The sequence below is a fragment of the Perca flavescens genome, chromosome 1 (assembly GCF_004354835.1).
Source record: "Perca flavescens isolate YP-PL-M2 chromosome 1, PFLA_1.0, whole genome shotgun sequence".
Lineage (NCBI taxonomy): Eukaryota > Metazoa > Chordata > Actinopteri > Perciformes > Percidae > Perca > Perca flavescens.
In genome coordinates, this window is record NC_041331.1 from 2,175,519 (window position 1) to 2,319,697 (window position 144,179).

Below are 144,179 nucleotides of genomic sequence, written 5' to 3' on the forward strand. Positions count from 1 at the left end.
GATGCTGTTTCAGAATTCTAGATGGACCATCTGTGAGCTAAACTATTGCATTTCACGTCTTTGATGCTGGTGGGGGGTAGAGAGAGATGCCAGAAGGCCTGACTGCAGAAGAGCTATTCAGAAAAACATGAGGCTATCTGTGACTGCACATAATATTCTGGTTTTTACCCTTATTCTGAAAAAGATGATGTTCCCACTAAGCTGTTTGCATGGCTAATGAAAGTGAATATTCCACTAATATTACTGTTTACATGTAGCCGTGCAAAATATGATTTTTTTTTTTTCAAAGTTTCCCAGCAGTTTTCTAAGTTTTCCAGAGGACTTGTTGGACCGTGCGAACACAGCGTCCCTTTTTCATTCCTTTAACCAGCTTCTTGGAAAGGTCGGCGTAGCGATGTGTGCTTATATCCAAAAACCTGTTGATATCCAAGTAGCTGTGTTTCTCCTTCTTCTCGGGTCTGCAGCCTTGCAAACTGTTGGGTGGTTGGTTTGTATACAGTAACCACAGCAACGCACAGAGCTGACCATAAGCCTGCGGTAAAAACCCACGGATGTATTAAGAGAACTAAAACCCAGATTGAGACACATATTGTGAATGTGCTGTATACATCCATATGTCCAGAGAATGCCTCTAAAACCCGAATAATACCCGAATATCCCACATGTCTTAATCGGAAAATCCAACCGGAATGTGCTGTTTACATGACCTGTATCAAATTCTGAATATTGTCATATTCGGAATAATAGTGGAATATTGGTGTGCATGTAATCGTACTGACTGACACTGACTAATATCCAAGGCAAGGCAGCTTTATTTATATAGCACGTTTCAGCAACAGCGCAATTCAAAGTGCTTTACATAAAACATTAAAGAGCAGTTAGAAAACGATTAAAAAACAAATTAAAACATTAAAAGACAAGAATAAAATTGACAGTGCAGTATAAGAATTTAAAGAACTGAGAGATAAAATATGTGAATAAAAGTTACAGTGCAGTATAAGAAATTAAACATTAAAGAGCAGTTATCGAGTGTCATACAGTGTCATCAATGCAACTTCAGTAGAACAAATGAACAGTTATTTAAAGAACGGCAACATCAAAAAGATAGGTCTTTAGCTTTGATTTAAAAGAACTGAGAGTTGCAGTGGAGATGCAGTTCTCTGGGAGTTTGTTCCAGATATGTGGAGCATAAAAACTGAACACTGCTTCCTCCTGTTTAGTTCAGACTCTGGGGACAACAAGTAGACCTGTCCCAGACCACCTGAGAGGTCTGGGGGGGTCATAGTGTAGCAGCAGATCAGAAATGTATTTTTTTTTTTTCAACAATACTTCCCTGTTCATAAAATGAACAAAACATTGATGTTTTGGACTAGTGGTTGGTTACCTCTTGTCACTATATGTCCTAATTAACCATTTGGGGTGGGGTATATGTCTAGGTTACATGTTATGATTCCCTCCAAATGTTATGGAGAATGCAGTTTAGTTGTATGGATAATTAATATAATAATTTGATTTATTTGAAGGAATTTCATATTGTAATTCCAAGCTATTGCATTCACTCATATGCATAATCTATGTGGTTGGCCCACACTGGATCTATTTCTATCTTCATGCAGAAGGAGATCATACTGCAGGGCTGCAAAGGACAAGATGTGGCAACCGCTGACATAGCCTAAAATAATCCTGGAAGAAAAAGTTCCACAGATACACGCAGCAGGGAAATTATAAGGTCTGAAACGAGGACCAGATACAGGACAAGAGCACAGGACAGGAGAGAGGAGGAGCGTCTGGAGATGGAGATGGACATTCTGGAGCCCACGCTGGAAAAAGAAAAAGTGCCACATGACAGGCAAACAAACAAACAAAAGCAGAGTGAAAAGGGGGGGGAGGAAACAGGGGGAAAATGCTGACATAGTCCTGAGGTAACAGTTTGCTCCTCTTAAGGCTTCAGCAAAGTGATTGACTGTTCAGTAAATAGGCCCTTTGTCTGATTAGAAACAGAGTGCATCCACCTTCTCCGCCAGCGCTACACCCAACCTTAAAGAAAGGCGTCTCCCGTGGGTAGTCCACTATATATCCACGACGTTCCATTTCCGGGATTTCTCCGGTGCCGTCGGAAATTCCGCCGGCTGTCACTCTTTTTGGCTGGATGTCCCGTTACCTTCCTCTGTCTCTGTGTTCGTGGGGTTTTAGACTAACCTGGAAGGACACTTGGGAACTGTGTGCCACAATTGGTGCACTAGGCTCTGTGGGGGTGTGACTGACCTAATCTATACCAATGACGTTTCATTTCCGGGTTTGTTCAGGTGCCGCCAGAAATTCTGCCAGATGTCCCTTATTTCGGACGGATGTCTGTTACCTTCCACTTCCTTTGTGTTGGCGTTCTAACCTCCGGTGGATTTGTGAGGACTATGGTTAACTGCTCCTCTCTGCAGGGTAAATCCAGACAGCTAGCTAGACTATCTGTCCAATCTGAGTTTTCTGTTGCACGACTAAAACTACTTTTGAACGTACACGTTCCACCAAAATAAGTTCCTTCCCGAGACTATTTAGCAGCGGTGCCGTTGGGATGCAGCGGTGATGACTATAGATATAAATACCAAAGGCAAAAAGCACTTTGAACGTGACACCGGGAAAGAGAATATTAATATTAGATAGATTATTATGGATTTGTCCTAGATTTCTTTGTCGCCAAGGTTACCAAATATAAGTCTGTCTCACTAAACAAAAAAAACAAGGGTTAACAGGGGGTCTATGGTCTGCTGCATACATGTAAAAATATTTGGGATCAATAACCTCAGGACAGGTTCCGATTTACCCATTCCAACACTCAACACAGGTACACGTACATGTATGTTTGAAAGTAATGTACAAAATTCTCGTTTGTACAAAATTCCCTTTGTTTCCCCAGATAGTGTTTACTTGCTGAGCTGAGGTGGAGGAATCCTTCCTTGAAGTTGTCTGACAAAACGGTGACAACTAGAAGTGCACATGGGAAGTGCACACCTCTGCCAAGGCATGCCCTATCTCACAATGTTAATGCAGTGTGAATTTTCCCAGTTGGGATCTTTTTCCCCCCCAATTAGTCCGGCACCACATGAAGGCAGCACAAATGCCCTATCTCGCAATTTTAATGAAAGTGAAAAATAATTTTTGTATCTGCCCCGTGATATGGATCTGCTCCAAAATGTAACGGGTTCTTCCTTGGCACTTAGCCCATGCTACACCCTTCCTCCAAGATTCCTGATAATCGGCCCAGTAGTTCTTCAATGATCCTGTTGACAGACAAACAAACCAACAAACACGAGCCAAAGACATAACCTCCTTGGTGGGGGGTTGGTAAATCAAATGATGACTGCTATAACTAAGATGATTTGGCTAACTCAGACTGTGGAAGCATAATTTGTGCTCTGGTTGAACTGTAGAATGCATTTCTGAATGTGGACTGTGGATTTTATCGTCCATTTCTAGTCCTCTACAGTATATAGGTATTGCTTCACGGCCAGCATCGACGGCAGCAATGATTACAGCAACCCAGAACTCTTTTAACATGCCGTTGGCATGTAAGTATATTTATAAAGTTAAGATACAACACAGTCTCACGGCAGTTTGTGAAATTGTCACGTTATTTTAATCTATTGATTCGTGTACAATAACACGTTAATCTCGTTTTTTTTCGTGGTTGCCAGCACGAAATGGGACCCATCTATACGGAGGTTGGGTTTAGGAAATAAACAACGGGGAAAGGATGCCTCACACGCCGGGAGACGGCTGCAGGGAACGGGCAACAATAACGGGACGGTTAACGGGGAAACAAAACGCCACACGCGGGACGCGATCCCCGGGGTGAAAGTCCTGAATTGTTTGTCCCATCCACCACACCAACCAATGTCCTTACGCGGATTTTCGGCATTTAATACTACTCTCTACTGTAGTCGTGCTGTGATCACGACATATGCTTCCCATTGAAATACATTAGTTTACATTTTCGTGCTGGCCACCACGAAAAAAAACAAGAAAAACGTCCCCGTGAACACAAATCAATAGATTAAATAACGTGACCATTTCACAAACTGCCATGAGACTGGGTTGTTAGATACCTTGGATAGGCCAGCGTAAGAGGTGGTAGCTTTGCAAGCACAGTGGTACTTAAAGCGAAATGCTGACATTAGTGAAAAAATAATTCCACTTAGAGTAGCTAAAGATTGAACATTGAACATGTTTCCTGGTAGATCAGATGGAGTTTCTGCATTTACACTTACACAGCACCGGGTCATGCAGATGTTCACTATCATAATAAAGAGCTTTGAGAGCCATCTTGAAAGTATGGGCTACCCTGTGAGTTCAGCTATATCTGTGTAGGTATATTCTTGCGGTCTGCAACTTCCATAACATTAACTTGTCAAAGGGGATCTTTACTCTGGTTCCTCTCACGTTGTGTTCCCAGGACAGAAGGCTTGGGGGATTGACCTCGTCTTAGCGTGGTCTTTAAATCTTACAATCTATTTCCATCTCTGGCCAGAAAACCAAAGTGCTTATACATTCAGTTGCAACCAGATATGTTGTTTTGCTTTTGGGAAACAAACAACGGACTGGCCTGACAGACCCTGGTAACTCAACAACCCATCTGGGGGATAGACATTACGAGAAAAGGGAGAGACTGCTTAGGGCTTCAGACAGTTGGTTTAGCATGCCGTAAATAAGCACGTCGTCTGTCAACGCAGAGGCACGGTGCAACGAGCTGTGGTGTGCTGGGGTGTAACACTGTTCAGATTTAAAAACATCTGTAGCCACCACTAACAATACAAACATTTTCAGAGGGAGAGAAAGAGAATTATCTGTGCTGAGAGAAACCCATCCGCAGAGGAGAAGAAATAACAAAAAAAAAGAGAGAACAGGAACCACATCGTCAGCCACATTAGAAAAAGCCTCTCAGCCCACAAGTCTTTCCATTTTACTGTCTTAACGTTGTGTGTTTCTGTGTTGCTCTGAACATGGAAACATAGGTGGGCCAGAGCAGAGTAATCAGGTAGTCGGCCCAAGTGTCAAACACAAGCATCTTATACAACAACTCGGGGACCTTCGCTGAGAACTGGTGGAAACAGTGTGGTTGGGTTTCCTCACTAACTCTACATCACACTGTGCAGATGACATTGCAATTACCCTCCAAAGTACAGCAAAGGAAATGTCCCAGCAACCTCAAATCACTGACCCTCACGCTCAGGCTCAAGTACAGCAAAATTGCATCGTACAGTAGGCGCTGTAATAAGTCAATGAGGTTTAACCCTTGTGTTGTCTTCCCGTCAACCTTATCCCTGGTGTTGACTTCAGGTCATATTGACCAGTTTTAAATTTTTGTTTTAGATCAGAAAATATGGGACGCAGAAATAAGCGCTGAAAATGTGTAGAAGAAACATTTAACAATTCAAAACATTGGAAAAAGCAAAAACAAACTGTGAAATAAGGGGTGGGAAAAAAAATTTTTTCAAGATAAGGGTGCCTATCTCTATGAAGATTGGTTCCGTATTGGGACATCCTCTGTCAAAAGAGGTTGAAAGTATAATATAAAGAAACGCATATGTTGTAAAGGTTAAGTTCTTTCTCACTCTGCCTTTATCTGTTAATGGGCTCCGAAGGGCTCACTCATCACAGTTTAGCAGCACAAGTTAATGCTGCATTTCCATTGTCGCAGCATGCTTTACTACTATTGTACATGTTTTTAACAGTGGACTAAAGAGAACAGGGCCATTTTATTTACAACCTTGTAGAAGTAGCCCTTTATTTTCATCCCATTTGTGTGCATTTTTAGGCCTTCATTGACAGGACAGCTTAAGACAGGAAAGGGGAGAGAGAGAGCGGGAATGACGTGCAGCAAAGGGCCGCAGGTCGGATTCGGGCCCACGGCTGCTACAGTTAGGACTGAGCCTTTGTACATGGGGCGCACGCTCAACCAGGTGAGCTACTCAGGTACCCCAGCTTCATGTTTATTGACTGAGAGCAATAAGACGATTACTTTGGAGTTGTTGGAAGGCACCTTTGACAGAGCGAGGTAGAGTAACATCAAACAGTTGTTTTACCAGTCAGTAATAAGTAATGAATCATTTATGTATTTTTCAAACAACTTGTTCAAGCACTGCTGCCAAAAAGTGTTCCTCTGATTATGTCTATTGCATGCTTTGGCATGCTGTGAGGAATGCAAAGCTCTTTTGAGATGCTTACAGCAACTGTTTGCCTGTTACTCCAATGAGATGCATAGCAGGTCCATTCTGTAGCCGAGTGGGTCCCAGTTTGAGTGTGGGGGGTTAATCAATGCAGAGTGGCCCTCCTCCATTGGGAAAAGGCTGCTGAGGCAGTAATGAAACCTCTAATCTGACACAGCTCCAGACCACAGACAGAACTTTTGATTGGAAAAAGCATTTTGATACCCTAACTTGCACTTTTTTTCCTCACCCAACTGCACAGAATGTTATTTGTGTGCACATGGCAGCATCCTGCTCCAATATTTTTTGCACATATTTTTCCACCATTTCCCCTCACATTTTGCTGTCTGTCTTGTGCCCATATAGCCCAAAACAAGACACAATATTATTGGACCACAGTTTTGTCCCTAGAATCAGAATCTGAAAAGGATTTATTGCACAGTAAGTAACACAAGGAATGTGCCTTGGTGATTGGTGCATACATTAATGTATTAAACATGAAAGAAACAATAAATACAGAAACAAATATATAGCTGTTTAACACTTAGAAGAAAGATGTTGAAAGGTTTAGTGCAGGATGTGCAAAATGTTTAGGATATATAGTATGCACAATGGACAGGTATGTAGTCCAGGATGTTGATGATGTTAATGCGTAATGGTACAGTGCAGATTTTTCCCGGTTCCTCTCCTCCTGGCTGCTCGATTGTCTGATATACATCAATCTCTTTCGTAGCAGATCTGTTGATCCAACGTGCTGGCAAACTCTGGGCTGTGTGGGGTGTCCCTGTCCCCACCAGGGATTGGGTAGATTACGCAGATGGTCCGGGTCTGTCTTCACACCTCAAAGAGGCATGTGTTCGTTGACCACCTCGCCTACAGTATGTTTAATGGGGCTTGCGTTTGAAAAAAATCCTTATCAGGATCAATAAATGCATAGGGTTTAAACTGCAATAATATTACATTTAAGCAAGAGCCTATAAAAGTGCCACTGTACCTCTTCTAATCTTGTAAGACTAATACCATAAATGATAAACAAATGCCACAAAGGGTGATTTGGTCCGTATACTCTACACACGTGTTTAAGTAGCACAGACATTTATAAGCCCCATGAGAATAATGCGGGGTTATTAAGGAGATGTTTTATTCGGCCTGCCGTTTGAGCCCAGCCAGAAAAACTGGCAAGAGCTGTGAGAAGCCTCATTATGCTCGGCCGAGTGTGAATATCTGTGTGGTGAGCTGACTCTGTGTGTCTGCCGCAGTGTGCAACCCATCAGGTGTTTGTGGTGAGCTTACTGCGGGACCACCTGTTCACAACAATTAGAATTACACACAAGTGTGTGCAATCTGTTACTTCAACATGACAGATATGATCCAGCAACAGTTAAACAGTGAGCCTTCATTTTGGCTTGTTTAATTGAATAGTGGGAAGAAACATAATGCTGCCTTGAAATGCTGTCAGAAATATAAAAAAAGTTTTGAGGTTAAAAGTCCATCTATACAGAAAACATACAGTATATCAGACTTAATTTTAGGCATCACATATATTTTAGAAAACACATGCAGACCACATTCCCTTCAAGCCCTTCATAAAACATCTTTCCTTGGTTTTATTAAGCTATGGTCTGCATTTTTTATATCCTGTGCACTTGTCCTCGTTCATTTTCCTTGTTACATTGTTACTATATAATTGATGAAAGTATATTGTTATTTTGTGACCCTAGGATAAAACATTTCTCTGACAGTTCCACATTTGCAGATGAAACGATGCCTAATGTGGCCTGACATACTTCAGGAAATTCTGCAAATCACCACGTTATGCTAGAATGGGTAAATAAGCATTGTGCATCCTTTCTTGTTTATGCATATTTGCTGCCAGTTGTTTATGTGCTGCACAGCCACAACAAGCAAAAATTCTGCAACACAAATAAGATGAAATATCCTGTGTGCAAAATTGTGTAGAGACTGAGGCAGAGCCGTAGGACAATCAAAACAAAAGTTGCCATTGCACAAAGACTGTGACCAAATGTGTGGGTGTGACACGCCCTGATGAAGACTTGTTTTGAAGTGGAAACGCGTTGGTTTCAAGACCGGATTCAAAAAAGACATTTGGACTTATATATGGCTTTGAAGTGCCTTGGATTCTTCTGTCTTTCAGTTGTGACCAGTGATTATCCTGCACCTCAACTGGCAATGCTGCTGTCTTTTGTACACTTCTAGACCCTTGTGACTCAGTGCAGATTATCCATGTTTTTTTATACTAATGCAGATACAACTTGTATTTGTGTTGTGAGAATATGAAGTCTGGTGGCGAGAGCAATGTCCTGGAATGTTTTTTTTTTCAGTCTGTATTTGCTTTATAATAAGCAAGACAGCATAATATCATAAAACATTTGTGCAAAACATATTGAGACATGCAGTCTTTACAGCAGTGGCAGAGGATGTATCGAGTTACTTTACCTAGAAGTAAAAGACACACTGGTGTCTTTCTCAACTTTATTTATACAGCCAAATATCAGCAATCACAAATTTGCCTCTGCTTCTGGACTTTTGGGCCAAAACACAACACTTCCTTGTTATAGCACCACCATCTGGTCAATCTGTATATTGTTGCCTGAAAAGTGGGAATAGGAAAGATATACAAATGTTACTGATATCAAACTTAAAGCCTTTACGACAGTGGTAGAGGAAGTATTAACAATATTTTAAGTAAAAATAGGCTACTAATACAACAATGTAAAAAACATATTCTACTACAAATAGAAGTAACAAATGTGTGGCATGGTGGCGCATGTGAAAACTGCTTTTTTTTTAAGCGGTTACAAGACAGAAAGAAGGAAACCTCTTAATCTTTATCGGTATTTTGTAAGCTTAACACATCTTCTTTTAATGTAAAATCTTAATCTTAAAGTCACCAGTAACTGCTGTCAGAGAACAACAGAGTGGAGCACAATATTTCCCTGTGAAATGCGGCAAAGGAGAAGTATCATGTAGCATAAAATAGAAATATGCACGTAAAGTGAAAGTACCCCAGAATTGTACAGTAGACTACTTCAACTGAGTTACTTTACATCACTGCTAGTTTTCACCATGAACATTGAAACAGTGAATTGTTCAGGTAGTTTTTTTTTTACAAATCTTTTTTTTTTTACAAAAAAGCTGAAATAGTCACGTGCCTGATGTGTATATTTTCCACCTCATTTTGTCATTGCAGAGAAAGGAACCAATGTAGGCTAATGGTGTTTTCACATATAGGCTAGTCCTCTTCAAAAGAACCAAACTCAGTTCTCTTTAAAAAAAAAAAAAATAGACCAACAGAAAAGGGACTCAGTTATTTTTGCGTTTTGATCAGTTTACTTGAAAGAGGACTCATTTCTCTTTCTGGTCCACTTCAGCTCTGATGGGGCCTCAGGGCTCAAATAAAATACAGTACATTGGCAAAAAGGAAAACGCACCTGAAGCGTGTTATGTTCAAAATGCACAGGTGAAGAGACCCGAAACGCGAACTGGAAGCGAACCGTACTCAGAGCACCTCCCGAGGAACTCTCTGAGTCCCCTTTTTGGAGTGTTCACCTATGCGCAAAAAATGCTGACTAATAGGTCTAAGTTTTTTTGAAGGGCTGAAACGGACTAAGTCTGAAAATACCCTAAATCGTAACTTTCTGCTCATAAGCTTTCGATGTAGTGATTTACGAGCTGCACCTGAAGGCAGCAAAATTCCTGCTGCTGCCAAAAGGAGAATCTCTTTTTCTTCTCTTTTATCTTGGCGTGGTAAATGATGCTGCGCGCTGATTGGCTGCTGGCCGCTGACTTGTGCTCCATCCTGCAGCCCGGCTGAGAGCCCGGCTGAGTGCTCAGTCAGCGCTCCTCCCGTGCTGGTGATCCCCAACACACCGCTCCTTCTCACACACACACACACACACACACACACAAACACAAACACACACACACACACACACACACACTCATGAGTGCGCGTTGCGTCTGTGCGCACCACCGGCTGCTGCAACCTGCCGACTTCACCTGAACCAGCAAAGCGGGGAACAGAACCACTTAACAATGCGTGCATATTGCATTATGCGATACCGCAGGTTATTACTACTTTTGCGCTCTTTTAGGAGGTAACGGGGGAGGTGTAAGCGTGCATGCCATCACCATGGATTGCCTTTTTCTTCTGATATGGACTTTACCCATCCCGCTGGTCGGCTGCACCTCAGTCAAGCTCCTGTTCACCCTCTTATCCTGGAATATCATCAAGGCATGTGGCACTTCATTAAAAACCTATAGGCTACACTCTTGAATCCAGCACATGCACCAGTCTACTTTGGGACTAAAACAAACAAACAAACGTGTCTCTTTTCAGCATGATTTATGTCAACAACAAAGTGGTGTCTGCGTTGCTGTGGTCATTGATTGTGGTGAAAAGTAAGACCAAGTGTTTGTCATCCCAAATGAAACCAAGTGCAACTCATGTTTTAACAGAGAGGAACTCCATTTATCATCTCTTGGCTTCCTCCTGTCCCAGTGCTTGCAACCTGTTGCTACCTGTCCTTTTTTTTTTTGCAGACGCTGCACATTTACTGCTCCCACACCGTTACGGCCAGCTATTCTTCCAGCGACAGTCACGGATTAAATCACGGTGAGTGCTTGTCTTTTGACATCTATGAATGTTTCTTCCAGCTGGCACCGTTCCATGTGTGTAGAGAAAATATGAATAGACTCAGATATATATATATATATATATATATATATATATATATATATATATATATATATATAGGGCATTGTTATTGGACCAGTGGTTTCCAAAGATGGTCTTGAATGAAGCAATTATAAGAATATTACATTTTCATTGTAAATTGGGTGCTTATTTGGCAAAAGTGTTAGGAAACCCCTGCTTAGGTCTTTACAATGTGCTGACACTGCTGCAGTGGCTGTGGAGGCACAACCAATGAGTGCAGGGATTCCCTCGGCTGCTTTGACCCGTAGAGACCAAGGAAACAAGGTTAGATGATTTACTGAGGGAAGAAGGGAGGTGGATTTTTGCTCTGGTTGTTAAGAAAGCATCCTGATTCTCCCAGCTGTCACACCATTTGAGGGTTTAGGTGAAGAAAGTCCGACCCTTTGTCAAATTTACAAGGTTATATATATATATATATATATATATATATATATAATATTACAACTTTATGGAGTTGTTATAGTTTCTGCTATTACTTTGGAGTCTCTCACTGCTCTACTGAGTTGAAATGGTTCCTAGATGGACCATTTCAGCATTTTATTTGACTGGAACACCATGACAACTGCATGAAATCAGAACATCATGTATTCACAACCTCTGGTTCTGAAGTATTGACCCATATCTGACATGCATGGAAGTATGATGTTGACGCTATTTGGCTTCTGTTAAAAGCCATCTGTGATCCATATGAAGCGCTCCACTCTGACCTAGAGCTGAGCAATGAACCTTTCACTCCAGCACAGGCTCATCATTTTAGTGAAATTTTTTGTTCCCCGTTGTCATTACTGTTTAGATGTTGGTGATGTATGTTGTATATGTATTGGTATAACTGGCTAAACGTGACACCATGTTAAACTGTTTTGATCGCATCTATGAAGTAGTTTGATATCAGATTTCTTTCAGCTATCTAAACATGTCAACAGTAATTGACATGCAGCCAAGACATAGCTTTCTTGAGGTGTAAAAACAACCAACATTAGCTTAGCAGCAATAAACTATAATGCAAAGCAGTCACAAGTTGTTGGGTTTTGAACAGAGGCTCATACTTTTAGCATGGTGTCATTGTCACTCTCTCCACTGACACGTATAAGCAGTGGCTAAATACAAATGTTCACACTCCTCTTTGGCCAAATATATTCTGAAAAATGTTGGAAATAACTAACTGAACTGAAAGAGATGAAGCAGGATGTTATAAAGTGTATATGCCAAAGAACACAAATCAGACACAAAATAACTCCTGGAGCAGAAATGTCAAAGTATTTGATGTTGGCACTCTCATGTGACTTCCTTTCCATCCCTCTTCTCCTCAGACTATGTGTTTGTAACCCCGGTGGAGGTGGACTCTGAGGGAGGTTACCTGACCCACGATGTGGCCAGGCGAAGCCATCGCAGCAGGAGGTCCCTCTCTTCTTCTCTGCACTACCGGCTCTCGGCCTTCGGGCAGGACATGCACCTAGACCTGCATCCGTCCTCTGTGGTTGGCCCCGGGTTCACCGTGCAGACGCTCGGCTCGGATGGCATTGCCACGGTGACGCGTGATGTAGGGTTTCATAACTGCCTGTATCAGGGATATATCCGTAACCTGTCGGCCTCCTCGGCAGCCATATCGACGTGCTCTGGACTGGTAAGCGTCTGACAGTAAACGTCTTGGTCCTTCTTTGCTGCTTTACTTTAAATTGATGACATTACATGGTTTCTATGTGGTTTGAGAAAATGTCTCGTCCCTTGGGTTGATGAAACATTTCCAAATCAGTTTAAATGATCTCAAGCATGCTAATAGGAAGGTTTTTAATTTTCTGGAAAGTTTAGAAGACATTTTGGAAATAAAAGTCTCTCATCCAACAGATCTACCTCAAACTCCAAGCCCATATGCCCTAAAAGACTGGCCTCTAATGACCCAATTGTTTTGATGCATCCTCTGCAAAATGCAAACCGTGGTAATATGGGTGAACTGTAACTTGACATCATTGCCCATGAGTGTAAGCATGAGTTTCTCGTGCTTTGTAAAGCATCTCTTTGAACAATGGGAGGAGTGGAAAAAAGAGAATGAAAGGAGGAGAGTAGGAGAGGAGAGAAATGTTACACCGCTGACGGTAGGCTACAGCACATGAAAATAGGCCATAATTCAGTTGAACTGTTTATTGTAGTGCCAGCACACATGACAAACATACCCAGCGTTATTGATCCAAGGACAGTATTAGGAAGACTAGATCAACTTATTCTCTCACCATGTGCAATTTCTGCAGCAGCTTTTTTGTAATCAAGCTAATTTCGGAAGTGGAAGTGACATGATGAACAGTCCAGCTGTTCACACCAGCACTAATTGTATGATTTTCTACACTTCTTCACATTTTCATGTCATTGCCTTTGTTTATGTATCTATGCTAGGTTTTGGTTACTGCTATTTCCAGTCTTTCTCAGTCACCACATCCACTGGTGTACTGTGTAAATGAATATTATAATAGCTTAACATTTTGGGGAATAAAAAAGTGTTTAGAATTTTTCTCTACGGTTTGTGAAAAGGCAGTGCTATCTAAAGCTAACGTAAGTAGCGCCTAAGTCACATATGGGGCTAGCCCAGCTTAAAGGCTGGAAGCAGGGGGAAACAGCTAGCCTTCCAAAGTTACCTAACCAAGCTAAACATGTTGGGACTCCAGCTCATTACTATATGCAGACATGGAATTGATACTGATGTTCTCTGTCTCAGACTTAAAACAGTTAAGAATAATTCCCAAGCTCCTAAATGACATGCTGCAGACTTTTTCTGAGCAAAACCAAATCACAGTAATTATGATTTGTGAGTGATGCTATGTTTGGGCTACACTTATGGACTTTAATTGCTTTGTGTAAACTGTTCACATTCAAGGTTCATATATTGTTCCACCACAGGGACAAGATCCTCTGCTTTCATTTGTGGTTAATTGAGGTGACTGGACCCTCTGGTCCACCAGCGCACACACACATTCCTTGACACATCCCAGCCTGAACCAGATGGACACATTACACACCTCCATAAAAGCCATACCCCCATTTGTCATCCGGGCTTCATACCTCCTCTTACCTCCTCCTTCTGCGCCTTCCCTGCTCTTTTGTCCTCTGTTTGCCCTGCCTCTACTCCTCTTGTTTGCAGCAATTAAAGCCAGGGTGAAGTTTGAGCCGCCTGGCTGGCACTGCTAATCTTCGCATTGTCCCTTTCATTAGGCTAGCTCCCACTCACAATAAAACACCACTGACCCGTCCTCTTAAAAGCGCTGCGAGAACACAATGTGATTGGGTCATGATTGCATTTGAATGGGCTTTGATCTATTTTTTACTCCTCACATGCTTTTGGCTAGTTTATTTTTTCCATCTCCCTGTCCCAAGTGCGACCCCAGGACCATTGTTGGTTGGATGTTCACTCGGCCTGTTAAATAGACTCATGTTGTTATATCTCTGGCCGATGAGCATTAAACATTGTTAGAAAAATGAAAGAGGAACAAATAAAGTGAGACAAAATGACAAGTGGGGCTCTTTCTCTTAATGCATCAGTCTGTGTGTGCGTTGTTGGACTGCTGAGGCTTAAAACAAAGAAAGCAGTTGACCCTTACTTTCCATCCAGGCCTCTACCCAGAATATTTGGATTAAGTGCAAATGAGGAAAGAGCCATCGAAGCCTGCTCGATGCAGTGATGGGCTCGATTAAGAGATTAAGGTGGGATTAAAAAACGATGGAAAAGATGAAGAAGTCAGAAAAAAAGGAGAAAACAGGAAAATCCAGGAAAACCCAAGAGAGAGAAAAGCAAAGAGGGTAAAATAAAGAATTAGAAGTGAGCTGCGCTGGGCTGGGAGTGCAGCGCTCCAGAGAGAGAGTCTTGTGCAAGAATGATGTGAATTCATTGTCTGGGGTGGAAGCTCCCAGGCAGGCTGCATGGTCTCTTTATAGAGAGTTGGAGAGATGGACTGTTTATATCAAAGTGCTTTGGAGGAGAAGTGGGATGAGAGCAAGAGAGGGGGGGAAGAAAGAAAATGAGCTCCCTCGTTTTTTAATGACATTGTCTCTTTTCAACAGAGCAGAGGAAAGAGGAGAAAAGGGAAAAGAAAGTGTCTGAAATAGAGGGTTTGGACTTGACCCTGCTTGCTAATAGCAGCAGAGGTGTCAGCACCAGCTACTGGGCCAAACCTTTTTTTAAAACCTTTATCCTGGCCCTGGCCAAGCAGATGGAAGTGGGATCCAGCTGTTTAAATGAAGACCAGGGCGAGATGGTATTAAGAGGGATTTTCTATTGTAAATCCCCATTAATTAAACATGGTGTTATTTGTTGCTTTTTAATTACTCTCTTCGTGTCCTTACAAAGCACCATGCTCATGTTTTCGAGTGAAATGAAGTTGTCGGTCTTTTTTGCATGATAGATGAAAGGATGTCATTTGAGATGTAATGCTCTCTGATTTGAAAGAGGAGTGGAGGGAGGGGGGGTCCTCTCTCTTTCTTCTTTTGAGGGTTTCTCATCTGAGGTTGCATTGCTGGTTGACCCCAATCCTCTCTGCTCGTGTATATGGGGGTGGCTGGGTGGCTGGAGGGGTGTCAACCTGGACTCTGACAGGTTCTTAGTATGTAGTGAGGGTTCAGAGCAGCTCGCAACTCGTGTGAATGCAGAAAGGAGAAGTGATTTACTGCTCCCCTCTGTCCTTCCAACCCCTTCCCAGGATAGGATTCTTCTCTCTGGGGTGACGAGGGCAGATCCGAGACCTGCACTGCTGGGCCTGTGCTGGTGCCCGTGAGAAAAATAGTCACACTATACAGCCTCAGAATGTAATCGCAATTTGGACACAGTTTGCAGTTTGTGAATTAATAAATGACAAAGTACTGTAGACAGACAAATAAGCAAACGATTAAAATAGTGAAAATCCACCATAGGATCATCATAAGCCTGCACAATTCTTAGAATATTCATCTTTTTTTTATTGATTAATATGTCAATAGTTTTTGATTAATTTAATTACTTGGACCACAATTTCCTAGAATCGTGATACTAAGCTGACATCTTAGAATTGCATTTTTAAACCAACAGATGTTCCATCGTTTATTGTTTTAGCTCTGGATATACAACATTAGGATATATTGCATAATTTTCATACTTATTTATACTTATTTTATATTTAAACATATGGGGAGTGGCTTTAAACATTTTGAGGGAAATCTGCTCAGCACCAAAGTTTCTCACTTATCTGAAATACCTTTCCCTGCAGATGTCAGCATTGGAATTTGGAATTCTGTTCTAGCTATTGCCTAGTTCACACTACACGACTTTAGCCCCCATTTTCTTTTCACTGAAAGTTTTTGGAGCTCCCTGACAAAAGCCCCAAATCAGAGGACAATCCAAAAAAAAAATTTCTCTGCGCTCGCAAATCGGGGCTCGACCTGAGAGGCCTCGCAGACGCATTCCAGATATCTATGGGGAAACAGTCTATTTTGTGAACATATGTGCTAACACGTCAACACACATGACTACTAGGAAAGTTTCGTGGATTGCTTGAACAAAAAAAATTGCGCATGGTATTACGTAATTCCCCGTGTCACTTCTTGTGTGTGTTTTTGTGACAAAACGTAATTAGAACTTGTAGCGTGTGAGCCCCTGTCGCCGGTCAGTCATGTAGCGTGAAAACCATAATGACTTCAAGACTACCAATTACGAGACTGCAAGTTTTGTTGTGTGAACAGAACAGCAATCTGACAACTTTGAAAGTCGTGTAGTGTGAACGTAGCTTATGCAGCCACTTCTTAGACTCATGGATGATCTTAGAATTTGCATATAGCGTTGACTGCTGTGACTTTAAGAAATACACTTGCTGCAACATTTCTAAAGTTGCCCTGTATGACTGCTTTAAATAACACCTTAGGTCATTACTCACATGACATAACATCAGTACTGAAACATTTAAGTGTTGGATACACCCGACGCCAGGCTGGCTGTTCACGTTGTGGCCGAGCCGACCATGACCTTTCCCAAGCCCCTGCAGGCCAGGTCAGAGACAGGTTAGCCTCTATGGAAACTGAGCTCGGAGGTTCAGATTGACCAAAAGGTACAATTCAAGGGATCAGTTCTCCTCTTTCTGTAGCACTTCCTAAGCCCTTAGGCTGATGCACCATGCCCAGTGTAATTTAATGACTTTCCACTGCATGGTATTCAGTTGTGAGTAAAAGTTAAATTGTATATATTTTAAGCTTAAGGGGAAATGAGCCACATTTATATGACTGTTTAGACCCTCATCTAGAAACTAAATTCATTATAAGACGAGATTGTCAGGTTCTGTCTAGTTTTACATTGCCAACCCTGGCTCCACAGCGCTGTGGAGTAAGGTTTGGCTACACTGTTTTTTTTTTTTTTTTTCTGCTTGCCTCGACTCTACTCACCTTTTTTTGGTTTTCCATTACGAAAAAAAGTACCTGGTACCTGCTAACGGGTACTTTTTTTTAGTACCAGGTTTAGTACAAGGTTCCAGGCGAGCTGAGGTGATACCAAAAGGTGACGTGAAAACCTGCAGACTACTGATTGGTCGGAGAGAATCGTCACTAGTCGCTGCGTCATCATTGCAAGCGACACGGGGGTGTAGTGAACAAACAAATTTTTAAATAGTTTAGCCAGCTGTCTTTTTTTTTTGCTGCCTCCAGCTTCTATTGAAACTAAATTTGTCTTCTGGCTGTGGCAACAACAACACGCCTTCGACGTTCTGTGTGTGTGTCGCGTTAGGTCACGGCAGTTTCCTGCGGCTGCGCTATGGCGACCAGCCGCGCTCGCCTCACGCATGAGGCGGTACTAAATCTGCAATGGAAAACGGAGGACGGGGCACTGCGGTCGAGCTGATTCGAGCAGGTACCATGTATTGGAAAAAATGCCATAACACTAACCCTACATTCTAGGATAGGGAAAAAAAGGCTCTGGGTTGTTTGCATCACATCGTCTTGGGCGGCGCTAAATTCCAGATGTAGCGACAATACAGTAATGTGAGCTATTTAAATTAGCTGGATACATGGTTACACTTAATTTGCTCTTACCAGTGTATCGCTATGTGTACTTTGTTCACAGCCATCCCAAAACGTCCCAGTTAGATTATTTATTTTCTTGTAAATGTTTGCAATCATTCCCTGAAAGAACCAAGCAGGCCTGCCTTGTTGCACCATCCAAATCTTTTTCAAAACTTGCCATTTTCAGCATTTGGCTTGCTAGCTCGAAAGCTGTTGGTGTTTTCCGTAGCGAAGGGATTTTGAGAGCAGCAACACACAGAGAGCGGAATTGTCAAGCTTTATCCTGGAAATGTACTTCCGTTGATCCAGACTAGGATTGGTCTAATACCGTGTGATTTGGCTCAGCAGGTGACATTGATTGATTGATCACTTGGTATGTTTGTTTCCCTTTCCTGGTCAGTTACGTCTGTTACATTTCTATACTTAAATCTTTGTGCGCTTCTAATAATCCAACTCTTAGTACACATTAGAAACTAATCACACTTGTATGTGGTGACATGCTTTACTATGGTTTGGTTTCGGATAAGCTCGGGAGACTTCTTGGATGTGTGTTAGTAGTTGGCCTAATGACCCAGCAACCCCCAGGTAGCACAGTTTACAGCTTAAATGTGTTTGCACACCCATGTGTAAGAAGAAGAAAAAACACTAGAGAAAGTGTCAATTCACTAGTTTCTTCCCTTCATCTTTTCAGGCAGCTCAGATCAAACCTGTCTGATGGCCGTCGTTGACACGGTGCCGTGTCTTGTGGCAACCACCGGTGACTGTTGTAAGAGGGGAGCTCAACCTATGAACTCTGTCTGTCTCTACCAGGCATGGGGCTCCCTGTGGTGTGAAGAATGCTCTTTGCTCTTTTCCCGGGCCTCATTATTGATGCTGCATGTACTGTGGCCTCTGTAGGACTTGTGGTTGTGGAACACATCACCATGTGAATATATAAAATGTCAAGCTCCATTACTTATTGGGAAAATGTGACATCCTCTCTTGCAAAACTGTTGCTGGCACCAAAGCCTCTTAAGTTCTTTGGTTGTTTTGTAAAATTGAATATTTATTATAGGAACAATTGATGATTTAAGTCAGTTCCACTCAAAACTGCTGTATGGGATTTTGAAATGACATTCAAATATCTGAAAAAGTGTCTGTACACTACATCTGGAAAATAAAACAATTTGGCCAAAAGGCATATATTTAAACACTTCTGTTTGAATATTTAACATGTGTAGATGTTGTAATCCTATTAGACTCCTTGTGGAGCTGCGACAATATATGATTACTCATCCGCAGGGCTGGGAACCGAGACAGCATATGGTGTGTGTGCGTGTGTTTGTCAGTGTGCTCCAAATCCCTTAGGCTTTTGCAGAGTTAAAATGACACTTGAATGACTGACTTCTAGCTGGCACTTGGGCCATTTGTACCTGTCTGTTTTCTGTAAAGGCCAACAAATTGGAACGTCTCCTTGCTACAATATGCTTCTCTAGCTTGGCCAAAATTCAGCGACTGGGCTGGGCCACAGAGGAGCTCAGAGCTTGGCGCTACAAGAGGAGAGTGGCCCGGAGCCGTTCCCTGGTGGTCTGGATGCTGACAGTGATGTAGTGCCCACTGTTAGATGCCAGCCGGAGAGGGGGGATCAGGCTCTCAGCATGGGTGTGGGATGTTGTGTGTGTAAAATGGAGAGAAAAAACAGAAAGTCTGCATGCGTGTGTGTGTGTAGATGTGTGTGTGTGCTTGTACGTCCTTTCTAGTCTGTGCAAGGTCTTTCTCACACAAGACTAATGGCTGGTGTTGAGGTCTTCAAGTGGATGCTGCGACTTCTACAAACAGAGCCCATACATCAAATCTGACATTCACTGGTGCTGTGGTACAACAAATCAGACTTACAATGAAGTACTACCAGGTTAATAAGGAGTATCAATGTGTTTCTTGTCTTCTCCTTTTGTCTTTGTTGGCTGGGATGAACATTCAGAAGTTTAGTATATGTTTTAAATAAAATACAGTGCTTTTGAATGATAAAGATCTAGTCCTCAACTGGTGCATAGCTAAACTCATCAGATAAAACAGTCCGAGAAGCCGTCATTAGAAACTGTTTGGGAAAGGGCAGGCACTTTCAGAAAAATACCTGCCATGTGATTGGATAAGCCATCTGTCTATCACGTCCGCCATTGTTATTTTGGATGAACAGTCTCATCCTTCACACATGCCTGAACCACGCCTGTAGCTGCCAGTAGTTCCTCACCGGACGCTGATTGGTTCGGTCCGCTGCTGTTCGGACACAAACACATTACTTGAAACCTGACAGATGGATATGTGATCATGCAAGAATGTGATGTCCCAAAATCCAGCTGCTGTGCAAGGTAAGCACATAGCAACCTTTCAGCCCCAACAATCACATTATAGTACAATCCATGTGGTCCGCATTTCAGTTCTCGGTAGAGCAAAAGAATCTGGGCTAAATAGTGAGAGGGGTCCAATGTTGTCCTGTCCTTTGAATGAAGTGTTTTAGACTGTTGGTTGAGGATCTTTCACTAGTGGCCATGTAGAACTCTAGGAACTAGAGGAAGTTGCCATTGCCAATGGAGGTTTTGGTACAGGAGGTTGTTAACAATTGACAACATGAGCTACCTTCTCTTCTGGAATCTTTCAATTATTGTTGCTGCTTATGTGGACAGTTATGTTTGTAAAGATACCAGGGGCCTGGGTAAAATGACACAACTTTGGGGGCTTCTGTGGGTCACAGGGCAAATGAAAGGTTGTTCCACTGTAAAAGTGGATATATGGTCTTTCAGGACAAGGTTGGATGAAAAAGTAATGTCTACCTCTGTAGGTGGGGTGAGATGTCGGGCATCATAAAGCATTGGTAGTCGTTGGTACACAAGGCCAATAAACAGGCTACAGAACAGTTCCTGATTTGTGATGAAGCAAAAGTGAGAGTTTTATTTGAAAGCATGAAATTAATGTGAAGGAAAAGATTGTCTATTGGTATGTTGCATCTGTTGTTTGGAACAGATTTTGGTTCACACTCATCACATCTCGTTTTAGAAATTACATTGCCTCCATCAGTGCAGCCACTAAGGGGAATGGTGCGGTAAGAATAAACCACAAATAATAGCCAAAGTAGGAATATGAGGAATGTGGAGAAAACGGTTTACAGAGCGTGTGGGGCTCTAACGAGCCCCCATTGTCTAACATTCTAAAAAATTTTAGATTTTACCTCTTTCCTACTGTCAGAACAGTACTTTCGAAGAAGATTGCAACCACCTGAAAGATAAATTCTAGTATTGTTCAACCTGGGTCTGATAATTGTGGCCATTCGGAATATGGTTCATGCTAATTTTGCACTTGCCACCTCTGTTGTAGAGATTAGAGAAAGGTGAGGCAAGCAGCGCTATCATCCGGAAGCTTTTTACATAAAGCTTTTTAAGGTTGGTTTCTGATTCTGACATATAAGCTATGTATTCATAATATAGGACTTCTCTCATAGGAGTCCAATAAATATTTAATAAAAACAACACTTTGTATGTCTTTTTGAATGACTAATATAGACTACAGTCACCAGCTGGTATGGAGAGTTATTTCCTCTCACCCAGGTACAGAACGTACGTTTGCCGTTGGCTGTAGTCTTTGCGGTGTGTTGAAGTGCAACTTTTTTGTGTCGACACAAGCGACGTGAGGCGATGCAACAGTTGGCTGTCATCGCTGCTAGTTCTCTGATGTCCGTTTGGTGTGTCTGGGCCTTTAGAACGTGATACGCAGATATTTAGAGATAGCATGGTGTGTGCGTTGATCCGGCATGGGTGTGTGTGGGGAGTGGGTGATAGAACGAGGGAGAAGTGAGAGAGTGACGGTGATTAGCTTTGGAGCGAGTAGCGACTCTAGAGTCCTAGTGAGAGAACCAAAGTGTCTCCCCTGTGTTTTCTGACCACGGTGTGAAATCTGGAGCAGGAGAAGTTAACCCTCTCCTTGATTTCATGTTGTTTATGGAGAAGGAGAACCAGGAAATGAGTCGGGGGAATTGCAACGCTACCAAGCCACGGCCGGGTGACGTGCGTCGCTGTGACGTATAGTTACATTTTTCGAGAGGTGCACGTCAGGCTATGGCGTAGGGTCCGGTGTAGACGCAGAGGGGGTACGCCGTTGAGTCTACGCACAACCATAAAACGGCCTTTAGTCAGTAAATGTGTTAGAGCTGCACTGTAACCCAGTTAAAGTGCAATTAATGGCACTTTGAAGGAGGACATTTCCATCTGTATGGGCTGGGATGGGAGTAGTCCTCCTGTTTCCTGTGGTGTCTACACGGGACAGCGAGTGGGACCGTGCCCAAAGGCTCCAAATGACAAAAGACTTATCCAGCACCATCCGTTTCTGTCTTTGTGTGTGCCCACCTCTGCTTTGTTCCATAGACATGCTCAGAGGGTGTCAATAGGTTATTCAAAGACGATTAGTGAGCCCAAATATGTACTAGAAGACCCCAGGCTATTGACACATTGATCCTAATCAGTCGTACATGACTAGGGTTATCCAGACATACTATCTCTAATGGAGTGGTTGCAAATGGCCTGGCTGCGGTTCCCCAATCCTGTTGTATTTCTATAAATGCTACTGTGCGCTGTGAAATACAGTTTTTGAAGTTAAAGAAGTAGATATTTAACCAATGCAATGGCAGGGCATAACCCTGTCAAGATCCAAAATTACCATCTCTTCTCTACACAGTTCTTACCCCATTTTGAAGACACATAATTCACTTGAACTGTAATTACTCAGATTGTGATTCTGTTGAATAGGTTTGATGCCTGAAGGGCCTCTCTGCTTGTGTATGATTTATTTTTATTTTTTTTCCTCACCACACACTGTTCACGTGATTCTCTGCTGAGCTGGAGTGCAGATGTGCTTTAGAGCAGGGTAATCACCAGCTTGGGGCTTCTCGCCGCTCGGCACCAGTCTTTAACAGCATGTAAGCACTTACTCATTTGCCTTATAATATCATGGTAGAAAACCTTAAAAGAGACTACAGTTTATACAGAGACAGGCTAAAGATGCCGTCTCCCCTGACATAAACCGTAATGTTGCTAAAGAGAGAGAGAGCTTTTTGTTGGAGTGGCTTGGATTGGCTTTACCCAAGGAAAGGGAAAAAGTCCTGAGGTTTTTTTCATGTAGAAATAGTACCATTGCTGATTGGAGGTGAGCTGGTTCAACCTGTAATCTGACTGTGTGAATCTGTGTGTGAGGTCAGAGAGAGAGAGAGAAATGTGTGAGTGTGCATGTAAACGTGGGAGGAAAGTAAAGTGGTGTTTAGCAGGGAGTGTTCATGCCTTTAATCTTGCCAGATCTTACAAGTGTTAATGTGCGAAGATAACTAGAGATCTGCTGTTTCAACGCTACAGCTGGCCTTTCTCTGGTGCCTTTCTCTGGCGGAGGGCGCCTGTGAATGCTGTGAAACTCTATACAGCTCATCTGTCTTTTTCATCTCACATCTCACATCATTAAATGTATAGGCCAGCAACTGAGCATTGTGTTTGACACAGGGAGTAATGTAGAAGAATGTTTTTGCAAGATGCTTAATATTCTAACACATGCGTTCACGCATCACTGAAACAACCGTCCATGCCAGTTTAATCAGATTTTCAAAGCTTCAAGCAAAAAAATAAAACAATACTTTAAAGAAATTAAAAAATGCTTTAGACATTAAATAAACATCAGGAAGTGTTTATCTTATGTAAAATCAAATCAAAGTGTTGAGGGAAGTAGCCAAATAATTACATTTATGTCATTTGGATTATTGTTCGGTTGTATGGTCATCTGCATCAAGTTCCACAATACAGGGCTGCTAGACTTGTTCTGGGCTGCTCTGTGAGAACTAACACCTTAGAGTTGTACTCCAGCCTATCTTGGCTCACCATTGAACAAAGGACGTCCTTAAGTATGGCTACTTTTCTGAAGTTGTGTTATTAATTTGAATATGCCAACATTTTTATTCATCCAACTTGTTAGGGTTATGTAATAATAATATGTAATAATAATACGCAGAGCCATAACACCAGATTCACTAGTAATGGCCATATCGTTGTACCTAGCCTAAGGACTTGCTCATCGAAATGTATTGTGCTGTAACAAACTGGAATAAGTTACCCTTGAATATTTGGTTAATTAAATATATAAATCGTCTTTCAAAAAGTATATGCGGAGGCATCTATCTGGCATGCAAATACTGGAAAGGGGGTTGAAATGTAATGTTGATTCATTGATGCAGTTCTGCTTTGAACTTCAGTTGGTGATGCTTTACTTTGTTGAGTTTGAAAGGCAGGTAACTGTGGTGCTGTTCGAGTCGTTCTGTCTTTGGTATTCACTAAAACATACAGTACATACTGACAAAAAAAACATTTGAATACACACACACACACACACACACACACACACACACACACACACACACACACACACATACACTGCACCATTATTACCATCCCTACAGATGGAGTACATTTCCTGTCATTATCATGAGAGAGAGAGAGAGAGAGAGAGAGAGAGAGAGAGAGATATGATGGATGTGAGTTGTAAGTTAATGAAGTAACTTCCGACAGTTCTTTCATAGTCTTTCATAGTGTAATTGCTGGAATGCAGTGGTTGCCAGGCAGGTTGGGTGTTACTCATTAATTACAACACCTTTTGTATGATGGCAAATCAGATGATAAGTCCTGCAAAAAGACAATTACATTAGACATTACAATACAAAATAATCTCATATTAAGGTTTAGACATTGTATTATTATGTTATCTTAATAAGTCAGTGTAATGTTGTAAAGGTGCTAGTTGAGGAGAGAAGAAATTATGAAATGATCTACCAGTGTGCGGGATGATTACAGCGATATTGTTTGACAGGAGGAGCTGTCAAAAATAAATGAAATAAAAGCATTTTCATCTTTAAAAGAGGACCATTTGATGAGGTGTACGTTTTACAGGTCAGGTCTGTTGTAAATGACAGAGAGACAGATGAAAAGATGGGCTAATAAGTGGCGACAGCAGGCTGTGCTGATTGGAGACGCCTCCTTTGACCTCCTCGAGCTCTGTTTTGAATTCCAGTCTATTTTGGGAAGCTGCAGCCATTTTGTTTTTGCCGAGGACCTTCTTTTTTTTAATTCAAGTGTTGGTTTTGATATATTTTATTCATGACCATGGGGGACATCTTTTTTTCCAGCCTTGTGTTTGCAGGCTTAGCCACTCAATGCGTTGCTGCTGGAGCAGGTAGCTGTGAAGTATCTAGCTCAGGGTTGTTTTGACAGGTATTGATGGGCTGGGGTTCAAACCATTGACACTGCAGAACAAAAACTCCCAACCACTGGACCATGCGGACCTTACATGTAGTCAAAATAATGAAAGTTGACAGTTAACTTCCTGCAAAACTTCCCATCGCACCATGGAATACTGATGGATGGAGAAGATGATTTATGAACTGATGAAAGATGTGCTGGCAGCTGGACGGTCAGAGGGATGGGTGGATGGATGAAAGGATGGAAGGACAGAGGGATGGATGGATGGATGGATGGATGGATGGATGGATTGATGGATGGATGGATGGAAGGATGGAAAGATAGAAGGATGGATGGTTAGAGGGATGGATGGGGCTGATGATGGCAGCCTGCCATGTATCCAGGCACTGTTTTGACAACAAGAGCCTCGCCATGGCTTCCCTTTTGTCTTGCCTCTGTTTATTTTGCCACCTGCTACTCTGGGGGGAATGGGGTCAGCTTAACAGGAGCGCGCACACACACACACACACACACACACACACACACACACACACACACACACACACACACACACACACACACACACACACACAAAAAGGTCAGAGGTTATTCGGTCAGTGGGTGTGTATGTTTTTGATATATTCAGTAAGCATATGCTCTTATGGATGTGTGTGTGTGTGTGTGTGTGTGTGTGTGTCTGTGTGTATGTATGCTTCTGATTGATTGCACAGCTATTTAGTGTGCATTTGGTTGGTCAGGGCATTAGGTAGAATTCCGTGGTCAGACGGAATGTTTAAGGTTCAGTAGCTCAGTCTCTCAGTCCAGAGTGCAGCTAAGGCCACTCAGACTAAACTGAGACCCAAACCACTGAGCTAGTATGCCACTATGACAATATGGTACACGCTGGACATGTTACTGTAATCTGCTCTGTAGTGTTGTCTTTTCCTGGTTTTCTAAGGCTGCACTACAGTGAAGTAATGTAATTTTCTGAACTTACAAGACTTACCAGCTGTCCTTTTATTTGCCTTTACCTACTTAGTCATTAACATTACGGATGATTATTTATCAAAGAACTCATTGAGTCAATATTTTGTGAAAGCACCAATTGTCAACCCTCCAAAATTGTTGCGATATCAAGGTATTTGTTAAAAAGATATTGTGATCTTTAATGTAAACGAAGGCAGGATCCATTCAAATGTTGCCCTTTTCTGCAGCAGTAAAGTCAAATTGGTTGTTGATGTCACTAGTAAACCATGTAGAAACATGAATGTAGCCATCTGTGTTCATTCAATTTAACATTAGTTGACTATTTTAAGGTAGTAATGTGTGATAAGTGTCGGGGAATAGATGAAGTAGTGAATGAAAATGCTTTTTTAAAATTTTGATTAAATTCTTACATAAACATTTCCATGAGCAAAATATTTTAAAAAAGACATGTTGTGCACACCCATGTAGTTGCTGGTGCAGGACAAAAAAGTGAATGTTCAAAGAAGGTACAGTCTGCACAACAGCATAATGCTCCGGAAAAATACTTTAATTGTGCAATTATCTATATAATCAGCCCACAATTTGGCCTTCCTCAAGTGTAAAAATATATACCATCAAAAAGAATATAAACCAGTCTAATTCCAAAATAAAGCAATTACACAATAAACTTTATTTTGGGAAACAAAGCCAGGAACACAGTGTTGTACTTGATATGAACATATCAGCAACAAGTACTGCAATGTAGTCTGCTTTGAGTAAACTATGTTTTGAAGAAAGGCTCTAAATGTTACTCTAGTCTAGGTGCACACATGATTTAGATGTTCTTTAAATCAATCAAAAACAAAGCACAGCTCTCCATGAAAGTAATGATTTCACGCTATTCTGTCCTCCAACTAAATAAGACATCTCCTCTCAGCAGCTGCATGCTCTCGCACTGTGCACATCTGCCTAATGTTAGGATAGGTGGTAATTGTAGATGGGGCTGATCGGGTTGGGTTTGGAAGTGAAATGTGGGTAGGAATGATTGTTGGCTTCATTCAACAGCTGCTTCAGCTACACTGTAGCTCCGTCGGGGCCAGGTAGTGGAGACTGGATTGCTCTGTGCTATCGAACACCAGTGTAGAAGTGGCTTTTGTTCAGTATGTGAGGTACATGACTGCAGCGCAATGTTACATGATATGTATGTAGGATGTTATATCATTATGGCAACGGTCTGTTTTCTTTGAAAGCAGTAACTCATGAAACAGGGCTGGTCAATAAATCATTATTTTTTTTTGCACATTACGTTTTGCAACTAAACTCTTATTTTGTCTTGTGTTCTGAATTTAAAAAAAAGGGTTACACTTTACTTGAAGGTACATAAGAGTGACATGACACTGTCATGAACGTGTCATAAACATTATAAACAGTCATAAACATTTATGTTTATATAACACTTCTGCCATTAAGTGTGATTTGGTTTTTGTCATGACAAGTTAGGGTTAGGGTTAGTGTTCATGTGTCATGACCGTGTCATGTCACTCGTATGTAGATACCTCCAAGTAAAGTGTTACCAAAAAAAGTTTAAACGGGAAAAGTATTAAGGGAAATTTCACAGTTCAAGGTGTTTTCACTGTTGATTTGTTTTTAAGGCTTTCACTCTTTTTTTATCAAATGCAAAATCTTACCAAAAGTCAATTAGTAATCGTGGTAAATAATCGTGATTTTAATATTGACCATAATCGAGCAGCCCTTAAACACATCATATACACTTCACCAATGGTGTCATGTTCAATATAGAGCGACTTTTGTGTTTTGTTTGTGAGTTGTCAGTTTTCACTCATTGCCCATATCTTTTGTCTGTGTGACGTCCAGTCAGGTTTGATCCGTGTGTCCCAGGAGGAGTATCTGATTGCCCCGCTACCCCAACATCTGGCTATACAACACAACTACAGCACCCCTGATGGTCACCACCCGCATGTAGTCTACAAACGCTCAGCTGAACAAATTGTCCACAGAAGATCTAGCACCGGTTCTTCCACAACTGACAACCCGCACCTTCATCATCATCATCCTCATCAGCAGCAGCAGCAGCAGCATCACCACCATGACTACCAGCATGGAAAGCTGCAGAGGCAACACTTCTGCGGACGCCGCAAGCAATGTATGTAAGGGAACCTTATATTCCTTGTACTTTACCATCTGATGATTGATTGTGATGTTGAGGAAGTAAATTAGCTGTATATTGTGTTGTCAGTTCATTCCATGCACCCTTTTTACAAAATGTACATATAATACACAGTTGAATTTTCAGTCACAGAAAAAAATGACTGATGAACAATGTGATATACAGTCTGAATATAAGACCGACTCAAGAGAATTCGCGCTGGTGGATAGGACGTAATTATGTAATGTACAATCACCATGCATTCTCACACACTATTAGACATGACAGTATTCTGTAACACAAATTATTGTCCCAGCATTATTGCAATAGAATTACCACTTCATGACACAAAAGTGTAAATTTAGTATTTTATAAAGCAGTTAACCCCAAACCACTGCGGTCTCTAGATATGTCCACATTCATTCTGAAGATTCATTTCTGTGGTAAATGTTTTTGAGTGCATTGTGTCTATTGTAACAGGTATGATTGTATCAGCCTGAGGCGACTCAGCCCACCGGCTAGTTCACAGTTTTATCTTCCCTTCTAATGGTGAGAGGTAGGAAGCAGCGTGGGGAGTGAATTTCCTGTCCTTTCAACACCAGAGGCTGCACTCCTGTCACCCGGCACGAGCCAGGAAATAGACCGTTCATTCGTTTGACCCTCACTGCAAAGTTCTCTCTCTTTCTGTCTCCCTCCCTCGTACTCTCTCCTCCCTTCCGTCCTTCCTTTTTTTGCCCTCCTAGACGCTCCCAAGCCTCCTGCTGAGGACGGCTTCATCATGCCTGACGAGTTTGCGATACCCGAGGCAGAAGGGCCAGGAAGGGCAAAGAGATCGCCCATCAACTCCAACAGGGTGGGGGGTCTGAATGTGGAGACCCTGGTGGTGGCAGACAGGAAGATGCTGGAGAAACACGGCAGGGACAACGTCACCACCTACGTCCTCACCGTCATGAATATGGTGAGGGGGGGAAGAAGGGAGGAGAAGGGAAGGAGGAGGTGGTAACATGATTTTTGGCATTTCTTAAATGTAATTTGTTTTTCATTTTCTTTGAAACAAATAAACTGAACTAAAATAAACTAAATATTTGACATAGTGATGGCTTGAATACACAAGGGAAATCTGCTCTGCTTGTTTGTTTATGTAATATGGGAGATTCAACAGACCAGTACGATCTGCAATGCAAGGCTCACGTGGCTGACGAGGGGGTAGCCAAGCTAGCTCTAATGCTAGCGGTCACGTGGCTGAGGGGGGTAACCAAGCTGACCTTAGCGAGCTAATCTGCAAACATGTTTACTGCTGTTTTTCCACTTAGACGTTCTGAAGTTTTCTTCAGGTTTGAAATGAAATTAAATGAAATACAGAAATTGCAAAGAAATTCACATTAAAGGGATCCTCAAAGTGAGACCATGTATCCTTATACAAGAAAAAAAAATGGCACCTTCATTATCTTTTACTGTAATGAAAAGTTGAATTCATAAGGAAATAAAATGTTACCTTTGCTCCACAGGTTTTGTTACTATTGTTTTAACTGGTCTGGTATCACCAGTAGCAAATAGTGGCTAATGCCAGCCTATGTTAGCTGACTAAACTAACTAAAATGAGTTATACAGGTAGAGAGTAGTGCAGAACACAACTGATTTATCAGAATCTGCTTGTCTGACTATATTGACTACAAAATCACTGCATGTGGATGTTTATGTCTGCATGCATCTTAAGCCACTTTGTGATCTTTTCTTTTTATCTTCTTATCTTTTATATGTATGTATATGTGTATGTATGTATATATTATTGTATATTTTGTAACCCCTCTCTACCTGTACAACTCTTACATCACATATCCTTTGTCATATTTTAATCACTAATTGTTGCCAAAATGAGAGCATAGGACAATTATAAAACCATTAATATTAGATTTGACACGTAGGATATTTTGTCTTAAACAGTTTTCTCCTCTTCTGCAGGTTTCCAGTCTATTCAAAGATGGCACCATTGGGACGGACATCAACATAGTGGTGGTTAGCTTGTTACTCCTTGAACAGGAGCCGGTGAGTTGATACAGACTACAATTCTGCAAAAATGTGCTTGCTTTGCACTGGGCACTGGTGATTGATTAACTAACACTTGCTCTGTATCTCTATGTCTCTCCGTTTGATTTCCAGCTTGGCTTGACCATCAATCACCATGCTGACCAGTCCCTCAACAGTTTCTGTCAGTGGCAGTCAGGTCTGGTGGGAAAAGGTGGTAAACGGCATGACCACGCTGTTCTCCTCACCGGATTGGACATCTGTTCCTGGAAAAATGAGCCCTGTGACACCCTGGGTAAGACAGCTAACCTTAACAAGACAAACCTTTACTATCCTATTTATTTAGATTTGTTTAGCCAAGTGGGAAGCAGCTGTTGATAATAAGTAGTATAACAACAAAGTTCTGTGAGATGTGGGAGCTTCTCTTTAGTGTTGATGACATAGAATCTCTTGATCGACACAAATGGTGTAATTTTGGGCATGAAAACGGGCGTAGAGGTGACATTGTTAGTGTAGACATTACAACAAGGAGTGAAGGAAGATTGACAGGTGCAAGCAGAAGAGAGTGTAAGTGAAGAATGACACTCGTTTGCCACTGTGACCAAAAGCTACATTTTATTGGAGTATTTAAACGCTGTTATAAACCCATGTCGTGAACCCAAGCATGTGGGATTTTGTTGGGATTTTGCCTTTCTTGGATAGTGACAGTTTAGAAGCAGACAGGAAACATGAGCATGAGGTATGAAATACAACAATGTTCCTCGGCTAGAAATTCAAACATGAACTTGATTAACTGTCACTTAACAGAGAGCTCATTAAAGGTACCCTACATTGGTAGACGGTCAAATCTGTGTGAAAAACAATTGTATAAGTTGTGACTGTATAAAATATGGATGTTGTGTCTGTGAGGTCATCCATTGGTTTCTGAAGAGCCAAAATGAAGCTCAAAATGGGCGGCTTATGGTGGCTCCAGCCTTTGCCATTTTTAATCCATAAATGGGCAAAGAGGTGCAGCGTGGATGGAGCCGAGGCGGGCTGAATGAAGCCTACATTGTATGCTTGCCTCCTGTGGGGAGCGTGCCTATGTTCCCACAGCCCTATGTTCCCACATTTCTAAGATTTTTTTCAAAATTAGATCCTATGTTCTACAGTTCCCACATTTCTAAGATTTGTTTCCCAAAATTAGGCCCTATGTTCCCACATTTCTTTTTTCATAAATTTGTATCATATTTTATCCCCCTTTCTTCCAATTTGGTAGCCATTTTTCAGCACTGGAGGTTGCCACTTCGTCTGGATAAGCCATGTGGAAAATCAACGTAACAAATGTTGACCAAGAACCATGCTTCACCATATCTTAAGTGACCGGCACTTAAGGATAGGCTTTTGGTCAGTTTACTCCTAAATCTTAACGCTTGTACGGACAAGAGGCAGCTGGAACAACATCAACATAGCCAACTAAGCTTGACTAATACCATAATCATATTGCTTTCACACCAATAATTGTTAGTAATCTCAAGGCAGCACTTTATCTCATTAGCTGCATAAGGTAACAAAGGTGACAGGTGACTCACAATTACAATTATGTATTCACTGTATGTAAATTGTCTAAAAATGTCTGTATGTTCTGCCAGTGTTGTTCAAGTTTAACATGTGGCTCTTCAAGTCATAGGCTCATCCATTAACCATATAATCTATTGATGTTTCTATTGGTGTACATGTTCTTATATGTTTGGATCTATTATGATAAATCGCTGCCAGAAAAAACAGTGACCACTGAATATTTTCATCAGCTTATCAGTTACAGTAAATCCCACATCTCGGATCACTTATCTTTTTTCAGGTCCACCATCAACAGTAGGCCTCCTCTAAACTGATTGGCTATCAAAGTCTAGGAACCAACTTAAGTTAAGTTGGCCAGGGCAGCTGATGTGAAATTCCCCTTCCTTCATGCATGTACGCAATATGCAAATATGACAGGTGTTTATTTGCCTGCCAAATCTGTCAGAAATTTCAACAGAGAAAGAATGTGTTCAGGTACACCACAGAGAAAAAGACAAAAGGATTTTATCTTACAGTTTTGGGGTTTTATTTTGTTTACCTTCAGCTTTTCATGCACTCAGTACATTATACTTAATAACCAGGTATCCTGTCTTCACTTTGTCTCTCTCCCTCTTCCTTTCTATATGCAGGCTTTGCCCCCATCAGTGGGATGTGCAGCAAGTACAGGAGTTGTACCATCAATGAGGATACAGGACTGGGCTTGGCCTTCACCATCGCCCACGAGTCTGGGCACAAGTATGTCAAACAAAAACTGCATCCTGGCAAGCTTAATAACAGTTTCTGGACACCACATCAGACCACACAGACAGCAGATGAAACTATGTCAGACTTTAGTGTCATAGTGTCGCTAAATTAGCTCTGTGCTGTGAGTGGATGTAACAAATCTATATTAAATGAAATAAATGTGGTCTGATTTAAAGCTACATTGTGTAAGAATTTCTCCCATCTAGCGGTGAAATTATATATGACAACCAACTGAATATTACTTTCTAGTCCCCCCCCATTCCGAGTGCATTTTAATTCCTACGGTGGCCGTATTATGACTTTGTCCGTGAGTGTTCCTTCCAGTGTAATAATAGTTTTACATTATTTTGGTACCATTTTATTGCTAACATCAGCTATCAGGTTCCCAAACATATGTAAGCTAATGTTAGTGAAGTATCAGGCAATATTTACAGCGTAGGAGAGAAGCAACGGAGGTTTGTGTGTTTAATATATTTCTCTGAGCAGTATGAAGAATGTCAATGAAACCGAAATGATCTCTTAGTATCTCCATCGTTTACATGCAGCTGTTCTAGCTGGAGCTAGTCTGTTACAACTGCATGACGTGAGCTGTCTACCAGGGAAATCATGAAACATATGATTACATTTATGTTACAAGGTAGACGATCCTTTTTCATCATTGACGCGATGAAAAGTATCCTAGATGTCGTTCTAGTGTTATGCACAACCATGCTATGGTAAGCTAAGCAACTATAAAACTTTGAGTTTTGAGAAGAAAGCAGGCCATTTTGGCGTACCTTTTTAAAATCCTTGCTCCTCATGAGCTCTTTCCATCTTGGAAAAGCCACTCCAATATCAACTTTGGTCTTGTTGCTTTACCTGACGCGTTGTTTTAATTCTCTTTTTAACTTCCTTGGCGACTCCGTTATCTTCTCCCGCTCCCTGGCATTCGTCACGGTGCCACTGAGTTAAAAAGTGCGAAAGGCGGAGGTATGTCCCTCTTTGGCTAACGTATTTTAAAGATGGAGGTATGTCCCTCTTTGGCTAATGTATTTTTTTTAAAGATGGAGGCGCTACATGGCGGCTGCCATTCAAGAGACTCGCTGGTATGTATTCTGAATGATTCTGAATGGCAGATTCTACGCTTACGAGAATACTTTGATTAGTTGGTGAAAGTAATTACACATGAATGAGCACATATTTGTGGAAGAACAAAGGGTTTTTTGCTAAGAATCAATTCAAAACATTACACAGTGGAGCTTTAAAGGTGCAATATGTAATATTGTGTGTAATACTGGCAGCTAGCGGTTAAAATAGTTACTGCACTACCAATTCAAAATACTGGAGAGTCGTCTTCCCCGCCCCCTCCTGCCCAGACTCGAAGTTCGCGGAAGTTGCCATGCTGAGACCACAGCATTCACAACAATGTTGCTATACGCTTTTCTCACATAGCCAGACATTACTCCACAGCACAGCGGAGTAGCTAACGTTAGATGCTAGTCTCACATAGCCAGACATTACTCCACAGTACAGCAGAGTAGCTAACGGTAGATGCTAGTCTCACATAGCCAGACATTACTCCACAGCACAGCGGAGTAGCTAACGGTAGATGCTAGTCTCACATAGCCAGACATTTCTCCACAGTACAGCGCAGTAGCTAACGTTAGATGCTGGCTATATTGACAGTCATAAAAGCCCGTGCTCACGCGGAGCTCTGTAACCAACTGACAGACATACTTTTTTGGCTTAAAATGACAGTATGAACTGCTAAAAACACAACAACCTCACTGTCCTCTCCACACGCCAGTCAGGCACATTTCCTCGGCTTAGAATTACAATACGGAACGTTAAAAATACTACTACCTTGCCGACGGAACACACTTCATTGGCTTAGAATTACGGCAACAATCGCTAAACACACTGCAAACTCACAGTCCTCTCTTTCCAATTTACAGCCCCCCTCTCGTGGTTTAAAATAACTCACCGTTGTCGGCTCCAGCTGCTAAACTACACGTTGTAAACAGCCATGGGCTGCTTGCCTGGTCCTCCCGGTAACGTTAGCAGTTAGCAGGGTTAGCATGGCGGCGTTAGCCAGGACCAGTCGGGATCACTTTACTGGCTATGTCTCAATTGTTTTTGCGAGTAACCTTACTCGGGTACTCTAGCTATATAATTCAATGTGAGTACACAAATGTTGAAATGACAAAAAATGCCCATCCCTAGTAGCTGTGATAAATTAGCCTGAAGCTAATGCTTACCTGTTCAGGAGAAAATAAGCCAAATCTGCGTCCTTTTGGGATCTAAGCTGTCTCCATCTTTCAAATACATCTCCAATATTTACCAGGGGGTTGTTACGTCTCTGGTCACGCAACTGTTAGAAACATGCTGTTTTCTTTTTTTATGTCATGTAGAATCTATCTCCGTTGATCCTGTTCGTTTGTTTGCTGCTTTCATGGCTGTACTACCGTTACAGCTGTGGCGCGCTGGGTTTACGTTTTTACAGGTATATCTGGCAACCCGGCCTGCCTGTCAAACTGGGCCGTTGATAACAACACACAGATCAAAACATAAACATAAATTCCGTCACGGAATGTAAATTTCAAAAAGAAAAAATACTGACATTAGCATTGTTGTCAGAAAAGATAGTATTTCAGTTTAACATGTTTCCTTAATATCTGATGAGGCATTGGTGTCATTTTTGGATTTATTACAGTACAAATATTACATATTGGACCTTTAAAGAAACAAATATACTCTGAATTAAAAGAGCATTACGTTAGAGCACTACCTCATCCAGTCCATGACACTTTATGAGAGAATAATGAAAACTGCCTCTGGCCAAATGTCTCTTTCTTTGTGTTTATATGTTTCCATAGAGATGGGAGGCCATTTATTTTTCATAGTTTGTAGATTTCATGTTGTGGTAAAACCCTGTTGGACATGCTCTCAACACAAACTAGGGACAACATGTTGTTTTTACTTCATCCAGGGATATGTCAGAATATCTATAATCCTGAAACAAGCTATATTTTCATTTTATTATATAATTTTACATAAAAAAGTTGGGTTAACAAAGACACCAGCTTGGTCAACACAAAGACAACTTACATGTTGTTTTTCTTTTAAGCCCTCACTTTTACTCATTAGAAACTTGCACGACATGTCTTTGTGCCTTGCTATGTGTAAATATTAAGGGCCCAATTTTAACGATGTAAGTGCACACGGTGAAGCGCATGGCGCAGGTGCGTTGGGTGCAAGATAGGGCCCTAAACTTACATGGTTCTTTTTTTTTTCCTCTAGTTTTGGGATGATCCATGATGGTGAAGGGAACCCTTGTCGCAAGACAGAAGGCAACATTATGTCTCCCACTCTGGCTGGAAACAACGGAGTCTTCTTCTGGTCCACCTGCAGTCGACAGTACCTCAGCCGCTTCCTTGGGTAGGCCTCTGCGCCTTGTGCAAGTGCACAAACACTGTCAAATTTGCCAGTCAGTTGTCGTTGCCCTCCTCCTGACTGACACGTGTGATTTGCTCTGTTCACCAGAACAGCCCAGGCATCCTGTCTGGTGGACGAGCCCAAGCAGATTGGTCAGTACAAGTACCCTGAACAGCTTCCCGGGCAGCTGTACAATGCAGACACGCAGTGCAAGTGGCAGTTTGGCTCCAAGGCCAAACTATGCAGCCTGGATTTTGTCAAGGTGAGACATTCACTCTATAGATTTTTAGCATGGTTTAAACGCTATAATGAAAAATGTTGTATTAACAGTGGATCACATGACTACCTGCATGTGAAAGGTTCACTTTTGATGAACCTACAGAGAATCATCATCTGACTCTGTAGTTGCACCTTTTAAGCTTTAGTTTTTGGCAAATATGCCAAAAATACCCACTTTACGCTACCTCCCCTGCACCAAAAGAGGAGCATTTAGCAGCTAAAGAGCTAAAGATATTTCCTTGTTTGAAGAAATCAGGAAAATAAAACTATAATATGATTTTCTTTTTAAATAAATGAAATGCTAGTGGAGCTCTTAAACTGCTGGATGTGTCAAATGGCTTTGCTAACAATCAACCATATCAATTTAAAAATGTATGATATGTTGGATGTTTCTGCTGTCCAAAAAAGAAATAATTTCAGGTTACACCAGGGTGTTCTCTAAACCATATCTATTGTAAGTCTTTCAGAAGGTTGTGACCAAAATGGCAGCATGTAAAATAAACCAACAAAGACACTATACACTGAAGTAAGAAGAGTACAAAATAGATCAGCTAACCCTACAGGGCAGTTGAACAGTCCTGGTTTTACATTTCTAAATCAAGCATTATTCACGTGTCCCTTTGCCTAAACCAAGACCCACCAGATGAGCCTCCAGTAAAGAACGGGAGCACCCAGATTATACAGGAGCTGCAGTTGTCTGCTTTACAGCACTAATGATGCATTGCTAAAGTGGCACTTTATTAATTAGCATGATCTTTGCACAACAACCTTGAACCCCCCCACATTTGACCCACCATTGAAATGCATTCCATAAATTGAATGGGAATACACCCCCCACCCCCACCCCTTTCCCAAGCCTTGGTATAAGCCTTTATGTCGGGTGCATTCAGTGACGTTGATTCACATGTAAATGCTGTTTAAAATACTACAGGGTATCCTCTCCAGGGCTGTGATTGCTGGGAAAATCGACTTTGCCAAATCGTATATATGACGGATTAGCACGCAGGACATTGCCTTGGCTATTCAGGACTTCTCTAAATCCCTGCTATGTTTCCCTAACAGAAGATCAAATACTACATCTGCATTTCTTAGACCTGTGTGCAAGTCAGTGGGTGGTAAATGAACCTACACGCTGATTAAGAGTGGATCTAGGGCTGCCTTTCACACTTTTTCCCCCTTGTTGTTTTTGTTCCTAATGTGGGCTCATGTAGAATGAGTTTCAGCGGTATGGCTGTCAACCACCTGCTCGGCATCAGAGAATGGGGACAAAGACACACATACACACAGGCACACACACACACACACACACACACACACACACACACACACACACACACACACACACACACACACACACACACACACACACACCGGAGTGGTCTCTCCTGCTCTTACACTCCTTCCTTTCTGGTTCCTCTTTCGTTGCCAGTTGCAGTTGGGCGAGTTGCCAGACTCTGCCGCCTGTCTTTCGACCCCAGCTCTCCCTCTGTGCTCACTCGCTCGCTCTGTCTCTGTATTGTTGGGTCGGATGACACATACAATTATAGCCCGTTTCATTACAGGAGTACAATGATTAGATTTGACACTGAGGCTTTGTGGAGAAGCTTACCAGCGTGATGGTGGTCCCGGCAGGAAGCATGTGCTGTTGGGTCAAGGAAGAGGAGAGAGGGGAGCAACACCATGCCAGAAGGCTCTTCTTTCATGAAAAAACCTACGATAGTAAATGAAAAAAACACCATATGTGATAGACATCTCATCCTCTGTGTGTGTGTGTGTGTTTGTGTGTGTGTGTGTGTGTGTGTGTGTGTGTGTGTGTGTGTTTGACAGGACATCTGCAAGTCGCTGTGGTGTCATCGCACAGGGCACCGGTGCGAGACCAAGTTCATGCCTGCTGCAGAAGGCACCAGCTGTGGTCCTGACATGGTGAGGAAATGTCGGTAACACTTTGCTTGATAAGAGTGACATACACTGTCATGACACAGTCATGGCACATGAACCCTAACCCTAACTCTAACCCTAACTTGTCATGACAAAAACCGAATGACACTTACTAAAAGAAGCGTTATGTCATAAACGTTTATGACTTGTTTATAATGTTTATGACACGTTCATGACAGTGTCATGTCACTCCTATGTAGATACCTTCAAGTAAAGTGTAACCAAAATGTGTTCTTGTTCCTGTGGAGGATCAGCCGGTCACTCATTCTGCTCCCTGACACTTTCACTCACTCTACTAATTAGACATCACACATACATTTCTAATTAAAGGAACAAATGTGTGATCTACGGTGTCTCATTTGGATGCATAATATGGATATGTTTTGCATATAAATGAGCAAGAAAAAAATAAACTGGGTTTAATATAAACTGGGTTTTCATATCATTAATATTGGTAATGATAACAATGTACCAAATTTGTTAGCTGAAATGTGGGAATGGTTTGATATCAATAAACTGAAGTCTGACACCAGCAGTCACATGATCAGACAACATTGGAGGGGTTGAAATCTCCACTTTTGAGCAAAATTGTCTGTCATGGAAATATAAAACTAGCCTAAGTCTCTGCTGGTTGCCTGGCAAGATTTCAGGAAGTCAAGAAATAAGAAGTCAAGAAATAGAAATAGTAATTAGTTTTAATTTGGGTTTGTTAGCTTACCTGCTGACAGAGCCAGTAGGTAAGGTAAGGGTAGTTTTATTTCTAACATTATTCTATCAACAGACATTTACATCAATAGTCTGGCGTTATAATTTATTTGCCTGGGGTGTACTGTGGAGTGTGTAAGGCAGGCTAGCAGTTACTGTTGACTAGCACCAGAGAACTCTGCAACTGAAAGGACTGGATGAAACGTGTTGAAAACGGTCTCCACTGATAAATAACACACTGGCTAACTTGGAAATGAGGTCCTATGTCCTAAATTCTGAACCACCCCTTTAATCTGATGTGCTTGTTGTAGTTGTGAGTGCACACACCTTTTCTTTGTAATGACACATTGTTACTGACATTTCGAGTTTGGATTTTATAAATCGGGCTTTGTCGTTGGCAGTAATTACTTCAGTGAATACAAGTTTATTATGGTAACTGATAAAAATAATAAATATGAATATAAGAGCCCAATTGTAATAAATTGTAGTCATCCTTTCAATTAAAGTGTTCACACTTTCCGGAGCCAAAGTAAATCCTTGCAACTTGAAAAGGGAGAGAAGACAGCTCAAACTACATTCTTTTATTTGGACTATTACTTGATTAAAAGCCAGTTACCTGTATCAATAAAAAAACATATTTGCTGCTCACGCATGCATGTACCTGCAGAAGCATTTTTACTTCTCCCAGCTGGAGACAGAACTATCTCTTTACATATCGAAAGATGATATTTAGAAAGAGAGAGAGAGAAGTGGTGATGTGTGTGAGTGCAGGGTTTGGCTCGGATGGGGTTTATGTGTGTGTGCGTGTGTGTGTGTGTGTGTGTGTGTGTGTGTGTGTGTGTGTGTGTGTGTGTGTTTTGGCTGTAGCTGCAGAGTGTGGGTGTCCAGGTGTGGTGCTGGGCATTTGTCCAAACCAGGAAACTCAGGCAAGAAGCTCGGGCCAATGCTCAAGTTCTGATAAGAAAACTATTTCTGTGTGTCTTTTTTCTCTTCATTCATTTCCTTTTCTCTCTCTTCTCTCCAGTGGTGTCGGAGGGGTCAGTGTGTTAAATACGGGGAGCATGGTCCAAGGGCGGTCCATGGCCAGTGGTCGGCCTGGTCTCAGTGGTCTGACTGCTCCAGAACCTGTGGAGGAGGGGTCATGTACAGGGAGCGCTCCTGCACCAGTCCAAGGTATACACACTTGTTCACATCATCTTCTAATCCCTCACCTCATTTGAAATGCTATTAACTAGCCAAACAGATGACAAAGTGATTCATGTTGTCATGTGGCTGCTTCTGCAATGAAAATCTGAGTTGCAGTTTGAGCCAGAAAGCAATTCTTGAAAGCCTCATGTCCCAAAATCCTTTTCTTTCAGAACACCTGAAAGTATTGTCTGCCAGGTTGCTGTCAGCACTGACAGACACACACACACACACACACACACACACACACGCACAGACAGACCATTTCTCCCCGTGCTCCAGACGAGGACATTCTCCTAATATCATGCTCTTTTCTCTGAAAGCTGCCAAGACAGTCAGCAAACGTACCCTACTGCTGCTCACTCACACAAACATAATTCTACATAATTCTGCAGACCCAGATCCCACAGTGCATATCTCTTTGTTAGCAAAGGGCTCATTACAGGCACGTGAGAGATCCTTAGTTTTAATGTTATGTTTCATTCAGATTCAACCCCTTGTTGTTATTCCCTAAAACACTCAGGAGATCTTATAGATGTTTTTAAGCCTTTATTTCACTTTTAATACAATTGCTAGATTTATTGTTGTTCTGTCACAATGCTGTGCAACTGTTCGGCCTGCAGTTAGTTAGCCAGGCCCCACAACACTGGTCCTTTAAATTAAATGCAGGACGAGCAGATTTTTGCAATGGGAAATTTAATGAAAGAAAAATTAATTAACCTGACCATTCATGCAATTTCAGCATTACTTAGACCGATTTCTTGCCTTTACTGTGAAGTATGTGTAGTCCATAGACCAACGTCTGAGTGACATAGAGCATACTGACATTATGTTGCAATTGTATGAAATGTTTGAGCAAGTTTTGTTGTTAAGGGTTTACCGTCTTCTCCTTGAAGAATGTGTGTTTACACTATCAATTTTCTGCATACTGTAACTCAAACAGTCATGATGGGGATGGTGGAACCAATTAACTGTGTTTTTTTTCGCTCATGGGAGCTACGGCCAATCAACAGGAAAGAAAGTCAACCCAAATTCCTAGACAGCACCTCTAATGTTTTCCCTGTTTGTGTTGCTAGCCAGCTGTCAAGACAATTTTAAGCACTCTTCAAGTGCTCATATTATGCTTTTTGGCTTTTTCCCTTTCCTTTATTGTGTGATATATCTTTGTTGTGCACGTTAAAGGTTTACAAAGTGAAAAAGCCCAAAGTCCCCCCCAAAGGGACTTACCATCTCCAACAGAAAACACTGTTCACAAACTGCTCCAAACAGCTCTATTGTAGTCCAGCCTTTACTTCAGAGACAAACGTGGTCACTTTATAACACATGTTATAATGCTCGCCTAGATGCTAGCATGGCACGCCCTCATACTCTGCTTCTGACTGGCTAGTAGTCCTTACCTAGGTACTGTCAGGACACGCCCTCATACTCTGCTTCTGACTGGCTAGTAGTCCTTATCTAGGTACTGTCAGGTCACGCCTTCATACTCTGCTTCTGACTGGCTAGTAGTCCTTACCTAGGTACTGTCAGGACACGCCCTCATACTCTGCTTCTGACTGGCTAGTAGTCCTTACCTAGGTACTGTCAGGGCACGCCCTCATACTCTGCTTCTGACTGGCTAGTAGTCCTTATCTAGGTACTGTCAGGGCACGCCCTCATACTGCTTCTGACTGGCTAGTAGTCCTTACCTAGGTACTGTCAGGGCACGCCCTCATACTCTGCTTCTGACTGGCTAGTAGTCCTTACCTAGGTACTGTCAGGGCACGCCCTCATACTCTGCTTCTGACTGGCTAGTAGTCCTTACCTAGCTACTGTCAGGGCACGCACTCATACTCTGCTTCTGACTGGCTAGTAGTCCTTACCTAGTTACTGTCAGGGCACGCCCTCATACTCTGCTTCTGACTGGCTAGTAGTCCTTACCTAGGTACTGTCAGGGCACGCACTCATACTCTGCTTCTGACTGGCTAGTAGTCCTTACCTAGGTACTGTCAGGGCACGCCCTCATACTCTGCTTCTGACTGGCTAGTAGTCCTTACCTAGGTACTGTCAGGGCACGCACTCATACTCTGCTTCTGACTGGCTAGTAGTCCTTACCTAGGTACTGTCAGGGCACGTCCTCATACTCTGCTTCTGACTGGCTAGTAGTCCTTACCTAGCTGCTGCACATGTGTGATTCTCAACAAAGATGGAACAGAAGTGAGATGTCTCACTCTGTAGCTAAAACGGAGAGCTCAACACACAGGGTGAAAAGAGGAGCTGCAGCAATGTGCAGTACAACAAAAATATGGTGTTTTTATGAAAATGAAACCATGTAAACCTATTCTGGTACAACCTCTAAATACTAATATAATATTATGAACCTGAAAATGAGCATAATATGGGGTCTTTAATATTTAATAAAGTTAGAAGGAACTGATTTCTACATCTAGTGAGATGCCTTTTCAGCTAATGTTAAGCATAGTTCATGCTGTTTGAAGATAAATGTTTTACTCACTAATGGATCCACTTGTGGCTCCACAACCATTAAAGGAAACAGCATTGCCATACACATAACTCATACTCGTATGCATGAGCACACACATCCACACATACAACATAAGCACACTCTCATACCACACTAACAAGGATGTTTTTGTTTTTTTGGCCATTTTAGGCCTGTATTTATATAGGACAGCTGAAGACTTGAAAGAGGAGAGAGAGGGGGGAATGACATGCAGCAAAGGGCCGCAGGTCGGAGTCGAACCCTGTCCCGCTGCGTTGAGGAGTAAACCTCTATATATGGGCGCCCGCTCTACCAACTGAGATATCCAGGCGCCCATCGGAACAAATCTAACCGGCACGCATTGGGTGGCGATCGCCGGTGATCGATTGTGCGGAGGCCTGGCTCATTTCGGACGCGTCTAATAACACTAATAATGAAAAAATGAATGAACAGATTAAAAGCAGGGATGTCATGCTGTGATTGGTTTGTGAAATACATGGCTGAATCTGATTGGTTTAACTGAAAAGTGAATGCCTAGAAACAGCTGATCAATTAGGAGAGATGTGAAAATGTTATTGAAGTCTTCCTGAAGGAACTTAACGCTGAGCTTCATTTTCTTGAGAAAACGTAGCCTTTTTTAGTTTAAATAGAACCACTCCATGAAGGTGTCTGTTTAGATCTATTGTATATCACCCGCCTTACTCCACTGGCTTCATCACTGCTTACTTCACAGCGGGTCAGACACTGATGTGGCCATTCTGTCCGTCACAGCCGACTCTTCTCTTAATCCCCGGGAGGGATCAAAGACCAAAAGGTTCCAGAGGCAGAACGGCCCTCATATGATACACATTATACACCAGAACTGGCAGACCAAAAAGGGCCGCAGAGCCCTTTAAACCATGTTATCTGTCAGGTTCATTTATCATTCCTGTGGCACGAAAGAGTGCTTTGTAGCAGCAGCCGCTGAAAAATGGGTGGATGCTGCTAAACGGCGAGTTACGGGGTCAGTGGGACAGATGGGATGGAAAGATGGGGAGGGCTAAAAATCAAACCCAAGTCATGAGTTTAAAAAAAATATACCATGGGCCAACTAGGTGTCAGATCCCTTTGAACTCATGTGAAGACAATATAATTAGACTTGTGTGTCTTCATATGGCATCTTTTCACCTCAACCCCACCACAACACACACACACACACACACACACACACACACACACACACACACACACACACACACACACACACACACACACACACACACATTATACATATTGTTCATCAATGATCTTTTTAATGATCATTAATGATCGTATGCACTATGCACTTTCTGGGTAGATGTTACAGTCCGATGTATTTATGTCAGTGAAGTTCAATCTAATTTAGTTCCAATGAGAAGGATTGACTGTTATTTTTAGGGATGTTCTTATTCTAACTTCAGTAAGTTCAAAAAGTCAGACAAGCAATCAAATGGGAGAGTAGAGAGACAGTGAAAGACACAATAAGAAAGCAGACTGTCTCACTGGGCAGAACAATACTTAAAGCCATTTCTGCTCTGGAACAAAAAGCAACCAGACACACACACACACACACACACACACACACACACACACACACACACACACACACACACACACACACACACACACACACACACACAGACACACATACACACACTCAGACCTTATCCAAACTGCAGCATGTACCCCTGAGTCACGTTTTAAGTCCCTGACTCAGAGTGTGTTTGTGCCCAGTAATCTCTGCGATTATTTTGGCAGGGCCCCTCTGCTCTTAATCTTAGCAGAACAAGAAGGATTAGCCTGAATCTGACTGCTTGTCTCTAATATCATCTTCAACCCCAAACTGAATCGCCTGGACAGTCTGGGCTCCCCTCCTCAAAGATCACTGGCATCTTTTTTTAAACACATAGGTTCTTGTCAGACTTGCAGTATGTGAAGATGTATACATAAATGATGTGTGAATCCATATCTGGGAATGGACAAGATCAAATAAAATCCTACGTTGTTTAGAAGTGGACCGTACAGATATGACAGCGTCTTGTACATTTTCACCTCTGCCCTACTACAAATTCTTCACTCAGCAGGAGCAGTCTTAAACATCCTTCATTTGATTCTGCACATACTCATCTGTTTTATGAGGCCAGCATGTATGTTTTGCTCCATCTTGTAAAAGAGTTCTATGGGATCAGCCATCCCATCTAGGAGTTACTCCGAGACAGAAATGAATCTTCTCCCTGTCCTACCCTCCTTGCTCCTCCATTCCCTGTAGACCACCTGCCTGATCAAACACAGTCAGCCTAATCCTCACCAACAAGCCTAGGAGATTAGGTTCTCCATTTTGACCTGGTTTTGTAAGGAGCACATTTTGTCACACACTCAATTTAAAGGGAGTGGGGGGTGTACGATGAGGGGCGACGGTGCTTAGATGGAACTGTGTTTGGTGTAGTCTCCCGGTGGACTTGTAAAGGGGTCTTGCGGGGGTTAGGCCCCTAGCAGAACAACAGAATGTGGTTCTGTGTAGGAAGTTGCGAGAGAGGCAGGGGGGAGCAGGTGACTTAAGGAAAAGACAAGACTAGACACGATGACCTCTGACCTACAGGGAGTTCAGTCTCAGCTTCTGTCGCCGGGCAGATTTACCGGGCTCCAGGGGCGTTTAAGTATCCTTAAGGGGTCCAGAGAGCTGTCAAAATTCTGTCAAAATTTAATAATACTGTCAAAAGTCCTATCTGGTTTCTGTCTTGTTGTTGGAAGTAGTTTTACAGTTGCAATGCTACTGGATGATTTAGGGAGAGGAGAAAAGGGGAAGAGAAACCAGAAAGGTTGTGAAACTCAGGGCCAGACTGTCCGTAATCCATGAGTTGCCTTCAACTTTCGCAAGCAAACTGACGCCCTTCTATGCTCACCTTTGATCAGAAGGGCCTGACCGATGCAGTATACGCTGTAGTCCCCCACTGGCCTGCCGTAAGCACATTACCATATGGGCAGCATTTGTCCGCCGCTAAGTTTTAATAGGATCAGGCCTACGAAAACCTGGGCCAAATCCCCCCCCTCACCAAGGGAAGCGAGATCGGCACCAAGCAGATTTACGCAATGCATGCGCGCACACACACACACACACACACACACACCTCGCGGAGCTCCATCACTCTTGGCAGCTTAGTCACTGTTTGATTGAGCCCAGGTCTGAATAGAGGGAACGAACAGTTGGAGTTTAATAAAAATGCAGTGAAGCAACATGAAGTTTTGCTTCAGATTGTTGCTGACATTCATATTTTATGCAGACATTTTCAAATACTGGTGCACTGGCGAAAGAATGGCAAAAGAAATAGGCCTTAAAGAAATAGGTTGCATTTTCCTCTTGGTTCTCATTCTCACTCTCCATTCTCCTTTTCCAAATCATATCATTACATTGTAGCACTTAGTGAACTGTTTTATTAGACATGTTTGATCAGCATGGTTCCCCAGTCTTTGTGTGTGTGTGTGTGTGTGTGTGTGTGTGTGTGTGTGTGTGTGTGTGTGTGTGTGTGTGTGTGTGTGTGTGTGTGTGTGTGTGTGTGTGTGTGTGTGTGCAGACCACTTTGGTAAATACCTAAACTCAATTTTCTCTGCAGGTGTTTGTGTTGAAAGGCCTGGCATGAGACTAGAAAGCCTGAGAAGTGAGACATGGCATGTTTTCCAACAAGTGGTGATAGCTTTTATCATCTCAATAGCATATTAAAGCTCCTTTACCTGTTTATGGTATGCACCAGCTATTCCCGTGTGGTTAAAGAAGGGTTGATTTGGTATGGCATGCAAACATCTCTTTGACACTGCTATTTTAAATCAACTTCATCTTTAGTCCTGCTTAAAACTCAAATGTACGCTTTCATAAGGGCTAACACCACACTGACAGATAAGATGGTGTCATTTTGATAAATTAATCATGGGTGATTGACAGTGTAAGAGAGAAGCTCTTAAATGATAAGATCTTGGATTTTATTATGCTCTGATAGACTTGGTCTCGGCTCGTCAGTGACACTGATTGGGAGATGCCGGTGTGCAAAGTTGCCTTGTGAAGCTTGGAAGCAGCTGTGTTTAGTTTACTTAGAAACAGACACAAGTTAACATTCAGTGTTTCTTACTTAAAACAAACTGTGTGTGCCCTTGATGTCTCACAAACATGTTTAAAGGTCCCATGACATGGTGCTCTTTGGATGCTTTTATATAGGCCTTAGTGATCCCTTAATACTGTATCTGAAGTCTCTTTTATATAGGCCTTAGTAGTCCCCTAATACTGTATCTGAAGTCTCTTTTATATAGACCTTAGTGGTCCCCTAATACTGTATCTGAAGTCTCTTTTATATAGACCTTAGTGATCCCCTAATACTGTATCTGAAGTCTCTTTTATATAGACCTTAGTGGTCCCCTAATACTGTATCTGAAGTCTCTTTTATATAGACCTTAGTGGTCCCCTAATACTGTATCTGAAGTCTCTTTTATATAGACCTTAGTGGTCCCCTAATACTGTATCTGAAGTCTCTTTTATATAGACCTTAGTGGTCCCCTAATACTGTATCTGAAGTCTCTTTTATATAGACCTTAGTGGTCCCCTAATACTGTATCTGAAGTCTCTTTTATATAGACCTTAGTGGTCCCCTAATACTGTATCTGAAGCCTCTTTCCCGAAATTCAGCTTTGGTGCAGAACTACATCCACTAGAGCCAGTCCCACAATGAGCTTTCCTTAGGATGTGCCATTTCTGTGTCTGTAGCTATTGAGGAGGAGAGTGGGAGGGGCGAGGTGGAGGGTGGGGGTGTGGCCTTGACCAACTGCCACTTTTCTCGTTTGAAAGCCATGATGTCTCTCTCTCATGGGTTGGCCAAATTCTCTGGGCGGGCAAAGCAGAGAAAGGGGAGGTAACCTTGTTTGTTATGACCTCATAAGGAGAAGATTCCTGATTGGTCCATCTGAGCTTTCATTTACTCAAAGACAGAGCAGGATACCCAGGGCTCTGTTTACACCTATCACCATTTCTAGCCACTGGGGGACCATAGGCAGGCTGGGGGAACGTAGCCTCGTGAGACCGTCCTGATCTGGCGAGCTCCAGTTTTCCACTCGCAGATCAGTCTGGCATCTTGAGGCAGAGAAAATTTGGAGCCGTTAGCCAAACGACCGGGCCAATCAGCGTTGGTTTTGAGGTGGGTTAGGTGGTGATAGACAGATGGTTTATCCAATCAGCTAACCAGTATTATCAGCCAGCGGTAGCCCTAATTCTGTTAGCCGCTCGCTAATGCTTTTTTTCTCTTGGATCCTTCTTTTGGAATATGGTCCGGGAACCTGAAATGGTGTCTTTTATTCCTAAATTCTCGTTACACAAACGGCAAATATCCTTTACCGACATGTTTGCTTGCTGAGCTAACGAGCTATGCTTTGCCTGCGGCAGCAGGGGCGGGCTTGTGGTTGTATTTTCATACGCTTCGTGGATCTGATTGGTTGATTTGGCCCGTCTATCACCAACATAGGTGATAGACAGATGGTTCATTCAATCAGCTAACCAGTATTTCCGCCCCTTCCCAAAAGTTCTCCAACGGAAAGTTCCCAGATGGATATGCCGAGCAAATGCGAAGCAATCCATCTGGCGGAGTCAGGTTAGGGGGAACGCATATTAATGTTAAAAAACCTCATAAAGTGAAATTTTCATGCCATGGGACCTTTAATGCGTTTTCTTCCTCATGAAACATTTGTGATTCCTCTTTTAGAATATTTCTTTGGCAAGTGTTTGAGGGCTCTCTGGTCGGCTTTTTGAACCCTTAATGCATACTTTCAACAAGTCTGCAAAACGCCACCAATTGTTTATCAGTAGCGCCACTAGTGGTCAAAACCTCCACAGGGTAACATGTATATATGTATATTTTTTTAAGATTATTTTTTGGGGAGCTTTTCCCTTTTATTTGAAAGTGGATAGATATGAAAGGGGGAGAGAGATCGGGGTAGCATGTCGGATTTGAACCCTGCGCCGCTGCAGGACTCAGCCAAAATGGGCCAAACGCCAAAAAGAGTGTAAGAAATGTTAAAAGTGTCAAAAACGGACTGAAAGTGTCTAAAAAAGCTTTAATATTGTCTAAAAAAAGGTCAAAAGCATCAAGTATAGCTTCAAAAGCGTTGTTTAATGGTTGAATCATTCCAGCTGTCCTTGTAAGCCGTTACATTGTTGGTTAGTTTAATTTATAATAAAACATCGTATTATATAAACTACATGTGTTCTGTGTGCACAAGTCTTGATGTTTAAAGTAACTAGTAACTAAAGCTGTAACAGATGAATGTAGTGGAGTAACTAAAGTAACTAGTAACTAAAGCTGTAATAGATGAATGTAGTGGAGTAAAAAGTACAATATTTCTCTCTGAAATGTAGCGGAGTAGAAGTAGAAAGTTGCATGAAAAGAAAAGACTCAAGTAAAGTACATGTACCTCAACATTTGGACTAAAGTACAGTACTTGAGTAAAGGTACTTAGTTACAATCCTCCACTGCAGATCTATAAACCTTTTTTTATTTCTTCTTCACCCAGGCCACAGAACAACGGTAAATTTTGTTCCGGCTCCAGCCGTCTCAACCAGCTGTGTAACACTCGGCCCTGCCCTATCAACGCCGTGGCCTTCCGGGCCCAGCAGTGCGCTGAGTACAACAGCAAGCCCTTCAGGGGCTGGTACTACAAGTGGAAGCCTTACACCAAAGTGGATGGTAAGGTGATCAGTTCATATGAGATCCACCAAGAACAGTTTATATTTAATGCATCATTTGCTCTAGAGGTTGTTTTAGATGTCATTTTTATCACATCTGTTATTAAGAGATTTTTTGTGTATGCTTTTGGTGACCCTTACCTAAAAATACACAGTACACAGATTATGAAGACACCTTTACTGTATTCTTGGCACATGATGCACAAGAAAAGAACTTGCATTGTTCAAAGAACACTGCGCTGCCAAATACACAGAGAGTAGTAGATTGTTCAGGGCAAGCTTTTTCTTGTCTTTTCATTCTGTATCCCTCTGTACTCTGCTAGTCCTAATCTTTTTTTATAAAGTGTTACTGTAATGCCAACCTCTATTTACTGCCGCAATGATTAGGGCCAAAAAGCTGGAGGAAACCATCACTCTGTGTAATGTGCATGGGAGACATGTAGCCACCTGCACCCTCTGACACAGTGGGGAGAGATTTAAAAAGGAAGCCTATGGGCCAGGTTTTTTACACACAGAGAGAGAGAGAGAGAGAGAGAGAGAGAGAGAGAGAGAGAGAGAGAGAGAGAGAGAGAGAGAGAGAGAGAGAGAGAGAGAGAGAGAGAGAGAGAGAGAGAGAGAGCAAGCAAGCAAGTGCAGTGAAGGAGAGCGGAGTGTTTGGCCGACGTCCCAGGCCTGTTTAAGCTGTTGATGAATAGGAAGTGATGTATAGAGGAAAAGATTCTGAACTGCCTTCTGGGACCTTGGGCCAAGTCACCTTCACCGTCATTTATTTTAATCAAAGACGGCTGTAGAGACTTGTCCGTGATAACTGATCTGAACCACTAAATAAACCTGTAGCCCCACGCAAATACCCCTGGGTGCATTCATAGTCGGGTCCTGTCTCTTCCAATTCAGCGTCAGCAGGAGCTGTACGTGCTGCATGTGCAACAGGTTGCAGTACAGTAGCCACATAAACTTTAATTTGACCAAGTTATAGAAGAACTTTGGTGAATCAGTAACATTTAGTGTCTTTTTGCTTTATAAAAAACTCTCAAGAACACTTTTTCACTTTCATTTTATATTTTTCCTCTTTATTGCACATTTTCAATCTATGTAGTTTTCTATACCGTTGGGTTTTGCCTTACTTTTGCACTATTTAGAATGTATTCATTGTATTGTGTATATATTACTTATCTTATATTTTTTTGTACTTATTGCACCATGGGTTGGAGAGAAACCTATTTTCCTTTCCTCTGTATGTTTGGCACATATTGCAGAATTGACAATAAAGTTGACTTGACTTGATGCTACCTTTTCTTTTGATGCCATTGTTACTGTATGTATTTGTATGTTCTGTGTGCAGATGAAGACATCTGTAAGCTGTACTGCATTGCAGAAGACTTTGACTTCTTCTTCGCCATGTCCAGCAAAGTCAAAGACGGCACTTCCTGCTCTGACCACAAAGGAGATGTCTGCATCGATGGAGTGTGTGAGGTACATTGTCTGGGACAGTCTAGTGGCACTGGTAGAAAAATGTTACATGAGGTTTTGGACATGACAGTACTTGGAAAAAGCTTTTTGTACTTGTTGTAGGAGTGGTGTCGGAATCATGTGGCACAGTTCAGTTTTGCGTGAAGGACAAGGATGTGCAGTTGCAACGCCTGCCTTGAAAAGAAGGCAAATATTGGAAAAACTTGAATCTCATGGAGCCAATTTCTACTGCAGTGCAAAATATGATTACAATGGACATTTTGGGTGTGTTCACTTTCAGTTTCACTTAAGAGATTTAGATAATTGTTCATTGTTTTTTTAGAACCTGTCTAGTTGTCGAAAGCAGTCATGTTGCTTGCAGAACTTTTAGGAGTAATTATTGCCAATACAGTATATCATCTAATTGCTTAAGCATGCACAGGGGCATTATAATGAAAAAAAAGTTACTTTTTCCTGTGTGTGCCAGAATTAATTAACCTAAACATGTTAAAAGCTGCATTGAAACTCGTGCGAGCAGGTGTTAAAAAGCTAGCTAATGAAGTGTAATTAGTATTCAACTTCTTTTGTTTTTATTTTTTATTTTTGGGCATTTCTGCCTTTATTAGAGAGGAAAGCGCAGAGAGAGGGGGGGAAGACATGCAGGAAAACCGTCACAGGTCGGACTCGAATCCTGGACCTTCTGTGTCAAGGAATAAACCTTTGCATATGTGCGCCCACTCTACCAACTGAGCTAACCGGCCAAACAACCAAACAACTTTGATGTCGTATATGTTCGTCTTTTCCCTACGCTTCATCTAATCTTAAGCGTAATGCTGCGTCACCCCACCATCTTTATATTGTCTTTATAATCCGGTGGTCAGGTGCAGTAGTCTGATGTCAGCACAGATGGAATAAAAGGCTACATCCACACTACCACGTTTCATTTTTAAATATTCATATTTTAGTTTTGAAAACAAAATTGATCTCCGTCCTTACAAGCGTTTAAGCTCTGAAGCAGCAACATGACTGTTCCCATACGCTGTACATGTACGTGCTGGTGGAAACAGGAAGCAGATTGTCCAACGTTACTCTGTGGTTGAAAACTGTGGATGTATAAATTGAAAATACAGAAATGATTTGCAAGTTACCCCTGGATTGTCAAAATAAAGGACTTCATTCATCCTAATTATAGTTCTGTCCACATTGATGGCATGTGTGTTTTTGTGTGTGTGTGCAGGCAGTAGGCTGTGACCAGATTCTGGGCTCCAAGGCCTCTCTGGACGCCTGCGGAGCCTGTAAGGGAGACAACTCCACTTGCAAGTTCTTTAAAGGCCATTACACCCTTCAACACAGAGCCAACGGTAAGCTTTTCTCTATCTTTGTTTGTAGTGTGTCTCTGCATTTTAGCGAACATAAACGTAGTCCTCGTGTGAGACAAAGGGAGACTTAAGCGGACAATCATAGCATTGAAAATCCACGCATAGACTCATCTAATCCCACTCCATAATAGACTGATTCACTTCATCCAGTTACACGCATAGACAAAGATAAAGTGGAGTGTGTGATGAGGTAAAGCAGGCATGACGGTGTATGTGTGTGCAGGATTGTATGATAAAGCATTAAAGCAAGAATTAGAGAAGTGATAAAAAATATCCAGGCAGGATTCACCCTTGACTTTCCTTCCTTCTCCTTTCCCCCCCCAAGAGTACTACTCCATAGTAACAGTCCCAGCTGGGGCACGAAGCATTCACATTCAAGAAATGGAGGTCTCCACTAGCTATTTGGCTGCCCGCTCCCTAAAGAGGAACTACTACCTGACCGGGGACTGGACTGTGGACTGGCCGGGGAAGTTCCATTTTGGTGGGACCGTGTTCGACTACCAGCGCTCTTTCAACAAGCCGGAGAGCCTTTATGCCGCTGGACCTACTAATGAGACGCTGGTGTTTGAAGTAAGCCGCTGCTGCCGGGTGATGTCCGTTTGTGGCAATTGACAGTGACAGGGTCCCTGGCAGAAGCTGCCTCTTTTTTTTTTTTAAAAAGAGGCGGATATGAATAGGCTTAGATGAAAAAATAAGTTTGGTAGGGAGAACAGGGCTGGATGTAGCTGTCTGCAATGCTTCTGTGGGGGATTAATTGTGTTTGGTGATTGGTTACGTCAGGGATGATCTGGGGATGTGTGGGTGGTGTGAAACGCTCTAATCTGAAAAATCTCGAGCTTTTGGAGGGTTCAAACAGCCTGTCCTGTGCCGAGCTGTCCTCTTCGTGAGCGAAAGAAAGAGAACACAAGGGTAAGAAGTAGAAAAGATAGGTAAATGATAAAGACAAAGAAAAGGTCACAACACACAAAATTCAAATCAAAGCCAACAGTTTAAATGGTTTACCCAGAACACACTGTCAAAGGGAATTTAAGACAGAAAGCTCAATCTGTGCCACTCTGGGGCAAACTCATGAATGTCCATTATATAATGCACTTTGCATTCTGTCTGAACACAGTTTAAATATGTCAGTGCTAGTCTCTGTATTATTGTGGTGGCAGCAGAAATCATTGAGGCAGATATCTCAAAACCTGGACAAATTACAAACACATTCTGTATGGCCAGATAAAAGTAAAAGCAGGTGAGAACATATGTTTTGTGTAGCAGGCAGGGAGAATAATGCAGACATTAGATAAATGGAGATGTGGCTCAATTAGTCTAAATCAGCCTTTGTGCCACTTTCACTATTCAGCTCAGTCTCACATGGCAGAAGCATGCCCCTTAATTATACTGTATGCAGTACAGTTTCTTGGTACTGCTGGCTCCAGTGTAACCCAGTCACGTGTTTGTCCATGTACACATACTCAAAGCCATGGATGTGGCCCCCATGGCCACTGATCTCAAAAGTGCTTTGTTGCAGCCATGTGATTCGTGGCTAATAGAGCGAGTAAAATCCCTAAGTCAACTGCCCGTTAGAGGGCAGGGATGAAAAGTATAAAATCAGATGGTTGCTTGGAGTGAGATGTTCTGCATAGTATAGGAAGTGATTTATGAGCTGATGATACTCTTTTTTTTTTTTTTTTTTTTTTTTTTTTTTTTTTTTTTAAATCGACGGCGTGTAGGAAACCAGAGCTTTGAGGGGAGGGCGAGTCTTTACCCGTCCTGAAGCAGCAGAATGTGATGCTGGACAGGCGTTTCCTCCTGAGAGAAAATGTATACTTGACAAGTGGCCGAGTCATTATCCTTATGACTCTGTAGGCTTAAGTGAATGGTGGTGGGATGTGTGGGATGTTCTTCTTCTCACATAACTTTGTCAGCGAAAGCATTTATTTTCTCATGAACTCTGAACCCTAGGCGTGGAAACAGAAGTGGAAACCAGGTGAAGAGTAGATGTATGTCGTGTCCCCCCCATGCCCCACCCCCTCCCGGTCCACCATGGGTGAGGTGGTAGTCATGTAAAATCTAGTCTCCCCTCAGTCCCTTGGGCTACTGAAATCCTGCGGTTAAAGCAGGAATGATTGGTCTGTAAGTCCAGGAGGAATACCAGTGTGAAATTACCAAAGTGCTCGGCTGGTCACTTGTTTGACCATCAGGAAATGTCTGAGTGTTTTTCTAGCTATTTTAGGAAAGAGCCTTGTGTTTGTGGGCAGTTTAGCGGAGTAGCTGCTGTAGTTGGCATTTGAGCAGCTCGTTGAGTGCTCACAGAGATGCATTCGAGTATCAACAATCTAATATTGTCATTCCCAGAAGAGGTTGCAATGATATGTTAGATAGATAGATTTGCTTCAGCAATTTCTGTATTCTGCAATGCCACAATCTTGCTTTCACTGAACGTGGTTATATTTCTGGATAATTCAGGTTTTTCAATAAACAGAAATCTTATTTTTTAGCATTCTGCTGGCTTTAGGGATGGCGATGTCAGTATGTGGGACGGTTGTTTGGTCCATAACTTTGGTCCTCCAGACTGAAATATCTCAGACATTCATGGTGGCCAGAAGATGAATCCTAATGACTTTGGAGGTCTACTGACTTTCCCTGTAGAGCCATCAGCAGCTTTCACTTATGCTGAGAAATATCTCAACATCTAAAAGATGTATTAGCACAAAATTCCATACAATAATCTACGGTTCCCAGAACTCTTTGGTTTATGATGAAATAACTGCCAAACCAATGACATTCCGATCAGCCTCAGTTGTGCTGATTAGCAAATATGAGCATGCTAATACACTAAACCTAGATGGTTAACATGGTAAAAAATATACCCGCTAAACATCCGCTTATTAGCATTGTCATTGTGATCTGATCGTCAGTTGTTTTTTCGCCCTACCATATTTTATGGGAGCAATTCCACCGCATTTCCACCGCGTTTGGTGAGTACAGTGTTAACTGTTATCCAAAACCCAAGAAGTTGTAATAACCTTAAATATTCTTTCAAGAAGAGACTTTGCTAAGTCTACCAGCACTCTTCCGGCTTGTCCATGTGTCCCAGCCATACATCTGCTGCGGATCTGCAGATGACACAAGCATAATCTCTATAAGTATGTCCTGTAATTACAAAAAGGAGAAAGAGGTTGATAGAGAGAGGACAGAGAGAAAGGGAGGGGTGGGGGGGGGGGGGGTGGAGTGGGATTAAAAGATTAAGAATTCTGCAATTGAACTCTTTGGATGTGAGAAGTTAAGGTCAGGGCACAGGGACTTAAACTACAAATGAAAAGAGCCAAATGAAGGAAAGCGAGTAGGTTTTTTTTTCCACCGCTGATCTTCATCTGTTTCACACATTCTACTTAACTGGCACTGTCACAGAAAAACTGAGAGAGTGCATGGGGAGGGTAAACGCACCAATCACTCGCAGACCCTTACTCAGCTTGAAACACTCAAAGAAAGAAAATATTGAGGAGTGTGAGTGCAAACTGTGACAAGGTGTTCACATCTGTACAGCTCAACTGGCAAGGGGGAGTAAGGAAAGGGGGAAAGAAGTAGCTAAAAGAGCAGGAGGAACATATGGCTCAGGTCTCAGTGGATACCAAGTAGGATTATTGCCCCTGAATTGACATTCTTGTGGTATGGCGAGGCGAGGTCATGCCAGTCCAGGGCAAAGCATTGTGGGTCCGCAAGTGTGATTGATATCTGTGTCACCGCCACATTCTAATTCATCATCATCTCATCTGACTTGATGAGTGGTTTGGTGGTTGGGTTGTGAAAACCAAGACACTCTGTGGTCTGATGTGGTACTGTATGAAGATAGATTCCTGTCATTCACCCAACAGTGGCAGGCACATTATCCTAAGTATTTATTTTGGACACTTGTTTCTTATTAAACATGTGATTTTTTTTTTAGACCAAAAGAACAGTAGCTAGATGCAGCCATATTAAAACATAAAAAGCCATTGAGAGGAGGCAAACATTCGCTATTAATAAACATTTATCTAATTTAGATGCAAAAAAAGAGGATAAGTCAAGTGAGCACAGTGTAGAACTATTTTTAATTTAATTAGAACTTATTTTAAGTTTGCTTAAATTCTTTTTTCCATGGCAAGTTTGATCATTCAAGAATCAAATGTGTATAATGTATTTTGGTCACTGTATGGCATATTTCTTAATGTATTTAAGCTTTGGCGAGACCGACAGCAGAACCTTTGTTGCCGCCAACTGCGCTTTTGAACGACCAATAACCGCTAACAGACAGCTAAACGATGGCAATGTGGCAATGTCTGGGGCCGTTCCATCTATAATCCTCGCCTTCGACTCTGGCTGCTTAAAGTAAAGATAGCGAGTTTATTGTGTTTGGGGAGATTTTGGAAGCTTCTTTAAAAAAACAAACAAAAAAAAACGTCATTCTACACAAGAAAGATGAGTTGAGGACTCCTATAACCTGAAAAAAAAAGCTGTTCTGTGATCTGGTGGTACGATAGTGGATACTTTTGTATTGCTGGCCAGACAGCAGCAGGGTGAACAGGCTGTTGTTGGGGTGGGTATTGTCTTTTGATTTCCTTTTAGGTTATGCGCAGGCACCTCACCTCACCGATATTACTGAAACTCGGTAGATGGGTGCCAATGCTGTTCTGATTATGTTAAATCAAATTATGAAATTGCATGCAAACTCAGTGACTGAGTGACATAGAATCCTGTTGCACTCTTTCTCCATGCGATTCCTATTGATGGTAGTTTGTACTGTCAGTCAAGGCAAGGGTCATGTATTTATTGGCTGCAGAGCTTTGGTAGATTTATATGTGACTAATATCAAGGCAGTATTTTGCTGCTGCTGTTAGTTTGCTTTGACTACCAAAGATTTCACAATGGCAGTGTGAGTTGTGTCCACAAAGAGGGAGCAAGCATGAAGTCATTGTTGCTCTTGAAACTGATTGAAGGAGATTGTGGGATTTTGGTTTGTAGTGTACAGTAGGTAGGATATGTTCCTTTGTTCCTATTGGTTTGGGTGTTTAGTTGTCAGTCAGGGGATGAGCTTTGGCTACAGTTGTCCCAGACCGAAGAAGGGGAGACAGGTTTGGATATGTCTGAAATGATTATATGAAAGTAAGCGTCTTTCCTCTTAGACAATGTTAGCGTTGTGGTTGGTTGGGTGTATTCAACAATTGTGGATGGCTTGAGGGATCGGTTATTTAGAAAGCTTCAATGCTTCAGTGATGTGTGGGTCCTCTATTATTATAAAAAAAAAATGATGTTTTCTTAGCTACTGGTTCACATCATTGGTGGTTGTTTGGCAAAGGAGCAGGAATGTTGGTAAGAGTTGGTTTGCTTGGATAAGCAAAATAGTCCTGGTGTGGTTAGCAGTGGTAGTTGTTTAATGGCAATGGGTTTGGGTGGGTAGCATCAGCAAAGGAAGTGTTGGTGTGAAAGTGTCGCTGGTTGTTATCCAGTTTAAAAAGGCCAGGGCCACAATTTCAACATTTTAGGCTAGATGTCCTCAAGCTTAGAGGGAGCACAGTCCAAGACAGGGAGTGTTCAAATGGTAAACTTTGGTTTGACTTGTGGCCAACGGCCAATAACATATTGATAATGTGGTTGAGAGTACAAGAGATTGCTTGGCAGAACTCTAATATTTTTGCATTTCATTATGTGACAAATTTGACAGAACCATGTGGTTTGAGCCTGGATTGCTAGAAAGTGGGTAAAAGCATTGGCTATGAAAAGATCAGACCTTAGGTGGCTAGTAGTAACTGATGGTGATGTATAATGGTTCTGTTTTGGAGAAGAATGATCTCTAGACTTTATGCGCCTGGTGTGAAATTAAGCTAAATTTTGGTTCCAGTGTTTATTATCATGACTAATATCAAAGCACTTGGATGCAGTTGGTTTCAGAGTTGCGTAAATTCTCTTAAGTTTTAGTAAGAAAGCCTAATTCAGCTCGATAAAACTAAAGATTTGGCTGAGTTTTGAATAAAAACAGATAACATACGCGAACAAGCTTGTTTTAGCGCTGGGTTTTTTAAAGTCTGACCCGTCAATGTGCCGACCTGCCAGCTGTTCACAAGTCTGTATACACTGTACCAACATATGTAGATGTGTTTATCGGCCATTAGACAGCTCCTTGCTCCTCTCCACATAAACGTCTCCTTTTGCCTCCTGTCTGGAGCTGGGCCAACCTTACACATGGAACAGTTAACATGCAGCAGAAGGTGATTGGTCCAGTCAGTGGATGCGCCCCAGGACTGTTGAATGTGGACCGAACCCAGGAGGCGCTTGGCTTTCTAAGTTGGATGGTTGATGGTAGATTCCTCGTTCTTTAGGATATACCCCAAAGAAAACACACTTGTCAAAGCTGATTGTTGCAGACAATGATAGACTTTATACGTTTTTCAGGCATTAGAATGGCTGTTGACAGTTGGACTTGATACAATTTGTAAAGATGAATACCCATCCAACCTGAACTAAACCAAGGTGGGTTATAGAAGAGACATAACTGTACTGAACCCAGTCCAGTGCAGCGTTTTGAAATGGTTTAAAATGACACACTATGAGCTGACCGTGTAAATGTTCCTCAAACTAAATTCTTCACCATGGCAGTGAATCCTCATTGGGTTGCTTTAATGATAGCCTGATGCTTCTTCTGTAATGGGTATGTCTGCTTTCATTCATCCGTTAGTCTCTGCTTGACTTGAATGTCCAAATAAATCTCCCTTACAGGAAAAGGTAACTCAGAATCACCAGCCAGTATAAAGGATGTGGTAAAAAAAAGAAAAAAGGAGCTAACTTTCTAAAGAAAATGGAAATTGTCCCTCATATGTGTACTGTACTGTCCAAATAAAATGACCTTATAATAGTGTGGTCAGCCAGTTTGGACTAGAGAGGGAACAAAGTGCTCCTTAATGTTTGTGGAGCCTTCTGGTTAGTGGGTAGTAGATCTAACAGCTCAGTGGGACCTAAATGGCGGAATTAGGCAGCCACGTTGTCAGTGGTCTTACCTTTAGTCTCTTGCAATGGAATCCAGAACCGATGGGCTATTTGTTTCTGCTCTCCTTTCACTGCACATGAACCTTTTTGTTTATACAGTGTAGGACATACACATAGATTCTTCAAGTTCTACCAATACAGAAGAAATAGTGTGTTTATTACAGATTGGCTTAGGACAAGGGTTATACATCATACTGCATGTAGGGGAAGAAATGTAATGGTTGTTTGCTGTGGACCTGTTTTTAAATGACAGTACACCAATCTGTTTCCAGCCTCTCAAATGTGAAGATTTTACATTTTAAATGACATATTAAATATGGACTGCCATTCAGGCAAAACAAGCAATTTGAAGATGTCAACTTGCGCTCTAAACAATTGTAAAGGGCAATTGTCATTATTTCATAACATTTCTATAAAACAACACATTTTAAAGAGCAAATGACGGATTTATCAATAATGCTTAGTTAATCATTATTAGTTGCAGCTGACTAAGCAGATAAGTGAATAAGAACACTGACAACCACCACTGAAGTGCTCTATAGCAATACCTATGTAGTTGTCAACCCTTGGTATGCTTTGGTAAGTGTGAACAGGATGCGATTCCCTATATACTGGGAGCCTGAGATTTGGGGGAGGAAAGTTGCTGGTTCGAACCCCTAGAGCAGCTGGGAAGCATGGGAAGATTTGAAAACTTGAAGTGGATGCTCAGTGTGCTTTCCACTGGATGAACCAAGGTTAAAAGTCTATATTCATTCTCTATTCTGACTTCCTGTGCTCTTGCCTGACAGATCCTTCTACAGGGAAAGAACCCGGGTGTGGTGTGGGAGTACACCCTGCCTCGCACTGAGAGGAAACCCGACTACAGCTGGGGTGTGGTGCGCTCTGACTGCTCTGCTCCCTGTGCTGGAGGTGTGTGTGTGTGTGTGTGTGTGTGTGTGTGTGTGTGTGTGTGTGTGTGTGTGTGTGTGTGTGTGTGTGTGTGAGAACATCAGTTTTCCCATAATTTCTTAGCAAGCGTAACTATCCACGGCAGCAGGCCTGTAAAGCTTTGGATTTCTCCACATGTTGAAGCCATGTGCATGAGGCTTGTATGGAGAGCAATACTTGGTATATAACGAGTTTGGGGTGTGCTTTTTCTAGCCGTTCCAAAACCAAAAACAGTGTTAGGAATGGATTAATCAGTTAAACAGTTTATCTGATCTAACGTAAGCCAGCGTTACTCGAGACAGAGTTACCTTTGGCAAACACCATTCCTTATCTTTAAAGCTTTTCCTCTTGTAGTATTAAAAGTGAAAACATACTGTTTGAAAATACAAAGTCTGTCAGTCTTTTAGCACAATATGTATGTGGCGATCAAGTACATATTTCAGACCGCTTTTACAAGATTCTTGTTTAAAAATGAGTCAGCTTGGAACAAAAGTTGGACAGAGACCGCATTTTCAAACAAACCATGGAGCATAGTATTATCTTAATTAGCTAGCTACAGTAGCTACAGCTGATCAAATCCGCGAGCAGAAGTTGATATTTCTGCCAATAAAGGTGACTGTTATCAGCTAGAAATGAGAAGCCTGCTTTTGTCTACCTTTGTCCAAAATCAAGTACTTATTGTTTCAGCAATTGTTTATTTATTTCTTATTTTTCACAGAATGTGGTTTATTACAGTTACTAATTACTTTAATAAATATCAGCCACAGGTGTCATTGTAAACTGCATGTATGCTGTGTGACAACGGAATGCTTGACAGGCGTTACAACAGTAACTAAGGGGGGCGGGGCTTAGCAAATGGTCAATTACCATAAGAAAGTGGAAGAAATACAGTATGTGCATATTAATGTACATACTCTAAGCACACATGGGTCAGATTGATCTGTATGTTAGTGTGTGTGTGTGTGTGTGTGTGTGTGTGTGTGTGTTTTTTCTATTGTGTACAATTCCTGTAGTAGGAAGTGTGTTAAGGCTATTGAAAAGCACCTTTGTCAACCGAGAAGTTTAGATTCTTTTGGTCCCAAAAGATTCACAGCAACCCCCGCTCACTTGTCAGTGGATGGTAATGTGTGTGTGTGTGTGTGTGTGTGTGTGTGTGTGAGAGAGACGCTGCAACAGCTCGCACACAGATATTCTGACTTAACAGAGATTGATTTTGATCAATCACAGTTACAAAATTGAACTTCTCAGATTTCCATATTGTTGGCATGAATGCTGAAGTTGTCATATTGTATGCAAGAACTTCATCAACTCTCCCTCTGTCTTTCCATCAGGTCGTATTTCAACCAAGGCTATCTGTCTGCAGGACCAGAAGGTTCAGGTCAACTCCACCATGTGCAATCCCCACACCAGACCGACACTGGGCTCCCATCTCTGCAACACACAGCCCTGCCCTGCATAGTAAGTGTGTGTGTGTGTGTGTGTGTGTGTGTGTGTGTGTGGGGGGGGGGTCAGGGCATTTCTTCGTGTACAGTTGGCTGTGGGATATGTGGCATGCATCTTTATGTTGCCAAATTTTCAGGAACCCTAGGCGCTGTTTTTATTACACACACACAGTGGTTAAGCAGTCTAGAGGTTGCCTGTGGTCCATTTGCTGTGGCAAGCAACTACTCTGTTCAGCCTGTGTTCTTCTCCTCTCTACGTCCTCCTCCCTTCACTGCCTGCTCTCTAATTTTCTGTTTTTTCCCATTTTCCAAACACACGAAAGCCCTTCCAATCTGCTGTCTTTTTGCATCACTCTTTATTTATTCCATTGCTGTGTGTTTTCCCCATCTGTATGTCCACTTGTGTGTCAAGGGTTTTTTCACTCTGACTTGACAAAATCATGATTTCTTTGTCTTCATGTCTGTTCTACCACTTGCTGAGAACAGGCTTCTGGTGGTTGACAAGCAGGCAATTTATTCTGTCTGTATTAAGTCTTAATTAGTAGAGGAGCCTAAACCTAAATACATATTTTAAACCTATTAGTTTAAAATATGCAAGACATATTACATTTTTTGTCATTACTGTCTACAACATTTGAAGCACACTTAATTTGTTCAAAGTAAATTGAACCCTGTGTTCCCAACTCTGGCTTCAGTTGAGGTCAGAAAACAGATCTGTAGCTACAGTTCCTCAGTAATATTTCTGGGAATCTAGCTAGTTAAGCGACATGAGGAGGAGTTCACATTCTGTGATTACACATAAACTCGATGTGATCACAGAATGTCGGATTTTTGCGGCTGATTCTTATATCATTTGGACTAAATATCTTATCCTAATATTTTACTATGATTAAGCAACAAAACATACCTAGCAGTGTAGAGAATGCTTTAAGTGTTTAGACAATGATGAAAATGAGGAAATTATCAGTTAAATGCAACAACTGCACTTTGTATTTAGTAATAATTAGCAAATGTTAGCATGCTAACACGTAAAAAACGTTCATGTGCTAAACATCACCTTGTTAGCATTGTCACTGGGAGCATGTTTGCCTGCTAACATTAGCATGTAGCTCAAAGCACTCCGGTGCCTAAATATAGCCTTGCAGAGCTGCTAGCATAGAGTCTTTTAAATACCTAGAACTTTTACACAGTTTGGTTGGTCGCTTATTAAACCTTTTCTTAGGTGGGTGCGGTTCTGGCTAGGAATTTGGTATTTCTAAAATCCTGGCTTCGGCCCTGTCAGAGACATTTTATTCCAGTCTTACCAAATGGTTGACTGTTTTTGTCATGAAGTAAATGCAGGATGATGTTTCCAAGTCTGGAATGGACCTTTTGCTTTAGCGAACACTTGAGAATAAGAAAGAAAGACAAGGCCAAAGAGAGGGAGGGAGACATCAAAGCCAACTCAGAGTGATTGTTCCTTTCAGTGCATATCATCCCTCTCAAAAATTCTCTGCCCAGAGCGTCTTGACTTTCTCAGTCGCAAAATCATCATGCCCATGCTTTATCTCCGTTGTCTAGACATTGTGTTTAATAGCATGCATTTTTAAAGACAACTGTGCATTCAGGGACCAGTGCAGCAAGCAAAGGAGGAAACCAGGCTAAAGTGCAGTGGAGTAACAAGTTGAAACAGCACTGAATAAATGGCCTCTCTCCTACAGTATGTGGGGTTGGCTGAGGGAACTGAAGCTAGCTTGATTTACAGCACTACTCCAAAGAACAGGCAGGGAACCGTGTCTTGGGTTCAGAGAGAGTACACACGCACGCACACACACGCACGCACGCACGCACGCACACACACACACACACACACACACACACACACACACACAGGGCGGCATGTACAATTACAGTACATATGCACACACATTTTCCGAATGTATGATGCTGAAATAATGTCTTTCGGATCCAAACCATGAGGTAAAAATAGAAATATATGCTGCTTCTGTCTGATGTTAACGATGCTGTCATTGTGTCCACCATTAGCCATGCCATAACAAGTCCAGACTGAACTTTCTCCCGTGTCAGGGGTTGAACAAGTCAGACAGCTATCGGTTACACCTCCAAGTTTCCCACCACCCGAGAGGGCATTTCCTGCCCCTAATCTCGGGCATACCATTTCTCTTATCTTGGCGAAAGGAATTAAACAGCCCTGGTGCGTGTCCCAACCTCCTCCCTTTGTTTGAGTACAGAAAATGGTATAGCCCAGATAAATAACATTAGTGCGGTTGTCCATCCAGGTAAATAAAGCAGTATTTGACACCCTTGGATCTTATTATACAGTAGCTGACACCATTTCTTAGCTAGTTGTGTGTATGGACCAATTTATGGGCGATGCACAGGAAGAGAGTTGAGTTGAGTGAGCAGCATGAAAGCTTTAATGACTGCATTAAGACCTCCATGATGTATGGGCGTGCATTCAAGAGCCCAGGAGAGAAAAGAAAAATTGACAATGAGGTGGGATGCATGTGTACGCTCTGTGTGTCTGACAGGAGGGGGAATGTAAAAATGCCTGCTTATCTCTGCAGCGTTTATCTCGGGTGCTGACAGGCCTATCCATGTTTTATTGTGCAGAGACGGCAAGATTCCCACGGGGCCCGGCCAGTCTAGCCATGCAGAGCCAGTCAAACTCCCCCCACACCCGCACCTCTTCGCTCCCATCTACCCCCTTTTGCTTAAGACCGGCTTTAAACCTTCACTCCCCATATTGCTGTTAGCCTGTCAGGGATTCTTGGCTGTGGTGTAGCAGCAGTTTCTGAACATAAAAGAGGGATGCAAGGAGAATTTTAAGAAGTCAGTTCAATCTTCCAGCCCAGCGTGCAGTTAGGAAGATATATGCACATATTTCATGGATTTTCTTTAAAGTCAATTGCTTTTTTTCCCTCTTTCTCCACAGCAGAGCACAGCCCCAACCCCTTCTACCTTGCCTTCCTCTGTAGTTTCACCTCTGCTGTTAAAAGTTATTTTGCTCTTTCTCTTGGCAGAGGCCATCTGTCGAGTCACTTACCACAGGTCAGAGATTTCTTTGTGCATCACACAGCGGCATATGTAGACAGATCAAAGTGAGATATGTTGTACCTGTCCCAGAGACGATGTGCAGAAAAAATATGCATGTTTGTTCTCAAGGAGGAAATTTGTTTTGAACGGTACCCAGCCCTAGTCCCAGTAAGCCATGGCAGGGTGACAGAGTGTCAGTCATACACAATACTTGGACTCTGAAACCTAAGCAGCTAAAAGGAATTCAGCCATCAATTATAATATTTACAGATGTGCTTTTGCCACTGTGACATGTGGAAATGTCCTCTGTAAAAAAGGGCCTATTGGAGTACGCTTGTATCCAGAGAAGCTTTCAATGGGTGCTACAGCAACATTATCTAGTACCAAATTTGTAAGGTCTAAAAGAAAGGAATGCAAATGTCAGATCCTGTTGGAATCATTGGATGACCATATTGGTGTAAAATGCTGAGAAAAGAAAAAATGTGTTGTTTATCCAAGCCAAATGTGTCCAAAGCTACACCAAACCACATAAATGTATAAACCTGGGTTTAAAACCGAAAGAAATCTTGTTAATATGAGTACAGCAACCTGTTTGGCAGAGATGGTCATTTTGTTTATCATTAAGCAGAAACATGTTCATTCATTGGTGATAACTGTTGTGTTGTGCAGCTGTACAAGTGCTAAAAATACATGGTTGAGTGCCTCAGAACCTCCCCTGCAGTATTGCACTCTTTTACCTCAAACTATGTCAGTTATTGAAATATTTCAGAGATACAAATTAAAGCTAGGCCAGTGGTGGTTTGCAGCAAAGTGGAGTGGCACTTAAGCCACTTTTACCAAATGATATATTGTTATTTATAAGCCAGGCAAAACATAGGATGAAAAAAAAAGCAAACGGTCCCCAAAAAATTCAAACCGAAGCTTTCGGGTCCCAATGGTCCACATCTCCAGTTTCCAAATTGCAGATTAGTCCTGCTGCTTCATTTGTCTGTGGCGTTTGAATGAGAATGAAAGCATTTTTCTTGGCGGCACGGAGGAATGGTCTTTGCGGTAGCATGTCGTCTCAGAACTGGACTGAGCCATATGCCCATCTCTCCATCTCCCACTTCTAAGCCTGTGGTTGTCAGACCACTCATTTGCTGTAATCTCCCCCTTCACTCCCAATGCCAAGACAGAAGCTATTTTAGAAGCAGCAGTAGGCTTTCATCAGTGGCAAAGTAGGTTTTCAGAGACACTAAAGGAGAGACGGGACAGGAGAGGACAGAAAGACAGGAGATTGTAAATAAAATGATGGGAGGAGAGAGGACAGGTGAATCAGAGAAGTGCAAAATGTAGAAAGACGAAATGAAAAAACAGGCGAGGACAAAAGAAAAGAGGGAGGGATTGTAGTCCGCGTCTGTCCATAGCCTTATTATATGTTCTATATTGCAGTTGGCCTTGAAAACCTGGGAATGTTACTATGGAGAGTTGTATATACAATATGGTTGTCATGTTTAGTTTCAGATGAGATGGATGGATATGGATATATATTTATATTTCGGACTGTGTATTTTCTTTGTCCTTAACTACCAGTCTGTGCAATGACAAAGATCAATGTGTGAAATGATTGTGAGTTTTTCAAAACCAACAGGTTTAGGTTTTCATGAATCATAACTTTTAAGAAAAGCAAGAAAAACAAAGTTCACCGGTTGGATTTTGTAACCGCCTTATAATAAGTGGTTTTCTGAAGTCTTTGGTGTGATACAACTTACTGGTAATTTAGGGAGAAATTGTGTTTTTCTGTGTGTGTGTGTGTGTGTGTGTGTGTGTGTGTGTGTGTGTGTGTGTGTGTGTGTGTGTGTGTGTGTGTGTGTGTGTGTGTGTGTGTGTGTGTGTGTGTGTGTGTGTGTGTGTGTGTGTGTGTATGTGTGGGCCCAAAATAAGTGCAGCAGATTAGAGTTTGAACCTGTGGTTGGCTGTCCTGATTAGGAACTCAGTAATGTGGTTGGTATCTTAATGACAGAGGCTGAGTTTACTCTATAGCAGCTACTTATAATGTGTGTGTGTGTGTGTGTGTGTATATGAGCAAATGTATGCATGTACCAAACCACCACTGACACACACTCCTCAATACTGTTGGTGTCCCACCACAGCTGGGCGACCGGAGACTGGGGTCACTGCAGTCGCTCCTGTGGAGGAGGTCAGCAGACCAGGACCCTGCGCTGCCTGAGGAAGGTGACCTATCAGAGGGAAGAGACGGTGGTGCACTCCCTCTGCCCCGTCATCTCTCCGGCCCAGGTCCAGCCCTGCCACACCCAGGTCTGCCCGCCCGAGTGGAGCACCGGATCCTGGTCACAGGTGGGTTTTGTGGCAGCATTTAAAACAACTATTTTAGCTACGGTAGCGACCTGCCTAAAACTTATCATGTGAAATACAGTACAGACCTTCATGCTACGTTTACACGTGGCCGGCTATTTTCATAAACGGACATTTCAACCTCTCCGTTTTCAGAAAAGTGTTCAAAGAAGCTCAAGCCCACGTTAGCCAATCAGAATCCCGACAATAGCAACAACAGCAACCAATCACGTCCTCTTTCTCTCTCTCGGCTGCCTAAACCTCCGTTTGTCTCAGTTGACACGGCAACACATAACCGGCGTTATCAGAAATCTCCACTTTGGCCGGAATTTTTAGAAATAATCGTTTTCTGTGATAAAAACAGGGTTTTCGTGTAAATGAAAGGCCAAACTGCAGGAAAATATCTGCGTCTTCCCTTCGTGTAAACAGGGCCTCATTCTCCTCAGACGATTAATACTTTGACTCTAGTTATCCTCTGACTTCTCCTTTGTGCCATCAAGAGGTTGACATTTGTGGTAATTAGTGAAATGTCATGACAGTTGTTGGAGGAATGTTGTTGACATTTGGTACAGTCGTTCTTGTTCCCCAGGGGATGAATTGCAAAGCTATTCAACAAATAAAAGCAAAACTAATGACAATCTGCCTGAGCTGTACTTTGTCTTATTTGCCAATTAACAAATGTTAGCATGCTAACATGCTAAATAAGGAAGTTAAACATGGAAAACATTACCTGCAGACCACTCGCAATAAGTTCACTGTACCTCTGTTTCTGATTACAGTCTTAGTCACAGCTTTTTGGAGAGTTTGTAGATACACAATGAATACAATTATCATTATGTTTGGTCTGTGAAGCTACAGTAAATCACGGCTTGCTGGTCCGTGTACGTTTTGATAGTTTGTTTTTTCGTTTGAACCACAAAACAAAATAAGGAGAAACCAGCTGTTTTTCGTTTGTCATTTCAAACCAAAAACAAAGAAACGGTAAAAAAAGAGCCGTTTTTGGTTTCTGAATCCAACAACAAAAAACGAAAAACGAAATTCAAATAACGGTCCGATTTTGTTTTTTTGAAATTCCTTTTTTTTATTTCTCCATTTGAATATCTACATTAAAAGAAAGACAGGCTGGCCACGTGACCCGGAAGTAATAGTAAATAAAGCCTATAAAAATAAAATCCAAGCTTTTAGAACGGTCATAATATGCAGCACTAACGTTATACCAGAGTAACGTTAGAAGAAAAAAAATGAATCAATAAATAGGCTTATATAACCTGGACTGAAAGAAATATGTTAGCAACAGTAGTTTATTACAGTGATTTAATATCGTGCCTATCCACGTACACATCACCAGTCACGTTTAATGAGCGCATGCAGTAATAGTTAACCTAGAACGTATTGTGTGTGCAGAGTTGTTACTGTTAGCACTATATTATATAGGGGAGAGCCGGGACAGTTTAAATACTTTTTAATTAAACGTAATTTACAAAGCGATCATATCGCACTGAAAGGTAATATTTTGTCACTAGCAACCTACACCTGTCCTCTGTCAAATACAGTTACAGATTTTCAGCTTTGAACAAAACCATTCAGGAATTATTACAGCAGAAGTGGGGCGTGCGTAATGTTTCATTCGTCCCTCCCAGAGCCATAGAGATGTCTTTCTCTATCACTCTGGTCCCTCCTAGTTGGGACCAGAGCCATATATGTGTATATGAAACATACAATTTAAGGCATATAAACTTCCCACAACTTCAATATTTTACTACATATCATGCTCCCAAAAGGTGTTATTTTAGAAAGATTGTTGCTGGGCTATACATCGGTGAGTTTTCCCGTTATCCTAGTACCGTTATCCTGGACTGATGGGCTGTTAAGGGCACTTATGTCGGTGTGCAGTGACCTAACCTACGTAAAAACCTAGTGAAACGACATTTTCCTCAATAGAAACATGATATAAATGGGACAACGTACTGTTCTAGCTATAAAAATGGCAGAATCATCCACAGTGCATGATATTTCAAAAAGCGCTTCATACACGCTTCAAGGTGACGGCAATGAGTTGTTAACAGATATTCACCAAGACAAAGATTCACCAGCAACAATCTATCTAAAATAACACCTTTTGGGAGTACCATTCATGCTGTTTCAATCGTCCCGACTAGGAGGGACGAATGAAACATTACGCACGCCCCACTTCTGCTGTAATAATTCCTGAACGGTATTTGACAGAGGACAGGTGTAGGTTGCTAGTGACAAAATATTCAGCTTTCAGTGCGATATGATCGCTTTGTAAATTACATTTAAATAAAAGCTACCGGGTGCGGGGCTCTCCGTGTCCCGCTGGAGCTCCGACTGCAGGTCGAGGTTGGCAGCGGAGCTTTCTGGTGATAATAGTAACGTTGCTCCGCTGGCCGATCCCCACTGGTGAGGGTCCGTCTGCGGCTGCAGGACCTGGCGCTCACCGCCAGTGTTTCAGTTTGATTGTTAAAAAGTGTTCAGATAATAAAAAGGTATTTATTTAGAAGCAGGCTGGTTGGTTAGTTGGCTAACGCTAGCTTGCTATTGCACTAAGCTTCCATGCTAGCTCTTAAGCCGGACAGAGTCGTCCCTCATCTGGCGATAGAAACCTGCTTTCATCGTTCCGTTGGCTCAGAGCTCCACAGCCTAAGTCCAGTTACAAAGGAGTTTTGCACCAAATGTATCGCGAGAAGTGTTGCAAAAGTCGAGGCGCAGACATATGTGAAGTTGCAGTGACAGATTCGAGAGGTTGTAATCACTGAGTTGTGGTTGTGATGGAAAATGAATCTGAGTAAAAAGAAATAAAGTACACAAGTAAATGTTGCATTACAAGTTTGCAGCTGTCATTGTGTTCATGCAAATATCAATCTACACACTTGTGAATATTTTTTCTGCGACTTCAAATTCAGATCACGTGTGTGAATATTTTTTCTCACATTGTATTCTACAAGCTCTCACCTTTTGCACCATATTTACCTTCATACACTGCTGGTAGAAAGGGGGAAAAGTTTGGTCCATTACGGTGGAAACCACATTAAATATTAATTTAATTATATTATATAATATAGTGCTTACAGTAACAACTCTGCACACACATTAAGTTCTTAGGTTAACACCAACTGTATTGAACCAATGCATGCGCTCATTAAACGTGACTGGTGATGTGTACGTGGATAGGCACAATATTAAATCACTGTAATAAACTACTGTTGCTAACATATTTCTTTCAGTCCAGGTTATATAAGCCTATTTATTGATTGATTTTTTTTCTTCTAACGTTACTCTGGTATAACGTTAGTGCTGCATATTATGACCGTTCTAAAAGCTTGGATTTTATTTTTATAGGCTTTATTTACTATTACTTCCGGGTCACGTGGCCAGCCTGTCTTTCTTTTAATGTAGATATTCAAACGGAGAAATAAAAAAAAGGAATTTCAAAAAACCAAAATCGGACCGTTATTTGAATTTGGTTTAGTCGTTTTTCTTTTTTGGATTCAGAAACCAAAAACGGAGAACGGCTCTTTTTTTACCATTTCTTTGTTTTTGGTTTGAAACGAGAAACGAAAAACAGCTGGTTTCTCCTTATTTTGTTTTGTGGTTCAAACGAAAAAACTAACTATCAAAACGTACACGGACCCTTGCTCCTATTATGCTATAAGAACACTTTCGGAGTTTGAGTCTAACTTGACGCGGTGTAGCTGACCTTGTGTATATCGAGTACAAATCAACTTTGATCCTAAAAAAAAAATTATTTTTGTACAAACGTACACACATACAATATATGTGATTTATTTAGTTGTTACAGACCTTTTTCAAAGCGGACATTTTGTCTTGTCATACAAGCAAAAGCACAGGTCTAACTAATAACATTAACGAGGCTTTGTTCCATTCAAGTGCCACACGTCCATGGACCAGGACCCTGAAACAGAAGCAGCTAGTGGAATTCAGCCATCATTTGTTTTATTATTTACACCTGTGTTTTACCTCCTGTGACATGTGGAGAAAAAAAAAGGCCATTATTTATTTTTCCACTCACTGTTCAAGCGTAGGAAAGAAGAGAAGTGCTGACGGTAAGTTTAAAAGAAAGAAAACATGTTTCAATCCTGATGATGATACTCTACCTTTGTCTCTTCTTTGTTTGCTGTAAAGTTGTTGTTTTTGCTGTCCGGGTTTACAGGTCCTATGTTCTCATTGTCACAATACATTTTTGGGTTGAAAGTCATGTAGAGAATCCCCAATTTCAGGTTAAAACACACTTACGTTTTTAGATAGATATCTGCATGACAGAAACACGTCTATGCCTGAGGACACACACATACACACAAACACACACAGATACACACACACACACACACACACACACACACACACATACAGACACACAGACACACACACACACACACACACATACACACACACACACACTGAGTTTAGTCAACACTCTACTGCCCTCTGTTGGACATGTGAAGAACATTAAAAAACAAACGACTTGTCAGGACTATACAAGTTTTATTTTAAGCTGCTGCTTGTTTAAACACCTTCTTTGCATTCTATTTGAATTGCAATCTCAATAACATGTTTTCTCTTCTACCATTTTCCTTCTTTGGAATATTGGACATTTAATTTCAACAGTTGAATCAGAATGAACTCTACCTGTGTGTAGTAACCAAATACATCCATGAATCACAAAACAGACACACAAGAGTGATCATAAGTGATCGTCTGGTTTGCAATTGACCCCTCTTTTTTAAGATGTTAACTTACAGGATAGTATTCATTTGTTTTTTGCAAAGCCAACATTTGTTTAGGCCATTTAATTCTATGGCTATTAACCAAGTATGACTTAACGTTGTTGGCCGGTTCCTCTGTAACCAGAGTCGACGGGGCTTGTATTTGCTCATTTTCCTGTATACAGTGCCTGGCAGCAGATCTGATGATTAGCTGGTGTGACCTGCACAGTCCGGACACTCAGCTGTCATCCAGTCATCATTCTTTGGGACATTAATGTTGTGTGCTTGGACTATTTTGTGACACCAGTCGGAGTTCAGTTGGCGGTCAGGCAGAGGCGAGGCCATTCTCCCTGAAACGATCAATCGGGCCTTTCAGTGACAAAAGGACAACTGGGATGTGTAGTTGTGCGTGGTTGTGTATGTAAATGGCTGCACACAGATGTGTACGTGTCTTTTGTCTAATAGATGAATGCGATGTTGTCACATAAAGTGCCCTGACGGCTGTGCTGGTCAGTCCCAGCGGAGCAGTTTGACTCCACCTCTGCATTTCAGCTGGAGGTTACAGCAGCACTGTCTGCTGTTGGTGGATACTTTGATGGGATGGGGGTCACATTCATCTGCCAGTTATTGGTTTATTGTATTTAATGTTAGGCCATAATGGGCTGTCATCAAACCGGTGACCTTCTGTTTGCTTGTACTCCATGCGGTGAATTACAAATGCATTCACGGTGTCCGTGCCAAGGATTTAACCTCTGTTAAACGTGATGAAAGCTGTAGGTTTAAGAGATCATAAGAAAGTACAAAGCTAAGTTATAGAATATGAGCATGTATGTATGCTTTAATGTGTGTATGGTTATTGGGCGCCGTGGGTAGCTCACCTGGCTGAGCGTGTGCCTCATGTATTAAGGCTCAGTCCTTACCGCAGTGGCCTGGGTTCGAGTCCCACCCGCATGCCGTCCCCCCCTCTCTCTACCCCCTTTCTTGTTTACATCTGTCCTAAAATCAAATCAAATAAAGGCCAAAAATGCCCAATTTCTTTCTGAAACTGCCTAATAATAAGTAGGGCTGGGTACTGAATTTTATACTTTTCAGGCACTCACCGCATTGCCTCCAAAGTATCTAGTATTGAAAAATTCCTCATTATTCAATACCCAATTTCAATACCTAAGGAAAAACACATCAGAGTCAGTGAGCCAATAAGCACGCAGCATGTTTCTACCAAGATCTAACAATGTTACACGTCGTAGAGGCATGCAGGAAAAACTCGCACAGAGACGCCTGTGGTAGTAGCTGAAAAATAAATAAAAAGATCTGTGCCGTAATATTGTAATTTCTTTTTATTTTATAAAATTGGTATCGGAAAAAGTATCGTTCAGGAATCGGTGTCAAAGTCATGGTATTGGTATTGGTATCAGTACCTGAACCGAACATTTTTTGAACGATACCCAGCCCTAGTAATAAGTGCTTTTCTAAAATCATTGGTGTGATTAGTACTCACTGGTAATATACTGTAGAGCGAAATTGAATCTTAAGAAAATAATAATATGTGTATGGTCATTAAACATTTGCCGATTGAATCAATAATTGCCTCAAGATGCACTCATCTGTGTTTCGGACTGTGACTTCTTTGACTTCCTTCTTGTCCACTCGCAGTGCTCCAAGACCTGTGGCCGTGGCCTGAGGAAGCGGAGTGTGTTTTGCCGCAGCACTGATCCTGGGGCCAAAGCGGTGGTGGTGCCCGACAGCATGTGCAGACAGCACCACAAACCCAAAGCCCAGGAGACCTGCGTCCTGCGGCGCTGCCCCAAGAACGAAAGGCTGCAGTGGATCCCTACTCCCTGGGGAGAGGTAGGGAAAAAAAGAGCCACGAAGCTCAAGGAGCAGAAGCGCTAGAAGTGAAATGTGTTGAGATATTTCTGGTTAATAGTTTTGAGGAAAACTCCACCCTAAAGCACTTGAAAATCTGTTGCTTTGTAGGTCCATCTTGTTGCTTGGTGCTGTGTTTGTTTCACTCACTTCCAGCACAGCAGCTATGATTTGCAAGCTTTTTCAGAATTAAGAAAACAAAGGCTTCTTACTAGGGCTCTCATTCTTCACACCGATTTAACAATCATACAGGGAGAAATCCATCATAGAACAGAGAAAACAGTTTCACAGCCAGCAACCTCAATAGACCAAAATGCTGTGCAACATCAAATTTTTTATAATAATTTATCAAGCAAACATTTTCAAATGTGAATAATACGCAGCTTATTTTTTTTGTCATTATTGGTTGATTGATTAAATATGAGGTTCTGAACTGTTGGTTGGACAAAACAAACAATTTTAAGACGTCATCTTGAGTTCTGAGAAATCACGATTGGTATTTTTTTTCACTTTTATGTACAGTGGCATATCACTGCCAACAAGAAGAAAAAAAATGTTGTCTAACATTGTTAACGTGAAACGTTTCTTGTCCGCACCGGATTCTTTTCAACAAGATATTTGTCATGTTATCATGACATGACGAGAAGTAATAACAAGGACATTTGTACATCGACCACCACTTATCTTTAATCCTCATAGAGAGGGTACAGTTCAACATGCTGAAATGTCCACATTATATTACCAGCTTTGCTCAGCAGTTTTGACAGTTTCATCCTGGGATTATGAAGTGTTCCAAGCCAACAAATGATGTTGTCAGATAATAAACTCCATCAAGGATTCGCCAAGATAGGCTGGCTCCCTCCAAAGCTAATCCAAGTCCTCAAAACAATTGGGAGGCATTGCATACATCTTTTGAAGAATTACCTTAGAAGAAGTTTCATCTAGAAATCTGTACATGTATTTGACAGCCGCATCATGTTGGCCATTAATCATAATTTCAGATAGCATATTCTTTTAGAGTTTGTGCCAAAGATTGGTGAACTCTTACCTGCCTTGGTGCTGTGAAGTGGAGTGATTAAAGTGAGAGAGGGCACTGAGTTACACGCTGAATAGTTCATGTTGCTGAATATAGAATGAAAAAGGTCAGTGTAAGGATATCGTCTGCTGCACAGGACTAGGAAGATAAAACGCAGTGAAGGTAGCTCTCAGAATGGTGGCTTGGATTTTGAAAAAGAGCCGGACACTTACTGACACTCTCACACGTACAACACTGTCTGTTCATCAAATATAATGACTGAAAAATACTTTTGGCTCTATTACTACAACCATAGGTGACCTTGTGGTGTCTGCTGCCATGGAAACCCGCCGCATTACAAACACACACACACTCACACAGTTCATTTTTTAAAACGGTCCCTCCTGCCTGCTCTCTGTTCCAGTGCTCCAGTTCTTGTGGCTCAGGCATCCAGAAAAGAGAGCTTCGCTGCGGAGAGAGAGACTCACAGGGAGGGTATGTGCCATCAGCTTCACACCAAGACACCTCAACAGATCTGCACAGACACTTAAGACCCCACTGTGTCATCTGTGTACTGTCCTCAGAGTCAGAATGTTTTCAGGACTTGGAAGCTGTGTAGGAATAGTCATTTTTAAGCTGACAACCTGTCCTCTCCCCACACAGGTATGTGGATTTCCCCATACGTAGGTGCAGGAACGTGGCTAAACCTCTGGTGGATCTCCAGCAGGGCTGCAACCGAGGTCCGTGCCCAGAGCTCCCTCGGGTTGTCCCTGGCAGAACCAGCTCCAGTGCTGTGGTCTTAGGCTGGTACTCATCTCCCTGGCAGCAGGTACATTTGATCAGGCTTTGATCCTAATCTGTCGACACGAGAGACTTTTAGTGCTACATGTGCATTCCAGCTGACGGTCTTCCAATTTGGAGCTTTTCTCCCACAAGCGGCACAATTGTGAAATACACTAGACAGATACAAATTGAATCCCGGAACATGTAACACATGACTGGATGCTCAAACTAGAATTTGACATCATAGCCATGACAAGATATTACATCTCACATCAGTTACCTGAACATGTATCTGTATTTGTGTTTGAGGGCTGGAGTCAGTCAACACTTAGGAGCATTTGTATTTCTCCACAAGTGGTGTCCATGGGGCTCTTACTGTGGAGGGTCTTTCTTTTCATTCTTTCCATAACCAAAAAAACAAGAGAAAAAGTTGAAGAAATGGATTAAACTCTGAGTTTATCTCCTCTGAATTAAGCTGTGACTGTTTAGCCTATCCAGCTAACCAGCTTACATAAGCAACTGAGCGTTACTTCCAAAGTCAAGCAGCATATCATCAGCTAACGACGTTCAATTGTGGGGTTACAGGTTGGTTATGTTAAATAAAAAAAGCTCAGATCACGACTAGCACATCCACTGTGTGGGAGCCGGTCCTGGATGTAGCACAGTAATGTAGCTTTAGCCCCTTTTATTCTTTTAGCATTACATCATGTAAGAACATATTTGGGATCTCATTTGACAACATTCTTGTTTTAAACCGAGTGAGCTGGAAAGTCAGCCAGGCCCGGCATTTTCAACTAAAGAATTATGCTAATAATTAACAAGCGAGGTACAGCTGATAAAATCTGCCGGCGCCAGTAGCCGTTCCAGGTGGCAATATCGACGGTCACTGGCTCGAAATGAGTCTACCGTCTATCTCTGACATCAAACATGACCACACATGTCATGTGGTTAAGTGATTAGGTGCAATAACAAAAAGCTTTGCAGGCGTAGCAGCAGTAACTGAGGGGGGCGGGGTTTAGAGAATGGTCAATTGAAAACCAAATCGAAGAAAAAGCATGATTGCAATGTGACTGTAGAAGTCAAAATGTTCAAAATGAGGTCAGAAAGTGCAAAGTGTGCATTATGCTCTGCTGTCAATAGCATCAGTGTTCTTCAAAAGTAGCTACGAGCCAAAAACCTCCCGTTGTGTAATCTGTTGCTTCGAAACAAACAAATCTACTGTCAGTTTAAGATTTCTTTTCCACCTCACCGTCTCTCCCTACATTGATTTTTGTTCACCAGGCCTCTTTCTCTGGGAGGCCAAGGCATGATGATGAAGGCAACACAACGCATGAGCCAAAACAATCAATCAATCAATACAAGATGTATGGCCATGAGTGGCTCTTGTGTTTCCCCAAAAAAAGACCTCCGAGGCAGACTGTACAGTGTAGGTGGTGGTAGTTCACAGACATAGCATAGTTCTCGTGTGCGGAATGGGCCTCAGATTCAATCCAAAAGCTCCACTCTGATACAGAGTCTATCGGGGCGGGTTGTGTAGGCTATGTGTTATAGTTATATAATTTATTATGCAAAAAGTCTTTAGGGCAACATCATATAGCACAGTGTCTTATTCTGCTCATCTCAAGCTTGTGATCCTTGTACTGTATGTTTCCACCAGAGGAGATATCTCCTGACAGCTCGCTGGAGGGCAAGTACATGCTGGATGGGATGTTTGTTTTCTTCATCTGTTCTTTATCTCTGCATAGACTTTTCCTCCATCCCTCTTCTGCTGCCTTTCATGGCGATATTTTCTTCTCCGTGCGCTTCAGCATTTGATCTCCTTCTCCTATTAATATCCCTGTGCCTTTCTCCTCACATCCCTCCTTCTCATTTTGCACTATTTGTTTCTGTCCCCCCCTCTCTCTCAGTGCTCTGTGTCCTGTGGGGGAGGAGTCCAGACTCGGTCCATCCAGTGTCTCCGGCAGGGTCGCCCCGCAGCTGGCTGCCTGCCCCACCAGAGGCCTGTCACTTCTAGGGCGTGCAACACACACTTCTGCTCCGCTGCTCCCCCGGCTCCGGCACAACGCCCCAGCCGGGTCGCAGCTGCTGGACCAACACTGAAAGGTACATTTCTCTCTGAGGGAAGAAGACAAATATTGTATATCCAGTTTTATTTCCTTATAACCATGAAATAACAGTACCGCGTGGAGTTTGCATTACCATTTTTTGAGCTGGGTATTTCTGTTCTTCTTGATGAATTCTTACCATAGTTCAATGACAAGTAGCTCAAGTGAATTGAACAGTAAAATGTCCATTTGTACAGCATGGGTTTGAGCTGCTAGCATTGCTGTAGGCTCTAGTCTTGTTTATATTTGATTTGATTGAACTAGTTTTGAAAAGATATGATGATTCATTGAATTTTAAAATGTTTTTCTTTGATTAATCACCAGATCATAATCTTCCAGGTCATTAATCAAGTAAAAATGAGAACACTAAAATCAGATGCCAGCTCATTTCATGTGCTGCTTTTTTTCTATATCACTGTAAATTGAATATCTTTGGACAATTTAAATATGTAATTTTTGAAAATTTGGCTATTTTTCCAGATTTTCTGACCATTTCTTGGCAGACCAATTATTTAATACATCGAAAACTATCATCTGAATAAACAACAGTAAATATATAAATAAAAAATATAATCTTATCATGAGTTGCAGCCTGAGTTTGAACTGCCTTCTTTTTTTGCTTTCTCTGCAGATGAACAATGCATGGACCATTTCAGCTGGTGTCACTTGGTTCCCCAGCACGGCGTTTGTAACCACAAGTTCTATGGACAGCAGTGCTGCAAGTCCTGCTCCAGCAAGAGGCAATAGAGCACTGATACCTCTGAGTCTGTGGCTCCGGGGCCTCTGAGGGACACAACACCACAAAGGCAGTTTGGGGACCATTACTCACAACACACAGAACTGCGCTCGACACTTGTGTGTTTTCTTCCTGGAGTACTTGACTAAAGAGTTTTGAAAAGAAGTATAAAAAAAGAGAGAGAGAAACAATGGACTCTTTTTCATTAAAGAAGGCAGTGTGGTCAAGCGGTCAAGTCATCACGTCATGGATCACATTGGAACTGGAAAGACAAATCACAGAGCATCTGAAGACTATATATATGTGTGTGTGTTGTTGTTTTGTCGAGTGTTTTCCTTCTGAAACCTCTAAAGCTACAAGCCATCACGAGAACAGGAAAGATCAGTAGCGTTTTAGCTTGCTTATATGTTGTATTTTTAAAGGCGTAGTTTGCATACGCCTTTATTTAAGTTATTATGGTTGGTAATATATGATTTTACATTTTGTCAGGTGTACAGTGGATCTGTGAGATGTTATTTCTATGTTTTTTGGGTATACCATAGGATTGTGCCAGTTACCCTTGGATCCACGTTATGAGATTTTATATGAGGCATTAGTAATCAATAGTCAGATGCCTTCTGCACTTCCTCCTTCACACACACTCTCTCCGCTTGTTATGTTTACTGCTGCTGAATCATTTGGAATGAGTCACGTTAACGCTATGAAAACATGCCTATCTGTGTACATAAAACATTTTATCTAGTCACGTTGTAAGTGGTCGCTCTCCTGTACGGTTATGGTTAATACAACTTGATCATCTTATCCATCTGGCTTTTTTTCTTTCTTTCCTGCATTCTCTCTATCAATCACAGCCACACTGAGGGGAACAGTGGCCTGTGTTGTCTGCGGGCCTGGAGGGAAGGAGAGTAGGGCGAAGAGGGAGAGAAGAAGATGATTGCAGGGTGAGCGTGGGTGCAGTCTAAAAGCATGAAGAGAACAGTGTAGGTGTGTTCTCCACAGAAGTCCGGTCAGAATGCAGCTCTGAAGTGGCAGAGATTCGGCTGGACACATTTAGTTTGATGTTAATCAGCCACCACTCAAAGAACAGCAAACATAGCTTCAAGGTTTCCTTTGCACATTGGTCATATTAATAATATTAAATAAAGAGATCATTTTAGATCGTTTTTCATTGACCACACATTCATCAGAAAGTAGGCACTGCTGACTCTGACCCTTGGTTGGATTCCCAGTTTGCATGTTCTTCCAAACTTTCTTGACATCCTATACTATGACTATTTTTTTGACATACTATACTGTGACTTTTTATGACTATTTTTTCAACATACAATACTATGACTTTATTTGACATATACTATGACTATTTTGATGATTTTTTTCAACATACTATTGTATGACCTTTTTCAACATACTATACCATTACTTTTTTGACATAGTATACTATGTCCAAAATAGTCACTATATGCTATGACTCCTTATGACATTTTTGACTACTATACTATGAGGTCTTATAACTCAGTTTGTTGGAAGACTGGTTGAGGATTCATAGGTTAGGAATTTGATTCCCATTAAACTTGCATTTTCATAAGACTTATAGCTCAGTGTGTTAGGAGATTGGTTGGAGAGTCTTAGGTTGAGAGTTTCATTCCTATCAGAAGCAATTTTTTTTTTTAGTCAGATGTCCAAAGTAAAGTCAATGTATACTAGGACTTTTTTATGATTTTTTCGACATACTATACTAGGACTTTTTCATGACTTTTTCCACATACTATACTATGACTTTTTTCGACATACAATACTATGACTTTATTCAACATGCTATACTATGACTTTTTTCAAAATACTATACTAAGACTTTTTTGACATTCTATATTAGGACTTTTTATGACTTTTTCAACATGAAATACTATGACTTGTTTTATAGCTCAGTGTGTTAAGGCCGTGGCACATCAGGCCGATTATCGGCCGTGGGACAGGGTCTGGCGAGGTCAGTGACTCAAATCGGTTCGGTGTGTCCCGTGTCGTTGTCCGTCTGGGGGGCTGTCGGCGTTCATTTTCGCCGACCTGACATGTTCGGTTGGCGGCAGGGCCGTCGGGACTCACCCGGAAATGACAAGCGGAATGAGGTGACTACAGTCTCTCAAAATCTGATGAAAATCTTTTAAACTGACCTTTGTTGAGCTGATATGAAGACAGATTCAGCAACTGCACGGCCTATTTCTCACTTAAAATGTTTTCAGAAACACGTTTCAGTGAACTATTTTAGTACAATATGAGATCGTATTCTGAACGGCCACCATGACAGTCCAGGTCTGAATATCCGGAGAAAACGAACCCATGTGACCTGTTCGTCCAATCAGCTGCCGGTTTTCATTTCTTGGGCAACATTACAGATTAGCGCCGCCTGCTGTTATGGAGGCGTATTACGTCTCGTCTCCTCTCGTCTTTTTGATGTGTCCCGAGGCAGTTTTTTGGACCTCGGGGACGCGACTGATCATATCGACGAGGTTTTCTGTCAATGGTCGGCCGTCGGCTATATGTGTCTACACCATTAGAAGACTGGTTGGGGAGTCTTAGGTTGGGAGTTTGATTCCCATCAGAAGCTATTTTTAGTCAGATGTCCAAAGTAAAGTCACTATATGCTATGACTTTTTTATGATTTTTTCGACATACTATACTATGACTTTTTTCGACATACAATACTATGACTTCATTCAATGGGCTATACTATGACAATTTTTTTGACATACTATACTATGACTATTTCTTCGACATACTATACTATGACTTTTTTCGACATACATTACTATAACTTCATTCGATATGCTATACTATGACTATTTTTTCGACATACTATACTATGACTTTCTTCGACATACTATACTATGACTTTTTTTATTTATGACTTTTTTGACATACAATACTGTAACTTGTTTTATAGCTCAGTCTGTTGGAAGACTATGACTTTTTATGATTTTTTATAAACTATACTATGACTATTTTCAACATACTAAACTATGACTTTTTTCAACATACTATACTATGACTTTTTTTCAACATACTATACTATGACATGTTATATTTTTTTCCACATACGATACTATATATTTTTATTACTTTTTTTCAACATACTATTGTATGACTTTTTTCAACATACTATACCATTACTTTTTTGACATACTATACTAGGACTTTTTTGACATACTATACTAGGACTTTTTTTGACATACTATACTGTGACTGGTCTTATAGCTCTTTATGACCTCTGTTAGAAGACTGGTTGGGGAGTCTTCTAACAGTTCCAGTAATTCCCCCAAGAGCAAGCATTTAGTGCGATAGGAAGAAACCTCGGGTAGTGAGAAAAACTTCCATTTAGGAAGAAATCTCGGACAGACCCAGGCTCTTGGTAGGCGGTGTCTGACGGTGGCGGTTGCGGGTGTGATGAACAATGGCAATAATAGTCACAATACAGATACTGGAAAAATGACCAGAAATAATAGTTGTAGTAGTTCCTGGCATAGCAGGGCGTTACGGGACATAGCAGGGCACAGCAGAGCATAGCAGGGCGTAGCAGGGCGTAGCAGGACGTAGCAGGCACTGCAGAGCGTAGCGGGATGTAACAGGGCATAGCAGGGCGCGGAGCAGGACCACCGGGACAGCTGCAACCATGATTTAGGTGCCACCCTAGTCCAAGGAAACATGCTGGGCAAAAGAAACACATAAGGACTCCGGGGAATAAGCTCCCCAGAGCTGAGTTAGTAACAAGCATTTTTGGGACAAGGATGCACACAGATGAAAAGAGAGAGAAGAGAGAAACTCAGTGTGTCAAAGGATGTCCCCCAGCAGTCTAAAACTATTACAGCATAACTAAGAGAGACAGGTTAAGGAGAGGAGCCTGGTCGGGTTAGAACTCTCCCCTGCCGGATTGGGCTGTACTGGCCTGCCTTCCTCTATTTTTTTATGTTATGGTAGAATAATCTGATGACTATGAAGAGAAGCAGAGAAGAGAAGGGCTGCCGTGTCTTTAGCAATACACCCTCCACCGCCGGTCTAGGCGAACGCTGCAGCTCCTCACTCCCTAACTATAAGCTTTATCAAAGAAAGAGATTTAAGTTTAAGTTTTAAGTTTACTTTTTTTGACATACTATACTAAGGCTTTTTATGATTGTTTTTATCATACTATACTATGACTTTTTTGACATACTATACTATGACTTTTTTCGACATATATTTAGTTCATATTTAGTTTTTCGACATACGATGCTATATTTTTTTATGAATTTTTTCCACATACTATTGTATGACTTTTTTCGACATACTATAACATTACTTTTTTCAAAATACTTTAGTGTGACTTTTTATTACTTTTTTTGACATGAAATACTATGACTTGTTTTATAGCTCAGTGTGTAAGAAGACTGGTTGGGGAGGTTTAGGTTGGGAGTTTGATTCCCATCAGAAGCCATTTATTTTTTTAGTCAGATGTCCAAAGTAAAGTCACCATATGCTATGACTTTTTTATGATTTTTTCGACATACTATACTATGACTTTTTTTGACATACAATACTATGACTTCATTCAATATGATACTATGACTATTTTTTCGACATACTATACTATGACGTTTTTGACATACTATACTATGACTTTCTTCGACATACTATACTATGACTTTTTTTGACATACTATACTATGACTTTCTTCGACTTACTATACTATGACTTTTTTTGACATACTATACTATGACTATTTTTTTTGACATACTATACTATGACTTTTTTCGAAATACTACGCTATGACTTTTTATGACTATTTTTTCGACATACAATACTATGACTTTATTTGACTTATACTATGACTATTTTGATGATTTTTTTAACATACTATTCTATGACTTTTTTCAACATACTATACCATTACTTTTTTCGACATAGTATACTATGACTTTTTTCTACATGAAATACTATGACTTGTTTTATAGCTCAATGTGTTAGAAGACTACTTGGGGAGTCTTAGGTTGGGAGTTTGATTCCCATCATGAGCTATTATATTTTTTCAATCAGATGTCCAAAATGAAGTCACTATATACTATGACTGTTTATGACTTTTTTGACTACTATACTATGAATTCTTTGGACATAATATACTATGAGTGGTCTTATAACTCAGTTTGTTGGAAGACTGGTTGGGAATTCATAGGTTAGGAGTTTGATTCCCATTAAAACCATGTTTTCTTAAAGGTCCCATGACATGGTGCTCTTTGGATGCTTTTATATAGACCTTAGTGGTCCCCTAATACTGTATCTGAAGTCTCTTTCCCGAAATTCAGCCTTGGTGCAGAATTACAGCCACTAGAGCCAGTCCCACAATGAGCTTTCCTTAGTATGTGCCATTTCTGTGTCTGTAGCTATTGAGGAACACACTATGACTTTTTCATGACTTTATTCAACATACTATTATGACGTTCATCACTTTTTCCACATACTATACTATAACTATTTTTTCGACATACAATACTATGACTTTTTATTATTGCTTTTGTCATACTATACTATGACTTTTTTTGACATACAATACTATGCCTTTATTCAACGTACTATGCTATGACTTTTGATGATTGTTTTTATCATAGTATACATGACTATTTTTTTTACATACTATACACTAACTATTTTTATGAGTTTTTCGACATACGATACTATATATTTTGACATAGTATACTATGACTTTTTTCCACATTAATATCTTATGTCTTGTTTTAAGGTTGGGAGTTTGATTCCCATCAGAAGCTATTTAATTTTTTAGTCAGATGTCCAAAATAAAGTCACTATATGCTATAACTTTTTTATGATTTTTTCGACATACTATACTATGACTTTATTCGACATGCTATACTATGACTTTTTATTATTGTTTTAATCATACTATACTATGACTTTTTTTGACATACTAAACTATGACTTTTATTGACATATTATACTATGACTTTATTCAACATATTATACTATGACTATTTTTTTGACATACTATACTATGACTATTTTTTTTACATACTATACTATGACTATTTTTTTGACATACTTTACTATGACTATTTTTATGAGTTTTTTGACATATGATACTATATATTTTGATGACTTTTTTCAACATACTATTCCATGACTTTTTTCGACACACTATACTATGACTTTTTCATGACTTTATTCAACATACTATACTATGATTTTCATGACTTTTTCCACTTACAATACTATGACTATTTTTTTGACATACTATACTATGACTATTTTTTTGACATACTATACTATGACTATTTTTATGAGTTTTTCAACATACTATACTATGACTTTTTCGACATACAACACTATGACTTAATTCGACACACTATACTATGACTTTTTCATGACTTTATTCAACATACTATATTATGACGTTCATGACTTTTTCCACATACTATACTATGACTTTTATCGACATACAATACTATGACTTTATTCAACATGCATTACTATGACTATTTTTTCAACATACTATACTATGACTTGATGATTGTTTTTATCATACTATACTATGACTTTTTTTTGACATTGTATACTATGACTATTTTTTTTGACATACTATACACTAACTTTTTATGAGTTTTTCAACATATGATACTATATATTTTGACATAGTGTACTGTGACTTTTTTCCACATGAAATACTATGACTTGTGTTATAGCTTGGTGTGTTAGAAGACTGGGGGATTGGGATTGGGGAGTCTTAGGTTGGGAGTTTGATTCCCATCAGGCGCTATTGATTTTTTTGTCAGATGTCCAAAGTAAGGTCACCATATGCTATGACTTTTTTATGATTTTTTCGACTTCCATACTATAACTTTTTATCATTGTTTTTGTCATACTATACTATGACTTTTTTCGACATGCAATACTATGACTATTTTTTCGACATACTATACTATGACTTTATTCAACATGCTATACTATGACTATTTTTTCGACATACTATACTATGACTTTTATGATTGTTTTCATCATAGTATACTATGACTAATTTTCGACATACGATACTATATATTTTTATGAATTTTTTCCACATACTTATTGTATGACTTTAATCGACATACTATAACATTACTTTTTTCAAAATACTATACTGTGACTTTATTCGACATATTATACTATGACTAATTTTTTTGACATAATATACTATGACTATTTTTATGAATTTTTCAACATACGATACTATATATTTTGATGACTTTTTTCAACATACTATTCCATGACTTTTTTCGACACACTATACTTTGACTTTTTCATGACTTTATTCAACATACTATACTATGACTTTTTTATGACTTTTTTGACATACTATACTTTGACTTTTTCATGACTTTTTACGACATACAATACTATGACTTTATTCGACATCCTATATTATGACTATTTTTTCAACATACTATACTATGACTTTTTGTGATTGTTTTTACCATACTATACTATGACTTTTTCGACACACTATACTATGACTTTTTCATGACCTTTTCCACATACTATACTATGACTTTTTTCGACATACAATACTATGACTTTATTCAACATGCTATACTATGACTTTTTTCAAAATACCATACTAGGACTTTTTATGACTTTTTTCCACATGAAATACTATGACTTGTTTTATAGCTCAGTGTGTTAGAAGACAGGTCAGGTGTCCAAAGTAAGGTCACCATATGCTATGACTTTTTCGACATACTATACTATGACTTTTTTCGACATACTATAACATTACTTTTTTCAAAAAGTACTGTGACTTTTTTTGACATACTATACTATGACTTTTTTCGACATACTATAACATTACTTTTTTCAAAAAGTACTGTGACTTTTTTCGACATATTATACTATGAGTTTTTATGACAATTTTTTTGACATACAATACTATGACTTCATTTCGACATACGATACTATATATTTTTATGACTTTTTTCAACATACTATTCCATGACTATTTTTATGATTTTTTGGACATACTATACTATGACTTTGTACGACATACTATACTATGACTTTTTACGACATACAATACTATGACTTTATTCGACATCCTTTACTATGACAATTTTTTTGATTTACTATTACTGGTCTTATAGCTCAGTTTGTTGGAATACTGGTTGGGGAATCATAAGTTGGGAGTTTGATTCCCATTAAAGCTCGATATCAGGATATAGTGCCTCGATATCCTGTCCATAAATGTTACAAACAGGATTGGTGACAAAGCGCAGCCCTGGCGGAGGCCAACCCTCACCTGAAACGAGTCCAACTTACTGCCGAGAACCCGGACACAGCTCTCACTTTGGTTGTACAGAGATTGGATGGCCCTGAGAAGAGACCCCCTCACCCCATACTCCCGCAGCACCTCCCACAGTATCTCCCGGGGGACCCGGTCATACGCCTTTTCCAGATCCACAAAACACATGTAGACCGGTTGGGCATACTCCCAGGCTCCCTCCAGGATCCTTGCGAGAGTGAAGAGCTGGTCCGTTGTTCCACGACCAGGACGGAATCCGCATTGTTCCTCTTCAACCCGAGGTTCGACTATGACTTTTTCGATAGAGGATACTATGTATTTTTATTAGTTGTTTTCGACACATTATATTATGAGAGAGAGATGTCCAAAGGAAAGTCACTCTTTACTATGACTTTATTCAACATACTATACTATGAATATTTGTATGATTTTTTTGGACTTACTATACTATGACCTTTTTATGACTTTTTTCAACATACTATACTATGTCTTTTTTTGACATACTATACTATGGCTTTTCATGACTTTTTTGACATACTATACTGAGTTTTTTCGACATAATTATCAGGCACACAGAGGACCCACAAATGCACAACTCAGGTACGTAACATACAATCATTTATTAGCAAGCTAATAAAGCAAGGCAACAATGTCCAGTAAACGGCAGGCAAAACGTAAATCCGGGAAAACATGCAAAGGTTGAAATCCAAGGGAAAACAGGAACTCAGGAATATAGGACACAGGGAAAACTGCTTGAAGGCTGAACACAGGGAGGCAGACAAGCTCGCACTGGGGTAAGGGGAAGACAGAACCTAAATACACATGACAGGGGAGACAATGAGACACAGGTGCAACACATTAGGGCGGGGACAGGTAATCACACAGGCAGGAAAATATAAAACAGGAAGTAAACAAGACAACACAAGTGAGAACAGAGAACCTAAAAAATATAACAGGAAATGGACAAAACTAACAGAAAACATGAAACGAACGAATGAGATTTTTTTTCGACATACTATAGTATGACTTTGAATGATTTTTTCGACATGCTATCCTATGACTTTTTATTACTTTTTCTACATACTATACTATGACTTTTTTCGACATACAATATTATGACTTGCTTTATATTTCAGTCTGTTGAAAGACTGATTGGGGAGTCTAAGGTTGGGAGCTTGATCCCCATCAAGTGCTAATTACTTCTCAAGTTAGATGTCAAGAGCTTATTATTTTTTAAGTGAGATGTCCAAAGGAAAGTCACACTTTACAATGACTTTTTTTGACATACTATACAATGACTTTTTTATCACTTTTTTGATAAACTATACCATTACTTTTTCATCGACATACTATGCTATGACTTTTCTTCTCAAAGAACTTTCAAATATTCCACTTTTGTTGTAAATGTAAATGTGTAAATTACAAGACTTTTGTCAATTTCACTTCCCCAATAGTCAGGCACAAGATCTGACCATAATTACTGTTTTCCATAAACTGTCGTTGCTTTAGCTTATATTATCAGTTGCAACCCTGGCATAATTCAAACCGATGTGCGCATTGGCAACACACGGCTGAAGAAGCCAACAAATAGCCTATATGTAATTCCCTCTATATCTTTCATAAAAATACCCATTAGGGGAATGTTAACGCAGTTGTCGCTCTCTAAATGTTTGAACTTTTATGAGCGCACCTCTCTCTCTCTCTCTCTCTCTCTCTCTCTCTCTCTCTCTCTCTCTCTCTCTCTCTGCGCACAGAGCTCCGCCTGATCTTCTAAGAACGGTGACGCTGTTATCAATCGAGTATTGATTGGTCAGTAGGCGGTGCTTTTACACCGGCTGATCTCTAATCTCCAACATAACCATAATGCTCCTGTGCAGGTTAGGTGTTCAGCATAAGTTACCACGGCGATTTAACCCGGTAACAAGTGATCCACCGTCTTGATACACAAAACCCTGGGTTGAACCTGAAGTTACCTCGTTAACGCCAAATCTTGCTTCGTGGCACAGTCCTCAGGTTTATGAGGGTTGAAAACAGCTGCCCGCTGGGGCTGAAGATGCTGATCAGAGCAGTGGGAGTGAATCAAAACATTAAAGTTGTGGACTATTAAAAACCAAAACAATGAGCTTAAAGATGCTCACTAGAGCTGAGGGGGACTGCAGAGTCTGCTGACAAATCTGTGGGTGTATCAATACAAAAGACCATTTGATGATATCAAAATATTGACAGAGCAGCTTTAAAGTTTTGTATGGCATCAGTGTTTACTTATATGCTAAACTGTTTTGCCCTCCCGGTGAACACAGTAATTATTATACCCAGTTAGATACATTGCCATTATTTATCTGGCCACTCAGTGGGAATCATTGGCCTTTTTGGCAACTTTAGACAGTTGATAACTTTTTGCCCCCCTCAACACTTTCATAACTTGAAGCGTGCTGAGATTTATGCTACCAAACAGTGTTTTCTTATGGTGATTATGCCACCCTTTCTCGCACTGCGGGGGCAGCGATTGCTCTTTAATCAACCCGTCTGCATGAATCATGGAGCCTGGAGTCCCCCACATCGTCTCGGCTGCATGCTGTTTACCGGCATGCTGTGAGCCAGACACCACAAGCTGGGGCCCACGCACATACACACAAATAATTTGACTCTGCTAACATACACAAATATAACGTGTTCATTGAACACCGGGCGGACTATGAAGGTGTGTATTTACTGTGCTTGAATGTGTGTGGGTGAGAGCATGCTTGTGCAATTTTGGTGTGCATGCACATTTTGCATGCTTTCCCGGATGCATCCCTGTGTTTGCTGGTTGAAGTCATGCATTTAGTGTGTGTGTGTGCATGTGTGTGTTAGAGGGAGAGCAAGTGTTTGTACAATACATATGTATGGCCCTACAGCCCAGCTTATGATGTCTATCTCTCAGTGGGGCAGCAATTTTACTGCTGAGCTGATGTGAGAATTCTATTTCTCCACCCTGCTTTCATTTCCAGATGGGACTCAATATCCCCGTCCATATTGGTTCATAATGACATACTTTGATTATCTTAGCATGGGGAGCCACATCAACCCCAAGCATTACTGCAGCAGAGAAATAAAGAGAACAAGACTGGAATAAAGAGACATAAACTAAGGGCTTTTTTTATTTGCTATTCTCGCTTGAATTTGAATCAGTACCCCTCGTGTAGGGCTGGGTTCTGAACATCAATATATACTGTATATTTTTAGTACCGACCAGAAATGTGTACGTAGCATCTAGCATGAAAAACTGTCGAGAATTGGCATCACATGCTTGGTCAGACTCTTTGCACAGATAATTTGTCAATTAAATGATGATTTTGATCATTTGAGACTTGGCTTATTTTCCTAAATATGAAAAAGGGTTTTGTAGACATTCCTAAATGTGAGGTTTCACAAAACGTATTGTTTCGGTATTGGTACCGAAAAGCACCTACGGTTGGCACTGGTATCAAAAAAGTAAAAACATTACCTGTGTAGAGTTGTCGCTGGGTTGGTCAGTCGGTCCACCACTTTGGTCCTGACTGAAATATCTTGACAACTATTGCATGGATTGCCATTTAATTGCTTTTGGCAAACCTCTTGACCTTTTTTATTTTTTAGTGAAATGTCTCGACAACTATGGAACGCAATGTGCAACATTTCTTTCAGGTAATCATGTCTCCTTCAGAATGAATTTTGATAATCTCAACTTTCCCTAGAGCACCATCAGGTCAAACTTATAATTCTTTTAAATTCCTGCAAAACTAATAGCATTCCAGCTGTACTTTGAGTTTAGTGCTAATTTAAAAAATCTTAGCATTCTAACACATTAAATATAATGGTGAACATGGATTATGCCTGCTAATCGACAGCATGTTAACATTGTCTTTTGTGAGCATGTTAGCATGCTGACATTAGCATTTAGCTGAAACCACTGCAGTGCCTTCTCAGAACGCTCTTACTCTTGTTCAAAACAATGTAACAACCTTCTTCTATATACAAAAAGCTGTCTAAAGCTAAATAAGTGCACCAATTTTCCTTTTTGGAAAGAGGGTACACAATGTGCACACTGAGCCAAAGAAGATGCCCTGGTCTGTCAACTCCGAAATAGGCCTGTCTCTCTTAATACCTTCCTCACCCAGGCTGATCGATGCAGGTATTTCTTTCCCGTTTTCAACATGCTCTCCAGGTCCATCTTGTTTTTTTTTTTCGCTTTCTAGTTGGCAAAGCACCAGTCGTTGTCGGTCCAGCTGTAAGTCAGGGCCGGCTGTTATTTCCAGCTTCGACATGCCTATCCTAGCCGACTGTCAGACAGGCCGGCTAAGGCGGCCGTTTGTTTGCGCTTGGCGTGCACTGAACCCTGATAGGACCCCTCACAGCTGACAGTCAGTCTAATCACATCTTAACAGAGTTCCATCTTAGTGTGTGTGTGGATTGGGGGCTTGCTGAGAGAAAGTGAGACTGATCTCTCTATTTCTTGCAGGGCTTACTCTGAGGGCAGGCTTCAGAACAAGTGAGAGCTGTCATATTTCAACGCCACCTCTCCCATCAGTATCTCTGTATCAAGCAGAGTTCACTGAGCGAGTGCCCACACATACAGAAAGATAACAGACACACACTCTCACCCCTTTCTTCATTTTCTTCCCCTGGCTTTCTGTCACCCCTCTCTCTGTCTCTGTCTCTCTCTCTCTCTCTCTCTCTCTCTCTCTCTCTCACACACACACACACACACAGGCTGCCTGCACAGGGGAGATCCTGGTATTTGCTGCAGGGTGATTGCAGGTGGATCACGACATTGGCAGGGCTTTAGAGGTATGTGGTTGTGTTGGAGTCGCAGTCTGGGGCTCATTTGTTGCTGCCAGGCATCTTCTCCGACGTTAAGAGATCTGCCCCCTTGCAGATCTCCGTGATTAACAGCTCAGTAGACGACTGTCAGGTCTGCGTCAAACCAAGCCTTTGTGTCTCTGTCACGCTGGGTGATTGAAGAGTCGGGTAAAGACCGGGGGATATGTCGCTCGTGCCTGAGCAAACCTCCCGGGCTCTCCTGAAGCGTTCGCCCCGATCCTTGGCCATCACACACTCCCCAGCCTGCCTCTCCTTAGCCTCCTCCTCTGTCCATCTCCATGTGTTTTTGTTGTTCGTCTTCTTCACATCTCCACTCCCTTTCTGGCTCTCCTCCCCTCTTCAGCACCACGGCCCTCCTCCACCTCGATTCCTCTAACCCTCATTGCCTTCATCACCTTGCTATCACTCCTTTCATCTCATTATCCTTGCTTCTGCTTTTGTAAACTCTGAAAAAAAAGTTTGCAGCGATTGGCTTTTGAAGCACCCAAATCACTTTCTAACCCCACCTGCTGTGTGCTTTTCCTTCTGCACTGCAGTGGGTGTCATCTGGGAGGCAGCCACAGCTGGTGTCTATGCAAGTCTTCACATCAGTGTTTATAGGAAAAGCCTCTTCTTCTCCTTTTTCTTCTGGAGCTTCTGAAGCAAAACCTCTTTATATAAATGACCTTTTGATGATTTGATAATTTCACTCTTAATTAAAAATCAGTTTTTATTGATTATTTGAATGTTTTGCACTGTATCCCTGTCTGTCATACTGCAGCAGAAACAACACTATTCCCTGTGGTTGCTTGAGCACCACTCTTACAAAATATACCCCACCTGTTCATTTTTTTTCTCCATATCAACCACACAAATGTACAAGTATACTAACCAGCATTACACTTCCTTTTTTTCTCATCCTCCCTTGGCATATAGTTGTGTTTCAGAACCTCGGCAGTGGACGATTTCTTAGCTCATACAAGCTCATTCTCTGTCTCTCCTTCTCTCTAGGGCATAAAGGTGGACATACCAGCTCCATATCCATTCAGTAAAAAGCTTTTACTTAACATATTTTCTCCTTGAGGCTATGAATATTATTGATCTGTGTGTTTGCTGCAACTCTCTCTCATCCATCTTCCTTTGAGCAGCCGGTTTCTCATCATTTTCCCCTGAAATGTAAGAATTGATTAGGATCCTCTGGGCCCTGTAGGCACCAGCTGCAGCAGTGCTCACCTGCCCGTTAACCCTCCGACCTCGAGGAAACAGCATCTAAAGTAGCTGCAAAAGGACTGCGCTCCCTGCTTGTGTCTCTCTCTGTCTTTTCTGTCTCGTCTTTGGCTTGTTCAGATTTGCTTTCGTTGCATTTATTCAGTACATGGTATGTATGCATGGGAATGAACCAATGTAAAGCAGAGAGCTCACCCATTTCATACCGATGTTTGTCCTTCTTCCTCCTCCTCCTCCTTCCCCTGCCTGAAGACGTGTTGCTTGGTTTGACATCAATGTATTCATATAGAGCCATAAACAGTACATGTACACACATATATCCACGTATATGAACGTGCACACAGGCTACCTTTGAAAGGATATCCTGCTGGGTTTGACAATGGAACCAGCTTTAAGCTGCCACACACACACGCAAACACACACACACGCAAACACACACACACGCAAACACACACACACACACACACACACACACACACACACACACACACACACACACACACACACACACACACACACACACACACACACACACAGAAGGATCTGCTGTGGAATTGATCAGTTCCTTGTCTGCCCACCAGAGGGCAATGCTTACTCAACAATTCCACAATGATGTACTTTTATCTTCCTCTTCCTCCACATTTTAAAGCCCATTTTAAATGCAAATGACCAACAACAACATAAACAAAGAACAACAACAGCGAAATGAATCATACTCTCCGACACCTAAGATGGTAGATGTATGCTAATAGATTTCCCTTGATTTCCTCGTCTCCCCAAACAAAAGCATTGACTTCTCTGACCTCTGTCGCCTAGTTAAACACTATCACACACCTGCAACAGTATACACCCATTCCCAAACTTCATTTTGACAGGCACGATTTCAATATTTGTTTCTCATATTTTATTGATGATCTGCGCACTCACGCTGGCCACGGGGAATACAATTGCACAACAGATATGTAAATTCCAAGCCTATCAATTTTTCAGACTTTTTTGGTCTGGAGCTGAGTCTCGGAGGCGATCCTTCATTTCCACCCCCCTTGCGGATAAAAAGATGAATAGGCGAAAAACAAGCCAGGCTTGATTTTTTTAGACCACCAGTGATTTGAAATTAAGTGCTCTCCAGCACGTTGAGGGCAAAGCTGAATTACAAATAATCAGGGGGAAACATCATCACATGGAAAGGCACAAGGTCAGAGCTTTTACCAATTAACTATTATTTTTTTTGTGTGCAAGGCAAGCAACACAAGTGTAAAAGACGGGGGTGAAGTGTTCTCCTTCATTGTGAAAAAAACAACCAGCTAGTGAGAATGGTTCTACGTAATTGGCCAAGGTTACAAACCTCGATAAATCAAAGCCATGCTAGTGCTTCAAACAAGGACACAGCAGTGGTCACATTAAAGCAGATACATTATTTTCAGACACATACTTTAGTTGCCGACAGCCTCATACTGTACATAATGACTGTACTTCTCACCGCTGCCTAGCACTCCCCATTGCTTGACCTCCTACGGTATGTTCTGTTGTATTGAGTGGCACACATAGCCGATGAAGAGCCTCCACATCAGACTTGCCTTCAACAAGACTTTCATCTAATTGAGGCCTTTATGAGACTGAACAGATTGCAATTTGAAAGTAAAAGGCCCTATGCTTGAACAAAATGTCTCTGAAGTAATTTCAGAGGGAGATTTGCTTTAGTTAGCTGCTATTTCAACTCAATGGAAAGATGTTCTGGGACATATTCTCCATCGCTGCTGTGCAAAGTTGATCTTTACACAGCTCAGATCAGTTTAATGGATCAGAATTGATAAAATCTCATCTCATAAAAGTCATCCTGCGAGCCGAGACAAGTTGAGACAAAGTCAAATTGGTGCTGTGCTTCATCCTACCTCGGCCTCACATTGCCTAAATAACTCGGCTCTGAATAGATGCTGGGGTGCCTTTCAAATAAAATTCACAGTATTTACAGGACGCTTCAGAAAATTTGCATAAAAAGGCGCGGAAGCAGTCCATCTGTATGCTGCCTTGTGTACGGTAAAGCCCGCAACTTTAAATTGTCTCAAAACAGCACGAGCAGAAGCAATTTACTGCAGTTAACACTGTGTCATGTGTGCACGAGTGGGTTATTGCTGTGTGCAAGCATGCACTAGTTCATGTGTGCACACACTGCGAAGTTGCGTGGGAATACATCAGAACTTTTTCTAAAACAATAGTGACAATTGCCGGTAGATCTCAGCCCGCTGAAGCGTCTGCGGCTGTCAGAAAGTGTTCTGAAATGGAAAGATTTTTATGTACATATACAGACAGAGAGAGAGAGAGAGAGAGAGAGAGAGAGAGAATGAGAGCGGCAGAGATGGAGTGAGAGAGAGGAGTCTGACAGATTTCAGTGACAATGTGCCTTACAGCCACTTCCTCAGTGCTTTTCACCCAGTGCCTCTGGTGAAGCACACACATGAAAGTGAAGGAGGCATCGCATGCAGCCAAAACGGTGAACGACACCATTACGGATACAAAACAACTGTCACCCGAAGCCAGAGTCAGCGGGTTTGACGGCTTACCTCACCTTACTTTTCAGTTTGTTTACAGTGAACTTAAACAGTGAAAATATGACGAGCACAAAACCAAAAAAAGCTCTCTGACACGCGTCATTGCAACTCCTAATATCAACACGATAATGAAATTCCATTTTACAAATGACTCCCGTTATTAGGCGTAGCACCTGGAGTAGTCTCTAAATATACCTGCGCCTCTCTTTTCTTCTCTCCCGAGTTGTATGAACCTCTGTCGACAGCAATCACAACTGCAATAGATACAAATCCAAATGAAGGAAATCAATCAAACCGCCCGCTCCTCTTCCTCTCCCACCCGCCTCCCACCAGCAGAGGAAGCAGCTGCCGTTAAAGTGGAGCTAAAACGGGGAAGTTTGCATCCATTTGGGTCGGGTTTCCTTCGGAGAGCAGTGGGGTGCGAGTAGGGAGGCGGGGAGAGGTGGGCAGGTGTGTCTGGCTGTGCTGGCGAGGTTCAGTTTTCTAGTTACCTTTGCTACACCTCGGCTAATCATCTAACTCAGTGGTCGGTCCACCCGGCAGGAGCCTCAAATACCGCGCCCCTCCCTCCGCCCTCCCCGCGTTGGCCTCAATTAGTGGGGAATTAAAGTCCTGCTTCACGGATGCGATTCATGGGGGACGCTGCTCCTTAATTACAGCAGCTCTCCATGTGCTGCTGGGGACTGATTGCAAGGCAAGACATCCCCCAACCCTGCACCCCCCCTCCCAGCCCTATTTGGGGGTGTCTGGAATGTGGTGTTGTTGGAATCGGCAGGCAGATGCAGATTAGTTATTCAGCTGGTACAATGGCGCAGAGCTACAAGTGTAACTGTCATTTTTTTTTCATTTTCTTATCCGGCTTCCTACGACAAGTCAAGGGAGAGAAGAGCGTTTTCTTTTTTTCTAATGCAGAAACAGTCAACAGCACAGCTGTGAAGGAAGTTCTGTTTGGAATACCTTTTTATTAATACAGTTTTTACACAGCTTGCAAAAAATAGTTAACAGACTTTTGGATAATATGCTTTTCTTCCAACCTACATTTGGGCCAATTGTCTGTAGTTGCATTGTCTTCATGTAGCATATTTCATACCATATACTACATGAATGTCCTAACTTAGTATCTTATCTCTTATCAATGTATTTATCATACTGTCCATTATGACAAAATTCTGAAGAAGTAACCTTGGATACTCGCTCATCTGCCCCCAAGTCAATGCAGTTAAGTTTGAAAGTTAAGTTGGAATAGAAACTGGTAGCTTTACTCACTGTGTAAAGCTACCAGTTTCTATTTCTTGGCACAACACAAAAAAAGAGGCCTCAAAGGAATTCAGACCTTGGGTACTGCTGGTGTTTCTGCTCCTGTTGCTAGGCATGTCAAATGCAGATCGTATGCCAGAGGTTCCCTACCTTTTTAGTTTGCAACCCCAGCTTAAAATATTGTGTTTGCCATTGGATATGTTCTCACTGCCAGGCAGGGAATTCAATTTCGAATTATGAAAGAACAATTTAGTCTCCAAGCATCACTATACTCCCGAACAGTCCGCAATGTTAACGATGATGTTTATCTAAACTCGCCATGTCTAATATTGTAGTTGTGTTTGCATGTCATGCGGCATCATGCAGTGCCGAAAACCAACAGGTGTCGAGAGTGAATATCTAATCTCATCCCTCACATCTGGCCTGCAGGTACTTTAATTTAGGAACCATTCGTTTTAAAATGCCACCTTCGAGTAATTACGCTCGTTCGAGATGAGCTGCGCCTCGCCTGTGAAGTGGACGAGAGTAAAGTCGGACAGTTTCCAGCCGCCTTCAGTCTGAACAGGAAGTCACAGACACTCACATCCTGTTAGGTCCGATTCCGATTTAATAAAATGTTATCAGACCCATATTTCTGCTTGTACACAGTCTCCAGTTGTTTTTATTATGACAGAGTAGATGTCAAAATGCTCTACATGCGATCTGTTGCTGATGTTAACAACAGACTGTAGATGATCTGTAATCTGAACGGATTTAGTCCTAAACATCACTATCAGCCACACAACATGTGTTCTGTACAGAATAAATCAGAAAAAATAGCAATTAAAATCCCTCCAATGAAAAATAAATAAAAAGATTTTAGAAAACGTCATCATGTTGAGTTGATTCTAAACCAATTAGCTCAGAGCCAGGCATTTCCCAGCGTGCCCCTGGGTCCGCCTGCGTCTTGTAGTCGGTGAAAAGCAATCGCAGTGCCTGCATCTTAAAATCTGCGGCTGCCTTGATCTCGTGAGGTTATCGTTGCCCACGTGCGCATGACGTCAGAGCAAGTCGGGATGAAGTCGGACACAAATCTAACTGGCATGAATTGGGCGGCGATCGCCTGTGGCCGATTCTGCACAGACCTGGCTCATCTCGAACGAGCTTATTGTCTCTTTCTCCAAACAAAAACTCCTTGTAGAGTTCGATAAGTTATCCGGTCAATCAGCTGTTCGAAAGCACTGGCTGGCAGATCCATGGAGGTAACATTGCAGTTAAATGGGTCAACCAGCCACTCAAACTTTTGCTAACTTTCAGGCCTGGCAGGCATCACAGGAACGTTTGCTTCCATGGCTACAACTAAATGCCAGATACGCCACATAAATCAAACATTATTATTATTATTTTTTTAATGTAAATTAAACTTTTTTTTTTTAAATCAAACTTTAAATTGACTTAATGTTGACTAAACAATACGGTAATTCATTATTAATAATTAAATATGAACATAATACTGAAACATATACATTGCAAAAACCCTGTCTGACTTAAAGGGGCGATAGAATAATTATATAGGGTATTTCACACTGTTCCTTAAAGGGAAACTTCACCGATTAAGCTTTGTATCAGTAGAACCCTGGTAGTATTTTTGAATGACCATGCTTCCCTCCCTCATGTCCCCCTGAGAGGGAAGATCTCTGTATTGTGGGTCTGGAAAAAAACCTCAGATGACGCAATATGACGATTTTTGCGTCATCTGAGGCTTTTTTGCTCAGAGGCAAAAGACTACAGCCTGTATGCCTGTATTAGGAGCCACTTCCACATAGCCCAAAGGGGGTTGGACTGTCGGCTTTTTCCGGAGATTGCCGAGGAAAAAACGACTGTCAGCCATCTTGAATCCTCGCTTAGCTTCTCAGCAGGAGCAGAAACTGTTCATCCCGACGGAAATTTTAGAACAGCAATTATGTGCATTCAAACTACCGCACACGTGTACCACCGGGATACATTGGAAAACATCGGAGAATATGCAGGACACTTTATTACGGACGCAATACTCGACACACTAAGCAAGCTTTGCCTGCATGGAGACCAGCGGTGGTGCTCGATTCCTGTGGCCGGTAAAGTGACCTCATCAGTGGGGAGCGTTGAACGAGTGTGCCGGTGGAAAGCTAACGCTAGCCAGCCATCTGTTCACCAATCGTGCTTGCAAGTGTCCGCTCATTAAACAAACTGGACTACATCCAACTTCAACAAAACTCCCAACATGAGTTCAGAGACGGCTGTGCTGTGTTTTTGTTGTTGTGGAAATATTGCTGTGGACAATCCAGCCTGCTGTCACCGAGTAAGACTACTAGTGGAGGTGGGCTGTGTTACCCCGGACAGCCTGTTGCAGAAATGGGGTGATTTGTATCCAACTAACTGCTAACTGCTGGTGGAGTTTGTGATTGTAAAATGCCGACAATTCTAGCTACATCCCACGCAAATGTACGGTTGTGTTTATACTCGATGTTTATACCACAGCCCACCAAGAGCTAATGCTAGTAGCTATGTGTTAGCCTTCTTTTATTAAATGGCTTGGTTGAATTCTAATGTAGAATGCGGTCTGTTATTTCTTGATAACAGACCGCTGCTAAGGATAACACACTGTTGCCAGGCATAGCAGAGCGTTGCCATGGACACAGTTCTGTTCACTCTGGAGCTATCAATCAATCCGCTGAAAGAAGTGCGGATAATGTATCAGCTGTGGCAAAAAAAAAAGCATGTTTTAAATGTGTAACACCACTTGAGCCACGGTGAAACGTTTTTTCGTGTATATGGTTGAAATGACAATAAAACACACTTGTTGAGTTGATTGTCTCACTGTCTGTCTGTAAAGGGTAGGCGTGGCTTGGGAGTGGCCTCATACAGCAGCAAAGCAAGTGCATTCTGGGATTTGGTGTCTTTCATCCATATGAGCCAAAAACACATTTTATGTCTTAGCTTGGCCTAGAAGGAACCAATTTCAATTTCTTTAAGTTTCCCTTTAAGGTCTATAACATTACAAGGTATGTAACATTGGTTGGGCTGAAAATTGCCCGAATGCTATTTTATGGGCCCTTAACTACCCTGTGAATATGGCTCTATTTGGAACAAGAGCTTTTCTTCCAAATATGGTATGCTCATGAATATTTAGATAAGCTGCGTGCTGATTGGTTTGAGCAAACCACATAGAAACACATGGGAGACTCGACAGCAGGTCTCATATTTCAGACACTGCAAAGTTATACATTGTTTGTTGGGCTATTTTGTTATTAAATTCACTTCTGAGACTTTTTTATGTGAGAAATCAACTATATAAAGCTCAAATATGGGCCGTTTTTACGAAAATTGATGGCTAATTGCAAATTTGGTAAGACGTGTCGTACTTTAGCTAGGAGCTCCACACAGTCTGACGAGAAAGTGGCATCCTCCATACCCAGTGAAAGTCACCGTTTCCTCGGTTACTGGACTACCGGGGCTCGGGGCCCAGTGGCTGCCAGCTGCCGGCATAACTAGAGTAGCTAGGGGTGATTTGTATCCAACTAACTGCTAACTACCCCAAGGTCTTATAAAGCTAACAATGGTGTCCGATTTCAATTTAATGCATTTTTGTGAATTTCAGAGGAATTCTAAGAGGAGGCTAGCTAGCTCTCATTGATAGAGCTCCATCCAGCCGCAGGCTCTATCAATGAGACTCGCGGACAAGAGGAGTTTATTTCCCCAATCGTTTGTTTAAATAGCTCAACATTATATTTACACACATAAGATTAACTGGAACCTGCGGTAAGAGATTGCTGGCGTAACAAGCTTGCTGACCGCGCTCTCAGTCACACACACCGGCCATTTAGCAGGAAGAGGGGAGCTGCAGGCCCTGGAGCTCTGTCAGGGCAGCGGCGTTTGGTAGTCCATTAACCCAAAAAACGGTGACTTTGCGCGGGTATGAAGTGCCGTGGGCTGGCAGCCGTGACGGAGCTCAATCGAGCTCACAGCAGGCCAGGGTCTGTGAAGGAAGGCAGGCCAGGCGGCGAGGCAGCAACACAGGCAGCACCGGCCGCTGAACTCCGACACACAGTCGGACAAAAATTGCAATTAGACATCAATTTTCGTAAAACGGCACATATTTGACCTCTATACAGTCGATTTCTGGCAAAAGTCTCAGAAGTGAATTTAGTGGTAAAATAGCAGATGAACAATGTATACAATTTCTGAGATCTGCGTGACCTATTCAGAAGACTAACTGATCTCAGATCAGTGGTGTAGCCTATGTTAATATTTGGGTGTGACAAAGATAGAGACTAGAGCCAAAAAAGGAGGAGCCGCCGAGTCAACTTGGTGATTAGTTGAGATTCGCCCGTTTTCAGAGGCAGTTTCAAATTGTGAGATTTGCAGAGGAAGGAGGTGTCAATGGGATTTAGAGGTTCTATGTATGTCCTAGTTACGCACTAAACTGTCGTTATTCAACTATGACAAGTTAAAATCGGTTTTGCATTCCATCACCCCTTTAATGTCACAGATACATTGACACAAAGCTCAGAGGACTCAAAAGCACGACTCGACTGCAGTGGTACAGATGTTAAGGTGTTTATTGTCACAGGCGAAGGTATCCAAAAAACCCAAGGCAAAAGACGTGGTTGATAAACAGGCTACGGATAGAGAAAACACTGGGAATAAACACTAGGGAATAACGTTAAAACGGGAGAGACAAGAGGTACTACAACAAACTGGCAACTAGCACAAGACACAAGGGGAGTATATATACACTGGGGGCGGGGGAGACAATTACACACAGGTGGCACACACTAGGGAAGGGCAGGTAATCACACCGGCGGGAAGGCAGACAAAGACGGGAAGACATGTGACCTGAAACAGAGACAGACAGTGAATTTTCAAAACAAAACAGGAAGTGTATGCTGAATGGGAATCAAACAAAACATGACCTAAGCACGGGAACTGGATGTAACAGTACCCCTCCCTCTAAGGACAGCTCCAGATGGCCCAGGCTCCTCCGGATGCTGCTTGTGAAAGTCTCTGATAAGGACCTATATATATATATATATATATATGTCCACTTATGTGTGTATGTGCATGTGTGTTTTAATTAATAAACAGTGATTTTTTATTTTGTTTGTTTGTTGTCTTGACTCTTAAAACTCAAAGTAAAGAGAAAAAAAGGCTAGAGACGTACAACAACGTGATTAAATTTGACCATGGAATTGGATTTTCATTTCATATCTGCAATGAGAAATAAATCCAACAAATCCAAAGTGTAATTTATTCCAGCAACAACTTTACACTATATATCCCATTGACTATGCCGCTACAAATGGATACTCGAGAGCATTGTATCCGGAAATAAGGCATCCACTGAACCTAGACTTGTGTCCTCACAGGGCCTTGAGCTCCTGATGGTTTGATATGCATTCTTTATTTGGGAGGGCAGAAAATTACACAGCCTGTTTCCACAACCCACGTCTCAATGTGGCTTTTTGCGAAAAGGTTGGAATAATTGCTCTTTGTTTCTGCACCTGTGTGATAGCGAAAAGCCAGAAAAACCCTCCTTGAATTTCCATAAAAAAGCCCATGAGAACCACTTGTGTCATGGGAGCAGCGGCGGGCTGAAGTGGCTGCAATATTCTGGAATTAGCAATGATAGCTGAATACTCAGGTTGGCAAGTGGGTACACTTCTCCTTATGTTATTTTTACCTTTAATTTAAAAAAAGTCAGAGGAAGAAGAGGGAGACTGAGGCATTCATGTCATTTAAATGTTTCCAACTGTTAGCGTCTACCTTACATTAAATGTGAATGTACAAAATATGAGCAAGATCTAAAAGCTAAATATCACGCTAAACGTCATTAGTGTCGTATTTATGCAAGAAATGCCAGCCTTCAGCATCACACATTTATATTCTGAGGTAGTATTTTCCTGTCACAAAATAAAATAGCCTTTGGTGAATTACCTAAACTATTTCAAAGGAGAGGCTCATCCCGAGCCTCACAAACAACAAAGATGGCCTATTTCTCTTCCACTGGGAAACCACATGCAGACTGTATCCACTGCATGGCTCTGACAAATGTCACCAGGCTACCTTTCACATTGGATTTTGCACTTGTATCAATAGTTAGAGAGAATTCATAAATCAGCTGAGACAAGTTTTTCCCAATCTTCTCAGAGCTTAGATGCACTGTGGTGTCAAGGATGGTATGACGAATGAGGACCAATGTCACGTTTAAAAAAAAAAAAAAGGAAAATCAAAAGATAGGAGAAAGCATTCAGGATGAAAAGTGGGGTTGTTACAATAACAGTTCAATTGGAGATTTTTTTATTTAGCTTTCCGTAACCTATTGACCCCTGCTAAGACGCATATTGGCATGTTTTGATTCAAGTCAGAGGAAATAATGTAGAATGTGTGACTGTGTTTTAAGGAGCATGTCTGCATACATCACCACCATGACAGATGAGTGGTGAACAGGAAAAAGCAAGAGGAACAGCTGCTGTGTTAGGGTAAGGCCAGCACTACATCCAAGGTAGAAATAAATGTAATGAGTCAGTGGGAGTATGTGATACTAACTTTGGTTTATGGCATGCCCGATCAGGAAGTTATTCAAATATAATTTGGATGGACAATGAGAATATGGAAGTTAAGTTTGAGAAGATGAACTAAAAAAAATGAGATGGAATGACATATTTTCACTCAAAATTGGAAGGAAGACAGACAGACAGACATCTAACAAGTGAGCCCTTGTTAGGTACAAACACGGATCTTCGAGCATACAGGAAGTTTCCTTTTTTTGACCCCAGAAGCGCACCGGGCACCAAAAGAAACCCATCAACAATAGACAGTCCAAGGACTGTAGAGGTCACAATGGGCCATCAGCTGTTTGACTGACAGGTGATGTCTGGGTAGAGCACAACAATCACACCACAGCAAGTGAGTGCTACAGACAGTGACACAATAGAAACATGGACACACATGCACAGTCCAGTATAGTCTAGCTCTGAGCAAGTAAGTGAATGAATAAACATTTACGTGAGTGAGTTACTTTCTAGATTCATGACATATGTATCTCAACCAGTGATTCTCGGTGTGTTTGAACATGAACATTTTTTCTTCCTCCAAAGTTGGGAATGACAGGAATGGCTTTCCTTTTTTTTGGCCACTTGGAGACAGCACATTTACACTGATATTTGTTTCAAAGTTGATACGTGTTAGCAAACTGTTTATTTACACTTTAGCATTCATTCGCCCAGAACATCGCCTTGGATTAGGGTGACACCAAGATCTGGGTCTTGGGTGCAGCTGTCGCTGTGGACCTGCTACACCCGGCTACGCTCTGCGATTCCCTGCTATGTCCGGCTGCGTCCTGCCGCGTCCACCCATGCTCTGCTGTGCCACGCTACATCCCATAACGCCCTGCTGTGCCCGGCTAGGACGTGAACTACGACTACCATTGTAGTCACTGTTCCATTATCTCTATTGTGACTATTACGCCACTGTTCATCACCCCCCCCAACCGGCACTGTCAGACACCGCCTACAAAGAGTCTGGGTCTGCCGAGGTTTCTTCCTAATAGGGAGTTCTTCCTCACCACTGGCGCAATAGCCACTGCTAATGCTTGCTCTTGGGGGAATTACTGGAATTGTTGGGTCTTTGTAAATTATAGAGTGTGGTCTAGACCTACTCTATCTGTAAAGTGTCTCGAGATAATTCTTGATAGGATTTGATACTATAAATAAAATTGAATTTGGATTTATGGGTTGCCTAGTAGCTCAATATTCACATTCCTTTTGGTTCTATACTGGTCTCTACTAACTCCTGAAGGAATTATCTGGCTCTAAATGCTCCACTATCATCAGCTGAGGTTATGCTAGGCAAGCGGCAAGAGTAGTGATGGCCAAATGAATCCACATAAAGCTTTGAACCATTTTTTCTTTATTTCCTAAGCCCACTAGATTTGATCCTTAAAACCAAGAGCGCCATCTAGTGGGCTCAGAAAATAAACGCTTTAAGAGGTTTCATTTGGCCATCACTAGGGGCCTTTCCCATTTCCCAGTTTGTGCATCCCCAATTCCTCTCCCCGCGTCTTAGTCCCGCCCACAGGAGATTTGAGCCAAGAAGCCGAGGAAGAGCACCGAGGAGAGAGGAGTCGAGGCAACAGCCATTTAACAAACGAGCCATCTCGGCCCTCCCGAGCAATCATTAAAAGTAATGCCAATTAAATATGACGAGCAGCACCACTGCATCAGATGTCCATTGTTTTGTCGTACACTGCATTTTATGATCTGTCAGAGAAGCAGAAGTGTTCATGGCAACTTCTGTAATTACTTTGAATTCAATTCACAATGTGGATGAGAATTTATCATCACATCACTAAAAAATTTTGTATGACAATAACTACAAAAATAAAGGCTAGGCATGTATTACATACACACAAACACTCTCCGTGGATCTGCTCTTTATCCGAATAAGCTTAACATCTACAACCTTCAACCCACCTGGATGAATTATTTTCTTTGATTTAGAGACCCGCATGGACGTTTAACTGGCCCTCGGCTGTCCCTGCAGGCTCCATTGCTTTTTAAATGCTGTATTGTATTAAATGTACAAGTGTTTTCTGTAACAGTTTACTTTAATGATTAGAGATGCTGTTTGTAAAAATTTCCATGCGCGCAGAAATGCAACTGCAGCTGATATCCTTGGAGGTTTAAGCAGCAGAACTAACTGTAGTTATAAACTGGACAGAGTAAACAGAACTAGACCTTTAGATTCTGAAATAATCTTAATGAAGTTTAATAAAAATCGGTTTCTGGAGCGTCTCAGACGATCTGTCCGACAGTAGCTCTGCTAGGTTCACCTTTTAGAGAACGTTCATATTTTCCTTGTATTATTTCACCCACCCGCTGTTAATCATAATAATTATTTTGTAAGATCCGACCGGCCAGCTCTGTAACATTAGAGAGATCTCTCCCTGTCTCACTTCCGGTGTGTCTGGGTGCGAGTTGAAAGAGTGTGAGCGTGACTGGAGAGTTTGTGAGTGAAGCTGATGTTTCTTTTCTCTATCTTTTCCCCTTGTTGGTTTGCTGGTCTTTTCTTTTTTTTTGGTTCTTTGTTGAGCCGCGTGCTATCCACTTTATCGGGGAAGCATGTCGGTCCCACGCGGGCAGGGTTTGAGTTCACTCACGCGGCGTAATGCGGTTAAAGTAGCCGCCGCGGCGAGTGTGGAGGAATGTTGTCTTGCCATTGGTGAGGTTGTGGGGCATGAGAGCGTGTTATTTGCCTCCAGAATGAATGGTGCCGTTGTGGTGTTTAATAGCGTTGATAAAGTCAATGAAGTTGTCGAACACGGAATAGTCATTGGTGGTGATTTTGTCTCTGTTCTTCCTCTTTCATTGCCAGCTAAAAGAGTCACTTTATCAAATGTTCCACCGTTCGTAAATGATGAAATATTGACGCAAGCTTTATCTCGCTATGGAAAATTGGTATCGCCGATCACAAAGATCCCAATCAATTGCGGATCACGGTTGTTGAAACACATTGTTTCGTTCAGGCGTTTCGCTTACATGATTATGCCTGATGATGGTGAGCTAGATATGGTGCTCAATTTTCGAATTGACAATTTGAATGTTATTTTTGTCACTACCGCGAAATCAAAGTGTTTTGGTTGCGGTAGAACTGGACATTTAATTTGTAACTGTCCTGACAAAGTTTCAGACAGGGAAGCAAACGCAGTGAATGGGACCACTAAAGGAGATGGTGGTGCGGATGGGGGGGCTGACATGGTTGAGGAGGTATTGCCGGGGCCGAGCTCGGCTGTGGCGGTGACGGCGGCGGGTGTTCCCGGTGAGAGTGGGGTTGCGTCGACTTCGCTGCACTGTGAGCACTCGGAGACGATACACACCGCTACACTTTCAGAGGCTAGTGTTGAGGATGTACCGAGCGTGGCGCCGGTTTCTGAAGATAAACGTGATGAACAAATAGAAAGTGAGAATAGTCCAGTGACTCTGAAGGAGGCGGGTGGAATGGATGGTGTGGAGAAAGACTTTTTTTTAAAGTACCTTCTAATAAAAAGATAATTGATAAAATGGTTGATGCCAAAATAAGTAAAAGGAGTGTAGTGCAAGAGAATGTGGATCAGGAAACGGAAAGTGATGGTGGGTCTTCTGACTCCAGCATGACACTTTCTCAGGGGGATCTTAGTGGTCGGGAGTATGAACTTCATGATATTAAGTTATTCCTTAGATCAACAAAAAATAAAAGAGGTGTGCGTGTGCAGGAATATTTTCCTGATGTTAAGCAGTTCGCTGAAAAGGCCAGAAGCCTAATGGCAGAGAGTTGCTTTTCTAATAAAGAAGTCTATCGACTTAAGAAAATTGTGAGGAGTCTCAGTACTGATTAAAACAGAGATGTCGGTTACATTTGAAAGTAGAATGGCTGATGGGTTTTTACCTATTTGGGGGGCTTTTCTTTTCCTTTTTATTATGAGTGAAGTTCATGTAGCTACTTTGAATGTTAATGGGGCAAGGGATTCTAGAAAAAGAGCTACTATATATGAAGTAATTAAGCAAAAGAAAATCGATGTTTTATTACAAGAAACTCATAGTGACTTGAGAAATGTTGCCGACTGGGCGAGGGAGTTTGATGGCATCCCTGTGTTAAGCCATAACACTTCAATAAGTGGGGGAGTTGCCATTTTATTCACAAATTTTAGTCCTATTTCTTATGATGTGGATGAAATAGTAAAAGGTAGGCTTCTAAAAGTAAGAGCTGTTGTTGAAGGTTATGTGTTTGTTTTTATTTGTGTATATGTTCCAACTGCACCAGTTGAAAGAATGGTTCTTTTGGACATATTATGTTCAACTTTACAAAACTGTTGCTCTGAAGACTTCTTGTTCCTGGGTGGTGATTTCAATTGTACTGAGAATAATCTAGATCGGAATCACATGCAGCCTCATCTGGCTTCGTGTAAACGCTTAATTCATATTAGTAAAAAGTATGATTTATGTGATATTTGGAGATCTTTAAATGGTAATGATAGACAGTACACTTGACTTCACACACGTGATAATGTAATGTCATTAGCTAGGCTGGACAGACTATAGTTTTAATCACCATCTTAGTATTTTCAATAAATCTTATATAACACCTGTAAGTTTTTTAGATCACAGTATGGTGCACTGTAAGCTTATTTTGTCGGAGGGCGGGTTGCCGTTGAGTTGCCGAAGAGCGGTGATCACTCTTCTTCCAAAAAAAGGGGACCTCACAGATATAAAGAACTGGCGCCCTGTCTCGCTACTCTGCAGTGATTATAAAATACTTTCTAAGGCATTGGGAAGCAGATTGGCTGGAGTGTTGGGTCAGGTTATCCATCCGGATCAGACGTACTGTGTCCCTGGTAGATCTATATTTGACAATATTTCTTTAATTCGGGATATTTTCTATGTCTCTAAATTGTTAAATTTGGACTGTCGCTTGTTATCTTTGGATCAGGAGAAGGCATTTGACCGAGTAGAGCACTCATATTTGTGGAGTGCTTTAACAGCTTTTGGTTTTGGCAAAAACTTTATAGATATGATTAGGGTACTCTATTGTGACGTTGAGAGTATGCTGAAAATAAATGGTGGCTTATGTGCTCCTTTTCAGGTTCTTAGGGGCTGAAGCTGCAGGGGTATCAGAGAAGGTTGCCCCTTGTCTGGAATGTTGTATTCCTTGGCTATTGAGCCATTGCTTCAACAGATAAGAGGTAAATTAAGTGGTTTGGTTTTACCGGTTTGTAATAAAAAGATTTGTTTGTCAGCTTATGCCGATGATATTATGGTTATGATCAACAGGCAAAGTGATGTGCAGATTTTATTTAATTGAAGAATTTAGACTGTTGTCTTCTGCAAAGGTTAATTGGAAGAAAAGTGATGCTGTATTGATAGGACAATGGGCTGATGGTAAACCTTGCCTTCCTGATGGGTTGTGTTGGGGAAATGGGGGTATAAAATATAGGAGTTTATCTAGGGGATGACAGTGTGTTACAAAAAAATTGGGAGGGTTTGATGGAAAAATTAAAGGGCGCTTGGAGAAGTGGAAATGGTTATTACCAAATATGTCCTATAGGGGGAGAACTCTCATTGTCAACAACTTAGTGGCATCTTCACTTTGGCATAGACTGGCATGTGTAGACCCTTCTCCACAGTTTTTAGCGGAAGCTCAAGCTGCTCTTGTGAATTTTTTTTGGGACAAATTGCACTGGATCCCACAAAGTGTTTTATACCTCCCCAAAGATGAGGGTGGGCAAGGTTTGATTAATTTACAAAGTAGAATGGCTGCCTTTCAGTTACAGTTTGTAAAAAGATTACTTGATGTTTCTACAGATTTCAGCTGGCGTGTGGTGAGTTGCACTATTTTGCACACTATTGGGGGCTTCGGACTGGATAAATCCCTCTTTTTAATGGATCCAACCAAATTGGATTTATCGGAGCTGCCTGCTTTCTATCAAAATCTTTTCAAGGTGTGGAGTTTTTTTTTGTGTGCACAAGATTGAGAACTCATATTCTCTCCACTGGCTCTTGCAGGAACCACTGATATTTGGGGCCCGTTTGGACATTGCTACTTCGTGTTATCTGCCGGGGTTCAGCACCATTTTTCTGCAATCCAAGGTCTTTACTTTGGGACATTTGTTGGCATTTACTGGGCCTCAATTTGAGAAGGTGGATGACGCATCCAAACATTTACGAATCAGATCTGTTCGTGTATTAACTCGTTTTCTGGTCAAACTTAAAGCATGTTTTACAGTTAAAGAAGAACATTTGTTAAGAGACTTTTCTACAGGGGTTTGTTCTCCTGATGTTGAGGATCCTTTTCCGTGTTTGATTATTAAACTCAATCTTGAAGAGGGTACAGGGTTTTTGTTGAAATCAGGTGAATCTTTGTTTTTGGATTTCTTGTCAAGGGATGGAAAAAAACTGTATAGAGCCTGTGTTTTGGTTTTTAATAAGAAAGTGTTAGAAAAGAGAATCGATACACCATGGCGTTCTCTTAAACTGAGAAATTATGTAAAACCTGAATGGAGATCACTATATAAGCCACCATTGTCTAAAAGGTTTGGTGATATACAATGGAGAATTCTCCATGGTGCCATTGCTGTCAATTATTTTATTTCAGTGTTGAATCCAGAAGTTTTTTCTGCTTGCCCTTTCTGTCCTCAAAGGGAGACTGTTTTTCATGCTTTCATGCATTGTGTTGGATTAGAACCTCTGTTTATGAGATTAGAAGAATTGTTTTTGAGGTTTGATAAAACGTTTTGTATTGAGACCTTTATCTTGGGTTTTAAGTAAAAAAAAACGTTTCATTTGTCAATTGTTGAATTTCATTCTAGGGCAAGCAAAAATGGCTATTTACATCAGCAGGAAAAACAGAGTGGAACAAAAATGTAGCGATGATGTGAACGTATGTTTTTTAACTTTGATCAAATCTAGTCTTGATTGATTTTCGGTTTTATAAAACTATGAGTGATCTTTCAACTTTTAAATTGATATGGTGCAGTCATGGTGCGTTGTGTGCTGTTTGTGAAGGTGATTTGGTTTTTTCTTTTCAATTTCTGTAGGTGTTTATGGTGAAGAGATACTGTTAAAATTATAAATAAAGTTTTTTCAACTCTCTCTCTCTCTCTCTCTCTCTCTCTCTCTCTCTCTCTCTCTCTCTCTCTCTCTCTCTCTCTCTCTCTCTCTCTCTCTCTCTCTCTCTCTCTCTCTCTCTCTCTCTCTCTCTCTCTCTAAATAAGGTGCAAAGTAAAACTCATCTTACCAGCTGCTGCCCCATGTGAAGGTGTAGAACAGACTGACTGAGAAGGGGTGCAGTCTTTAAATAAGGAGTGACCAGGTGAACTCAATCAGGTAATTAGGGTGGAAACAAAAGCCAATCAGTGGTGAAGACAGGGGAGGAAAGGAAGTGAGGTTCAGGAAGTGAGGTAGGTGTGGAAAGCAAGTGCCAAAATAAGATAAAAAATAGGGATCTTTAGTACAGTCACATGTCCTGCTCATATTCATTTCATTCAGTTTCAATGTTAAAATACTAATTATAGCAGCTTTAAATACCCAGGTCACCTCGGTTACCAAACAAGTAAAATACACTTAAACCTTGTGGTATCCAACCATCCAGTTTGGGTTTAGTTTGCTAAGGTTTTGAGATATCCAATTATTTCTTTAAAGATTACTTTTTTGGGGCTTTTCCCTTTATTAGATAGTGACAGTGGATAGACAGGAAAGGGGGAGAGAGATGGGGGGTGACATGCAGCAAAGGGCAGTAGGTCGGATTTGAACCCACACCACTGCAAAGGACTCTGCCTACACAGGGCGCACGCTCTTTCTGGGTGAGCTAGAGGCTGTCCCGAGATATCCAATTCTAAAACGTTTGCTGCCACCCTGATTGAGGTGAATGGGATTTAGTTTGAGCTGCTCAGAGCTCTAAAAAAATCCATTCGATTCAATTTCACCCCCATTGTATTGGGGTGGCAGCAGAAAACTCAGAGACTAATATCTCCAACCCTTTGCAGAAAAAACACAGAACGATCTGCATTGCTATTTGGGTAAAGGGACCGTTTAAAGACAGAATCCTGTTGATTACTTCAAAATGTCAGAAAGGTGTCAGAATAACTGCTGCCTGCCTCATTTGCAGAAATATACCAAGAAACAAATGAAGTGCTACCGTTTCACCATAACTAAATGCAGACATGAGTCTTTTTGAGCATCAGCCTGAAAACAATCCAAAGGTGGCTCTTGCCACAAAGTAACGCCACTCTCTGTTTTTCCTCGTTTGACACCCTCTGTTCCGTGGTGAAAGCGGCGATGTCAAAGCGTTGGAAGTTCACACAAAAAAGAAAAGAAGTGAAGCAGCGGGTTTGTTAGCAGCACAAAATTAAAATGTCATCATGTGTCTCTATTCTTAGCTGAGACTGCTGCAGGGATCTCCCACATGTCTGGCTTTGTTCAGAGAAGTGGTGTATGGTTTCACAAAAGTTCACGTAAATCCCAAAAAGAACTAATGTGCCACCGTAACATGACATCAGGTCGCACAGGATTTTAACACTGTGTTCACAGAATATAACACACATGAGTGCACAGGCATTTCCCTCTAATAATAGTTGGAGCTGTAAAAAGGATTATCTAGACAAGATAACAGCCAGGTATCGAGATGTCAGAGGGAGGTTTAATAACATAAAAGAGATATTTTAGATGAACTCTCAATGTTCTGGTGACTGAAGATGAAACAATTTTATGAATACCACAAACTAGATTTGAGCTGAAATAGAAATGTTCATGATTTCCATGTATTTCTCAAAATGGGCACTTAGTAATGCGTTTGCAGGTTTATCACTTGTAAAAGCATTTCTTTTAAAATGTCATGCAATTACAATTTCCTTCAAATGTCTGTCGAGGGCAAATGGAACAGCTCTCAGCTGCTGTGCCACAAGAGATTGTGTTTGTTTCTCCACTGGCTGACAGGAAAATCTTGATTGGATTTTCCCTTTCATTTTTACGGACTGGGACCAGTGACGGACTGGGATCAAAAAACGGTCCTGGCATTTGCAACACACCGGCCCTATTTTTGTCAATAACCTAGCTTGGAAATTAGTAACTCTGCCTTCAGAGCAAATCTCTCCACGCACCTCGCCGCAGTACAATCTTGAATATCTGTGGCTGCATGCATAAAATAACTTATCAAAATTAACCAAAGACATATTATCAGTAGTGGCCCAGTAGTCCATCGGGGGGGGCCCTTCTGGCAAAAGAAAATGCACAACTTAAGTAATGTAAAATTAGAATATTATCATATAGTACTTAATTAGTGAATGATATTGTAAACAGTGTATTTATCTTTATATTAAAATATTCCTAAGTGAAAGTGTAAAAAAGTGTTGTTTTTCATGTTGATTTGTTTATATTTATTTATTTATTTGTCATTTGTGTGTATTCGTCATTCAGTTTTTGTCAACCAACAAACATTTGTATTAGAACAGCATGAAGAAAATATTAAAAAGCCTTTGCTGATGCGGCATAGCAAAAGGAAAAAAAAAAAAAGAGCACCTTTTTTCAACCACCACCAAAAAGAATCGCTCCTTTTCTCTGTCATCAAACATTTGTATTAGTTTGGATTCCAGATCATGTACTTTGCATCCTGCATATTCCATTGCATTTTTTAAGAAAACGTGCCACATAATCAAGGATTTTTGCCCGCAACAATCACAAAAAAACTCTGCATTTTTCTGAAAGGATTGGTAAAACATTCTTCCTCCTTTTGACAAAAATAATCTTAACATGAGATCTACTAGCTTTTTTTCTGAACCTTCCAACCACGCTGTACCAAAAGATCCACGGCACTAGCATGGACGGAACGTTATATATGAGAACAGGGTTACAGGTTATTGTTTGCTTGTTAAAAAAACCTCTGTTCGGATTTAATGTTTTTGGGTTGCCTCAAAGCCATACTCCTGCCTTGCTCCTGGGCCTTTTGCTACTGGCATCAGTTGTTAACCATCAGCCCAGGCCAGACAGTCTCATGTCGTCGTCTGTTCATATTCAAAAACAGCAAGAATGTTGTGCTATTCTCTCTCTATTACCATGTAACCAGGCTGTCGGTTTAGGCCTTGTACTTTCAGCTAGAGATGAATCCTCCTCCTCCTCCTCCTTTCCTCCCTCCGTCCCCTAGGCAGTGTCGCGGGCGTAAAAAGCAGCCTGTTGAGCAGCCATCAGTCTGCTGGCATTTGATCAATGCCCAGGTCCCTTTGTGCTGCTAAGCGACAGATAAAAGAGGCTGTTATCAGCTCCACAGCATCAGCTGCAGATAGCTATGTTGCAGAGGCAGAGCGGGCCAGTGAAGCTGATGAGGGGAGGGAGGGGGGGGCGGTACGGGGGGGGGGGGGGTTACACTTTAGCAAAGTGTTGAAGGGGAGAATCAGTGAGGGAGGGATGAGGGGGAGGATGGGGCAGCACACCGTAGGTCAACGCCTTGATACACGGTTTTACAGCTGTCACGAGCCCTCTGGAGAGAAACACAGGTGGGAGGAGATGAGGAGATGAGAGGGAGCGACGGAGAATAAAAGGGAGGCAAAGATTACGGGGGGAGAATCGACGTAAAAGGCACCGTGAAGCTGCAGGAGAAGGAATTGGACACTGTTATTTGCATGAACTAAGAGCATGGGGTCAAAACACGAGGAAGCAAGCATCAAAATCAAGCAAACACACACACACAAGCTAAAACAATATGCATACATACGTGTACGGAGTTCAATTACAAAGCACTTATCTATCCATATTCAACAAGTCCTAAAAACTCTACGAAAATATAGGTTGTTCCCACCCACTGTCCTCATATCTGAACCAGAGAATGTGACGTCGCGGTTTTGAATGTTACAGTCACGATTTTAAACATGTCATTAACATTGTTAAACGGTATCAGTTTGGTTATGTTAAGGCACAAAAAAATCAGGGTTACTTCAATTCTGGCTACATATGTGACGCAACCCCGGTCTCCTGGGTGAAAGTCCTTTGTTTGTTTGACCAATGAACCACCACAATCGTCCTCCTTTTGCAGAACTTGGCGCTGCTTTTTCCCGTTATAATTATTACGGCCACTAGTGGGCGCAGCCCCCATAAACGTTAATATAATTCGTAATTTTAGTTTACTTTATTAAGGATCCCCATTAGCTGACGCCTTGACGACCAGCTAGTCTTCCTGGGGTCCAACACCACATCCAGTCAAACAATATTAAAACATTTCATAACATCAGAAATTAGAAAAAATAAAAAATAAAATACATGCAACAATATCTGCCAACAAAACTAAGTAACAAGAAGCAAAGATTACAAGTAAAATTAAAGCTGCGAGCAGCGATGGACGGGCCCTCGCGCCTCTGCGCGCGTCAGGGTTACCGGCGGACGCGGCTACTTGCAACCGTGCATTCGCGTGGCACTCAGACGCCGCAAACCGTCACCAATGAAAAGGAAACTTCCCGCCGAGTTCAACGATACCTCACACAAGACTCTACGTCATACGGTTCATTAGCTGTGAAAGGGGGCGTGGTTAAAGCATAGGGGGCGGGTCCAACCATCACCAATTAAAAATGAAGCCTCTGCTGAGATGAATGATACCTCACACAAGACTCTACCTTAAATGGGTCAGCATGTATGAAAGGGGCGTGTCTTAAATATAGGGGGTGGGCCAAACCATCACCAATGAAGAAGGAAGTCTCAGCTGAGTTCAATGATACCTCACACAAGTGTTTACATCAATCGGGCCATTAGTAATAAAAGGGGGCGTGGCTTGAACATAGGGGGTGGGCCAAACCATCACCAATAAAGAAGGAACTCTCTGCTGAGTTCAATGACACCTCACACAAGACTCTACCTTAAACGGTTCAAATGTTATGGAAGGGGGCGTGGCCTGAGTAAGTGGGCGTGTCCATATTATAGGCGGCGGCTCAGTAACACACGTAGACCACACATTCTGAGTTTCATGCAAATCGGATGATGTTTGTCATATAAGGCACATTTCCTGTTGCCAGCGGGGGGCGCTATGACCAAAAGTCAATTTTGGCCTGTAGGTGTCCTCAGGCCTGGACCCTTGTCAATTGTGAGAAATTTCGGGCAGATACGACAACGTACACTCAAATTACAACAACTTCTTTGTTCATCGCTAAACACTCAAAATGGCCGCCACGCCACGCCCACACCGTCTGACGAAAAGTTTTTCTTTTAAGAACTTTTCCTCGTTAAGGTGTTGGGATGATACAGACCAAGTTTGAAGTCCATTGGATGAAATCTCTAGGAGGAGTTCGTTAAAGTATAGCACCTTGACTTTTAGGCCTACTTCCTGTTGCCACTAGGGGGTGCTATGACTTTAAGTAAATATCGGCCTTTATTTGTCCTCAGGGTTGGACTCTTATGAATCCTGAAAAGTTTCGAGGTAATCGGACAACGTACACTCGAGTTACACCCACTTCCTGTTTCGGCGGCGAAACGCACAAAATGGCCGCCCTGCCACGGCCACGCCCTATGACGAAAAGTTTTTCTTTTAACAACTTTTCATCTTTAACATCTTAAGATGGCACAGACCGAGTTTGAAGTTGATCGGATGAAATCTCTAGGAGGAGTTCGTTAAAGTACGACGTGGAAATGGCCAAAATCGCACTAATTTCGAACATTTAATTCAAAATGGCGGACTTCCTGTTGGGTTTAGGGTATGGCTCTAATGGCGTTTATTGTACATCTTGACATGTTACATATGTGTACCAAGTTTTGTGAGTCTACGTTAAACGCACTGCAGGGGCTCAATTTTCTTAACTTTCTAGGGGGCGCTAGCGAGCCATTTTTGTGCACCTATTCCTGAAACCCTTAAAATACGTAAATTTTCACCAGACTTGATGCGACCGCCAAAGTTGGTGAGTTTTTGAATATATTAAGCCCCTCAAAAAGCCAATTCATTTGACGGGAAAATAATAATAATTCCTTCAGTTTCAATAGGGCCTTCGCCGCTGTCGGCGCTCGGGCCCTAATTAAATGAAAATAATAACTAACCAAGCAAATAGAGAAATATCTTAAAAACAAAGTTATATATATTACAATAATAACAGTAATTGCTGCTTGAACAAACAACCTATGGGAGTGTTTTTCAGAGGAGGGGAGTCTCTCTACAATATGTGTCTGCCTTGTTATCACTAAATAAATACGACCCAAGTCACATTTATCCCATCAAATCTCCTTTTCTGCCAACATTAACTGTCTCCAGTCCCGTCAAACAGTGCCCCCTCCTCTCTGAGGAGTCAATAGGGAGCATTGATTGGTATGTTCTTAAGATCTCTTTTCAGAGGGATTTTGTTGATAATTCTGTCATCATACCCTCTCCTGTTTGAAGGAGACAAATATATTCAATTTATGGCACCACTTTGACTAAAGCAAACAGCCAAACTTTATACTTGTAAACAGCCTAATGGATTGAAGTGTCCAATTCTGCAAAGCGACAGATGGTACAAATGAGCGACACTGAAGAATAAAACGGATTCTGAAGTAGTGCGTGACAAGCAGCGTAATGACACGATGCTTGGAGGGCTTTCTTTTTTTATGTGGATTACTGGGAGCAACAAAGAAAACAATGGTATGACAAAAGGCTGACAAGACAGCAGATATCAGCTGCTATTAAAGACCCCGAAGCGCAGACAGAAATAGTTTCTCACTCTCCTAATTTACTCAGGATGGGAAGTGAAGAGGAAGTTTCGAAAATTGTTTTACACAAGATGTCTGCTTATTTAAACAGCCGTAGGATCAAGGCAAGGAACATATTGTCAGAAAAACACAACGCAATGCATTGGTAAGGTAGGTAACTGCCTCGGGCCCGGACACTTTTTAGATGAACGATCGCGTTTGTCGCTAACCTCGACAAATGCATTGTGCTTCCTGTCATTGTTTCACAATAAAAGCCACCCTGTGTTTGCAAGTTGAGTTTGCATTAGCATTAACTGAAATAAATGTATAATTATAAATGCATTTTTAAAAAAGGTTATAAGATGTTCACGAAACTTAGGCACAACAATATGATTAACAAATAAAATGTGCGTTATTATAGACTGAATTATCCAGCAGTATATATATATTACATGAAATTAGCTCCACCTTTAACAGACTTTAAGTATATTGCGTTAATAATACCTCTGTAAAATTTTGAATGCAGGATTTTTATCATCAAAGATCAGAGTAGTTGTTCACAGATACAGATAGATATTTAGAGAAAAATAAGTTCATAATAAGGCTTGACAGAAACCCAATGTCTGAGTTTGCCTCGGCCCCCTCACATCATTAAATTTACCCCTGAATTCTTAAAAAAAATCAGACATAAAAAATCTAATGAAATTCGTATTTCTTTTCCCACCAACAATATAACCTTTACCTAATTTGATACCATGATATCAATGTTATTTTCACTATTTGCGCAGCTTTTCTTACGTTGGGTGCATTAAGACAGTTTTGGAGTATGTTTCCTGTATTTTCTAAGATCTGCTTTAATTGACTCACATTTGTGCCATGGAGACTCTTATATACCTGTCTGCCTTCACAGAGCTTTTGTGTCTGTCCCTATTGCCTTTGTCTCCCACTTTCCTTCCGTCTCTTTTGTACCTCTCGTTGTCTCTAGCTGTCATCCTCGTCTGTTTTCTCTTGAGAATATTAAATGGTCTTGAGTGTCTGTCAGCAGGGAGCCCACACGTGTGTGTTGGTGTGTCCATGCATGTGTGTTTGTGCGTGTGTGTGTGTGTGGATAAGATTCAGGATTGCTTTATTTGTCCCAATTACAGAGACAATTATGGTGCAGTGACCGACATTCACAGTGCATTCACAGACTTAATGAATTAAGACTAAGTGTAGACATAAAATGCGCTCTCACTTCCCACCCTCTTTATTTCCTCAGCTGTGAAGATTCACTGACTGGAAGCAGTTTGCACCTGATGGAAGCAGCTTGAAAGCAGGACAGGGAGGGTTCAGAGATAATTTTACAAGCCTGTTCAATTAGAGTCTTGTCAAAACTGTGTTTTTTTTTGTGTGTGTGTTCCCCTTTTACTGTCTATTGCATTGCAGATCCCTAGTTAGGTGATATGCCAATGATACAAGCAGAGGATTAAACTTACAGGAGGACGGCATCATTAACTGTGTGTAGTTAAATGTTAATGGGCGTTCTGCTGCCTTGGAGCAGAGAAGGAGGGAGGTATAAAAGTGCAAGAGCAGCTAGAGAAAGGGTGAAGAGAGGGGAAGAGAAAAGAGAAGGCTCACAGTTTTTAACCTTTATTTATGCAGAAAAGGTTGACCGAGGGAGCTCTTTTTCAGCAACCTTCGAATTCAAACTCATGTACACATATTTAGACCCGGGAGCTGTCCCAAGTCTGCAGTGAAAAGGCATTTCAGTGGTAGTGAGGGAGAAGGAAGTGCAGTCATTTGTTCCCTTTTCCCCAAAATGTCTCCCCTTGACAGGAGATTCAAACACACTCCCTTTCAGGTCACAGGGCTACATCTAAAAATTTCCGCAATCAAGACATGTCCAAGTGGTCATGCAGGTAGCTGCCTCACCTTCTCCTCTCTTCTCCACCTCTCCATCCAAAGTTGAAAAATGTGTTATTTCTTCTGTCAAAAGTTACATATTCTCACTTTGGAGGCACTTGTATTCAAGGGTTGAAATAATTTCATATTTTTGTATTTAGGCATAGCGGGGCTTTGAGCTAATTGCTAACGTCAGCATGCTAACATGCTCACAATGCCAATGCCAGTATGCTGATGTTTAGCCAATATGTGCACCATCTTCATTTAGCGTATTAGCAACAGGTGCGTCTGTGCTGCGTACCGGCTGCGCCACGGTTTTGTTCCGTCCTCATACCACACTGGGAGCGTCTCAGAAGTGGAGCGCCTTGCCTGCCTGACTCGTAGATTTTATTGTCTCTACCAGTACTTGAATGAACAATCATGTGTTTATTAAGCTAGTATCTACCTTCCACTCCAAGCACTCCTGTAATTAAACTCCATGTCTTCTCTTTTCTGGCATTGTCCTGATAAAACGGATCTGTGATGTCTATTATGTTTTTCCACCTCCAAGATGAATCTCTTGTTGTCCGTGGTGTTGTAGAGGAGACATGTACGATATTGGGGCGGGGGGTCTTTTGGTAAATTGACTGGGTACTCTCGCTGTCCGAACGCTCCACGGCTCTCGTGAAAATAGACCTGCCATGTATCTTTAGAGGAGTGGAGAGCCGCTTCACGCACGCTTCTGGGTCTTACCGTGATGGGGTTAGCCCTATGTTCCCACAGCCCAATAGTCTCACAGCCTAATGGTCCCACAGCCCTATGTTCCCACAGCCCAATGGTCCCACAGCTCAATGGTCCCACAGCTCAATGGTCCCACAGCTCAATGTTCCCACAGCCCAATGGTCCCACAGCTCAATGGTCCCACAGCCCAATGGTCCCACAGCCCTATGTTCCCACATTTCTAAGATTTTTCTTACAATTAGGCCCTATGTTAGGGTTAAGGTTAGGGTTACATTCCATCTGTAGTCGATTGCTACTGGATAATAGGTTGGGTGTAGGTCCCACAGCCCTATAGGCACGCTCCCGCCATGATGCGGGTGGTGGAATATCAAGCATTGACTTGAATAGCCACGATTGCTTGCGGGGGTAGTGCAGATGCGCCCGGCGTAAAATAGGGGATAGGCTGAATGCGATTAGTTTTGCAGGTATTTGGTCAGAACATAAAGTAGGCTCATGGACAGATTAAAGCTTTGATGTATGGTGGCACTAGAGTGCATCAAGGTAGATCAAGGGATCATCAAAGTTATTATAATTCGTCCTCTGGGAATAGTCTATATTTCTTCCCCGTTTGCCCCATCCAATTTCTAAATTTCATTCTCTGGGCTTCCCAGACTGTACACTTTGCTATCTATAGGGCCTTTTTTTTTGCCTGCCTGCCTTGTCCGGTTAAAATAATTGTGTAAAAGAGTCTGAAGAAGGACATGTTGCAGGGGAGGTGCCAGCTATGTGGATTTGGTAACTTTCTCTATGAGGTCCATGAGAAACCCAAGTGGGGGTTAGGGTTAGGGGTTAGGGTGGGGTTTTAGTAGACAGGTTTTGGTGTGTGTTTCTGTCTGCGGCCTTGAAATGGAGTATGTGTCTGTGTGTGTGTTTTCAGGCCACACATCAGGCGGCAGATGATAGTAACGTTGCCTTGGAGACTGACAGGCTTTATCGTGTGTTGGTTTACTCCCATCCACCACTTGTCCACCATGTGATATGGCATGTCTCACACCACTTTGTCAAACACACACACACACACACACACACACACACTCCATTTCAACTTGAAGATCAGGGTGTGAGAGAGTGGGACGAAGACGCAGAAAGACACATAAAGAGAGAAATAGATTTGTCATTCAGTGGGGAGAAAAGTGAAGTGTTGTTCACGGATTTGAGGGCCATTTAGAAGAAAGCGCTGCATCAAAAATGAGCTGTTTTCTATTCATGAACTGAACTAGAAACTCCCAGTGTGAAGGGCAGAATAGAAAGTGCACAGCTGCTTACTGACTTATAGGGAATGTTAATTTGGAGGTCTGATATTATAGTGTCACACACACACACACACACACACAAGCATCAAGTGAGCCCTGCCATTCCCTCTACGCTCGCTTTTCTGTATTCTTGCCAAAAGTAATTTATGATTGCCGCTGGAGAAGCTTGTTGTATGTGTACATCTTAATGTTTTTGACAGCATAGGATTTTTATCCAAAAGAGTAACCAACCAAAAGTCAAGTGTTAACAACACTGTTGTGCTGTCAAATCACTCTGTTTTAATGCCAGATAAATGTAGCACAGCTCAAAAGAAGACTTATTTTAAAAGGACTTTGTTCACAAAATGTGCTATATGCTAAAGGGCAAAGAAGTCACTATTTTAAACGAGTAGAATCGTTTCCTAGCAGCAGTGGGAGATTTCACTGAAAGCTGCATGGTTTATATGTAAACAAATGCCAAGTGTAATGATTCTCAGTGGAGAGAAATAGTTTTCTAGGACAACAAACCGGCTGCTCCAGGTCGAAAGTCTTAACATATGAATAAAGTTCGGCTGAAGTTGTTGGCAGGATGCAAATTACAGCAACAAACTAGGTCAAAGATAAAGGTGGTTTTCCCTTTGATGTAGGCAGTGGTAAAAAACTCTGCTTTCTTCACAAAATGGGATTTAATGGGTCTGATATCACACCAAACTGGACGTGAATAGAGATGAAACAGAACCCCTATCATCTCCGGTGGAGCCGATGTCAACATGCTTATGGGCTGACGTCTGAGTATTGAATATTACCTGGCCAATTTTGTTGTCTGCATGCAGTAAAATCCAGTCTGTCAACGGATATAAATACAAGCAACACAACCTCTGCAAACCTGCAAAGAACCAACTGTATCAGAGAGGTGTTGACTCAACTCTATTCCTACTATTTAGTTTGTGGTCAATGGTAACACTGTATTGCACTGCATTACACTAAAACTTATTTCAGAAGATAGGAATGCCATTCCACATAATTATTAAATGGTGTTTCATAACCTTTTAATTAGACAGCTCAACTATTATTCACCTGAAGGAGAAACCACAGGTTATTCTTTCAGCCAAGTACCTTTTAGTGGTGTATTGGTTTACCGATTCAAATCGATACGGTGATCTGAACGTCTGAGATGCAGCTGCATTGGATCAAACAGCCTGAATCTGGCCTCAGCTGGGAGACAACCGCTGCTGAATGATATTGTATACTGTATATTGTCATATACTGCTTGTGCCATCTGAAACTGGTATTTATGTAGACCTGTTGAGAGACCTGTTATGTACATCTTGTCAGATGCGTGAAATAAAAAAAGCACACATTTGGGATTTGTTGGATTGCACATTGTTAACATGCATTATTAATATTATGCAGTATATAATACGCTGAGCTGTGGAGAGAGAATCCCTGTGTTCCCTTTTCACCTGCAGGGTATCTCACTATAAAAAACTGTTGCATACAGCAGACTATTAATAAAAAGGGCTTATATTTTAATTAGTGATAGGTTTTTATTTAAAAACGTAATGTGATATTCTCTAAAAAGTCTTAATTCCTTCAATACTACCTAATGTAAAATTAACAACAATCTACTATATTTATAATACATAAAGGAAAAATAGGGATGAAACAATGAAAACAGGAGTGGTAAAAGACTAATGTTACATTCATTATGATCAGTGCTATTTTGTACAATTATTCCAAAACATGTCTCACAAAGTGTGGTCTCTCCTTTGTCTGCCATGCAGACATTTAGGATCTACTGTTAACTAACTTAAGAGAGGCTTTTAGAGCACATTAAAGACGTGAGGAATTTCTTTTTGAGTTGGAGTAAAAGTTAAAAAGTATTTTTCTTTCACTTAAAGAGAAACTAAATCAATAAACTTAATAAAATGTGGACGTCATCACCCATAGGTGTCTGAAGAGCCAAAATGAAGCATAAAGGGGGTGGCTCCGGGCGTTGCCATCAGGGGCAATTCTAGGATCAGACATTTAGGGGGGCTCAGCCCCTAATGAGAATGTGACACGGTTACAGTACCATGCAAAACCACCTCCAATTGGCCAAAACTACGTTTCTGTTAACCCTTTCCTTGATGGGGTTACAGGTGCATAGCATTGGTGACAGCAACACAGGATATTAAACCTGTTTCAAGCCCTTTGAACCTCGCAAACTCTAACTTGAAGCACTTAAATGGATTAAAAAAATTTTTTTTATTGATTTTTAGGGGGGCTGAGATGAAATTATGGGGGGCTAAAAAGGGTCTAAAAATCGCCAATGGTTGCCATCTTGGCAGTGTCTGACGTTGCCTAATCAAATATTATTACAAGCTGCACCAATGGTATGAAACAGTATACACTTCCAGTCTCCTAAACGGCCTCGTTTGGATGAATGTTGTGTGGTAGGATGAAAAGCTATATTTGCATAATTTATTCATATTTTCTTTTGCTAACATTAGATATTTACACAAGCCATGTTTAGCATTACGAAAATTTGAAGAAAAGAAAAAGAACACTGTTTTCAATTGTCTTATCTTACTGGCTTGTAACAATCTGTATTATATCACATCAAAACAAATAATATTCCAACGCTGTTTGGTCATTTACCTTATACATACATACATACATACATACATACATACATACATTGATCTCTCATCAATGTGTATTCAATCAGTGTCCAAAAGACAAACTTACATGAACTCAGTCGACATTTTGTTCTTATTAAATTATTATTAAATTATTCACCTGATCAAATATCACCATTAGTGTCACCAATGGTGATATTTGATAAAATCATGTCATGGAATGCTTTCCTTATATACAGTAACTATTTACATAAAAGAGAACCAAGGTTCAATATGTTTATCAGAAAGTATAAAGTGCTGCATATTCATTAATTTAACATTTTATCCATAATTTGTTGAATTACTTTTAAAAAAAAACACCACAATCATGTCACAGCAGGCTGTTCATTTTTGACAGGCCATTGACAGCTTAAGCGTCTCCCTCGCTGGCCAACATCTGCAGCTATTCAATTCAATTCAATTTTATTTATAGTATCAAATCATAACAAGAGTTATCTCGAGACACTTTACAGATAGAGTAGGTCTAGACCACACTCTATAATTTACAAAGCCCCAACAATTCCAACAATTACAGTAATTTCCTCAAGAGCAAGCAGTGCGACAGTGGCGAGGAAAAACTCCCTCTTGGGAAGAAACCTCGGACAGACCCAGGCTCTTGGTAGGTGGTGTCTGACGGGCCGGTTGGGGATATGATGAATAGTGGCGATAATAGACAAATTAATAATGGAACAGTGACTTCAAATGGTAGTTGTAGTAGTTCATGTCATATCAGGGCGCTGCAGGGCGTTACAGGATGTACTGTAGCGTGGCCCAGGCGAGCATGGATGGACGTAGCAGGAAGCAGCAGGATTCAGCAGGAAGCTGCAGGGTTCAGCAGGAAGCAGCAGGGTTCAGCAGGAAGCAGCATGACATTGCAGGGCACCGCTGAGCTCGGCAGGGAGTGCAGCAGGACCACGGCGACAGCTGCAACCAGGATCTTGGTGCCAACGTTCTCCAAGGAAATACGCTGGGGGAAAAAACATAAGGACTCCGGGGAGTAAACTCCCCAGAAGCTACGATTAGTAACAAGCATTTCTGGGACGGGATACACACAAATAGTAATAGTAATAGTAATAGAAAGGGAGAGGAGAGAGCAGCTCAGTGTGTCAAAGGAAGGAAGGAAGTCCCCCGGCAGTCTAGAACTATAACAGCGTAACTATAACAGCGTAACTAAGAGAGACAGGACATAAGGAGAGGTAGCCTGTTCGGGCTTTGAACTCTCCCCTGCCGGATCGGGCTTGGCTGGCCTGCCTCCCTCTACTTTTGTTATATATTATTAATCTAACAATTATGAAGAGAAGCAGGTGGGACAGTTAGGTGGACACTGCAACTCCTCACTCCCTAACTATAAGCTTTATCAAATAGAAGAGTTTTAAGTTCATTCTTGAAAGCGATTACAGTTTCTGTCCCCCAAACCCAGATTGGGAGCTGGTTCCATAGGAGAGGAGCCTGATAACTGAAGGCTCTGGCTCCCATTCTACTTTTAGAGACTCTAGGTACCACCAGTAACTCTGCATTCTGGGAGCGCAGTGCTCTAGTGGGACAATAGGGTATTAGGAGCTCTTCTAGATATGATGGTGCTAGACCATTTAGAGCATTGTAGGTCAGGAGAAGGATTTTAAACTCAATCCTGGATTTTACAGGAAGCCAATGCAGAGAAGCTAATACAGGAGAAATATGATCTCTTTTCTTAGTTCTTGTGAGAACACGCGCTGCAGCATTCTGGATCAGCTGGAGAGTCTTAAGGGACTTATTTGAGCAACCTGACAGTAGGGAATTACAATAGTCCAACCTGGAAGTAACAAATGCATGGACTAGTTTTTCAGCATTGTTTTGAGACAGGATATTCCCAATTTTGGCAATGTTATGAAGATGAAAAAAGGCTGTTCTTGGGGTTTGTTTTAGATGGGCGTTAAAGGATATATCCTGATCAAAAATAACCCCTAGATTTCTGACAGTAGTGCTGGAGGCCAGGGCAATACTATCCAGAGTAGCTATGTCTTTAGATAATGAGGTTCGGAGGTGTTTAGGGCCCAGCACAATAACTTCAGTTTTGTTAGAGTTTAAGAAAATTATAGGTCATCCAGGATTTTAATGCATGCTTGAAGTTTAGCTAGCTGACTAGTTTCGTCTGGTTTGATTGACAAGTATAATTGGGTGTCATCCGCATAACAGTGAAAGTTAATTGAGTGTTTCCTAATAATATTACCAAGAGGAAGCATATATAAGGAGAATAGAATTGGTCCAAGCACTGAGCCTTGTGGAACGCCATGGCTAACTTTAGCGTACTTGGAGGATTTATCATTAACATTAACAAATTGAGATTGATTAGAGAAATAGGTCTTAAACCAGCTTAGAGCAATTCCTTTAATGCCAACTAAGTGTTCCAATCTCTGCAACAGGATTGTATGGTCAATAGTGTCAAATGCAGCACTAAGATCTAGTAAAACATACATACATACATTGATCTCTCATCAGCACAGTAGACAATGTAACTCCACATGGCCCGGAGCAGTGTGGTCCTCTTTATAGGAGCTGCAGTCATAGACTTTCCATTGCCAGAAGGAAAACAACTCCCTGACTGGATTTCAAAATAGAGAACAAGGTGTAACTTGTACTATCACACAAGTTCTAACAGCTTTTTAAAAAAACACTCACACATAACTACAATAAACTTCACCAGGGAACAAGTCTGACTAATCCAATCTCCAAAATATTGCCTCTAGTACATTCTCCCATTCACGTTCCCTCTTTATCAACATAATACATTTTTAAAATGAATTTGGTTGGATATTTAATTACTCAAAGAACATAAAATATGCCTTGTAGCAAAGATTCTCTATTACAAAAGATAACGCATTACAAGCTGCGCCAATGTTATGAAACGGTACACACTTCCTGTCTCCTTAATGGGCATGGCCTTGTTTGAAAATGTAATGAATGTTGTGTAGATGGATGAAAAGTTATATATGCATACTTCATTAATATTATATTTTGATAACTTTACATAGTTACACAGCTAAAAGCCATGTTTAGCATTACAAAAGTTTTGTTACGAACGTTAGTTGACTCTAGCCTCTCAGTGTTGTCAGATCTCACGAGAGTTTGTGGCTGAGACAGGAACAGATTTCAAACAAAGCTAATTTTCTCCGTCTGTCTGACAAAATGTCATTGTATTGTCAAAATGTTCCAGAAATATGTAGCTTGTGAAAAATGGGTCCATTATTTACTTTGGTGACTATGGGGCAAATTAATAGGTCATAATCGGTGTTCATGTCCACTTCTCCAATTGGAACCAATACATTCAGGACCAGCCACCAGTCTTCTGGCAGACCTGCGTGACACAGATAAAAGAAATTACTCGGAGTTAAGGTTTCTCGGTTCTAAACCGTCTCTGCTTGTAGTTATTGGACCATGACAATACATACAGTTATCATATAGCCTATTAAAATATAGCACATAAAGCTAGCTTTGATGGGAGAAAACAAGAATCTACACCTAAGCTAGCAGCTCTCTGAGGCTGTCAGCTAAATGCTAAAATCATGGACTGTATATACAACTAGATGCAAACACACACATTAATGCTAACATATGCTAATGTTTACCATGCCAACCATCTTAGTTTAGCGTGTTAGCATGCTAACATTTGCTATTAAGTACAAAACAAAGTAGGCCTACATCTGAGGCTAGGGAGAATGCCATTTAATCATAAGTAAGTATTTAATAACTTTTTTGTTTTTTTACCTTAAGATGGAGCCAGATGAAAAAATAAGGGATCAAATAAGGGAAATGTTACAATTCATCCTGAGAATGTTAATTAACAAGGGTGTCTTATTTCTCTTAGCAAACATGAATGTCAGACCGTTGGCTGTAGGGACGCCAATGCTGGCTAGCACCATGCTAGATGTTTTATAAATCAGACAAAACAACCTGATCGCACAGAATTCCGTGAAATGAACACGGAACTTTAACTCAAAATCTGTGGCTGTTTCACGGAATTGCAAAACATTCCGTGATGGGCCCACGGAAGAATTCCGTGAAATGAACACGGCCGCTTAACTTAAAAGGTTGTGGGCGGGCTTACCTTTCGATGACATGATAGGTTTTTATTTAAAAACGTAATGTGATATTCTCTAAAAAGTCTTAATTCCTTCAATACTACCTATTTCGATGACATGCGGGACAACAACGGGACGGTTGGGTTTAGGAAAAGAAGAACGGGACGGTTACGGTTAGGTTTAAGAAACAATGTGACACGCGGGACACGATCCCCGGTCTCCTGGGGGAAAGTCCTGTGTTTGGCCCATCCACCACCCCAACCAACCTCCCGATGCAGATTTTCAGCCTTACATATTACTCGCTACCGTAGTTGCTCCTAATGCTACGTCATCTTCTCATTGACTTTATATTGGCATTATTTTCCGTGGTGGCCACACAGAATTACAACAGTTAACAGTTCATGATCATTTCACGGAATTCTGTGAGACCAGGCTGGACAAAAACTTGGAGCTTAAAACCTATGTGGAGAAAATGTGCAAGTAGTTTTGCGTGCTTTGACTTATACCAAATTGCCAGTCAGAGCCTCAAAACTGCTAAATTTTTTAATTCCCGTATTAGTATAAATTTAGGTGAAACTAAAACCACAGTTACAATAAAGCAAATAAAGTATTTTGGACAATGTATTAAAAAAAGATATAAACAGGCTATGAATAGGAAAAAAAATAGGTTCAGCCCACAATGAACTGAAATTAGTTTTTTTCTTCTTTTGGTCATCAGTTATTGACAATGATCAGTTGTGGTAGTTAGTCCTACTGAACTGTGTGCTGTCGATCTCAATTGTAATTAACGGGGAGGATTCATTTAAATATAAATCCTAACTTTTTATTTGGGGGGAAACCACCCAAATTATACACATTTACTCCCAAATCAAATTAAAAAAGAAGGTTGATTGGGTGGAAAATGGCCCAATCTTGCAACTCTGTTTACAACTGAAAATACCACTAATTGCCAAACAGTCAATTTACTGTAATATAATTAAATGTAATGGTATAGGCTATTGATGAAATGTTTATACTATGGGCGTTTATGAAAAGGATATGATCTGCTGAGGCTAATATTCACAACCATGCATGTCTCTTTTGTAGTCTATTGCTTTTAAAATTAAATCCTTTATGTCTCCTTTTACTGGTGTTTAACTTCCATATAAATAAATAATAGAAACTTACAAAAGATAATGTTTTCAGAACTAAATCCCAGATGTCTAGAAGACTCTGAATTAAAAGTAAAAAGGCACTCTCTGCTACTTCTCTTCTCAATTTTCAAAAAGTGGGAGAGATTAAATCAAATCTTCTCCGTGATATATCAAAGACTAAAAGCAACACTTGAGCGGGGAAAACTGCGCTAATACACAAAAGTAAAGTGAATCTCCAGGTACTGAATTATTCCTGTAGATTAGATTTTTTGATATTACGAGGCAATTTTCTCTCACTTGGAGTCCCAACATCCGTGCCCCCTCACACAAACGCACACACACGCCAACTGTACACTGACACACACACACACACACACACACACACACACACACACACGATGAAGCACTTCCATCACACTTTGAGTCCTTTGCAGGTTGTGTGTCGCTTTAGAACGGCCTTCCCCTACTCTACCATTGACATGTCTACCACTGTCACACCTGAGACCACGTTAGGTGATTTTTTTCCCTTCTTTGCTTCTACTGATAGACACACTACTACCAAATTGCCTGTGTATAAAGAAGTACTGGTTAAACTTTGCATGAACTGCAATGATCAAACTGCATGAATGTCATGTCTACTCTGCCTTTTTTCTGCATGGCGGAGTCTTTGTGAGAGAGAGCAAATCTATTTCCATTAAAATAATTACATATAGATATTTTGGGAGGCAATAAAATCATACTGAATAAAACCCCTGTAAGCATGCATGTTCTGTATAGAAGAAGATTTGGAAGATTGGCAGACAAATCTTAGGTGTTTGGTGACTAAACACGTTTTAAATAATGCACTTTTTACATAAAACTTTGCTTGTGGATATACAGCGTACAGAAATGTGGCTTACTCATCTGGGTCCATTTAGTTGTTTTGATAACTGGCAAAACGTAATGTAGACAACATTATGCTACATACCTGTATGTCAATAAAAGTACAAAGGACTTGGCAGCATAATATTTCAGGTCTGGCTTCAATAGTGTTGGCTCCTTGGTAGCATTACCACATTGTACTACATTCAGCCATCATACAGGGACAGATCCATTCCAAAAGACCCCTCAGTAGACCAGAATGCAATAGAAACAAGCCATGCAAGTACAAACACTTTTGTTTGCAGACAAATGAGTCCTGGTGCAATCAGTGCAGCGTCTTTGTTTATTAGCTCATGCATAACAGCTTGCAATCCTGTCTGCCACAGTGTGTTTTGAATCATGCTAGCAGCTTGGCTCTAGGGATGTCAATGTCAGTTGTTTGGTCGGTCCTTTGTCATTTGGTCCAGACTGGAATATCTCAACAACTATTTTTTTTTATAATCTCTGATATATATAATATATATATATATAATATATATATATATATATATATATATATATATATATATATATATATATATATATATATATATATATATATATATATATATATATATAATATATATATATATATATATATATATATATATATATATATATATATATATATATATATATATATATATATATATATATATATATATATATATATATATATATATATATATATATATATATACTGTATATTCACATACAAATGCTTGTGGTGTTGTGTTCAATTATTAAAAACATGTTACAATTAAAAAAAGAAAACGTGGATTCCTACTCAGTATCCTGACATGACTGCAATCCTTCACCTCAGCTAAAAGTTAAGTAAAGCTGCTGTACATAACTGGCTATTGAAATTAATGGTGCAGAAAAATGGCATGTCACTTTACATGGAAAAGGTTTTCTGTACATTCTCAGATGCATTTATTTTTATGGTGGATTTTATCCTGTAAATCTAGTGTTTTCTTATTGAGTTAAAACAGCACTACTGTTACTTCTCTATGTTGAAGGATTTTTCTGTTCACTTCACAGCTGAGCCTGTTGCAGGTTTAAGTAAATATCCGCCATTATATGGATTGTATTGTTTGCTGCTGTAATATGATTTCCATGTTAGCTTTACATTTAACTTTAGAAAATGTATTACATCATTCTATACTTCACGTTAGCTGCGGTGCACGTATATGTATCCCCGGCAGCTCCCCCCTAAATTAAACAGGTTCCACGTCCGTGTGTGGCGGGTATAGCATTTAGCTCAAAGCACCATTGGGTCTAAGCTGCTATATGACTGTAGACTCCTGTTTCATAGTTTGCCTCGTGGGCGCTAACGTGCTAAATGTTGAAATCCTCACTTAAAAACAACAACTCTGCTTTTGTTTTAGTGACGTTCTTTTCACTTTGATAATGCACCACGCTGATATCCATTTGTCTCATTGGTTGCCTTTAAGAGGATGTTGATTGACTTGGAGGCAGCCACATCTGGCTGCAGATGTTTTGCCTGGTGTGTTTAGGATTGTGGTTGACTTTGAGGGATTTGCTGTTTCAGTTGTTTTATATTTTTATTTTGTATGTACTGTATGTGTGGTTGTACTGCTGCCTGTCTTGGCCAGGACACTCTTGAAAGTCTCTGCCTGGTTAAATAAAAGTAAAATAAAATTAAAAAAAACGTAATCACAACATGTGACGATCATGTTTCCCTGGAGGTTCTAACTTGTGTCTTCCATACTATAGGCTTGAAAGATAAGACCAGGGAAGCAGATTTTGCCACTTTCCATAGATAATTAAAAGCCAGTGTTGAATGTGCTGCTTGTCACCTTTAGAAAAGTGAGATTTACACGAGGACCAGACTGCTGAAATACGAGTAAAAGCTGAATCCCAGCCGTATGCGGAAAACAAAGCTTTTTCTGTGATATTGCTCACTTGTACTGACTCAATCCCACCAGTGAATAATGAATAATGATTGGGCAGTTCAAATCCCCAGGCCATGCGGCCCTTCTGCAATAATGATATTAATGGGCAAGCTGGGAGATGCAAGAGTAAAATCTTAAATCAATATTCTTTTTCATTGCCTATCACGTGCCCATGCCCATGTGTCCCTATCTACGTGTGTGTAAGCACATGCATTCTGAAACGTGTCCTCACTGCCTTCATGTCTAGCCGTTATCTACATTTCCATCCCTGCGCCTCATCAGCAGCACGTCTATCCGTCAAGCTGGAAAAAGAGCATGACGTAAGGGCCATTTTCATAATCATGTCCCACCCCCATGCTACCACCTTCCCACTACATATGTGCCTTCAGGGTGTGAAAAAATACCTTCCCACCTCCCACACGGACACACACGCGCCTGCTGTCTCATTCAAACTGCGAGCATCAATTTTTGCGTGGCGGCTGACTATAAAGGCCCATCCTGCGACCAGCAGTGGCCCATCCTTCAACAATTACAGATAACAAGATGAACATTGGGAATGAAAAGTCATCAGGGTTTCCTATCAGCCAAGCGCGACTGACCGTATCGGCCTCTTCATCTTTGTGTTAACCTTGGCTTTGTGCGTGCCCTAGCCCGCCATGCCTTTATTGGCATTAAAATCAAGGTGGTGGAGGGTGGGCAGTGGGCAACATCCCACACTTCACCTCCCTACCCCCTCCCACCCCCCCCTCCCACCACACACACACACACACACACACACACACACACACACACACACACACACACACACACACACACACACTTGTGTTGTGTTGTGTACTTGTGCTTGTCATTTTCCCAGCAACCCCCACTCTCTCTCATTTTGTCCCCAGCTCCATCTGCTGGGGTTGAAAGGGTTGTAATTTCCGATCCAATCGGCGCTCTTTGGCTCGTAACATGGCAGCATACTGTAGCCATAAAGAGCAGGGATGTGATGTTTGTGTGGGCTGGGTGTTAAATGCTACCTGTCCCTGTTAAGCCTGTCTGGCCATGCAGATAGCCTCCACTCACAGGCATTAGGCACAACTGGAATAGTTCTCATCTGTTGCAGGGAGCATGGCTGCATCTGATAAGGTGTTGATAGAGGGCATTAACTTGATGGCTTCTGCAGCCCGATATACCAACAGACCGTGGGCAAGGGTAGGCTCAGGGACAAACCGAGAGTCACAGACAGTAGTCACACGTCAATTCACATATCAGTCATCCATTTGCAAAACAAATGCATTTAATTGATTTACTTGCAGATCTGGATCGGATTTTAAAAGGACACTCTGTCAGTCTGGACTTTGTTCTGTAAGGTGTGATTAAAGTTGACATGCATGCTAAATCAGAATGATATTGTTTGTTGGCTCCGGATAAAAGAAAAGTAGAGCACAAAGCAGAGCAGTATGTCTGACATCGCCACAACTTGGCAAAGACTTGAGGGCTGACTGACTTATCTTGCAATTATGGATCACAAATTCACAAACTTCCTCAGTCAATGCTGTAACATGCCATTTTGTGATGTGAAAGTAATGTTTGATTCGCTCAGGGACAAAGCACCAATTTCTAGTAATACGTCCAGACTCAAGTTCAAATTAAACCCCAAATTTATACCCACAGCTACCATTCCCACTGACTGCACAGGTGACAGTATGTCCGCCCATGCAGACACCCAGCTGTTTGCATTCGTGACTGTTTTGGAGAATATCTTTAGTCGCCCATCAGCTGTCGAAATCTGGAAACACCATATATGGACAATGGCTAATTATCTTCTATTTCCTTACCTTGTCAGTCAGTAGTTGTTCCCATTTACATATTTTTCTGTTCCTGTTGTCAACAATAGAACAAGGAAACAAACAAATATACTACCAGTTTACCTCCAGGTAGCCTTAAATGTCTCAGTGCAGTAATTCCTGCAGTGAGACATTGATCAGCTCCCTAGTTTGATGATCGAAAAGTCATCTGGGCAAAATGAAACATAAATACAGAATCTGGAGTAATGAGTTCTGGGGAAAATGGATATATGTACAGTAGGTTTATAATAAGGTGCGTTGCTTATTAAAAATTGTATTAAAAGTCATCATTCCAAATCATGACTCAGTTGTCCAGACTGTCGAGGCACCGGATTGAGCTCAGAGTGGCCTGATGTGCAGAGAATCCCTCACCCAAACTTAAAAACAGTTTAATGACATTTGTATGGTCTCATCGGTTATATTGATATTTAAAATGAAAAACAAAGTTAGAGAGAACCGAAAGTTGTCTTAAGTCGGTCAGCCTGCTTTATGTTAATATGATCTCTGCCTGCCATGGCTGAGCAGTTTGGAGAGAAAAAATGGACAGTGCAGGTGAAAGAGAGAAGAAGAGAAAAAAAAGAGGGGGAGCTGATATGGAGCGCATTAGAGAAAAGCCTTGGCGAGCAAGGGAAGTGGTTAGTGTTAAAAAAATGTATACGGTAGCAGGGCCAACCTCATAACCACACTATGGGCCCTATCTTGCACTCAGCGCAATTGCCTTTGTACACCGACGCATGTATCATTCCTATTTTGCACTCGACTTTTCCCTCCACAGACGCACGTCGGTAAATTAGGGAATGTATTTGCGCTCCCGGGGGCGGTTCAGCGAAAAGAGGAGGTGTGTTCCAGCGCAAACGTTCCCTGGTGCTATTTTGCAGTTTCAGAAAACAATTCCGCCACTGACCAGGAAAAACCTGGTCTAAAGTCAGTGGCGCTAGTCTAAAGTCAGTGTTGCTAGTCTAAAGTCAGTAGCGTGTTATTCAGATGCTATTTTAGGGGCGCATGCTTGGCCATAATGTAGCGTGTGCACAACGCGCATACACTTCTCTCATCTACATGGACGCAGCAGTTCCCATTTTTGCAAACCATACATAATTACAAGGAAAATAATAATTACAAGGAAATAATACTAAGAGTAATGTCACTGGCATAAACAGCAAACCGAATGGTTGCAGTATATGTGATTGTGAATGTGTTGAAAATACCTGCTTAGTGTGAATCAAAGGCCAAATGTGAATATTTTCTAATTTCTTCTCTCTCTGTGACAGTAAATGGAATATCTTTGAGTTGTGGACAAAACAAGACATTTGTGGATGTCATCTTGGGATTTTGGAAAAACACTGATAGTCATTTTTCACAATTTTTTGACATTTTATAGACCAAACAACTTTAACGAGGAAATAATCAACAGATCAATAATTAAAATAATCACTAGTTGCAGCCCTACTCCAGATGTACACATGTTGATGAAATCGGAAGTTACAGTTTGAATGGGGTCAGCCCTATGTTCCCACATTTCTAAGAATTTTCTTAAAATTAGTCCCTGTCATTTTTTCACTGAAAATTAGGCCCTATGTTCCCACATCCCTATGTTCCCACATTTCTAAGATAAAATTAGGCCCTATGTTAGGGTTAGGGTTAAGGTTAAATTCCATATATAGTCAATTGCTACTGGATAATAGGTTGGGTGTAATTGGCTACCAAATTGGGAGAAAGGGGGATAAAATCTGATACAAATTTATGAAAAAGGAAATGTGGGAACATAGGGCAGTGTGGAGCTGTAATCGGGCCAGAGCCCGACAGAGTTCGGCCCGAGCCCAACCCGTACATTTTGATTGACAGCTTTTTAAAAGCCCGAACCCGTTTACAGCCTGACTGTAAAGGCCGTCTATCAGCATCATTAGAGTGTCGGACACGCGCTTCACACCGCGAGCGGGAACACGCACCACTCGGCGGAAAAGGGAGAGAAAGAAAAAAGAGACTGCGCCGCACGCACACAGCTTTGTCTTTCGTAAAAAATGAATCATTTATACATTTTTTAACATAATTTATTCATGATTAACGGAGGCTATCGGCCACTTGGAAGTTGGAACATAGACATTAATTAAGTCCTCCAGAGACCAGCCTCCATTTCACCTCCTCAGGATCCATTTTCACGCTAATCGAAACACATCACCTAACCGCTCATATACCATGCAGCCCGAAGCGCAAGCCCGAGCCCGGCCCAAGCCCGTGAAAAATAATAGAAATTAAGCCCGAACCCGTCGGGTCCCGTCGGGTTCGGGCAAAGATCTTCAGCTCTAGGGCTGTGGGAACATAGGCACGTTCACGTTTGAACATGTTGACTTTAACCCAAAAGATGAATACGCAGAAACTGTCGGCAGTTTTCTAGACAGCGCACTAGGTGTTGTTAGACTCATATCATATGCCATATCTAAGAATAGCTTTAACCTGTCTGGATGAAGCCAACTGTGTAAAATGGGATGGTTCAAGGGACTTATTTGTCGGTCTCTGAACCACCTTGTGTGGTGCAGGGCTCTGTCCTTTCAACAGACACTACTAACTCTGTGAATTTGGTTTTATTCCTTGCTGCGAAATATATAAACTAAGACAACTTTGGGCTCAACAAACATTTATTTCTCCACTCTTCATCAGAATGTCCATCTGAAAAAACAGACAGACGAAGAGAGAGGATAGAGACAATATGGGGATAGAGAAATAGTGAGAATGATAAAACCAATGCCATAAAGCCCTGAAGAAGGTGTGAGCGTGGACAGTACCGAGAAAAAATACGAATATAAAGACAAGCAAAGGGAGAAAAAGAAATCCACAAAAGGGCGTGAAAAATGCTCTTTTCGGTGTCGAGGCCATTTGGAAATCTGATAAGCACATATCCTCCAAAGCACTGCTGCCTCCACTGCCATCTCTCTCAACTTAAGGGAGAACATGGCGCGCAGTGTTTATCAGCCCATTGCCGTCATTAGGAATCACACAGATTAGCCTTGACATTCTCGCAGATGAGAGGGGTAACAAAGGGAGCGGGCTATTAGCATGCTAATGCACATCAAAGGAGTTCAGAGTGGTTCTTTCATCCAGGCTTAAGCTCTCTATTTGGCTGAAAAGCGCACAGATAATACATTTCTGACTCACCTGTGAGCATGTCTGTGTGCATATGTGCATGGATCTTTGCTTGTGTGTGAATTTTCAGTGTGTGTGTGTCTCTGTGATCACATGCTTAGTTGGTTTCACAGTGCCGGGCTACATTTGAGCTACTAAGCAGTGGCAGGGACAATGCTATAAAGACCAAAATACAAAAATGTTCAACTGTTCCCCACCAGCTACTTGCAATGGTCATTAGACAGGCAAGCCTTCCATTATTTGCCTGTTACTGCAGCTTGTTAGTCTGCCTTTCTTTCTCTCACAAGATGGCAGTGTACCACCTTGGTTTCTTTGCTCCAGAGGGAGAGAACCCGGTTCCTGTACACGTTCAACTCTCTTTCTTTGGACTTTGAAGTGAAAGAGGGATCAGTTAAAGCATACAAAAGCTGACAGTAGCATCTTTCAATCCTAATAATGTGCTGCAAATAGTTGTGCGTGGTCTTACTGATTGGACAACTTGTGCTGAATGAGAAACAATAGCAAGTTGGTAAGTGTGTGTGTGCGTGTTTGTGAGTATACTGGAACAGTGTGGATCTCATTGAGTGCATGCATGTGTCCCTGTGTGCATGCACAGACACGGACATAGCATTTACGCGGGTGCACATGTGCTTCAATTGTGTTTTGAGTGATACACAAGCACCATTGTCTCATGTTACTTTGCATTGATAATTTCCGCTTCATCCTTTGTTCATGCAGCTGCATCGTTTGTTAAAAATGAGGACAACACGCCTCAAATCCCTGGCTACCCTCATATGGCTGTTAAAAAGAAGAAAAAAAGAGGATGGCATATTAAAAAAATCCCCAATATGCAATGCTTTAAGCATGAGTCTAATCCTCAGCCTATTTCTCATTTTCTAGGATAAATGGGCATTAAAAGCCTTTAGTCAAATGAGTCCATTATTTAGTCCTCTTAACGACAATCCTGGCCTTTGAACATCGTCTTCAGCAGCTCTCCATGGAGAGCATGTGATCCATATTGTTTCTGAATGACGTTGGTATACAATGGGTTGGCAAGTGTCCGGATATACATCAAGCCAGGGAGATAAGGCAGTCTCTTGAGGAAGATCAAATAGGAGAGTCTGGAAGAGCCAGAAGCTTCACACAGATAGCTAAACGGTAGCTGGTCGTAAGAAGATGCGTACGATATCTGCCGCTTATAATGATGCCTCTGTGTCTGTGTACCAACTCTGGAACAAAGCTCCACACAAATAATGAGGTGTGTTTTCTACTTTGAATATGGCACTTATTTTTTATGTTTGATCCTTACTATACTGCTATACAAACAGAATGTGTCAGAAAACTGCAGCAGTCACTTCAACACAAGGGGAAAGTAATGTGAAATTAAAAGCAACACACTACAACTGTTAGGATTAGCCTATGCATGATAGGAACAGAAGCCCACTCTGCCAGTTAGAGGGAACAGTTTGAGATTTAGAAATTTGTTGCAGAGTAGAATAACATTGGTTACACTCTGATGAACTGAAATTAAAATTCATTTTTGTGAAGAAATAAATGTATTCTTGTTGGTTGTTTTGACTTGTGTATTTAATTGGTCAAAATTGTGACTACCAAAAACAAGATATGTGAGTTTTATTTATTGGTTTCAGCAGCAATAGAGCCCCTTAATTAATGTTCATACTGTGAATATTTGGTAATGACAAGGCAATTTGGTTGGTGCAGATGCTGTGGGGGGGGATTTCCTTGTGACTCCATTATTTTACTGTGTCGTGATTTGAATCATGGAGTAATAGAGTGCTGAGGTTACAGGGCTTCCTGTTGCTGTGAAGTTTGACAGTCTGGTAACCTCACAATAACTGGACACAAGACAGAGGGACAGCTAACATTAGCTAGACCACCTCCTATCCCGTGTGTAGTGTGGGACCATGGATGTATTATAAGACCTGGATACAGCATTTGAGGAGGAGCCCCGTTTAATTCATATAAGAGTCCACCAAAAAAATTTTACTATATATGGCCCACCGAATACCTATGCGCAGAAGCGTTTCTCCCGCTGCCCCCACCCACAAGTTTGCTTTTCTCAGCTTAAGGGGAGGTTTTTCAAACATGAAAAGTCCATAGAATCAAATTTCAGAATAGAAAGAGTCACAACCGACCTTGTTTTTCTAGTTCGAGGTGTCCTGGCAGCAGTTTTACAGGTGTCTCTTTTACAATGGTGGCCTGGTTGTGGCTAGAAGGGATACAGCTACGACAGGAAGTTACGCAAAATCTCGCAAAATCTAATATAAAATAATATAATTTTTATATTTTCCCCCAGGAAATATGTGTTCGTTCCTCCGGAGTGTTTTAATCCAAACTACGATCTTTTTCCTAAACTAAAAAAAAAAAAAGTTGTTTTGGTGTCGTCGCCACCTTTTCTCGGCTTAACGCCACAGCTGTATCCGATTTAGCCACAACCGAAAATCCTTTCTCAAGATTCAAGATTCAGGATTTACTTTATTGTCCCACATCATGGGAAATTTGTCTTGGGCACTTAATCCATGCTGCAGCCATAGTAAAAACAAATGAACACAGACAGCATGTACAAACAACAGATACGGTAGTCTACAATACCATACAACAGACCATACTATATGTATATATGTATAAAACCCAACATGGTGTCATGCAATGCATTAGCTAAACATTACTCAAAATAAATAAATAAAATACATTAAAAAAAGAGAGATCACAAGTACAACAATTACAAATCTCCATCGTCATGTAGGCCTGTTCTGCCTTTTACTTGCAGCTATTTAGGAGCTTAATAGACTTTTTGAAACGGTTAAATCTGCAGCAAGGAACTCTAAACCTCCTAGCGGATGGCAGCAGCTCATATTCTGCGTACAGAACGTGAAACGTGTCGCTAACAATTCTATTTGGTTGTCGCAAAGAAGCCTGTTCATAAATACTTTGCATGGATAAGTGCTCTTTACCACCAATGATCTTCCAGGCAGTATGAATCAATCATAACAGTTTAGTTTTCAACTGCACAGGGAGGTTGCCAAACCAAGCTGTAATACCGTACCTGACCAGGCTCTCCAGGACTGCTTGATCAAATATCATGGAAAAATTGGCAGAAAGGCAGAGCGCTGTTCCTTAGGGGTTGTGGGGGACCAAGAACACACAGAGATTGAGGGAGCTGACAATGACTCAGCAGGTTTTGAAATGAACGCTAAGTAGGAATCGATGCTAACATTATGCTTGCTAACATTATCTAGCTAGGCTACTAGCTTCCAATTTCTGAGTAGAATATAAACTTACCAGCACGACAGGTTCTCACAAATGTTAAATATTGAGAGGAGACAAACATGTTATTGTGAACATAACCATTGCTGTGGACTTTTTTGCGTAGACATCTTGCGTTTATGTTTGTAGGCTATGAAAGGTTATGACCTGCTCCAGTAAGTAGCGTACCAAGCTACATCCTGAAGCTGACCCTGTTTACTCAAATATATCCGAAATTGTTTTGTAAAAATGTGAAAATGTGCATAAAAGCTGTAGTATCATTATACTTTATATTTCCTTGCACACAACGTATGAGTAGATTTTTAAGCCTATAAGCCAAGAGACACAGCAAGCTGCAACTTTCCCTTTAAAAGATGCTCCACTGTGGATAAGCAGGTGACCTCCATTAAAGGAACTGAAGCCCTATACAGATAAATATAGAAAGGTGAGAGATAAGGAGGATAAACCTGCAGTATTGTTGAAAAAAAAAGAAACAGAGGATGGAGCAAGAACCCGAGCAGAAGGAAGGATTGTAAAGGAACCGCTTTGTTTTTTGTAGTGTGATATGATCTATCTGCCACATATCTCCAGACGTTGAGACTCTTTATAAGACGAGCTGATCATCTTAACATCTCTTTTTGTCCTGGTCTTTATGGCCTTTTCTTTCTCTCTTACTTCTTTCTGTTTTGCCCAAAAAGCCCAACACCTAACTGCTGGTCAGCTGCCATCAATCTGGAAACCCAAGTACAAAAGTATCGACCTTTCCTTGTCATCCTCTGTAGATAGATGCTGGCTTATTATTTTGGTTCAGCCCCCAAATATCAAAACACGTAGTCCAGGGACTCTTGGCTCTATTGATTAACCATTAAAAGGCTGGCTAGCCTTTGGCTGTGTGTCCTCTAGAGTGTAAAGAGGCAAAACACACACAGAGGTGTTGATGGTGAAAGCGGTTTCCACCCTGCATTCGCTGTGGCACTTGACCTTTCAACTGGACTGGGTTTAGCGCTCCATGTGCTGAAGGAGCTCTTGAGGAGCGTCGTCTGCTCCCTGGAAGTACTTAGAGTGTCCTCAATATTTACAGCGGCTCTTTTCATCAGTGCTCAAGTGCCTGTAGTTACAAGCCAATATGACAATGCAGCAAAAGTCACCCAGTAAAGTAGCATTTGTATTGTGTCACCTCAGATAAATATATTTTTATATTAATTATTTGTTGGACTCATGCAGCACTAAATCAAGGTTTATTGCAGTTTAAATCAATCAAACATATGGATTCCTATAATCTTTCAGGACTAAAAACTATAGCAATCCTGTATCTTACAATAGTAAGTGAATAATCCTAAAAGTTTAATAATCTTTCTATAAAATGCACAGTGAAAGTCTCTGTCTTCATGTCAAAATGTTTACATTGATACCCGCATTTAAAAGATAAGGCTCTTTAAAACTATATTTGCCAATTGTTTGACATTGATAAATGGTTTGACCAGTAATGGTTAGTATTGCTTAAATTAAAACGCCCCAGAGGAAAAACAAACCAATCCGCATCTTGCTACTACCTAAAATGCCAATCGTAAAAATGCAGTTATGTTAAAGGTGCCGTAGGTAGGATTGGGAAGATCCAGGACTTAGCCAAAAAAATTTGAACATCGACAACTTCTCAGTCCCTCCCCCCCTTTCTGCTAAAGCCCAAAACGGTCTCCTAAGCCCCTCCCCCCACAATGGAGAATGAATGTGTGTATGAGCAGTAATTGACACGCAGTTAGACACCCTCCCTGGCCCTGATTGGTGCATCTGAACAGGGAGCTGTGGATTTTTACAAGGCTGTAGGTGGTGCCAGAGGAGCCAGATTACCTGCTTCATGTAGTTCTACTGGAACATAGGGTCAGCTTCAGCAAATATGACAGAAAGTTAGTTTGATAAGTCTTACCTACTGCACCTTTAAGTCTACACCATGAATACACTCTGGAATTATGACAAAATTTCCTTCTTAACCCTGTATAAAGGCTATGCTTAGCTTTATGTTAAGCGTTTTGGATTCAGTGACATTATGTTGATACTAGGCTTTGTACAATAATCTATTATAAATATATAGTTCTGACATTTTTAACAGTAACATAACATTTAGGTTTTTCCAGTGGTGTGATAAACTATATTTGGTGAGATTTTGGAGATATTTTAAGGTTCTTTTGGATAGGTATTGTGACACCCTATCTGTTGGAGATGCTACTCTTGGAGTATGTGCCAGTTACTTCTGTCCATCTGCCTAATATTTGGTAAACCCATCATAGACAAGTTGAGGAAGAGACAATGTGAATTCCAGTCTGATAGCTCATAGTAGGACTGGCTTACTGTAACTGGAACATGAAAAAAATAAAAAATCCCAGAGTATTAACTTTACACAACCACAGCCGTGCATCAGTTTTGTAGGTTTTAAATGTACAAACATTAGTGTGAAAATGTAGTTGAAAATGCACAAAATAATAAATGATCTGTCAGAGATAAACACAGAAAGTACTGTGCAGTAGGATACTAAACATAATATTTTTCAGAAAGTTGCATAAAAAGTACAACAGAAATGACAACCATGGATTTTTGGAATTGGAAATTAGAATTGGAAATTGATTTATTTGAAATAGGGACAATGCACAAATAAACATTAAACTTGTTAAACAAGAGAATATGTCTTGGGCCAGGTTATAGCAACAATTGCTAATTTCCACCTGTAGTCCCTGGGCAGGTATGACAAATTTAAAACACACAAAAACAATTTACAATTTTAAATAGAAATATCACAAAACTATATATAAATGACATGATGTGCATATTAATTAAGAACAGTTTAGTAAAAACAGGGGCGCCATCAGCCCACTCACTCTCTCTTTCTCTCCCCTCCCATCACACACACTGAAAAAATTCAGCAGCAGCTTATTTGATAGGACTTTAAATAGCAACAGAGGAAAAAGTGAAATAAATGTATTCACAGTCATACGTCTGATCAAAGTCTTAAAGGTTATAAACCAAACCGCAGCTTCCAATTTATAACAGCACCTTTATGATACACATAAAAACTCATTTTTTCTTGTCTGGCAAACACTTTGATACTCTCTGGGCCAAAGAAAAACAAATTATGTATGCTATACGCAGACATTTCCTTTGTTATTTTTATTGGCAGACACTGGTTTAGGGGTTGGTCTGTGGTAACAAAAGCTGAAAGCAAGAATACATTGACAAAAATGCAATGTTTATTCTTTTGTGGTCGATGAAGCCTGCCAATTTTCCACAAACACAGTTAATGAGTTAACACGAGAGAAAAAGTAGTTCTGCCTGGGTTGACAGAGACATCACATCGGAGCTTGTCCAAGTTGTTACTCGCTCTTGGTCCAGCCACAGCCAGCTAATGATCATTTTGCACAGCACCTCCAACGGATCGGGCCAGGGGGGAGATTATAGAAGCCATCACAACCCATCTATTCCCTTGTAGCTCCCCTTCAGCCACACTCCTGCCTGCGACTTGGCAGACATGCAAATGATCCTGTCAATATCGTCCTCGCCCCACACCCTACAGCCCCCAACCCTGCAAATAAGTCATGGCCATTTGCCGAAATGGGGGACTTTGACCCAGGCTGGCTGTCACACCACATACTGCTTCTCCTCAGTCACTTTGGAGAGAGCATTGCCATCTCAACTAGGCATGGAAAAGATATATATATAGAGAGAGGGAGCGGGTTAGAGATTTATGTTTTGCTGCATTTATTCATGGGATAATAAGAACCACTTTGGCAGCATTTGGAGGAAACCATTACAAATTCCATGTCCATACAAATGCATATGTAGAGGAAAACAATGGCATTCACATGTCTGTTCCAGTTTAAACTAAGCCAGGATGAAAATCATTATAGATTTTGTAATTGTATGGAATAATCTGTGCCAGTGGAGACTTTAATGCCCACATGTAACTTTTTATATCCTTTACCACTGCTATAATAACCTGTAATCTTGCCAGATAATGTTTTGTTTATTTTTTTTCTGGTCTAAAATTCTACAAAAACTATCAAATACTTACAAAAGCAAAACAAAAAGGCAGAATTACTTTATTTAAAATGATGGTGTTCCAACCTGAAGCCAATATTTTGTTGAAGCAAAGTTGGCAGTGATTTCCAGCTTCTACTCCTCGTGGGTATCAGTATTTGCACCAGCTCTGCACATAAGAATTCTGTGATTTGTCTCCCATCTAAAGATGCAGATGTGCTCAAGCTTACTCAAGTTGGATAAGGAGCACATGTGACGATCTGCCTTTAAGTTATTCTGGAGATTTTCGAAGGGATTTAACTCTGAGTTCTGGCTGGGTGACTCAAGGACTTTTCATATTCCTTGTCAGAAGCCATTCGAGTGTATATCCAGTTGTATGATTAAGGTTACGGTCCTGGACAAGAATTGTTTCCTAAAATTATGATTTTTGGCAGATTTATTTTTTCGAGATATGGCCTTTGATTTCCATTTTTGCTCCCTCTTTGCTTACAGGTCTTCCTGATCTATGACAAGACTCCCTGCCACTACATGACACCAGCTTGATGTGTCTATGTATTTAATGGGTGGCATCCAGTTCACAATGTGAAGGACTGCAGTAGTTGCCATCTAAACTACTCTTTTTTTACCTTATCTGGTTAAAGTTGCTGAGTTTTGGTCAGACCAAACCATCTTTATAAATAATTCCATGTTTAGCTTCTCTAGGAGCACAACTTGTGCTCGTAAAAACAATGTCAGCTGAACCAACTGTTATGATATCAGTCTAGGGGTCCTATCTTGCACCCGGCGCAGTGCAGCGCAAAGCCCCGACGCAAGTGTCTTTGCTAGTTTAAGACCGACGCAGTTGTCAATTTCCCT

At 41.2% G+C, this 144,179-nt stretch overlaps 1 protein-coding gene across 1 annotated transcript; it reads left to right on the plus strand.

Annotated features, from left to right (window-relative positions):
• The first annotated feature begins 10,077 nt into the window (after positions 1 to 10,077).
• On the plus strand, positions 10,078 to 79,002 carry adamts18 (ADAM metallopeptidase with thrombospondin type 1 motif, 18). Its single transcript, XM_028574801.1, has 24 exons — positions 10,078 to 10,455; positions 10,764 to 10,836; positions 12,249 to 12,562; positions 28,020 to 28,308; positions 29,055 to 29,269; positions 30,274 to 30,357; positions 30,472 to 30,631; positions 32,526 to 32,631; positions 35,920 to 36,057; positions 36,163 to 36,316; positions 38,161 to 38,256; positions 40,001 to 40,149; positions 49,205 to 49,377; positions 50,719 to 50,849; positions 52,063 to 52,186; positions 52,530 to 52,774; positions 60,001 to 60,121; positions 61,471 to 61,597; positions 66,750 to 66,954; positions 73,350 to 73,544; positions 75,002 to 75,072; positions 75,241 to 75,406; positions 77,268 to 77,463; positions 78,097 to 79,002. The coding sequence occupies exons 1-24, from the start codon at positions 10,354 to 10,356 to the stop codon at positions 78,210 to 78,212; spliced, it is 3,750 nt and encodes a 1,249-aa protein (XP_028430602.1). The 5' UTR covers positions 10,078 to 10,353; the 3' UTR covers positions 78,213 to 79,002.
• The last annotated feature ends 65,177 nt before the right edge of the window (positions 79,003 to 144,179 follow it).

Coding starts and splice junctions, on each gene's coding strand:
- adamts18 (XM_028574801.1), top strand. CDS start 10,354: ATGGATTGCCTTTTTCTTCTGATATGGACTTTACCCATCCCGCTGGTC. Junction 60,122..61,470: donor CTCTGCTCCCTGTGCTGGAG/GTGTGTGTGTGT, acceptor TCTTTCCATCAG/GTCGTATTTCAACCAAGGCT. Junction 66,955..73,349: donor GCACCGGATCCTGGTCACAG/GTGGGTTTTGTG, acceptor GTCCACTCGCAG/TGCTCCAAGACCTGTGGCCG.